Below are 144,179 nucleotides of genomic sequence, written 5' to 3' on the forward strand. Positions count from 1 at the left end.
AGGCAAGGCTCCACAGGGGCAGCAATGTTTGGGCTGGGTCTTGAAGGATGGGTAAAAGTGTGCTGGTCATAGAAGAGGGAAGAATACTGTAGTGGTGGGAAAGGCATCTACAAAGGCACAATGTTGTAAATGTGTAGAAAATATCTGGGGCACTGTGTGCTGTGGCTGGAGCTCTGCATTCAAGGAGCCACCTCTCCCACTTGGAGGTTTCAAATGTGTCTGGACAGTTTTCTAGCAGTACTTATCATACAGGTGGGTGTTGGGCAGGAACAACTTTTCCTCTACCCTCTTGGGTTCATAAGTGGGGCCCTGTAAATTAAACTAATGAAAGACAGATTAATAGGAGAAAAGGCACACAATTTTTATTAATATTTATGTGCACAGAAGTTCACAAAAAAGGAAGTGAAACTCAAAGATGTGGTTAGACTTGGGGGCCTATATCCCCTTTTAACAAAGGAAAGAGGGTTTGGGCTTCAAGGGATAATAAATTCTGGGAAAGTGATTAGAAAATATATGGGGAAACTAATGGAAGACAAGGGCTATCTTTAGTAAGGTCTGTTTATGCAGACTCATCTTGGTGCTGATTTCCCAGCTTCAATTATAAGAGTCACTCTTCTTTCCCTGGTGTGTGGGTGGGGCACCTTCCTTAAAGGGAAATTTATGCCTTGCTTTTAGGAAGATAAGGGGATGGCATAGAACTCTCTGCACCTGTTGATTGCCTTCAGCGCAAAATGATCCTTATGCAAAAGTGTCGTATTTTGGGGTGACATATTCTGATCTCCTTCAAGGATCAAGGCAAGAAAGGAATAAAAGGATGGGTAACATGTGGTAGTAGACAGGACTTCTCCTTGAGCCCATATGAGATGATCTTTGGTGCCTCCTGGGAACCACGGTGGGGCAGGTGGGTAGAGACGACAGGGAGGAAAAGATCCTGCAAAGAGAGATTAAGAGCAAAAGCCTATAAACATCGTCCATATTTGGGAGACCAAATTGACAGGACTGGGTGAAGTTTGGATGTGGCTGATCAGAGAAAGGGAAGAGTGCAAGATGGAACCAAGGTGTTTGGTTTGAGTTATTTGCAGTTCCCTCAATGGAGGTGGAGCAATATTGGGATTTATAGCCCACCATTCCAGAAGTACCATCCCAGAAGTAAGTATGCTGGATATAAAGAAGGAGCCAAACTAACAGAGATGAGGGGAACTAGGTGCAGCTCAACATAAGGGGTTGACAACCATAGTCCAAAATTTTATCCCGATTGTGTGTCAAGAATTGTGAGTTCCAGGGGCACAGCATGGAGGCATGGCTTTTCACCCACCTCACACCACAGGGTGACCTCCTTTCCCCATTATCTTCAATCTTTTCCTTTTTATAGGATCCCTCCCTCTATTATTCACATATGGCCAAATAGCTCCCATATTTAAGACAAAAAGACTTTCCTTTAACCTCATATCCTCCTCCAGCTACTCCCTTCACCATATCTCTCCATTCCCTGAAGTAGGGGTTCTCTAAGGACTTGTTTTTAGTCACTAGTTCCTCATCTCCCCACTCACTTCTTATAATCCCCTCCAGCCTGCTCTCAGTTTCAACCACTTCACCAACACTTCTCTTCTTCTGTGCTACCAACACCACTGCATATTTTTCTGTTTTGATATTGTTTGACATCTCAGCAGGACCTGACACATTTGACTACTCTCTCTTGAAGCACTCTCATATTTTGGCTTCTGTGATAGCACAAATATAGCTGCTATGGGAAGTTTGAGGGAATTTAGTTTGGATCAACATATGTAACAAGACTCTTACTCTGCTCCCCATACAAATTTTTGTATAAAAAAAAATCGTTGAGCAGCAGACCAAAACTGAGGCCCACTTGAAACCTAAGTCAGTGGCCTTCTATACTCACTATCTTAAGTATCTTCTCCTAAAGGGAGGCCATAAATGAATGGCCAATTTCAGTCCCACGCCATCCTGTAACATCCGTGGTCATAGATGAACTCTCACTATGCACCAAACACTATTCTAATCACTTTACATGCATTGACTAAGTTAAACCTCACTACAAGATTGCAGGCAAAGGACAATAGTACTCCTATGATCCCATTTTATAGTTGGGGAGGCTGACAAACATAGTTGGTAAGTGCAGAGCTAGGTTTAAAAATCCAAGTAGTCTCACATGTACTCACCATCAAATTGGTTTCACTGATCATCACCTAAGAGCACATTTAGGAATAACATTAATCGGGTGCCAGGCAGATGGGAGGGGGGAGGAGGGGATGGGTGTATACACACATAATGAGTGTGATGCGCACTGTCTGGGGGATGGACATGCTTGAAGCTCTGACTCGGGGTGGGGGCCGAGGACAATATACGTAATCTAAACTTTTGTACCCCCATAATATGCTGAAATAAAAACAAAAAACAAAACAAATCCAGGTAGTCTGACTGCAAAGCTCAGATTCTTAACTACTGTGCTATAGTATGAGAGGACGACAAGGTGAGTGTGAAAGCACCAGGCCCACCCATCACCTGTTACCCAGTCCCACGTCAGTATAGGCCAGAGAGTCAATCACTTACATGACATGACTGCAGATGATTTTTCAAAATTAACTTTTTTATTAATTTAAAAACCCAGAAATACAGTGACTACATAAATAAGTACCATATTGAGGTACATGTCCTGTGAGAAGAGTGAAAGGGTAATACTGTTACATTACTCTTACTTGTTTACATGAGTTAACTAGAAAATGGCTACAACTGCTAAATGGTGCTTATGGTCTTTGTTGTTCCAAGTGTTTATGATACAAATAAATACACAAGAAGAACCAAATCCATTCTTCTTTATTAACTACAGGCAGCTTGGCCTCTTTTCCCTATGTCCTACTCTCTACACAACACCAAACACTGGAGGGTTTCTACGCTGACTTAACACAACTCCCTAGCTCCTGCTTCTCCCAGCACGTTGGAAAGGTGTGTCCCAGCACCTGGAGGCAGAAGTCTATCTAGGGAAGCTCTCTGGGTGTTCCCTTAAGGCTGAGCTTTCAGAGAACACCTGGGTGGGAAGGCTTTGGGGTGAATCATCAAGAAGGGGAATCACCGCTTTGCTTCAGGGTCCTGTTACTGGTCTCCACACTACGGAAATGCTGCCACCTCTGGGAGGGAGGCAGCAGCTGCTTAACCCTCCCCCTCCACACACACAACAGTGTTCTGTGACCTTTCGGTCCAGGATGTCCTACCTCTCTCTTCCGAGGAGAATGTGTGTGATGGGCCGGCAAGAGGCTTGTTCCATGAAGTCTTGCCCACAAGGCCCTTGTGTCTCTTTTATGAGAACCAACTGCTTTATGCCAGGTTGCCATAAAGACTGGACATTTTTCCCTATCAGTTTCAAATACTCTAAGGAAAAAAAAAAGGTCTCTCACTTACAGTCATGGAGCAGGAAATACGGGATTTCTGGGTCCTCAATACCTCTAAGTACTCACTAGAGTTCATTCATGCCCCTCAGAGGGAACAACAAATCTATAAGGCAGGCTTGAGATCCTTGTTGTGACGTTTTCCCACAAAGATGATTTCTAAAGCCAGACCTCAGAATGGATAATTTATGCTCTGGTATTGGGCTACAAGTAGACATTTTAGGAGCGGCCTTCTCTAGAATCTTTGCTTAAATGCATGTTTGATGGATAAGGCAAGGATGATAGATACGTTTAGGATAAAGATATTTATCAGAATTCCCAGCTCCCTAAAAATGAATAATAACTCTCTTAACACACCACAGAAGTTACTGAAGACCAAGCCACTTTGTGAACAAAAAATCAACTCCTATAATTGGAGAAGAAGGAAAAATGCCCCTTTAAGAAGCTTCTACAGTTTAAAAATTTAACCTATGTTTTCTGGCTAGACAACCGTGGCCTCAAGAAAATTAGTGAGTATTGATCTATTAATTGTTGAGTTTTATTGATGTGAAAACAAAAAGATGGCCTTTTGACTTCTATCAACTCCCTTCTTCAATAATTATTTTGTCTTATATGGATTCAGTTTCTGAAAATTTTACTTAATTCTAACTTCTTTCTGTAGGCCCCACAGGTTCAGGGAGAAAAGAGAATTGGTATCATTAGGGACAAGTCATTAACTACTTCAAAGTGAATGAGGCCATGAAATGGTGTTCTTATCCTTCACCCTGCCACTGTAGTTGGTGGCTTCAACAGCCACATCAGAGATCTAGGGACAGAGCCTTCTGCTCATAATTCTATTTATTCTCCTGGGCACCAAGAACCTCCAAGCTACTTGGGAGCCAAGCAAGGGAAAGTATGGTAGGGTCTAGGCTAGCTTTGCCTCAGAATGGAGATTGTAGTTTAATGGGTGTAGGGGTGTGCATATGTATGTGTGTGTATGAGGATGAGGAATTAATTTTTTTAAAAAACACAAGATGTTCTAAAATTCAAAGGGTATAATTTCATACAAATAATTGCTCTATACTCCAGAACTCCTACTAAGCAATTCCCTTCTCTTTCTTTCATTTGAGTAACTTTCTGAATAGAAACCCTGGGGTTTTGTTTGTCTTTAACCTGTAAAGAAATGTGATTCTCCAAGAAACTAGAGCAATGTTGTGGTGTTCTATCCCTCCTCCTCCCACAAATAATTCAAGACTTTTCTAGTGTCTTTGGAGGAGATGTTCAAGGGCTGACACACCACTCCACATAAACGAGCAAGTTATGCTGTGCATGGCGTGAATAATTGACTGCTTTTGAGTTTGGGGTTTTAGGGCACTGTTGACTTAAGCAAAATAAGCCTGCAGTCCGGCTGCAGCTTGAGTTTTTTTTTGCTTTACCCTATCCAATACTGTATGTCTCGCCTAACAGTGGCCCTTTTCAGATCTCTCCAGGTACAAAACCTTGACCAAATCTTCAAGCTCTGTTCTGCACACACGACTTGAACACATCTGGCTGATCTGAGCTTCTCCTTCAGTGAATATCTTCCACTGGCCTAAAAGGCAAACACAAAGTGGCCAGGAGAGTGTAAGAGGACAGAAGAGCAAAATAGAAATAGAACCAATATCCCCCAACCTTACCACTTACTCATGGGCCCACCAAGGGATTTGAAATACCAATGTCAGGTGGTTTTAGCAAAATAGTCCCCCAAACACTTTTCTGGGGGCCAATATGGAAAATGGGCCACGAAGTTTTCATTTCAACACATAGCATTTGTAAGAATCCCAAGAGTAATACATAACTACCTCCTTAAGAGTAAAACCTAAGTATTATTCTTGGAATTTTTACAGTATTGTTAGCATCTGTAAAATGCTCCACTATCTATCTGTTTGTTAGCTATTTTGATGGCTTACTTGGCACCAGGTCAAAAAAAGGCACTTTGAAAAACAGTATGTATTGCATTACTGGGGCTTTGCTCACTCTTAGGGGCCCCAAATATTGGTTTGGGTTACTTGATTATTACTTGATTATTTACCACTATTTTCTCTATTCCTGCCACTCTTTGTCAAAACTTCTCACCTTTGCTTTCTCTTATGTCCAGGTGCTGTCTTTACACTCCCTTAGCACCCCTAAATCCCCTAGCTCCTTATAGTGTTCCATTCTCATATGCCCCATGGAATTCCTTTCCACTTTGGGTGAACTTGGCTATACTCCTTCCATTCCCTGTTATCTCTGCCCACTCTGGATACCCTCTTCAGTCTTCTTTTTATTTCTGCGCTCATGGTGCTACAACCCAGAGAACTCCTAGTCCAAGGTAAGCAAACTTAACCTAATACCTGTTTTGAACCTCTTTTCTTTCCCTAGCCACATAAAAACATGACCCTCCACTTCCTTATGGACTCGATTTCTCTGCCCCCTTTTCCCTTGGATTCCTCCCTTTTCCCTATTCTCTCTGACTCAGTGAGAAGGTAGAAGGAAAAAGAAGAAGAAGGCTTGGGCAAGGAACCAGCTTTGATTGAAGTCCTATCATGTGCCAGGCTCTGCTCAACACATTGTATACAGGAGTCAGGCCTGTTCTTCTTTGTTTCCAGGTGACCCTGCAGGATCGTATCATTACCCACTTCCTAAAGCTGCATACAGTTTGAAGCACACACAAACTACTCCATTATACTCCCCAAATCCTGTTATGGGCACAGAGTACGTCAAGATCCTCTTTCATGTCCCCTGGAGCCTAGCACAGTGCCTTGTTCACAGTAGGAACTAAAAGATGTCATTTCAAAAGTCACATCATTGACCCTGGGATCCTAGACTCTGCCTCCTTAGTTCCTTACTCACATGTAAGGACTCCCAACTCCTCCATTGGAATTCTCATACTGTCCAGTTTCTTTTCTATCAGTCCTGCAGAAGATAAACAGTTGACCTCATTGACTCTCTTTCCAGCTGCCTATTGAATAACTCTGCTCAGATGGACCTTATGCATCTTAATCTAAACATGTTCCAAGTGAAACTTTTTTTCACCAATACCTGCTTATTCTTCAGAGTTTTCCCCATTGGTGAATGGCATTACTATTCACTCAGCCTATAAAGTTGTTAATATTGGAGTCATTCCAAACTCATTTCTCTTTTTGATACTGATCTTGTTGATTTAACCTCAGAAATGTCTCACAGTGACCTCTCCTCCCCTGTCTCAATGATTTAATATACTATAATCACTTCCTAATTCAGACTATCACCAGCCCTCTCACTAGGAGTCTACCTTTCACTCCACACAGCAAGGACCTCTTAAAAACAGATCTGAATGTACTGTTCACTTGCTTAAAATCCTCCACTGGGGTTCTCTGGCCTGGAAATCAAGCCCAACTTCTTAGCATGGCAAACTAGGCTCTTCATAATCTGGCTTTATGAAAGTATGTGCTTAAGGAATTCATTTGATAGCCCAGAGACATCTTTCCAAAGCACCACTTTGACATTGCTATGCTGTTGGTAAGTTTGCAGCAACTCCCAATGCTACTTGCCTTACATCTGAACTTTTTACTGGCTTCTTCCAGGCCCTCTGACTACTTCTTACCTCCAAACTCTTCTCATCTTTCAGTGCACCCTCTGTGGCCTTTGAGATCATTCCTCACCCCCACCCACATTTCTTGTTTGCTCCTGTCTGAGTCTTCTCTTAGGCTGCACCCTCCTCCTGGACTGATTTCCTGACCTGTGACTGTTACCCAGTCACACCCTTCTCTTTCAAAACACACCTCCTCCCCGAAGCCTTCCCCGACTAAGCCCACCTGGCTCTCATCTCATTGTTCTTTGCAGATTCCCCTGAGCACTTAGTTATTTAACTCCTCAGAGCTATACTAATTCATACTGAAGACATTTTCATGTTCTGTCTCGCCCATTAGAATTCCCTGTGGATAGAAATTGTGTGCTTTTATTCCACTAGAAGTGCTCCCCACCCCACAGTGCCTAGCAGTATCTAGTCCCCAGGCTCCATCTAGTGTAGAAAGTGGGAGAGCTACAAGTATTCTTGAGTGCCTGAATGCTTTAAAGAAACATTGCCACCCAGGGCCCGTTCCCAAAGAGTCAAAGAGCTCTGATACAACATGGGAATTGATATGCATTCATTTTCTCTCTGTCTCTCATCCCCACCACCAGAAGTCATAGCCTTCCAGATTTAAGTCTCCATAAATATACTAGATCTGGAATCTTCTGAGCTTCTCCAACCTTCTTGAGAGTCTGGGCTTAGCAGTTTCCTTAAAGACATTCAGGAGGCCTTTACCTGAGGCAGCTTATACTCAGACTACATCTGGGTTTGTACTCACCGTGTCCAAGCTTTTAAGATTACATTCAGACACCCCGTTCACTAAGTCACCCAGAAGACAGGCAGAAGATCCTCTAATGTTGATACTGAGCATTGCTAATGTACATTGAGAATGCAGAGGGACTTTAGTTATGGCTATGCTACATTGGAAACTGGATGTGTTTTCCAGGGAGGAGTAAGGAGAGATATCACTTACTCAGGGTTGTCCTGGTCACCAGCTTGAAGTGATGAAGCTCCTCAAACATCCTCTTGGAGATCTTCTCAATATGGAAGTGCTGGAGAATGCCTGGGGCCAAGCACAAAGTGGGGCAGGTGGTCAGACGCTCTATCTGGAGACACCAACCCCTTTTTCTGCTTGGGCTGAGCATATCATCTCATTACTAGGGCTTAAGAGTATCGAGTTGGGCTGTGTAATGTGCTTAACCAAGAACTTGGATGGCTCAAGGGTTATAATTGACTCCATTTGTTTCCTTGGCTCACTGGCCTCCCCTTGGCTTCTCCAGGAGATGAAGATAAGGGAGATAGTGCTGCTCACCGTGGGACCCCCTCCTAGGGAAAGCCACATGGAATCAAGCGTGAGTGCTGGTTGGAGCTTCTGCAGCCAAAGGCAGTATTAGAAATTCTGTCCTAGCCCCAAATCTGGGTAGACTGTGTCCCTGCTGAACCACTGGGCTGCCCTCCTGGCTAAGCAATGAGCCAGCAGTAGGACTGCAGGCAGGTTGTTTATGTAAATGGAGAAGCCACCCCTATTCCTGAACTCACTGAAAAGCATATTTTCCGCTGGGAAATAATCATAGCTCATTTATACTTCCCTTGTAAAACATGGGGAGAGTTAAAATAGAGCAGCCCCCACAGTCTCAACCTTGGCTGAATAGCTTTTATTACAAACAGGTAAACAACTGCAAACTGCCTTGTAGTTAAGAACCAACGTTTTAGAGCCCACTTAAATGATCCGCAAGTGTTCTATTTAGATGGGGGCAAAGTAGATGAAGCCTGGGTTTTTCTCTGGCCACCAAGCACAGACCTTGTTAATCCAGCACTGTGAACAAAAAGATATTTAGATGATACACTAGCAAGTTGAAAACCAACCACACACCTCTGTGGGGTGAAAGATGTCAGGTGCCGAATAGTGGGCCCCCTGCTGGGGAACCCAACAGACCTGTGCCTAGTTCTAGGTGACCCATTAGGGACGATCTAGGGAGTTAGAAATGGAAAATAAACACTCCTAGGTATAGAGCAAAAATAAGCATGAATGAGAAACATGTATGTTCAAGCATCTTTTTTAAACAATAAGGGAGAACTCATTCTTTAGAGAAAGAAAGGCTGTGGTGAAAAGGGAGAGGAAAAAAAAGCCCCATAAATACTAGAGCAATGTTTCTCAAGTTATGGTCCAAAGTGCCACCTGCATTAAAATAACCTGGCTATTTGTTAAACATGCAAATGTTTAGACCCTACCCAAGGCCTACTGAATTTGCATCTTTGGGATGGGGCCAGGTATCTGCATTTTAAACCAGCTCCTTGAGTGATGCTGAAGCACACTAAAGTTTGTGCACTCTCGAGTCTGATGTGGGAGCCAGTAGCAAAGAGATGTGTAATATTTTCCATTTGAAATATCACCTCTACATTTGGATTCCTAGAAAAACTAACCAGACTAGATCAGCACTAATCATAAACCTACAGAATCGTTAGAATAGCTGTGGGATCACAATGAACAGAATGCGGCTTACTTTGGTAGTCACTGAGTAACCAGAAAAGGAATTGGACATCATGACTGGGGTGGTTTCTTCAGTGAGACTATTGTAATCTTCCTGAGCGCAGGGATGATGTTTTAAATTTGTCTTACCCTAGAATACACAGCACGATTCTAGGGACTCAGCTTTGCACTGAATGAATGGATTTTCATGTTTGTCGAGCTTTATATTGGAAAGAACAGTAGACTAAAGTTCTGTAGTCTGCAACTCTGGCCACACATTAGAGTCACCTGCGGAGCCTTAAGAAAAAATGCTGATGCTCAAGCCCCACCTCAGACCAACTAATCAGAATCTCTGGGGGCAGGGCCCAGACATTTCATATTTTCTTTTAAAAACCCAAGACTCTCCCTGATGACTCTGATATGCAGCCAGGGTTGAGAACCACTTATCCACCTTTAGGTGGTATGAGAAAGACAACCTTGGGAACCCCAAGAGTCAATCTTTAGCACAGACCATGGTTAAATTTGAAAGGCCATAATGCCAACTGTGTTAGACATGTGTCAGTTTCTAAGTCATCAGGAAAACTCTGACCCAGAGGAATAGGTTGAAGCAAAATTAAGGTGAATATTACCTTCCTTCTCTGTGTCCCCCTCACAATGACTAAATGAATGCTGTCTTGCTTACCCTTTCGAATGGTCCAGACGTGGACCTCTACCTGAGGTGGTCTTTCAGTCTCCAGTGCTATTTTTCTGGTAGTTTCTCCATCCTCCATAAATACAGACTCATACACAGGCATCGTTTCTTCTCCACAAAAGTAGCCTTTGCTGTCAAAGCTTTGGCCTGGAAGTTCTTCTGGAATCAGGAAGCAAGTAGAGTTTTGTCATGATTTTCTACAATCAGAAGTGAACTTCTGCATTTATCAGTCTCACTGTTTATAACATCTCACACTTATCAAAAGTGGACAATTGACAAGAACATTCCACCAGAGATAGAAATTCTATTCCTATTTCATTAGCTCAGCTTAGGTTGCCCCTGTAAACACCACTAAATCACAAAGGAGCATATAATTGTTGATTGAAGCCCATGCGTTGACAGAATCCACAGTCTTGTAGAACACTGGCCCCCTACCACCATCACTGAGAAGTAGACTTTCATGAGAAGGAAAAATGTAGCCAGGTACAAATCTCTTAGGCACTTAAGGGAACACAGGATTTTCCATACTGGGTCAGGATAATGTTCTGTCCACCCCAGTGTTGCCAAGAGAGGCCCAGGGAATGGGCTGACAAAGGGCCTTAGTTAACTTCCCTGACATCATTTAGGTATACTTAGAAAACATTCATGACACTCATTTATGTGCATATACTTGCCCAAAGGATCTATCCAAATTGGCTTGACATTTCTGAATGCTCTTTGATTTGTTTGTAAGGGGAACGATAATGCTGGATCAACACCAGTGCCAAAACCTAGATGTCAGATTAGTCATATGTATGCAATGCCAAATGAACGGTTGGGAGACACAAAAAACTGGTTAAATCCCTCAACTATGGATCATTTAATGTGTAAACTAAACTGTTGAATTGCAGCTTCCAGGCACAAAGGTACTACCCCCTAATACTCCCCATTCTGCTCCAGCCTCCCCTTTCCTTAGCCCTCTACCAAAAAAAAGTTTCTCTTGGTTAGTTATCAGTGAGTTAAGTTTCTTTGCTGGCCTTGTAATCAGCACCCTCTTCAGCTGCATACTTAAAGTGCACATTCAAATCAGGAACAACAAAGAGAAGCCTTGGACACCCTGAAAACTTTGAATATGTGCAGAAGCCATCTGTAAGAATATCTGAATCATTGTGGATGAAACCATTGAATGTCGAGTGCTTTGGATCTGTGACTCTAATTAGGGAGACTCACTGTTAGCCAATCAGACACATTTGGAATAGAAGTTGTAATCAAATTGCTATTGCATGTCTCTTGCTGACCTGATTAGCTTTCCCACCCCCATCACCATTTGGCACTGTAAGTACAAAACCAAATTCTTCTCTTGATGATTCCAGATTGGATTACTCAATTTGTGGATTATCCTAGAATTAAGCTTCCTTTCTCCTTTTGTCCTTCTGTTTTAGCTATTTAATTATTCAGTGGGCCAGTCTTTTTGGTGATGTTAGGTAATTATGGGGTTGTGTACTAGCACTTTTCAAATGGGTGGAGGCAGGGAAGTCACTGAGTGTACAGGGAATTCTATGTATTCAATTATCACTTTTAGAATGAGAGCTGAGTTCACTTGTTAAACTCTGGTCACCAGCTTAATATTCGTTACAGCTATAAACAGTTTATGAAATCCATGATGGCAATGGGAGTATATAATATGCTAAAAGGTCTCCCAGTAGCCTAAACAGTCATCCTGCTCCACCCTCCCACCAAGAGCTTAATTTACTGGACCAGAGGGGTCTACAAACAACAAAACCCATTATTGACTCAACCCTGGCTGCCACGAGAAAATACTAAGAAAAGCAAAGTTTGTCTTTAGAACTACCTACTCGGCAACATCCTCCACTTTCTACACTCTCCACCTCAAGGTACTTTCTAATCACTCCATGTTCACATACTCTCATTTTCTTTTGGGGAAGCATGCCACGTTTGAAGTCATTTCTGGTCATTTATACTTTCCATGATAATGCTCCTGCCCTGAGCCCTCTAGAACTAAGAAATGGAGAAACCATTCCTTATGGAAATAGTGATGACTGATAAAGATGTATTATCCCAGCCCAGCAAATTTTTAAGTTTTAACAGGAGATTTTATGCCATAACCCAAAAGGAGTGTAATTATGGGAATTCTAGGTATTGGGGTGATACAGTGGGTGTGAGATGTGAGCCAGCGAACCTTCAGGAAGTGGAAGCCTCATCCAACCCTGTAGGTGGCCACTGATACGCAAGACAAGGCCAGCCTCTACAAGAGCAAAGGGAAGAGAGAGAGGCAAAACTCACATCCTTTATTTTTGCCCTCCTTTGCTACTGTAGGAGCCTGCAATCATTTGTTACAATGAAACTTTTGGCTGGATTATTAGTGAATTTGATTTATCTCTTTTCCCTTATCAACACAACTGAATTTACTGCTCTTTTTTGCTTCTATCTTCTTCCCTCCTCACTCCCTTGTTCCTATTTCTCTGTGTTGTGTGTCATTTTTTTAAGAGGCCAGTGATATCATGATCATCCCATTTCTCACCCCTTCACATCATTCAGGACGCTACTCAAATACCGGTTATTTATTTAATTTCCAGAGGTTTCCCTGACCATTCTTTCAAAAGTGCTTCCTGCTACCTCCCTACCCGCTTCACTATCTCTTGATCCAGTTTGCTTTCTCTTCACAGTACCCGTCACAATCTAAAATTACCTTATTGATTTGGGTTCACTGTCTTTCTTCTCCACTAGAATGTAAGGACTATGCCAACAAGTAGCCTTTGTCTGTCTTGTTCATCTCTCTATCCTCAGTGTCTTGCACACACACAGTAGGCATTTAATAAATATTTCCAGATTGAATGCACGAACGAGTACATACTCCCTGATGCTCTGCAGTTGCTGAGTACCTGGAGCAGGTGCCCTGGGCTATGTAGATAATGCCTCTTAGGCAATGTGACTAGCAGGAGTGGTTCAACATGCAGAAACTCATGTCTGGCCCACTGAGAGACAGATACACAGAATGGGACAGAAGCTCTTTCCTTCCATGTTGATCAATTAATCTATCTCCTCATACTGGAGTAGGGTGGGAAAGCAGATAAAGCAGCTCTTCCAGAGAAATTGATTTAGTCAATCAGATTGTAACATACTGCCAAATGGGATGCTGGAATGCAGTTTTCTAAATGATAACTTTTATTATTTTTATACTTATAAAATTAACACATGTTTACTACTGAAAATTTAGAAAATACAAATAAGCCAAAAAATAAATAAAAATTACCTATAATCAGTCTCCCAAATAAGGTCACTATTAATATTCTGCCATATGCTCTTCCAGTCTTTTTTTTTTTTTGGCCTTAATGTATATAAGCATTTCCTTTTTTAACAACAAAGTGGGATCATTATATACACATTTTTGAGCTTGCTCTTTTTGCTTCAAATATATTGCAAATATCTTTCTGTGACATTAAATCTTGGTGATTTTAATGATTTTTAATGGCTGTATTAATATTCTGCAGTACAGATATACCATAATTTATATAACCATTCCCATATTGGTGGATTTTCAGACTGCTTCCAATTCTTCACTATTGTAAACAACACTGTGGCAAAAATCCTTGTTTGTGTGTCTTTGTGTATGTCTCTGATTACTGTCTTATGATTCTGAAGGGTGGAATTATTTAGCCAAATGTTTTAATAAACATTACCAACCTGAGAGGGCAATTATTTAAAAGGCAATGCCTGTTGTGTGTCCTGCTCTCATAACTTTTTTATTCTTTTACTTTTTATTTGAATTGCCTGCATCAATAAAATGCTAATCATACAATGAAATGGGATTTGGTCTGAAGGTCTGAGATTCAGATCAGAATGGGTAGTTTAGTCAACTATCAGTTTTTGTCTGAAATGATCTTGTTGCATTACTTTTTAAACTACAGGTATTAGACCCCTGAAGGAAGAGAATATTGTGCTGGTAGAACTGCCACTAAGTGACAGTAAGAGATTTGGGGATCTAGTGAGATCACAGACTTGGAAGTCATAATATGTCATTATGGCTGAGAGGCCCCAGTGTCCATATAATCCTTAGAAAGTGCTCTCTCCCTATCTGTAATCAATACATTTCCTCATAAATTTTAATGCCCCAGTTCTCGACTCCATATCAGGTGGCTCCTGTCCTTCCCATCCACACCCTGCCCTGTGTTTATTCTGGATGATGGGGTTGTCACACTGAGGAGTATTTTGTTTGTGCCATAAATTAGGGCTTCTTAAACTTTAATGTGCCTTAGAATTACCTGAGGATCTTGTTGAAATGCAGATTCTGATGCAGAAGGTTGGGACAGGGGCCTGAGATTCAGCATTTTTAACTAGCTCTAGATGTTGCTGGTCCATGAACCACACTTGGAGTAGCAAGAACATAAACACCCTGGGCCTACAGTAGTGGTTCCCAAACTTTTCTGCACATTAATATCACCTGGGGATCTTTTAAAAAAACTCCAGAGCTCAGGCCACAACTCAAATCAATTAAATCATAATCTCTGGGGATGGGACACAGGTAGTTATAGAAGCTCTCTGGGAGCTCCCAATGTGCAGGCAAGTTTGGGACCCACTGGTCTACATGAAAATGCTCAATAAACACACTCTGTCAACTCCAGTACTATGGACTATATTTTTATGTAGCTCATGTTTTAAAACCACCATTTAAATAATTAATTTGCCTTTTTAAATCCGTCGACATTCTGTACTGGCCTAGAAAAGAGAATAGGCTGGAAGTGACCCGAGTTCTAGGCCTTGGTTTTATTATCAATTAGTTGCATGACTCTGGACAAGTCACTTTATGCACTTCAGTTTTCTTATCTTCAGAAGAGAACTAACAATATAATCATAGGATTTTAGTGTAGAAGGGAGCTTAGAGATCAATTGTTTCAAACTTTTAATTGTACAAGTAAGGCTGATGAGGCCCAGAGTAGATATGGCACATTTTCAAGTCATGCAACAACTTAGATTTGGACCAGAACCCAGTCTCCTTTGACTATAACTCTCATCTTGTCTCAAAAGTGTAATGGATGTGATTGTGCTTTGATGAGTTAAATGCTAATGTAAATGAAAGGTGTTACTGTTCTTCTTAATAATCACAATAACCTAAATTCTCTACTATGTAGAAAAGCACAGAGAAGTTCAGCACTTAGGGCTCATGGGAAGTATTGGTAGACACAAGCAAATCCCTAGTATACTTCTGAGTAGTAAATTTCTTCCAAGCAACCATCTTTTTGGTCTTTCAAGAAAGGAGAGAATGAAGTCCATCATTATTAGAAGTATTATCATTATAATTATATAACAGATTGATTGTGTTTCTGATGCTCAAAGAAAGTTGAGAAGGACTATGTGAGGATTTCAGTCAAACAAAGGCAGAGCCTCCAACCAACGCACCTTTTGCCTTTTTACCTGGACACACCTTGCAGCACTTCCCATCTATTTTTTGAGGATACTTGCAGGGGTATCGATTGGGGCAGTGGATTTTCTTACACTCTTGCTTGGTGACATTACAAGTGCACAGCACACACTCCACAATGCCAAATGCCCGGAGGTTTGGGTGCCAGGACTCGCCATGGGAATAGGTCTTTCCATTGGAAACACATACTGGAAGAGAACACAGAAATGAAAACTAAAAGCTAAGGAGCTAAAATGGGTCTCTATGCTCAAAACCCAAGCCCCATACGAACTCCCTAACATATCAAGTATCTTTTGTTCTTGTCATGGTCATGGAGATACATTTACAGGGCAGTCTCTGTGACCAAAAAACAGCCTGGGCCACATTCTACTGTCAGCAGCTCCCTAGATTCTTTAGCAGTGGCCTTTGGATGCTCACAAATGGCCTGACACATAGTAGGCAGTTCATAAATATTTTTTTAAAATGGAGGAATGAATAAACGCATGAAAGCAGAGTTCTATCTGTCCTGAGCATCTGATAAGAAATCTCTAGTATAAATGTAGTATTAATATCTGCAGTTCTATGGAAGGTTTCTATGGCCCTAGTTGATGTGCTACTAAGCATGAAAATTTCCTAGAGATTTTTGCTTTCCAGGGAGGCTAGATGCAAAACCTACTGCTCTTCCTAAAGGGCGAGTTTCTTCCAGATCCTGAAGCAAATCCATTCAGAATGTTCAATGCTGTGAGAGTCTGATCTACCAACATATACGGGTGTGGAACTTAGTTGTGTGGGCCTACTCCCTGGTGTGGGAAGGAAAATGCTAAGATGAGGTTGAGAGGGAAAGGACCAATGCCTCCTAGGTAACTTGTGAAGGGATAGCCTTGTATGCCTTTAATCTTCAGGCAATTTCCTCAGTCTCCCTCCTCACAGTGGCTGTAGAGATTTGGCTACAGGTAAATCACTGCCTGCTCCACTGATATCCTTTGGCAGTCTGACCTTTGTTGAGTGGGAAGTGAAGTCACTGGCTTCATGTTTTCTGAGGAGCCTTGAAAGAGCAAGCATTTGGGCTACAGGCCAAGTGGCCTATAAAGGGAAGGGGCCACAGGAACATCCTTCCATGCAAATCAACCCAAAACATACCCAGCTCCTACTGTAAGGCATGGAGCCAGGCTCCAGGATAAGAACTACACAGGGCTGTCAATGGAGAGTCTGAGCATGAGTTTTCTTCCTTTTTGAGAGTGCAGGAGCATTGTGGAGATTTCAAGCCATGACTGGGACTGGCTGTATTTCTCATTATTCCCATCACCTCATCATACCCAGGGAGATCTGTCGGCATCCCAATCAACAACATCTCTAGGGTGGGTTGTATCACTTCAGGCGGGGCTGGGGGCAGGGGGAGAAATAGCCCCACTTGGGGCGTTTCTAGGAACTGACTGATTTGGCTGCAAGACAATGGCCTCAGAAGGATGAATCATTGGGTTATTTCTTTTTCATCGAGTCCACTGGGTCACATTAGGAAATACGGATGATTGCTGGCTGCCTTTCCTGTCCTTTGCAAGGGCTGCTGGATTACTGGGCACTCTAACCGGTCAATTCATGTAAAGATCTTCAAGAACCCAAACCAGAGAGGCTCCCAATCTTACAGCGAGACGGAACAGAAACTTAACACCTCAACTGTGAGGCTCAGGGCCGTGGACAGGATCACACAAAACAGGCCAGATGTGTTGTTCTCTCCCCTGCCCTCACCTCTTCTCTCTCTTCTCCAGACAGTGACATTCCCTTCTAAACAATGCGATCAAGTGAGTACACGGTCTGCCTCAAGAACATTTAGGCTGGATTCAAGTTCAAAACAGTGGAATCCTGTCACTTCTCCTCTTTGATTCTAACAAGGAACCAAGTAGATGTATCTCAGAGAACCACATCATAAGCAGGCAAGCCAAGGGAGAGGGTGAGCCATGCTGAAGAGCAGGGCAGGCAGGACTCCTAGCGTTATATAGCTAGGTTCCCTCTCCCCTAAGCATGTTGACTAAGGGAACAGTCCAGACTGGGTGAGAGCCCACACATTGCAGTAGAACAGGGTGAGGTCAACTCCCTAGAGGCAAACACAGCCTTCTGCCCACCAAAAAATTCTCAAGACGATTTTGAATCATCCAGCTGGGGAGTTAGGATTTGGGAGTGGGGACAAGTGATTCTCCAGTGAACTATAATAGAAAGGTCAAAAGTGAACTGCTGCATCCAAATCAATGGGGACAAATGAATAAATGTAAACCAGCTGGGACTTTGGTAGGACACGGAGAAAATCAAGGGATGAGCCTCTGCCCTGAAAATAAAGACTCCTTGTGGAAATTATGGGATTTGGGATTTTCAAAGTCCATTTTCCCACACTTTTTTTAAAAGGCTTTGAAATAACTTTTAGAGCAAATGGAATCTATTGGGGGAAATTTAGGATTGAAAATCAAACTGTATCTTTACCTAACTCCTCCTCCTCATTTCATAAACTTGTATCAGAATGCTTTGGAACTTAAAAATAATACATTTCCAATCAAACACAGATCGATAGTAAATATTTCCAATTCTTCTAATACACCACCATTTTTTATTAAGAGTTTTATTTTGAATGTTCTTTTCAGACTGTAAGTTTCAAAAGCAATTTAATTTTTTATCTGTAATCTGAAATTTACATCTAACTAGGAACAGATGTGATCAACTAGATTTGGCTTGACTAGCTTTATTGAGATTTATGGTAGGAGTTCTTTGTAACGGATTGTTTTTCACTCATATTATTCAATCATTTGGTTTAATAATTTATTACTTTTAACCCATTCAGAGAACTGCCTTTGATTTGTTTTCGCTTTAAAGGAAACAAAACATGTTTGTGGTTTCATAAAAAGGAACCAGCTGAGCTCTTGCTCCGAAGAGCTGGTTGACAGGACGCCTAAAAAAGTAAGAAGTCAATTGTTTGGTTGAATTTCTCCTCCCCGCATCCCTGCTACTGGGAGGGGGGTGCAGAAGCCAGATAATGTTGTACAGGAAGAAATCGGGGCCGAGGATGTCTGTAGGTGCGCGCTGCAGCCAGTTGGTCGGCTGAATGGGCTGCACGTTAGTGTTAACCTGATCGGTCCTCCTGGTGCTCAGCCAGGTGGTTTCTGCATTTCTCACTGGATTACTCATTTCTAGGGATAATTTCATATGCTACATATTGAACCGGAACCTCTGAGTATGGGGCCAGGAATATATATATTTTTAACACGAGCCCCAGAAGAATCTGGGGTGCACTAAGGTGTGAGAATTGCTATTTCTAAAGGTATGGATAAGAGTTTCAGAAGTGTTTGGCACTGAGTGCCTTTGAATGTTGGTGCCCTATGGGAAAATGAACCACCTCTCATTCTCTTAAAGACTCATGAAATTTTCCCAAACAGCTTACAACCCCCAGGGTCAACTGAGAAAATATTGGAGGCTGCTTCACAAGCAAAGGGGCCCTGACTATGCTCTTTTGGCTGCATTTAGGGAAGCCCTAAGAGTCCCTTGGAGTCACTTGTCCATACTCTGTAGACTTGATGGTGAGTGAGCCATGTGTGAATATGTGATTTTTGTGGGAGAAAGGGTCCTGTTCTACCTCCAGCCCTCTAAAGACCAAAGCTGCTGAAGCCAAAATGTGGAAGTGTATAAAAGGGGGATGCCCCTTACCTTGTCCATGCTTGTGTTTGTTATTGATGACAATTTGCACAATGGTCCCTGATGCTTGCTGGGAATCCATAAGTGCTCCCCGGTGACTTCTGGCTCCAGGAAAGCGGGGCAGACCTCCAGCCTGTCGGCTTGATGGAGGATCATAGTGAGAGCGGTGGTAAGAATGTCTCTGTAAAACGACAAGAACAAATTCTGTCTAAGAAGTCCGCCAATAAGATGGCAGAGATTCAGTTATATATATTAGAAGCCATTTGATGATTTTGATTTATAGTGATGACCTCTGATCTTAGCTGCACGCCCACCTACACCAATAGAAACATGGATGTGATAATGTAAAAGCAGCTCTTCAATATACTGAGGTTTTTCTCCCTTCTTCTAAAAGATGAGCCTAGATCTATAAACAAACTCCCGGGGGATAAAACAACTGAAAGGGCTAAAGTGTCCTTCCTGCTCCAAAGACTTTCAGATTCGGGTTTCAGAGCTAAGACAGTAGTTTTCAACACAAGGCAGAATGTAACAGAAGCTACAGGAGAAATAAAAAGTACTGTGCAAATCAGGAGGAAAAGAGAGCTTCCAGTTAGGGAAAGTTTGTGACGTGGGCCACAAAGGGTGGGTAGACTTTTTTTTATAGGCAGAGTTTGTGTGCAATAGTCCAGGCAGGGGTTTCCAAATTGAGAAGGTGTAGCAGAGAACACAGAGTCCATAAAAGGGAACAGTTGAAGGATAACTTTCCAAAAATGGATGGGAGCCAGATCATGGAGGACTTTAAATGACAGGCTAAGGGGTAAGGACTTTATTTGGTAAGCAATAGAGGTGAGGATGTGGAAGGCTTTGAGGGTTTTTTTTAAAGTAGGGAAATAATGTAATCAGAACTGTATTTCAAAGCACTGAACCCTGATCATTTGTAGAGTGAACTAGACAGGAGGAAAAGATGAGAGTCAAGTATACTCTTGATAAATGTACAGAGACTCAAAACACAGGCAATCGCATAAGATCATACAGCATAGTACAGATACCCTAGACATTTTATAGATAGAATATTTGACAGTATATGACAATATTAGAATGTAAGCTCCACAGAGTCAAGGACTTTGTTTTATTCACTATTATATCTCTGATCCCTAGAATAGTGCCTAGCATCTAGAAGGTGCTTATCAAATACTTGTTGAATGAATGAAACTATGGTCCCTAAGGAAAGCTTAGAGTCTTAGAGTACACAAAATCCAACCATTGCTGTTTCAGCAAGGGTTCAAGACACATGGTGAGCTCACTATTGAGCTACCCACCCCTCTCCCAGGAGCTGAGATAGCTTGTGGGTAGAAGAAAATAGAATGAATGAAGAGTAGAATCTTAAGGCTTCAAGCCAAATAACATTAATTGTGTTTTAGGGGCAATTCGCAATTGTTAGGGATGGAGGGAAACCCATTAAAAAAATCTCTCACGGGCAATTAAAAAGGAAGATCCTTATATGCAGTGATAGAAACAATGGGGAACCTTGGGAAGATAGTTATGGGGTCCTCTGATGCCACTATCCCATAAAATATTGATTAAAGTTATGTTCTATAGACATACATGTTGCAAATTTAGCTTTGGTAAGTATTATTGCTCTCTTGGTGGGAAGGGGGCACTGGTGGGAGAAAGGGAGAGCAAACAGGAGCTGGAATAAAAGGACATTTTAGACTTCTGAAAGAGAACATTATTCTAAGAAGAGCCCATGCTGACACATTGCTATAATAATTGACACATATAAGAATTTGCATCAATTTGTTATCATGCACACAAATGGGATTCTCAGTGCAAATATTTCTCATTCCCACAATGGTTCATATGTCTTTTTCTGCCATAATCACTCACATTCTGCCAAGGCCATTACAGATTGTTCTGTCCTTTTTGGAGTTTGTCAAATTTTTGCCAAAGGAACACACACAAGACAGTTTGGCTGGTGGGTGGCCCACTGATGCTAAAAGGAAGGAGTTAGACAGGGATAGAATTAGAGAGGGAAGGTCGCTGACCCAGAATAAGCTGCAAGTACAAGAAGTTCTCTGGCTCATGATGGTGAGCACAAAATGAAAAGCTGTTCTTTAGCACCAGGGACTCAGACCCTAGACATATGATAAGGGTAGGAAAATGATTCAAGGCAAAACCCCAAAACCTCAGGGATTTTGGTCAGAAGCCCTATCCTAGACCATTTGTCCCCCTAGAACCTCATCTTGTTGAAGTTTTTGTTTTACAGACAGAGAAACTGAGGCCAGGGAGGAGAGGTGATTTATTCAGGGTGACAATGAAGATTGAGTTTTTGGAGATGGTGGGAGAGTGAGAGTACCGGGATGATATGAACAGAAGGAGGAAGAGTAAGAGGGTAAGGAGGAGAAAGTGGAGGAAAGAATGTCCAGTCAAACTCAGTGGCCCACAAACATTTGGCTAAAAGCTGCTCGAAAGAGTAGTTCTTTCAGATGATGAAGTTCTTTCAGCTAGTGTTCACAACCACATACACCACTGGTTCTCCACCTTGGTCGTACACCAGAATCACACGGGGAGCTGTAAAAAAATACTGATGCCTGGGTCCCACTTCCAGGGACTCTTAAGTAATTGGTCTGGGGGAGGCCTGGGCATCAGGATTTTTATATACTCCCCAGGAGTCTCTAATTTTAAGTCAAGCTTGAGAATCACTGACATAAAGGATTTTCTGTTTTAGGGCTGGGGGTGGAGGGGGTGGTGTGTGATTTTGATTTAAGGGTAATGGCTCTTTCAGAGTCACTCCCCTAAACTAATGAAAGAGGTTTACCAGGGACCATTCTGACCTTGTAACTTAGAGCAAAGGAGAAAAAGGCATTAACACCCTGGAACTCTAAGTGAAATTGGAGCTTATCTTAAAAACCAGCTGCAAATTGGCTGCTTGAGGGAGCAGGTCAAAAACCAATTAGAAATGACCATATAGATACGCTTTGTTTTATTTTGCTTAGCATTTTGGTATTTTTAAAAATTTAATTACTTGAAAGACTGAAAATATTTCAAGCTTTTGAAGTGGCTCTAAAACAGGTCTTTTCTGGTGTTAGAAAATCCCTACCATTATAGAGGCTCCCCAGGAATTTCTTCCTTACTTGTTCTAAGGTCTAAGACACAAGGGTTTTATTGGCAGAGACAGGAAAACATCAGGGTCCAGAAAGGGCCTTAAAAGGGCCTTTGTGATTGTGATATTGTATTATAGATTTGCAAGATGTTACCATCTTGGGGGAAACTGGGCAAAGGCACACGGGGTCTCTCTGTATTATCTCCTACAATTGAAAGTGAATCTACAGTTATCTCAAAATAAAAAGTTTCATTTAAAAAGTGTCTTCAGAATATATTCTATAATATAATCCACAGAGCCATGAAAACATTGTGCCTTAGTGACTACTAACCTAGGACTTTCCCTGGCTGGAACACACTTAGGCCAGTTTCCTTCCCAAACCATTGTTCTGACTATGTGAATGAGAGATGGATTTTTGTCTGTTTCATGTTGTTTCTATCCTAAACTCTTAAGCTTTTCTAATGGTCGATTTCGACGTAATGTACTGGGGGCAAAAATCAGAATTTGGCTGTTGTCCAAAACAAAATTATTGTTGCTTTCATGTTTTGACTTTCTACCCTGTGCCCACTTCTCCCTCCCCACATAACACACACACCACACACACACACACACACACACACACACACACACACATACACACACAAACACACACACTTACTCCCCCCTTCAATGGCACGAGGACCAATGCATGTGAAATTACGACCTGGAAATCAGACAAAAGCTGTTTCAGGTTTTTACAAAGAAGTCATATTTGAACCACTGGTTTCCCTTCCTGTGCACTTCGTAAAACTTGGTAAGCTGATGGTTTTCAGACTGCTTGGCAAAATAAACCAATCAGCTGTGTTTCTGTTGAACTGAGGTTTTGATGGTTTCCTATAAAGAAGAACAGTTTACAAAAAGAACAATCTACTGGATAGGAAATGTGTTATTAGGGCTGCTTTTCTTTTTCTTCCCCATGCAGGAAGCTGAGCCTACAAAGGATATTCAGAAGGGATTTTCCTGTCTTCTCATTTTCGGCTGGTCAAGAGCAAACAACAAATTTGAAGAATTTCTCTCTGCTTTGAGACAAATTCCTATGCATTAAAATTAATGGAAAGCCCCCTCCCTACCCCACCACCACACACATTTCACTCCACCTTCCACACCCATTTGTTCAACACGTATTTATTGGGTGCCTACTATGTGTCAGGTATATATTTTTCCATTACCACAGATGCTATTTATTATTCAAATCGTATTCCACAATATCCATCCCTTTTAGAACAAAGGAAAATATTTACTTATAATAAAGTGGAACCATCTGGCCATTTTGGTCTACCAGGCCCAAATGTTTGTTTCTAAAGATAGGTCTTAAACTCCTTTGAAAATCGATAACTATTTCAAGGCCTCACATTTCTGTACCTGACCTCTTCTGCTACAGGAACTACTGGATTAAGTCCAGCCCTTTCACTAGCAGCTTAGGAAGAACAATGAAGTTGAAAGACAAGGGATGGAGTTGGGGGCAGCGTAAAAACTAAGTCAAAAAGAAAGGCTGCTTGGTTTAATTCCACACCTTTGTAATGGGCATGCTTGTAGCTCTGCCTTGGGTAGTGCAAAGGCATTATATGTAACCAAAGAGTTTGTACCCCTGTAATATTCTGAAATAAAAAAATACAAAAAGGAAGAAAGGCTAATTAATGGCATTACCAGCAAGACAGCTAAAGTGGCCACAGTGCATAGTGTGGGTACTTCTTAGGGAGTAAGGCACATATTTTAAGGTGATTGAGCCCTAAATTTGGTTTAGAATGACATCTGGTTGACAGCCACTAATTTAGCCACTCTCAACCTCCTACCACAATAAAAAAAATCAGGGCTGAAAAAGAGGAAACTCACAACACAGAAAACTAAGACTGACATCATCTCCTGTCAGGATCTGGAAGGAATCTCACTTACTACAAAGCAGATAGGACTGGATGAAGAAAATCTTTCCTCTGGGTCTATATTAACCAGCAAACTGGGCAGCCCACCCTCTCTTGCAGGATGCTGCTTTTTTGAGATATCTACAGTACTGTTTTCCACCCACCCCCCAACTCTTCTACATTCTTTCAGAAACAGCAGTGTCCTGAAAACAATGCTTCCAGACAGTAAAGCAACTAGAAATTGTTCCATCTCATTGTTGAGGCTTTTGGGTTGAGTGTTGGCAAGCTGGGGACATGAAAGTCAGAAGTGGCCCATGTGATGACCAGGAAGCCCGGCCTAAGCAACACTGTGATGTTTCTATCATTCTTTTTCTTGTTTAAGACTAGTCAAGTGCAGTAGTGAGAAGGGGTGAAAGAGTAGAACAAAGAGTTTGACCTGTAACTGAATGTGAACAACCAACTGCAATAACTCACTACCTTTGGACCAGCCTGTATCAGTCATTCTATTGCATCCCCCATCATCACTTTCCTCACATCCTCAATATCCTCAGGCCAATCCTATAATTCCCTAGATTCCTGCCTCAGATCCAATGCTTGCTGAGAACTAATTCCTAAGATTTTAGAAAATCATTTATATTTTATTTATTACAAAACTAATTGATGCTTATGGAAAAACATCAAATGATACAGAAGATATAAAGTAAAAAGTCAAGTATGCTCACTTGTAGCCCTCTAAGATTATCACTCTTAACATGTTGCTATGTGACCTTCCAGATCTTTTTATGTGCATTTGCATACATGCACGTAAAATTTTTACGTAAGGAAATGATAGTGTAAAATTTCATCCTGCACTTTCTTTTGTTAATTACTATTTCTTGGAGCTCACTCCACCTTACTACACTTACATGTACCATATTCTTTTTAACAAGTGCACAGTGTTCCATAGATAGGGTGTATTTAATCAAGGCCCTATTGATAGACCTTTAGGTGGTCTCCATTTGTTCTGCTCTTAGGAGAATGATGCTGCAACGAATGTCCCTGTACACTTTTTTGTACAAGGGTGTGATGAACATCTATTTATGTGCAATGATCACCTCTGCACATTTTGTACACTTTTATAAGTCTTTTAATATGATATATTCTTTGAATTAGAATATTTCCTTTTCAGATATTAATAAGTTGGAAGTATAATTCTTCTTAGACATGTATTTTTTTAGAGAGGGATTCTATTTTGTTAGTTACTTCAAAATGCAAACAGACAAAAGATGGTATTGTTATACACAGAGAGATGCCTACTTGTGAGGCTTATTCTGAGATTAATGCTGAGAACATAAATGAGATGCTGCAGGGTGAAGAGGGGAGAATTGGGACTGCTACATTTCCTCTCTTACAACTGTATGCCTGTGAGCCTAAGGCTTGGGGGAGGGTTTATGTGGATATGTGCAAAGTACCCACCAAATCCCACCAAAAGGATGGGGTGGGCTACCTCACAACCACACAGAAGGTCCTCACTGTTAAGGACAGGGGTGGTGACCTACCTTCCTTACAGAAGGACTTAAAGACTTGGCAAGTCATCCCGAAAAGGGTATGAAGTTCTGATCTAGACGAAGGGCTGGGACTGTGGTTTCTTTGTGTAAGTGTCCTGGCCAGTTACCAGTTATACAGTGCACTTAAATGGTTATAGTTTGGTGATGATATCATTCAAGTTTCTGAGAAAGGGGAAGAAAAATGATGTTAGAAATCGGCCCTTTTTCGGGTTTGCTGGGATAGTAGCCATGGGGAGAGGCAAGCTTGGCCTGATGCTGTGAAGTGTTGAATTATTTGAGCTATTCACACTTACTGCTTCTCTGTTGGCAGGTTGCCGGAAGATATCACCATCAGAATGTTCCCACGACAGTTCTCCATCCCCTGTTTATTAAAAAGAAATAAAGAAAGAATCATACATACACAGAAGGGAAAACTATCACCCTTGTGACCTAGCAACATTTTTGGTACTATGATCCCAAAGTTCTCAAGACGTTTTAGTTCTGTGGCTGTCCTTCAAAAAATGACCCTGAAAGATTTCTCTGGGTGTGCCTCATTTTTCAAAACAACTCTGACGAAAGTCGCCACTTTCTCAATAGACCGTCTAGCCACATTATCCAGAATTTGAAAAATAAAAGGGAAAATAATCACTTTCCACTTTCATACAGACAGTATTGTCACTTTTGCTTATTTTATTCCCATGACGGTTAAGTATTTTGCAGGTCATGTTTAACTTGTGTTTAAACTACCCTTAGACAATGAGTTTTAAGGATTTGGTCTGTCACAATTTGTTAAATTTGCCATTGTGTCTCTGAGAATCGGAAAGTTAAGGTAAAAGTTGCTATAAATAGAGTGTCTACATAACAAATATCTAAGATGCTCCCCTTTATTTTTGCCTGACACACCTTTCTCTAGGCCTATGTGATTCACTATTTGGACAGAGAACCTCTTAATCATTGCTGACTGCCTAAAGGACTTAGCATCCTGAAGCCTTGGAAATGTAGAGGACTTCAAGTGTAACTGTCCAACTGATGGAGTTGCACAATAGATGGAGAAACCAAGGCTCAGAGAGAAGTAGCATTCACAGTCAAATAATGAGGTTTGTGAGAGTTAACACCAAAAACCTAGGTTTCCTGGCTCTCAAATAAGTATGTCCATTCTGTAAGGGCAGGGTTCATTATTAGTGTTACTCATGGCTGTATCATCATCATCCATAACAGGGCAGGATACACAGTAGTCACTCAATAAATACTTGTCAAATGATGGAATTGAGAGACTTTCTCTGATGACCCATCTAAAATTTCAAACCCCCTCTGATATTTCTTATCTCCCTCTTTGATCTTCTGCCTTAGCACTTATCATTGTTTTATATCTTATGTATTTTATTTATTTTGTTTATTGTCTGCGTTTTCCCCCATGATAGCTATTGTGTTCATCGATGTAACTCCAGCACCTAGAATAGTGTTGGGCACATAGTACTCATTCAATATTTGTTGAATGAATTAATATGAATTCTAAAACATCATATGATATATAGTGCTGTTAAATATTTCCTGGACTAGCCTTGTCTCTCTGGAGAGACGATAAATCCCTTGAAATGAGAGGCCACAGCTTAGACTACTTCTGTGTCTCCTAGGTCACTCCTTCTCAAAGTGTGCTCCCTGGACTGGCAGCATCCCCTGGGAACTTGTTAGAAATTCAAAATTTCAGACCTTACCCCAGACCTACTAAGTCAGAAATTCTGGGGTGGAGGCCAGTGATCTGGGTTTTGAAAAGCCCTCAAGGGGATTCTGATGCATTCAGGAGTTTGAGAACAACCGGGCTAGAATATTTAACATATTGCTGGCTACACATCAGGTGCTCAATGTGTGTACTGAACTACAATAAAAAATACATAATTAAGTGCTTGGCTAAATGTATACTCTACTCTTCCTGTTTATTCCATGCCTGAGTATTCCATGGTACACTGCAAGCAGACCTATGTGGAAATGCTGACTGACCACTGTAAAAGCAAAGATGATATCACCCATGTTTATGACTAGAAAATTAATGCCTAAGAGTCAGTTAACATTCATTGAATGCCTCTTGAGTGAAGAGCCTGATCTTACAGCAGAGGGAGGAGAGAAATCAAGTTGGACTCTTGCCCTTGGACGTTTGTTTACACCCAGGTTGGAGGTGATAGGAAATCACACACACACACACACACACACACACACACACAAATGACTAAATGCAGATGGAATACAAGGTCTGTCCAGAAAGTATCTGGTCATGTAATACGAATATGTATATTAACAATGGCTGGATACTTTCCGGACAGACCTCGTATACATGCTTAGGAGATATTGAATGAGAGGAGTGAGTAGAGTCAGATGTAATCATGGAAAGCTTCCTCAAATAACTAGTAAATCACATTTTCAGAAGTAGCTGCTGCAGAGCACAAACAGTGATGTGGGCAGAGAGCATCTCAACTGAAAGGAGTGGCATCTACAAAGGACCACAGCTTTGGAAATAGCAAGTTACATACTGGAGACAGAAAGCAAGATGTGGCATGAGTAGAAATATCAGATGTGGAAACCAGAGGGGCTGGTAATTGGATGCAGAGAGAGAGAGAAAGGAAGAAGAAGAGGGACAGCAAAGAAGGGAGAGAGGGAGAGAGTAGGGTGGGTTGTTGAGGTAAACAAGGTGGTAAATAATTGCTGCATGGACTTCATAAAAAGACTAAAGAATTCACATTTGATCCTGTTACCAAACTTTATGCAGGGGTCCTATGGTAAAAATATTTGTGAAAGCTATTCTGGCAATGGAGTGTAGACTAGTTGGGGAGCAACTGGAATCTGGCAGGCCAACCAGGAAGCTGCTATAGTAATATGTGATAGGACACGAGCATCTGTGCAATAATAGAGAAGGACTGAATCAGACTACTGCAGATACAAAGAAAATGTTAAGACCCTGAAGGAAGATTTGACAATGGAGGAGGAAGGCACGGGGGAAAAACAGTATACAACGACGACTCTCAGGTTACAAACCTGGAGAGCTGGGGAATGGCACTGTAATTGACAGTGATTGAGTGGGGATGAATGTAGATTTACTTGTTCCATTTTAGCAGGAAGTGGTGGGTATGAGCCAGATAAAATATGGGTCCAGAGGGAAGAATAGAAACCAGAAAAGATTCACCAGCAAATGGCAAAACAAAATGTAAAAGCTATAGGATGTGGTTTCAAGCCTAATCTAAGTCACCCAAAGAGAGAAAACAAATTACGAAAGAAAAATAATAGACTAGCTCTCTTCATCAAATGTTCTTTTTAAATGTAGATTTAATGATTGGTACTGACATAAAATGTTTACTTAGTATGGCCTTCTGAGAAGTTCAACTTATGGCATTTAGACCCTAGAGTTTTTAAAGGGCTTTTAATTAAAGAGTATCTTTAAATACTTATAATCCAGTCAGAATCACAAAGCATCATAGAAGCATATAGTCCTGGTTATAAATGAGCAGAGAGGTAAGATGGCAAAGCAACGAGGCTAGTCAGTATCAAACATGGGAGCAGAATATTAATCCCCTGTAACACAAGTTCAGATGAATGTGTCACAATCTGTATTTGAAAACCTGAGCATTTGCAGACAGGCGTGTGAACCTAAATTTGAACTATTTCACTTCATTAAAAATTAGTGGAGTCATTAAATATATATAGATACACACACTACACACGTGCACACTCACACACACACAGGTTGAGTATACCCAATCTGAAATGCTCCAAAATCCAAAACTTTTTGAGTGCCAACATGATGCTACAAGGAAATGCTCATTTTGGATTTTTGGATTAGAAATGCTCAACCAGTAAGTATAATATAATACAAATGTTCCAAAATATGAAAAAATATGAAGTCCAAAACACTTCTGGTCCCAAGCACTTCGGATGATATAATTAACCTGCATATAAACACACACATATGTATATATACACTATATATAATATATATTATGTAAATTATACATAAATATATATTTATATATTATATATAAATACTAGGAACTGCTAGTATTTCTGTTGCCTTTGGGCTTTCAAAGTCATCAAAATGGCATTCTCTAAGCTTCAGTGTTCTATTAGGTAGCTGCTAAAGGTTTCAACATTTTAGTTATTCTTTTAATTTAAACCATATTTAAATCAGAATTATCTTCTTAGATACTGACATTTTGTATGGCTATAAGTGGTTCCTTAGACCTAGATATGATCTGTCTGGATAGCTGAAAATAAGTGTGTCTATTTACAATGTTAGATATTATATCTTGGAAAAAGTAGGCACCAATACCCTAAAAAAACCTGTTTCTTTGCTCTTTTTTTCCTGATTCAGTGGACAAATTATCTTGAGTGAGATGGAGCCTCTTTCATTCAGCCAAGGTTTTTGTAAAAAACAGTGATTCTAATGGAGACAGATGGATTCTAGTTAATTCCGAGAAGCAACAAGATGTAATTTTAACCAATTTTTTAAACCAAAATGAAAAACAACTCTAGTGTACTGTATGTCAAACAATATTCATTTAACCTTAAAAGCCACATGTGTTGTTTACTCAAACTTCAATTATACTCTGAGTGGTACCCTATGGAGCTGGAATGGCTTGGCTTTCTGGTAATGGGAGAAATGGAGAACAAGTATTTGAAAAATGGTCAAAAGCTACGCTGAAATTCAGACTGTTTATAACTCCCATGGCTTCCATTAATCTCTGGTTGGCTTGAGCAGGTCAGGAAAGTAAACCCTGTCCTCTCAAAAGGATGAAGTGTACAATGAGATTCTAAGATACCCATGAAGATAAGCCACAGATAGCAATGTGGCCAGAATGTGGCCACTTCTGAACCACACAAGACATCATAAATAGGGTGACCACAGGGCCCTATTTATCTCAGACAACCCAGTTTTGTTACCTATTTTTCTGGTAGGCATTATTGTTTAGATTGCCCCCTCACTTTCAAAAGTGCCTCAGTTGGGATTATACATTATATAGTCAGTCACTCTAATCATAAGGCAAATCGAAACGAAATGAATCCCCGAGACAGGGGACGTGATCTCTGTATTTTCAGAGGAACAAGCTGAATCAGGGTAAAGTGGAAGAGAGCAGGAAGGAAGAAACCCATAGTGAAATCTGCACTCACCATCTGCCAGGTTCTATGGTAGAGCACTTTATTGCCAGTACTCTGTACCTCAGCTGGACATTAGGGAGCAGGTAGAAGCAGATGACTCTAGGGGGCCTCTGCCAAACATCCAATTCTACAAATTCTGCTGGGAGGGAGCAAGCATGCTGAAATTTGAGGGAAGCTTTAACGAACACTGGTATAGGGATTCTGTGTTGATAGACATTTGAGCTTCCAATACTGATATATAGTACTATAAAAATTATTCCACTCTTATAAAATGGATACTCATCTTTTTAAAAAAAATACTTTATTGTCAAATAAAGTACTTTATTGTATGGACTGTTGATACAAGCCCTTAGCATTTTAAACAAAATATCTGCTTGAGAAATATTAAAACACAGACAACAGGTAACTTCCTGCCAACAGTAGCAAGCCAAATCTGAAGAATACAAAAACATTTATCTAGAAAAATCAGAAATACTTCCTTTTTTAAAGGTGCATTGAGAGAGTGTATGTGTTTGCAAGAGAGAATCAGAAGAGAGGGAATAAAGCAACTGTTAGCTGGATGGTGCCCATGACCCACATTCTGTTCTTTCTATGGAGATGTGGCTAAACAGATCCAAGTTTATGGTTAGAAATGGTGTCTTTGCTTCCTAGAGTTGTAACAATGTATCTGCTGGATTGTTACCATATACGGCCCCTGGGAACAGAGACATCACCAAGTCTGTTCCTCTCAGTAGTCTTGGAGATAACAGAATTCCCTAAACCTGCTGTGCTTCCCCAAGTTGAGAGGCAGTATAATATAATGGCTAAGAGAGCAGACTGGAACGAGACAGCCTGTCTGGGTCCAAATCTTGGTTCTGTCCCTTCCTACCTGTGTGACCTTGGGCAAATAAATTAACCTCTCTGTGCCTCGGTTTCCTTATTGCTAAAATGGAGACAATAATGCCTACCTCATGGGGCTTCAGGGATGAAATGGATTAGTATGTACAAAGTGCTTAAATCAGTGAACGACACACAGTAAGTGGCAGGTCAATGCTAGTTGTTATTCAACCCTCCCCTTTCTTCCCATCCATTCCCTCCACTTTTTCCTCCGTCTCCTCAAGAATAGCTTACACATGGGGAAAATCCAGCTTAAAGGACTCCCACAAGTGTGCTAGGTATTTAACAGAGGAAAGGGTTTGAATGAAACAAACAAACAAAAAAACCCTAGCAAAGAGAAAATTTATACTTGCACACTGAAAGGGGATTATCTCATTGCTAAATCATCAGAAGACAGGGTCCTGGAGATATTAAAAAAATTGCTACAGAGATTCCTTCAGCTCATACCTTCTAAACTGACTTAGATTTTCTCATAATTATGTTAGTCCTCAATTTTCATCTTTTTAGAAAAGGAGTTTGCACCTTAATTAAAATCCCTTTTCTCTCTTGGCTAAAAATAAGACTTAAAAGGACAGATATCTGCTTCATTGGGAGGCAGTGCAATATACATAGTTATAAAGTGAAGCGTTAAAAATCCAAGCACCCCATTAAAGTACATTCCTGTGTTACCACATCCATGAACTAAAAATAAAAAGCAGGACAGAGAAGGGAAACTCAATGATATACCCATGTTTACTGTATAGTCAATCTGGAAATGAAAAGCAGTCAGTGGAAAGAAGGTCCTTCTTCTTCCCATGAACGCCACTTTGGCTTTCTGGCCTGCCCAAAGGGCACTGGACTACTTGGTGGGAGTGGGGGACATAAATATGGTCTTAATAGCTAAAGCTAAGTGGAAAGTAGATGTAGTCATACTAGCTCTTTGCTTGAATCAACCGGATGATTATATCTGTTTACTGTGCCTGGGCTGTAGAGACCTGGATTTTGTAAGTTCCTATAGTTATCCAGTGAGTAATATTCAAATATGATTCCTCTGCTTGACATTATTCCCCTTTCTCATGTTTTTTCTCTGTTTGCACTGTCAGTCAACAAATTAGATTGATTTCTATAAATGTTGGAGTCTAAGCTCATAAAGACTATTTCAATGTGAGTAATGGGCATATCCAGTGGTGTTTCTGGACAGCTATGGCATTCCTTGAAGGAGTTAGAAAGAATAAGGCCGAAGGAAGAGTGGCTTTAACCACCCATGAAGAAATAATTGCTCTGAAATGCTTCGCTGGGAATTCCTTATTTTTATTGTAGAACCAGACTCATATACACACACAAAAAGACCTGCAACCCCACAAACAGGATGGGGCATTATTGACCCTGACAGGCTATCCCAGATGGCAAATTAGGAATCACTGCTATTAATTTGTTAAGCTCAATATGAAAGTCAGTGCTCTCCCATTCCCTGTCTGAAGGACTTTCTGTCCAGGAAGAAATATTCTAGACATAAGAAACATGCCAAGAAGGAACATGATGACCTCAGAGGGGTGGGGGTCCTGGGACAGTCAGCAAGCATGTGGAGATGAATTCTGAGCACAAGGGATGGACAGAGAACAAAAACAACCTGGAAAGTTTCCATGGAAGGAGGAAGGTTCCAGTTGCAACTTGGAAGAAGAGGAGAGGTAGGCAGGGATCTCTAAGATGGTCCCATATTCATGAATATAAATGATTCACTTTTGAAAAGGGATTACTAATGGTGGCCAGACTATTCTATAGCCATGAAAAGATCAGAGTATTTCAATATATAGTCGTCCCTCTGTATCCATGGGGGACTGGGTCCAGGACCTCCTGTGGATACCAAAATCTGTGAGTGCTTAAATCTCTGATATAAAATGGCATAGTATTTGCATATAACCTACACAATCCTCCCGTATACTTTAAATCACCTCAACATTACTTATAATACCTAGTACAATGTAAATGTTATATAAATAGTTGTTATACTGTATCGGTTTTTAAAATTTGTGTTTTTTATTGTTGCATTGTTATTTTTAATTTTTTCATCATTATTTTTATTCTGTGGTTGGCTGAATCCATGGATGCAGGACCCACAAATATGGAGGGCTGACTATAATTTGAGGTTTAAGTGAGAACATACTAACTCAAAAATTATTGCATTAATTTGTAAAATTTTTATTTTATTGTGGTAAGAACACTTAACATGAGATTTACCCTCTTAACAAACATTAAGTGTACAATACTGTATTGTTAGTTATAGGCACAATGTTATACAGCAGATCTCTAGAATTTATTCACTTCGGAGAGGGAAACAGGCATAAGGTTTCAGTTATGCAAGATGAATTTTTATTTTTTTAAGTAGTGTTTCTCATTAACAATGTTTCCTTCCTATCATCATGACCAGGAGATGGTGGTATTTCTGCAGAAAATGTGGGCCAAAACAAAAACAACTCGAGAATGATTTGTGAGGATCTATATTTGAAGTTGCTGTTATTTTCTCTCCAGTTTTCTTTGATTTTGAAACTGAAAAATTTGGTAGATTTTTATGATGTTTAAATTTGGTAGATTTGGTAGATTTTATCATGTATCTCAAACTACTTCCCCCAAGATCTCCGGATTCTAGCCAAGCTGGCATTTGAGGTACAATTTTGCTGCTTTTTTGGAAAGAGAAATCAAGAGTCTTTGGTAAAATGGCAATTGTCTTGAACACGGAGAAATTACTTTTAAACAATTACTTCCAGTTTTAGTTACCTTGAAGGAGTTAGGAGAAATACCTTAATTTCATAAAAAGAGATTCCGGTTTTCTCCCTTGGCTCACTTGAGATGTGTTGGATGGATGAATGGGCTTGGGTTGAGTGAATTGTGAGTCCGTCATTTCTCCTGTTTCCCTACCAGGCCTGCGGTTGGAGCACTGTTAAGAGCTTTTTGGGACTGTGGGTCTCTTTGTTTTTAATAAAGCTATCAGCATGGTATACATTTAATACTATGCTAAGGGAAACGGGAAGAATAAAAGATGTTCCTTTTTCTTACACAGCTTCCCAGTTGGGAAGCCAAGACACACAAAACAATGAATGATATAAGAAAATATTTTTAAATGCTGAACTCTATGAACAAGACTAAGCCCTGAAAGTGGTCAAAGAAGGAGATCAATGAGGATTAGAGTGATTAGGCAAGACTATTTGCAGAGGTGCAACTTCAGCTGAACTCTTGAAAGATGAGTGGGATCCTAACAGGTAGAAAAGAGGAGGGGAGCTATTCTAAGCTTGTGAGGAGTAAGGATTTTTTTTTTTTTTGAGACAGAGTCTCGCTTTGTTGCCCAGGCTAGAGTGAATGCCGTGGTGTCAGCCTAGCTCACAGCAACCTCAAACTCCTGGGCTTGAGCAATCCTACTGCCTCAGCCTCCCAAGTAGCTGGGACTACAGGCATGCACCACCATGCCCGGCTAATTTTTTCTACATATATTTTAGTTGACCAGCTAATTTGTTTCTATTTTTAGTAGAGATGGGGTCTCGCTCTTGCTCAGGCTGGTCTCGAACTCCTGACCTTGACTGATCCACCCGCCTCAGCCTCCGAGAGTGCTAGGATTACAGGCGTGAGCCACTGCACCCGGCCTGAATCTGGCAATATGTTTTAAGCTTTTGAAATGTGCATACCTTCTTATCCAGTAATTCTAATTCTGGATATTGATAAATGCAATAATCAGAATTTGGCATAGAGATTTATGTGTTAAGTTGGATAATATGAAATTGCTGATATTTGATCATTTTTTATCTACAATAGTGACAATTATATATGGTTTAATATAATATAAACCATTCTGCATCAGAATAAGTGATGAGGTTTTTTTAAATGCAGATTCCTGGGCCCCACCCCAAAGCTACTGAATCAGAATCTTTGCAGGTGTAGTCCAGTGATCTGGATTTTAACAAGTTCTTTAGGTGATACTGAAGGATACTAAAGTGTGAGAAATACTGAGAAGGAGAAGAGAGAGCAAAGGTGCAAAGGTACGAAGGTAGAGAGCACAGGAACAACGTATTCAGCCTAAAAAGGTAAACTTTTTCATCTTTCAGATCTGAGCTTGAACATCACCTCCTCAGAGAGGCCTTCCTGACTATTCAACCTAAATATTTTCTGCACAGCACTTACATTGTTTGTATTTCAACATATATTTACTTATTTGTTTATTATTTGTCTTCTCTCATAGAATGTGAGTTCTATAAGAGCAAATCACATATCTTTGCTGCTACGTATGACATATATGATTGTGCAAGTTGTGTACTACATGACGATGCCACAGCTAAGGGATTTCTGGAAATTCACAAGGATTGTCTGGAAAATGGCAATGAACTATCTTAAGTAAGGGCATCCTGTTTGTAATTCACATAAAGACGATATATGGTCTAACAGTGTCCTAGATGTCTACTATATTTACCAATATATATGCAACTTCTTGCACAATACTGAGCATGTAGTAGATGCTCAACAAATATGTTGATTGGATGGAAGGAAAGAAGATAATATTAGGATGCTGATAGTGGGACAGTGGGAAAAGGGAGAGATATAGAAGACTGTTGACAGATTTGGCAATTTGAGAAGAGGCAACAGAGGAGGAATTAAAGGTGATTAAGTCTGATCCTAGAAACCTAGAGGGGGAAAAAAAGGTGCTATTATCAATAAAAGGAACCCAAAGAAGATGACTGTTTTGATAAGATGGTGATCCCATTTTGGATATAATTTGAGAAGATGATGCCCTCTGTTTTGCTTTTATTGAGCCTGTCACTATTTTACTGTGGGATTTAAAAAATATACCTAAATTTACCCTGTATGGTCTTCAAAATGGTCACATTAAAGCTTTGCAAGGTCCACTCTTCCTTTTAAGGGTATGAAAGAAGATGGTCTGTGTTTTATGATATAATAATTTAGGGGCCAAGCTAGAAGGGATTAAGGAAGGAGAGATAAAGATATTCACTTTCACATTAGATGACTTCCACCCATCCTCCCCTGCTGCATTCCAGCACAGTTTGTTTTAGGCTGCGGCCCTTAAAATCAATGCTTTTATTTTTATTTTTCCTTTTGTGAATGAAAGTGCCTTTAAAAACTAAGGCTACTTTTTAAAAAAAACTCCTTTCTCTAGGACACTAAACAGGTATTTTTCTCTTTTCTAAGTTCTGTTACACTCAGGATGGCAGCACCCCAGGTCTTGAGATTTGGAACACCTACCTCTGCACACTCGGCAGCAGGAATCCGGAACAGAGACTGGGAATGCACAGGTTAACTTGGGGCAAGTCTTGAGACCACAATACACATTCCCCTCCTGCAGAGGAGAAATAGAATTAAGATCAGAAGGATCGGGGATAAGTGTAAAGGCTTCGCTCAGTACCTGGGAGAGAGTAGGGGCTCAAAACATGGTACGTCCTTCCCTACTACTCTCCCATAGTCAGTTCTAGGTGTGGCCTACATTTTATTATGCATTATTATTTTCTATTCGCTATTCCTCCATGCCAGAGATTAAGGCACAGAAGAGAGAGCAATCGTAGTCAGGCATCTTGGTCTAAGGTGGTACAAAGTGTCTGTGAGGCTTCCATGAGCCTCCAAATCACCAAATATAGTCTGGTTCCTCTCTTCCCTGTTAACTGTATCCCTTGGTCCCCATCACACCCCAGCTGGATATTGAAGGTTTAAAGCAATGAGGATTTGTGTGATAGCCACCATCTGTAACATTCACTAGGGTCTCCCTTCCAAACCAAAGAGACAAGCTCTCTGAGGGTAATACAAAACTATATAAGATGATCTGCATTCCATAGTTCAGTCCCAGCAAAAGGCAAGGAAGAAGATCAGATTTACTTGCTGGTTACATCTGTCTTTCCAATAATCTTCATTTCCTAAAATACTATCTTTCAAATGTTATTCCTTAAACCTTATTCTTACTTCTTAGAAGTATATTCTTCTGGGGCTAAAAGGGTTCCTGAAAGGTCATTAGGAAAGCAATGCCACAGTCAAATTCTCCCAAACTACTGATACTATATTTTTACTAAAAATCCCAAAGGGAAGAGACTCTATAATTTCCCTTGGCAATCCAGTGTTTAATGTCCCTTATTGGCAGAAAAGTTGTTTCTACATCTAATTTCATTCCTTTATGCTTCAGTTTAAGCATCCATTTTACTCCATTTTCTAGTTCTATCTATTCTCTAGAATGCACAATTAGCTAAAGATATCATTGGTATACACTATTCGTGAGTTCTTTTGACAGGTAATGTCCCAGGAATCATCATGATCAAGAATTTATAGAGAGTTTTCTCACTGCAGGGCATGAAGAATTAACTGGTTAGTAGAATAATTCAGAGATGGGAACCAACAGATACCCCATTTTCTTGTGAACTGGATTGAGTGATTTTTGATGGTGACAGTGATTTTCCACCTATAGCATTCCTAAGGCTTCAGTTAATTGTGAATTCTTCAGCTGAAGGCTTTGGTGGTGTAACTATAATGAAAAGGAGTGCAGATCAAGAAACACAGCTCATCTTTGTCCATTTCAGCAGTCCTACGCTTTAAGACTGGAACTGGGTCTGAGCTCTTCAACAGAGTTGTCTAGGGTTGATGAAGATTAAGGAGTTTGGATTGGCAGGAAGGCTTATGATTTAAATGCAACTCATCTTTCATTCAAACACCTTACAATGTAGGTGCCAGCAAAAAGTACAAGCACAAAGGAAATTCTTGTATTTGGGTAGGGGCTAGCAGGGTCTTACCGAACAGCTGCACTGGGTACATTGATTAGGTTGCCGGTTCTGAAAGAGCCCTTCAGCCACGAACAGCTCTCCATGTTGGTAAGTGGTCCCATTGTACTCACACGACTTGCTGGTCACCTTATTGTTTGCTGGGGGTAAAGAGTCTTCTGGAACAGAGTGGAGAAAAACTACATTGAGTATTGGCATCATTGCAAAGAATTTCATAAATCTCAACAGCAGATGGGGCTGTACTACATAGAGGGAGTAAAAGACAGTTTCTGCTTCAGTGGCTAATGATTTTAGATAATATTAAAGTAGCCCAACAAGAACAGCAGGTGGTATTCCCATCCATCCATTTTTTCATGTGTTGAGCATTTTTTGAGCACCTACTATGTGCCAAGCACTGAAATAAGCATTAGAGAGAGATCAGAGAACACAGACAAGACTCCTGCCCAGATGGAGTTAATAATCCTAGATGAATACAATATTAACTTGCCTGAAAGGAGAGAGTCCACACTACTTCTATTTAATCTTTTCCTCCTGTTGCTTCAGAAGAGGAACAATCTATTATAAATAGTAACTTTACCCCTTCCCACGTTTTATATCATTTGTTGGGTGTTATATGCTTGTTCCAGCCTCTGTAGGTTTTGCTTATTTTTAATACCTCCATCAAGATTGCCTGCTCCCCTCACTCTTTCCCACCAATTGAAGTTCTATCAGATTTTGAAGATTCAGCTCATGTCCCCTTTCCACCAAGAAGCATTCCCTAATAACTTCAGCCCATGATCTGGAATTCTCAAGGCATCTGATGTCTGAAATACACAATTTGGCACTTGAATATTATTGGAACTCATAGTTGTGAATTATAGCAACCTAGTAAGCCATTTACATAGAGATTTCATGTATATTATTACAATGGAGCCTCATAACAACCCTGTGAATCAAGTAGGGTAGATTCTTACCTTCATTTTTCATTTGAGGGAAACAAGTCGCTGAGGTTGAGTAACATCTACAGCCACAAAGCTAGCGGAGTGGTGAAATGGGAATAAAAATCAACGATAGATATAAGCAGAGCTTGGAAAGTGCCTACCGTGAGATACTGGAAGAGGAGAAATTAGGGGAGTTGTATTCAGTTGGAAGAGGCTTAAAGAGTTGGACTAACCTTTCTTTCCATCAGTAAAAACTATAATGAAAATGAGTCCATTTTATGCTAAGTTATATCTCAATACAATTATTTAAATAGAATGAAATTATTCTAAGGATGTAGTGAAAATGATAAAGGCTGATAACAATACCCACAATAAAAGTAAATTGACAATGGACATTTATTGAGTCCTAACTATATGCCAGGCACAATAGTGGGTGCTTTTGCATACATCATCTCATTGGTTCTTACTAATAACATTATGATGTAGACATTATGCTTATGCTCATTATGCAGATGAGGAAACTAAGGCTTAAGAAATTAACTGATTCACCCAAGGCCACACAACTTGTAAGTGGCAGCACCAGAATATAAATTGAGGTCTGACTGATTCTATAATCTTCCCTCCTAGCCACTATTAAAAAGAGTGTCAGTCATTTCAAGCCTATAACAAGGAAGGGACCATTTAATTTAAAACCCAAACCCATAACAATGGAATGTGAAGGCTGTGTTGTCCCTATAGAATGTGTGGCCTAAAATACTCAGAAAATAGACATTGCAATTTCTTTGGCTTCAATGATTTGGGTAACTAGCTTAATTCTATACTTAGCTATATAAGTTGATCTAGCCTCTGAGTAACTCATTCCTTGGGTGTTAACTACTTATTAATGACCTCTTACAGAATATAAAGAAAGTTCCTTAATTTTGCCTTAAAAAGAAGAAGACTTAGCTCCTAGAAAGAGTTTAACTCACACTAATTGACTCTCTGTCTGGGCTAAGAGGCCCTGCCCCTGCTCACAAGTGTACACAACCAGACAGCTGCAGCTGGCAGACATGAGTAAAACCCATCAGAGAAAGGACAGAAGCAGGGCCATTTGCCCCCTGGGCTCTAATTATTCCAAATCTCAGCATTTTGTGGTGAAGGAAAACTACAGTGACCTACAAAATAATATTTGCCATGGCTCTTACAGAAGCTGGCAGATCTTTGGAATACCAAAAAAAAAAATTGGAATTATTTCGCCTCAAAGGAATGTGGATTGATTTTTGAACAAGGCCTTCCACCAAGAGATCAACAGCAAGGCAACTGTAGGGCAAGATTTTCCAGTGGAAGCATGATCTTGAGAATCTTCCTTGCAATAGTATTCTGAGTAATCTGGCACTGGAGTCTATTATTCTACTCAACAGGAGATGGGGCAAAAGGGAAAGAAAGGAAGACACAACAGAATCAAAGAAAAAGAAACCAATTATAGTCATGCTGAAGACTAGTTTTATGCAATAAAATTATCTTAATATCTTCTCATTTATTCTTATTTAATTCTTCTCACATCCTTAACGGTGTGTGTGGGGGAATTACGAAAATGAAGTTACTAGTACCCCAAAAGATTTGAGTCCTTTCACACAGCTGTTTAATCAGAGAGCCAACTCAGAAATATAGTTTACCTGCCTTCAAATTTTTTGCTGTTTTCATAGGTGGGTGCATGTGAAACTTCGAGGCAGGATTCCTGAGTCATAATCCGCAATTCATGTACTGACATCCATAATCTTGCACAAGGCACTTTACCTCTTTGGGCCTCAATTTTTCTGTCTAATAATGGGATGTGAGACTCGAATCTCCCCTTACATCTTTAGAGAGCCAACACAGCATGCTTCCCAACCACAGAAGCAAGAAAAGCCACCTCATATTCTACTCTCTCCCTTCCCAGATTTTCCAAGGTGGCTAGGCTTCCAATCAACTATCCTTGGAATACATTAAGTGTTCCTTACTGAAAACTGGCAGAAAATCAGTCCAAAGCAAAACTGGCTCCAGGGCTCCTTAGACTACAATAGGAATGACCAGGCTGCCTGGCTTCTAGCCTCCCCCATCTCTCCTGTTTCCAGTCAACTTCCCACACAGCACCACGAGGAGAAGTGGAGGAATGACATCGTGGGGTAAGCAGACAAGCACTAAGTCATATGACTACTGATGTGTTGGGAAAGAAATGGGCTCTTCTTCCCAGGTGAAGGATGGCGTTATATGTAGGCAGAACTATGATTCCTGGGGTACTCAGAAAATACCCCATTATCCTAAGTATCTCTTACCATATTTTCTCTCACTGATGCCTAAGATGCCACCATTAGAGTCCATTCCTTTGGGTTCAAAATTGCCCTTTTGCAATCAGATTTTGCAATCCCAAGACTTCTGCAAGAGGGTACATGTTGTCACTAACATTTCAGTGTGAATAACTTTGTCACAGGCTTTTTTTCTTGCCTTCAGAACAACTGGCAAATTTTACCAAGAAGTATGTGGTCCTACCCCACTTCTTCTGGTATACCTTCTCTCCTCTCCTGACACTACCCTTCTTCCCACTCTCTGGAACCCAGTCCTCATACTGGTTGCTGTCTTCCCCACTCTCCCCACCTTAAAACTTTCATTTTCTTAGTGGGACAGTTCTTGGCTAGTCAGAAGGGCAGCTTGTATGTCAGGAGACAAATCAGTCATCCCTTCTTTTGCCATTGCTGCTGTTATTCTGGTTCCTACTTCATTTTTGATGGCTGAGCCTGATTTTAATGTTTCTTTGGTTCTCTGTCATTCTACCGGTATAGTCCCAGCATATTTGCAGGCCATCTGGGGGGTAGGGATGGAGGGAAGATATGGAGATGAAAGTAAAGGCTAGAGAGGAGGTTATGTTCTCTTTAATTGCCTGTGAGACAGAGAGCAACTCACATACATCCAACAAAGTAGAACTGTATCGTCCAAAGGGCTCTATCCCAGGTCTCAAAAATACAAGGGAAGAGAGAATGGCAAGGGGGCTAGGAAAGGAACCCCTGGAATAGGGTGCTATTTGCACATAATGTTTTTCAGCTCTGCATCTTACAGCAATACAAGAGAAAAGAATTGAGCCTGGTCTCTGGGGTTGGCAAACATTGGTCTCTGGGGTCCCAGGTACTATGGTTTGAATGTTTGTGTCCCATCAAAATTCATATATTGAAATCCTAATACCCAAGGTGATGGTATTATGAGGTGGGGCTTTTAGGGGATGATTACATCATGAGGGCAGCACCCTCACGAATGGGATTAGTGCCCTTATTAGAAGAGGCCTGAAGGAGCTTGTTTGCCCCTTCTACTATATGAGGACACAGTGAGAAGGCGTCATCTATAAATTAGAAAGCAGGCCCTCACCAGAGAACAAATCTACTGGTACCTTGATATTGAACTTCCTAGTCTCCAGAACTGTGAGAAATAAATTTCTGTTGTTTATAAGCTACCCAGTTTATGGTATTTTGTTATAGCAGCCCAAACAGATTAGGACTCCAGCTTTGGCACATCTTTGCTTTGTGATCTTAGGAAGGCTACTTAATCTCTTTGCACCTTGGTTTCCTCATCTGCAAAATGAGTATGCCATCTGCCTTACATGGCTGTGAGATTTAGAGATAATTTATTTTTAAAAGCCCAAAGTATCTTGTACATAACAATATTCACAATAAAATGGTAGATGATGCTGGTTTAGAAAGATGGCATAGAGAAGAAAGCAATGGGAGGGATTTTCCTAATTCCATGGATAACAACAACTATTTAAAAGGCATTTTGCTTTGCACTTATATGTATAAAAGGTGCTGTGGGGACATGAGTTAAGATACTGTTTCCTTCTTCATTCAACAAGCACTTATAGAGGTTCTTGACTATACCTTGACAATACCTGGCACTATGCTAGGTTAAAGCTGCAAAGGTAAATAAGACAGTTCCCTGACTTCCAGGAGAATCCTGCCTTCATTGTAGGGGTAGACACAAAAAGGTGTTAAATGATAGCATACTTAAACAACACATAAAGGTTCATAATGAAAGAGAGACCAAATTATCACAAATTGCCAAACAATGTCAAGTGGGAAGTAGTATCAACTGCATGAATAAGGATTTGGGTTGGATACCAGAAAGTAATCCTAACTGAAAGCATTATTAGAAACTGAAATCACAGGCCAATCAGCTGTGTAGGGCAGTCATTTTCAAACTATGTTCTGTGCTGCCTTAGGATTTTTCAGATGTGTCTGAGGGGTGTGAATAAAGAAATCCTTTCCCCATTTCCACTTCAACAGAATATCTCCAATTTTATTGGTGAATGTGTTTTTATTGTTTTTTATGATTTCATTTGAAGAAACGGTTTTCTACTAAAAGACACTGTAAAACTGGAATAGAATCTCTTCAGGATTTGTTTTTTAGGGATTAAAATCCTATGTGTCCCTAATATATAAAAAGCTTTTACAAATTGGTGAGAAAAAGACTAATAACCCAATGGGCAAATAATATGAATCAACAATTGATAGAAATGGATCTAAAAATGGTGCTTAGACATAGGAAAACATATTGAACCTTATTTATAAGAGAAATGTAAATTAAACCTTTTTTCTTATCAGATTTGCAAAAATCCAAAAGTTTGAGTAATATGCTCTCTTGGTAAGGCTATGAAGAACTGATAAAAACACTATCAAGAAAAATTCAGTAATATCTGTCAATTCAAAAATGTATTATATTTGACCCAGCAGTCCTATTTTTAAGAATTCATTCTACAGATATACTTGCACATATGTGAAACATAAAAGTTATTCACTGCAGCATTTGTAATGGCTGAAAATTGGACATAACTTCTATGTCTGTCAATAGACATCTGGCCAAATATGTGATGGCTCATTAACATAATGAAATACTATGTAGTTGTATGAAAATGAGTAAGCTCTCTATGTCCTAATACAGAAAGATGTATTACTAAATGAAAATGATATGCATAAGATACTACCTTTTATGTAAAAGAATATATTTTTAAAGAGTATATATTCATATTGGCTTATATTTTCATAAAGAAAATCTGGAAAGATACGTAAGAAAGTACTAAAAGTTACGAGGGGAACTACATGTCGGTCATGGGGGGAAGACAAGAATTGGGTGAGTATGGGACAGGGGTGAATTGGAAATTTTACTGCATTCCTTTTTATATATACAGAGATATATAATCATATATACATGTACATACACATATGCATTCATAGTCTTGAATGATATAAATGTATTTCTCATTCAAAAATTAAATTTGAAGATTGTGTTTGAAAAATATTCTACTTGAAGGCCATGGGCTAGACTAGATGACCATTTTGGGTACCTTCAACCACACAAAAAAATCAATCCTACGATGCTGGCCATCAGAAGTCCAGCTCTATTCCTACTAGTAGGACAAACTCCTAGCTATGATTTTGTGTTCCAAGCCTTATTCCAATAAGGGGGTTTTCTCCTATTGACATTATTTAGCACCACCTCCATCTGGGGAAGGTGGAGGCTGTTACATTACTTTCTTAAGCAGTTTTAAAGTAATTGTGTAAATCTGGGCTGGCTTTTAGGCCTTGGTACAAATGGAAAGGAAGCCAACAAATAAGGGTGCTAGTGGGAAACCAACTGTGGCCCTCCAACAGAGTGCTACTGTAGTAGAGAGAGGGACAGCTGGGGGCTGCATCTTGCTCAGGCTCAGTGAGAGCATACAGCAAGGATGCCACACATCTTGCAGAATGAATGTACCCCAAACAGTGGGTGTCTGTGTATCCCCCTCCAAAAATTAACAGTGCTCATGCTCTGAGGCCATGTGGGTTCAGATGAGTGTTTCTTTGGAATGCTCACTGAGATGAGAGGTACTGCTTCAAATGGGTCCATCAGCTGATCCAGGGATGCCTACCATTTAGATTTCTTCCTTTCAGCACTCCAGGCACCATCACTTCTTTTTACCCTGGGCCTCTTGATGTGATGACTTAACTAGATCTGCTTTCCTTGGCCAGAGTCCAGTGATTTCCAGATCTTCTTCAAACTCTCCTGCTCCAAAAAAACTTAACTCTTCTGTGGCCCATCACATTGAGGTCCTGCTAACAGGCCTCAGCACTAATCCCATTAACTAAGTCATACTGAGGTGCCAATGGAAGTCAATGATTTAAAACAGGGTCCTTTTCTACGTAATTATATTGTGACATGGGCCTTTGATGTTTTATCCATAATGAGGCTGTAGAGCACAGGGCAAAGAGTGTGTGAAACTTTCCAGAACTTAGGACTCCCATGAGGAATCTTGCCAAAAACGCAGCTTCCAAGATCTGTCCTCATGGGAGGAAAGGCCTTACTTCAGAGTGTCCCATTTGGGTTCAAATTAAAGCTCCACTATTAATTAGCTTACTAGCTGAGCAAATCCTTAGCACCTGTGAGCCTCAGTTCCCCATCTATAAAATGGGGATGATAATAGTACCTACATCATAAGTTGTGATGATCAAACAAGTTAAGACAGAATCTGCTCAGCATAGAATACCAGGTACATATTAATGCTCAGTAAATGCTATTGTTGTTATGTTACTACTAACTATAAATGATAGGGTTTCTGGAGGGCAGAAAACAGGCTGGTAAGGGAAGCAATGTGGGACTACCTCATCCTTACAGTGGACACCCTCTTCCCACACAGGCAGACCCTGCCTCTATATAAGGCCCATGCTGAACTCCAAAGTAGCAGTGACACTCACTTTTCAGTCAGTATTATGTGCTATAACTGTTTAAAATTCCCAATATCTGCAACATAGTGATAAGATGCGTTTTTACCCCCATGCAGTGTAACACTGTCTTTTACTATCCTGTAGAACTTCTCAAAAATTGCTAGATCCTGAGTGATAACTAGAGAGTTACTTCTGTGCCATTACATTCACTGAGAATGCTTTTATGCCCAGGTATGGGGCTGACATCCTTTGCCCCTTCATCCCTCCATCTCAGTGGGGAGCCCACCAGGTGTGATTTCTTTAGCCAAGCAGTTGTTTTCTGGCCAGAGCCATTTACCAAACTCACAGACTCTGCTCTGGATGTATTGAGGGCCCAAGACAGGTGTATTTATGGGTAAAAAGGGTCATAAATGTATTTGTGATTCTGAGTGGTTCTAAAGGGCATGGAAGAGAGGGAAAGATTGAACCCTTCAGCCCTTCCCACTGTATTTTAACCATCATTTCCAGTGTCCTCTCCTGCAGCATGTTTTGCAGAATTGCTAAATAATATTAATTGTTGAATGGTTTGAATTTCACCTTTGTTTTGGGTCAGCATCTGAGCCGCTTTTCATAAAGGATTTCATATTTCTCATTTTAGGATGCCTCTCTATTTCTGCCTTCACCCATCATCCTCTTTCCTCCTGCCATTCATGGTCCAGCTCTTGTCTCACCTTTTCAAAAAAACCTCGCCTAACTACTACTGTACTTGATGGTCTCTCTTGGGGAAGGGAAAATGATCAGTAGAGCAGACTGCTCCTGCTATGGAGTTTCTAATGGTGGCAAGTTCACCATTTTCCTAAACTCTCTTCCTCTTTGCTCTGCCAGAATGCCTGACATGACCCTGGGTTCAAACGTTAGTTAGAACAGGGCCCTATCATTCCCAGAAGTTTAATATGTTCACAGTAATGAGTATAGAAGACTGAAACAGTCCCCCAATAAAGGGACAGGCCCTAGGTGGGGGGCAAAACCCCACAATGAGATACCACTTCATACCCACTAGGCTGACTATAATAAAAATACAATAATGACAAATGTTGGCAAGAGTGTGGAGAAATTGGAACACTGTAGGTGAGAATGTAAAAACGTAAAATGGTACAGCTGCTTTGGAAAACAGTCTAGCAGTTCCTCAAAAATTTCAATAGAGTTACCATATAAGCCAGCAATTCCACTCCTAGGTATATACCCCAAAGAATTGAAAGCAGGGGCTCAGATACTTGCACATGAAATTTTATAGTAGCATTATTCACAATAGTCAAAAAGTGGAAACAACCCAAATGTCCATCAATAGATGAATGGATAAACAAAATGTGGTATATACATACAATACAATATAATTCAGTTATAAAGGATAAACCTTGAAAACATTCTAAGTGAAAAAAGCCACTCACAAAATACCACATACTGTATGATTCCACTTAGATAAAATGTTTAGAATAGGCAAATCCAGAGAGACAGAGAATGGAATAGTGGATGCCAGGAGCTGAGGGGAGGGGAGAATGAGGAGTGACTGCTAGTAGGTCTGGGGCTTCTTTGGGGTTTGCTAAAAATATTCTGGAATTAGATAGTGGTGATGGTTGGGAATATACTAAAACCAACTAAGTTGTGCACGTCAAAAGGGTGAATTTTACAGTATATGAATTATACCTCAATAAAGCTGTTACCAAAATATCAAAACAAAATACAAAAACAAAAACTGCTAAACATCCTACAATGCAGGCAGGGTATCAGAATGGGGCAGGCCTGGACAAAATGAAGGTGCTTTGTACTCCGGTGACAGAGAGGCAGGTGAAAAAGGGAAAGATAAATTAAAAAGAAAGGGAGAACCACAAAGGGGTGGAAGGGGTCAATTCCAAGCTGTAATCTTGCCCAGTGCCCCTTGGCCATGGAGTATCCGCATTGGGAGACAGCTGAGCAAAAGGAGGGGGCCGATGAGGGAGAAGATTTTCCTGCGTGCAATCTTCCTGGAGACTCTGTGTGGGCCTGCACCTTCAGCAAGACTAGTGGCCTCCCTACTCCCACCCCAGGCCCAACCCCCAGTGAGGTCCCAGGCCAGGAAATTCTTGTAGCAGATTCAGCAGATCACTCTGCAGCTAAACAGACAGACACAACACTCTGTCCCAACCAAGAAGGTGCGGAGTGAGAGGAAACAGTCATCTGCTGCTCCAGCTGGTGAGGAGAGAGTGGAAGAGGGCGCTGAAAGCTCACACCCTGGTCTAATCCCAGTTCTCCCCCTCCTCATCCGGACCCCATCTGTGGGCTGTTTTTCATCCCACTTCCGTTAATGTTTCAGCTGCTGTCAGTCAGTAGCTGACCCTGCCTGAATATGCCGTCTTGTCAGGCAGATGGCTGGGAAGGATGGCTTGAGGAGAGGGTTTGTGCAAGAAGGGAACATGTCTCTGTGAAGCAAGGGGTGCTTGCAGACTGGGCATAGATTTGGGTTTTTTCAGTGGGCGGGGAGCACATGTGTTTTTGGCTAGTTTGTGCTATTGGCTTGCTGTGTGATAGGACTGCTGTCACTTTGCCATGTCTGAGCTTCAGCTTCTAAAGAACTTTCTGTGTTTGTGAATATGTGTGTGTTAGTTGCGAGTAATTGTTTCACCTGCTTCTCTTTCACAGGGACATAGTAAGAACAAACACGATCACAGTTTTTGAAAAGGCTCAGGGAGTAAGGAAGCTATATACAGCACAGCCAATTGATGAAGATTATTTCCTGCTCACCAAGTGTTTTCCATCCGAAGGCAAAAAGAGATTTATAATTGTGTCTGCCTTGGCGGTCCAGTGTCCAGAGCTTATTGCATGCCATAGAGGTCCTACCAACTCAGAAAAGCCCCCTCAGCTGGTGATTTGCTGCCTTTCAGGTAGCAATTCTAGGCTTACAGTGTCAGCCACCAGCTTGTGGCTGAAGCTCCACGTATGGAGCAGCACCACAGCATGGCCCTGCCAGGGTCATGGAATGCATCTCAATGATGTATCTCCTGGCTAAAGAATGCTCTACTTCAGACTGTCCCTGCCCCCACTGTGCTCCTTGCCAACTCTGCCTTGACTCATGCTAGACCCAACTACCCCCACAGACTACCCTTTGCTTACTCATATCCTACCCAGCCCCTAGGGTCCATCGAACACACTCTGATTTCTTGCAGCAACTCTAATGGTTTCTCTGTATCCTACAGACTATCACCTGACAGCAGGTATGCTGCTTTCTAAGGATCAGTAAATGCAAAGGAGACAGAACCTATGTCTTGACTTTTCTATCTCCTGCTGGCTCTAGCACTGGAACAGAGCATGGCATGGGGAACAAACATTCAAATAGTGATAGTGATGCTTCAATGTTGAGAGTCCATTATTAATTCCATTAAAATATTAAATGTGCACATCCAGGGCCAAGATGGTTCTTCATTTAAGGCCCCAATAGCTGGAGAGAAGTAAGTATGACTCTAGAAAGTGATTCTGGGCCGGGCGCGGTGGCTCACGCCTGTAATCCTAGCACTCTGGGAGGCCAAGGCGGGTGGATCACTCAAGGTCAGGAGTTCAAGACCAGCCTGAGCAAGAGCGAGACCCCATCTCTAATAAAAATGGAAAGAACTCATATGAACAGCTAAAAATATATATAGAAAAATGAGCCTGGCATGATGGCGCATGCCTGTAGTCCCAGTTACTCGGGAGGCTGAGGCAGGAGGATTGATTGAGCCCAGGAGTTTGAGGTTGCTGTGAGCTAGGCTGACGCCACGACACTCACTCTAGCCAGGGCAACTAAGCAAGACTCTGTCTCAAAAAAAAAAAAAAAAAGAAAGAAAGAAAGAAAGAAAGAAAGTGATTCTGAAGTGAGTTATGCAGTTTTGAGTATATAAAAATGTATAAATTCTGGGAAAAGGGTCCATGGGTTCTATCAGATTCTCAGTATTCCATAACCAAAAGAGGTGACTATACTATTGTAATACAAAGTGAGGGGCCTGTGAGTTTCACTTTAGTAGTACTGGATCTCTGCAGGCAACTCTGTCCAGATTCTAGGTCTCTAGGGTTATACACACACACTTTCAGCTTTCTGTGTGCTGAAAGTGCTTACTGGTAGAAGCTTCTCATCATCTAATCTTCAGAGGGAACGTCTACGTTCTTCCTTGTCAAAATTTCTTCTTCCACTTTATCAAAAGGCTTTATTATCTGCTCCATTATTCAGCTCATGGACCACTCCAATCTCATTACATAAGCCTCCTAGGGTTTCCCAAGTATATTTCCAAGAGGAAACTGGCAATGGCCTTCTCTTCCGACAGATGGAACTGAGGCCCAGAGATACCAAGGGGACGCTGTTATTTAGTGCCAAAGCAAGGATTCAGATTTAGTTCTCTTAATTTTTCCTACAGCCACAAAAGGTGAGGGCTAGAGAATCCCACTAAAATCCAGTCCAATAACTGAGGAAGACAAAAGCAGAAATCCTTCTGTTTTCAGAGGCTAATTCCTCAATCTCAAACCTTCATCTGAACTTCGATTATATAGCCCAAGAAAAAGAATCCCCTTTGGGGTTGATCCCATAGGTTTGTATTATTCCTTTGCTACCATACTGTGGGTTTTTAAAAATTTTCTAACTACCAAAAGGTGTGATATATGGACTTGTAGTTGCAGTGAAAATGTTAAGTCAACTATTGTACATGTTGCCTAATTGTTACTGGCAGGTTTTGTAGTAACATATGTCACTCACTGCCTTCCTCTTCTCCCTAAATTAAGAATGAGATCTACTATTACTTGGTTAGTTCTAATCCTTTGGGAACCAGGCTTTTTTTGAAGGTCAATGACCCCTTGAAATGGACAAATTAGTCACTACCCTCAAGCAGCATTTACAGAAACAATGTGAGGCATCTGGATGAGACAGTGGAGAGTTCAGTCAAGCATTCCTTTGTATTGCCTACACCAGCATTTCCCAAGTCTGCTCTGCAGAGCTGTACTAGTCCACAAGATGCTCTGTGAAAACAAAATTCTGTGCTTCAAATAAAGTTGGGAAAAGATCCATATTCAATGCTTACGATGTCCTTTTCAGCATGTTAAAGGATCTTAGAAGTCCCATACTAACGAAACCTGTTTAATTACAACTCAGCGTTTTCTTTGACTGATTTTACTGAACCACTGGACTCCTTTTTTTAAATTTTCACCTAGTAACAACTATGAGCATCCTAGGAACACCCCCTGGGAAGCGCTGCCCTGCACTACGTCAAATACTTAGAGGATTTTGAGGATCTGGATATTTGCCATCTCATGGACACTATGAGCTACTGAATTCGGGACTCCGCTCCTACCCTCAGTCACATTCAACCTTCAGCTAAGACCTAACATGTTTTTCCTAGGTGGCTGCATCCCTCTTCCTCTCCCTCCCCGCTTTCTCTCATTAGCAAGCTCTAATAAAAGAAGTCAAGCCCAGGAGTTTGTATTTTTCCTATATATGATGAGAAGCCAGTGAAGTGATTTGATGAGATTTACATTTTTGGAAGGCTGTTCTGGGATGATTGGGGGAGAGACAATGAGGTTGGAGGCAGGACTTCTTAGGAGGTGACTGAAAGAGCCCATTGCTATCACATTACTTGCTAAAGGAAGAAAAGAGGCATTTGGTACTTGAGGATTATTTGAGAAAACTTATCCTCCAACATGCATTTTGTTGTGTTTGGAAAACTGTTAGCAGCAGGCTTCAGAGAGTGGTCCCTGGAGGCCACTGGCAGAGGCTGCAGGGAAGGTGGTGGCAGACAAGGCTCTAGGCTGCTGGAGCAGTGGGAATGCTATTAGGAAAATACAGTCCACTTCCTGGAGACCAAGGCAGGCAGCTCATCTGCCATGTCAGGGAACTACTGGAGGAAAAGAGAAAGTATCATGTTGCTCCTCCTAGGAAATCCTTTAAGTACCGAAGCCAAAGTCTCGGCTGAAGGGAGTGTAATTTAGGTAAGAGTACACAATACAGAGAAAAGAAAGGAAAGGTGTTAGGAAATCTAGATCCTAAAGAACTCCACCACTGATTGCCATAGGATGATGACAATTCCTCAGGACAGAGGTGTGAGGAGTAAAGAAATGTCAAAGATGAATAAAAATTTCCAGTTTATAACTGGGGTTCTTCTTTTGGTAGCTAGATGCTCATATTAAAGTTATTAGGGGAAAGGGTGATTGTAGGGGTCAGAGATTAAGCAGGTAAATAGGGTATATTACCATCTTTGGATTTACCAGTGCTGGAAGAAGAATAAGAGGTTCAATTATTGCTTTAGACCAGTAATTCTCAGAAAGGGAGCAAGGAGACCATAGTCTCTGGTGGGACTGGTTTCGAACTCCACACACCACCTCATCCCTGATTGAGAATCACTGCACATAATGAGAAATGTCACCAATGGGAGAGTGACATATGCAAATAATTTAGAGGAAGAAAAGAGTTTGAGGGTCACAGTTCCATTAATTACAGTAATCACATCAATAATACTAGCAACTAATATTTACTGACTTATGCTCATACTGAACAGGCTTTGTGCTCAGGATTTCAGGTTCATGTTCCTTAACTCCTTTCTTTCTGCAGCCACCGTTTAAGGTAGGTATTGCTATTATCTCCCATCACAGATGAGGAAAATAAGATTAAGAAGTGCTCGTACCAGAACTGCAACCAAGGTTCCCAGAAGTGGAGCAACATTATATTGCTCTAGAGGTAGAGATCGCATTATCTGAAACTCCAGCTAGGATAAAATAGCCACCTACACGAAATCTCTTCTGTCATTCTAATGGCTTTTCTTAAGTTCTTCTCACTGTTTCCACTGGGGAAAAAAAAACACTCTCACACACATAAGCACACAGAAGGTCTAGAAAATATAAGGTAGCTGATTGAAAGGAAGTACCTGACTACCTCACCTCATATTAGCCCTAAATGGCTGGGGAGAATGAGGGGAGAAGGGAGGGAGGCTAGCACCTTGGGTTGTACCTTCTTGAGAGCAGAAGGAGGAGGGAATGTTTAAGAACTGCAGATTACCTTACTAGTTACCGGGACAATGGAATGATCTTGAAAAGAGCAATTCCCTTTGCAGAACCTTTTTAGGTGTCTAGATGGCCAGGTCCTCTTCTCAGAGACCATCAATCTCGACTCAAAGCATGGTATGAGGACCAGCAGCATTAATGTCACCTGAGAGCCAGTTGGAAATGCAGAAAGTCACACCCCCACACCAGACCTACTGAATCATCACCTGCACTTCAATAAAATCCCCTGTGATTCATGTGCACATTCAAGTCTAAGAAATGCTGCTTTAGTGCTTATGGTTCTAGAGTTCATCTTATTCAGAACCTTCAATAAAGGCCTAGAAGTGAGTCAGCTCCTCAAAGGTTAATGAGTATTGAGAAGCCTTTTTACTCCCAGTACTGAACATATACATGCAGTGTTTGATCCTCACTGCTTCAATCTACACCCCACTGAGGTGTAAATGCAGGCAATCTCAGAACTGAGCTCCCTGCTGCCCACAACTTTCGTTTCCAACTCCCATCTCTACAAGAAATGGCAAAATACATTTAATTACAGACCAGGATCCTGGGGAATTGAGGATATCTATCCAATTTTTTTTAAATATGACTATAGTAGTGGTTCTCAACTGGGGGTAATTTTCCCCCAGGAGACATTTGGCAATGTCTGGAGACATTTTTGGTTGTCATCGAGTGGAGGACGGTACTACTGGCATCTAGTGGGTAGAGGCCAGGGAAGGTCCTAAACATCTACAGTGCACAAGATGACTCCCCACAACAAAGAATTATCTGGCCCCCAAGTGGTTGAGAAACTCTGGACTAGAGGAAATAACAGATACATTCTGATCCCTAAATATTCAAAACACAGCTAGGGAGAAAAGGCACCTAAAAGGGCTTTCTTCACTCTGATGAACAGCTTTGGGTTAGACGCCAAAGTTTTAGTTGCCCTTGAATGTACTCCTTTGGCTTACATCAAACTTACAGTTGAGCCTTCCTTTGACCTAAAGTTCTTCTCCAAAACCACACCATGTAAAACCAACTACTCAGGAAGTCATGATACACACAGAAAAATCTTTTTCACAAATATCAGTCTTTAAACCTAGCATTAAATAAAACATAAAGAAACCGAACCTACATTTTTCTCCCTTCTGCAACAAATGGTATATACCATGAAGTAATTAAAAATAAAAATATAAAAAACCTGAACCACGAAGAAGTTGATATAAGGTAGCTGATCAAATGGAAGTACTTGACTACCTTGCCTCATATTAACATTAAATGGTTGGGGAGAAGCTACAAGAAATACCAACCAATAAGGTTAACATATTGTTGTATGTGAGTGCTAAAGGACTCTGAATATCCTGGTAGCCAAGGCAAAAAGGAGAAGATTAGTTATATAGAACCCATTTTAATGGCTTCCTTTTTCTTTTTTAGAGTGGTTTATGAACAGTTTGGGATTTAGAATGAGATGCCCACGGTCAATGATCATCATTTCACTGAATGTCATCTCCTTCACGTTCCTGCTCCTAAAACACACATTCCAAGCCTTGGTAGGAAAAGGTATTACATTACCAACATGGAGGAAAACAAATGGGTTCAATGCATTTATTATCATTATAGTATATCTCTGATTTCCCAAGATCTTCTCTAGATATACCCAATTCACATTTCCAAATCAAATGGAATTTTCTTGTAGCCTAATTTTTTTAAATTGCTGAGCTTGTTTTCTGCTATTTAAATATCTAAGGACTGGTTTACCTAAAGTGGAAGAACTCTATCTCCACTCTTCTTTATTTAATATCCAAAAGTATGGCTGGGTGCAATGGCTCACACTTGTAATCCCAGCATTTTGGGAGGCTGAGGCAGGACGACTGCTTGAGGCCAGGAGTTGAGATCAGCCTGGACAACATAGTGAGATGCTGTCTCTACAAAAAATTTTATAAATAGCTGGGTGTGGTGGAACACACCTGTAGTCCCAGCTACTCAGGAGGCTGAGCCAAGAGGCTCACTTGAGCACACGAGTTCAAGGTTACAATGAGCTACGTTCATGCCACCGCATTACAGCCTGGGTGACAGAGTAAAAATCTGTCTCTTAAAAATATACATATATAAAATATATCCAAAAGTAAGAATGTGCCTTTAACTCTCCCATAATACCATCTGCTTCATTTATCATAGTCGAGAACATACAATAATCACTGATTTTCTCATATGTCCCTAATCAGTCAACTGTGAGCTGGGAAGCATTTACTATAATCCAAGAGTCTAGCAAAAGACAAGAATATGGTGAGCCCTCCATAAATATTTTTGCACTAGAATGAATAAATAAGAACTTAAAAAAAAAAAGAATGTCCCTATATACGGCCCCAGAGGCCATGTGAAATACAAAGTGAAATGTGAGGTTTAGGGGGAATTGCATTTTTTTAATCTATAATACAAGGCTTTTGAGGACAGGACTAGTCTCTTATTCTACCAAGGTCTATAAGGCTCTGTGAGTGGCAAACATTTCAAATTTGAGAGTATTTTGGTGAAGACTTCAGTCTAAGACTCAGTTTGAATCCTTCATACAAAGCATCACCCTTGCTTAAGACAAGTATACAGTAGTATATACAATGTTGTATGCTCATCAAACTCATGTTTGTCCTCCATTCTGGCACCCAGTAAAAGTTATACTACATTTCACAGTCTCACCTGAAGGTAGGTGGAACCATGTGAATGAGTTCTAGTCAATTGGATTTGGCAAGAAATGATGTACATACCTGACCTATAAAACCTCCTGCACAACTCTCCTTCTCGCTTTCTTTTCCCTAAACTAAGGGCCACATGCAAAGGATCCAGTGATAAACTCTGAGGCCCTAGAGGAAGGTGAGGCCACTAATGTGAAAGGGGCCTAGGTCCCTGAATGACTGCATGGGACAGAGTCCTCCCTCTCCACAGCCTTCCCACCCTCACCCTCATTGTGTTTAGCCACTGTGATTTTGGGATCATTACAGCAATTGGCTTATCCTGATTCTTTTGCAATATATTCCCTCTTTCAAAATCATGGGCCATAAGTTTCACTTTAGCCCATAATATTACATTAATATCACCTACACTTTCTACCTTTCACTTTTCATATCCCTCTTCCACCTTGACAACTGTTCTCCATAGCACTAAGGGCAGGAAACACCTAGAGTCGATAAGCTTAGAACTCCTTCTCTGATTCAAATTCCCATTAAAAGTAAACCAAAGTGAAATCAAAACCAGAGGCATGGGAGGTCCAATTGTTCTCAGGCTTGCTGCCCAATGGCAATCAATCCTTGGATCCAATGGCATGTAGGACCTGGCTCAGAGGCCAGACTTCATGTTCATAGCTGGTCAACATAGCATTTTTAGGAATGCTTACTGTCCCAATGCTTTAGTTTTTAAGCTATCCTCCCTCCCCATATATCAATGCCAATGACCAGCATGGCTGAGGAAAGCCAGGCAAGAACTTGGGCAAAAGAGACCACTAGGCCAGATAACCTAAAGGCTAGGCAAGGAAGGACATGAAGAAGAAACCTGGAAAGGAGTTCTTAGAGTATGTGGCTGTCATTAGGGCTATTCATCAATATTCCAATTCTCCTCCTTGCAGACACATGGCATTGCATTTTCCTGTCCCATAGAAGTCAAGTCATGGTCATGTGACTTGCTCTGGCCAATGATGTACAAGCAGAAGTAATCTGTGTCATTTCTGGCCAAAAGTCTTTAAGAATCAGCACACAGGTTGCTGTATTTCCTTCCCATACTGCTGGAACTAAATTCTAGATGGCAAGGCTCTGTCAGCCGGGGCCCCTAGGTGAGAATGACATGCACCAACCTGAGATGGACATGTTAGTCTAAGAAATAAACCTTTCTTGTTTTAAGTCCTGAGCTTTGTAGATTGTTACTGCATCATAATTTAGCCAATTCTGATTACTACAGAGTATCCAATATTTGATAAAGAATGAACTTTGATATTTAAAATGGGAAAGATGAAAATATTCCTATAGTTTCTATATCTCTTCTAGAAAAGAATTAAGGATAAGAATGGTCCCCTCCCCAATGTGCTCACAGGCACTCTAGCAGCTGAAAGTAGGTCTCACCTACTAATTTGATTTAGCCCATTTAATCTAGAAATAGGGGTTGTAGGCCAAATCTGACCTGCAACTTGTTTTTGTAAATAAAGTTTTATTGGAATACAGCCATGACCATTCATTTACATATTGTCTATGGCTACTTTCACATTACAATAGAAGAGTTATTGCAGCAGAGACTATATGGGCTGCAAATGCTAAAATATTTACTATCTGGCCCTTTACAGAAAAAAATATTGCTGGTCCCTGGTCTAGAGGAAGCCAAATAAAAACAGGGCCATGGAGGGTCTGGAAAAGAAATCCAACATGCACTGCCACTCAGAGTGAGGAATACATACTCTTGGTAGCTATGTAGCCAAAAGCATACACATATCAAGAGTTGGTACTGGCAGGATTTCTCTCAGTGCTTCAGGCTTTTTTTTTTGGAAACAGGGAGACAAAGTGAGCCCTGATACAGATGACTTCCAACAAGCTCATCATTAAAGTTCTGCTGTTTATAACCCCTCTTCCCCAGTATCAGGATGGGGACAGGATCCGAACAAAGGATATACACAGTATATGTCAGGATTAGTGAACCTGACAGTCCTCAGGATGACTCAGTGGAAAGTTGCTTAAGTGCTCGCTCAAAATGATTCACTGCCTGAGAGTCCATGGCAAGTCAGATTCTTAGGCTAAACGGGAGGTACGGTTTGTCTACTTCCCCGAACTTAGCACAGGGCAAGCAGGCAGGCCCTAAGTGAGGAAGCAGGCTCTTGGAGTGTCTGATGAGGGTCTCAGCCCACTTGACTCGGCCTCTGCTGTGGCCACTGGCTGCCCTTTGGGGGTGGGGGTGTGTATGGTGTGGCTGGAATGCTAGGAATCCTGGGCTGGCCTAGCAGGCACTGCAATTGGCTTGGTGTTCTACATGCTCCAAAGACTTTCTTCAGTGTCCTTGGCATCCAATGACTATACTTGGGCTTAAGATTTTTAGGACTGGGCGGGTCCCTGGAAACCTTCTATCTCAGTACCAGATCACTCCTTCCTTAGGTGGTACCAGCAAACGAACAGGCCATTCCACTGCAGATGAGACATGGGCTATTTGCTTCCTTGCCTCCTGGGAGCCAGCTGCTTGGCTAAAACTCAGCATTTGGTGGCTGTTAACAGGTTTTGCTTCAATTCAGCTATTGCTGAGTTACTTTTGGTTGGCTCTGCGCTGTGGTTAAAGGCCTGGAGTGGGAAACAGAGAGAGGAGAAGGGAGACAAAAGGATACCTTACCTAGACCTACAAGTTAAATTATCTTCCCTTTTAGCCATTAATTCTGAGTAGTTTAGACTAGGTGTTTTCTCTTATTTTCTAAGGTGACCGGTAAGGTATGGCCCCCAAGTCCTCCCTGTGACACCTTTAGTTCTAGGTTAGTGTGATAAGGTAGAGAAGGGAGGGAGTTATGCCTGATGCCCTTGGTTAGCATCAAGTCTAGAGAATTCGGAATATGGAGGAGCCCAGAGCCTAAAGTGCTACAGCTTTTCATCAGCCTGCCAGGGTTCACTAGTCAATACTGGAACACCTGTCCAAGCTATGGCCACATCCTCAGAGGCCCCGTCTCCCTGGGCTGAGACAGCATCAGCACTGGCTGACTCAAGCACACCGATACAGAAACAGATTTTTTTAAAAGTAATATAAAAAATAATAGACAACAGGAAGGCCTTAGAGAATTAATACACTCTATAAACATTTGTCCAGAGCCTACTTGGTACTTTGGCACATGAGGAGATAAATATAGACTTGGGATCCAAATTATTTCCAAATATCAGGGGATAAATCTCAGTTATAAGCAGTTAAGAGAGTGGAGAGGAAGAGGGTGTTTACTGCTCTTTTGAAACTTGTCTGCAAGGGAGATGTGATAGAAGCACGGTCCAGGAGGCAGGGAGACCCGAGTTCCAGGCTTGACTAATGTTACTAGTGAACACTGCGGCTTCAAGGAAGTTTCAGTGTGTTTCTCAGTCCTACTATTTGTCAAATGTGGGGAGAGGGAGCTGGGCAAAATATCTTTTCAGGGTATAATTTTCTACATCCATAGAATATATCATTCTTGTCCTCAAGAAGTTTATGATCTAGCTGCACAACACTGAACAGATGTGTTGCCGACAGAGGTACAAAATTAAATTCAACAAAGCACAAAAGTATCCAATGAATGGGACAGGGCTTTGCCATAGGCACTAGTCACATGTGTCCATTTGAATTGAAACTAATTAACATTAAATATAATTTAAAATGCAGTTCCTCAGTCTCATACCAGTCACATTTCAAGTTTCCAACAGCCATATGTACTAGTGGCTCCCATAATGGAGAGTGCAGACAAAAAATATTTCCATCATTGCAAAAAGTTCTATTAGACAGTGCTGGTATAAACAACATGTACCAAAGATGTCTGGAGAATACGGAACTTCCCTTCCATGCTTCCTAGGCCTAGGCTCATGGTGGCTCTTCAGCTGTGACGAATGCTGATCTTGGGAGGCTCTGCTTTTGGTCACGATTATTGCCTCATTCAGGGAGCTGAGCAGCTCCATACTTTCCCCATTTTCTCTGCTCCTTTGATCTTTCTCCAGGGCCTTTGGGAAAGCCATAGCCATCCAGTCATGAAAAATTCCCTTTTAAGCAGACCTATGAATAATCTAGATAATCCAGGAATTCATGCATCTTTTAGAGCTCCCTGGGCTAGTTGCCCAAAAGGTATTGTATGCAAAGTCCAACCAAGACCAGATTGATTGATCAGAAAATCAGCATTGTATTTATTAGTTTGGATGGAGAGGTAAGCATGGCCAGGACTGAGGAGAAAGTCCTTACATGCTCCCTCCACAGCACTATTAATAACATGAAAAAATTATCCAATGTAATCCCAAAGACTGATTTCAAATCAAAACAAAGCAAATAAAGGAAAGCAAAAGAAAAGAACAGCAAGACAAGCACAAGGGCTCCCCAGGGTTCCTCTAGCTTGTGGGATGGGTGTGGGTGTGGGTATGTGAGACTATATGTGAGAGTGAGTGTGTTCGAGAGTGTACATGAGAGACACATGTCAGTGTGTATTTGTGGGGACAGTGGGGAGGCGGGGAGGCAAATCTGAGGGCTTCTTGGGGTTAGGGCTAGACAAACGTGCTTCTAACTCAGACGAGGAATCTCAGTTTCTTTTGGTGGGAAGAGAAGAATTAAACTTTTGTCAAACAACCTTACGCCCAATTCCTCTAAAGGGGGGCAGGGAGGACAGTGTCATAACATGGAGAGTGGTAATGGCTGCTATTTTAACAATCTAAACTCACTGCCCCAGGGTGCCAGTAGAAACTAAACAGTCTTACTGCAAAGGGTGCAATTTTTAAAAATCAAATAAATAGCTGAAGGCACACTCACATTGAACTTGTGCCCAACTCAGTGTCAATCAACAAGTTTCCATTAAATGCTGGACAAACCAACTCCTCTTCCAAAGAGAACACAGAAAACATTGTAAGTTCAGTTTGGAGGCAGCTGGATGATCTTATGTATCCTATCCTTCCCAGATTTTTTTTCTCCCTTTTTTGCTCCTTCCTTCCTTTCTTCTCCAGCTAAAACTTTTGTTCTCTAATCCAGCCCCTCCCAAGTTAATTCCTTTCTAATGCATCTCCCTGGCTCTGGCCCTGTGCTATGGTTCTTTTATTTTGTGTTCCAATACTTGAGGACAGACCTGCTGACCTGGGCCTTAAGGCAGGTCCACACCATTTGTAAAACAACAGCTTTTGACCTGCCATGTGTTCTGAGTGGAGATGAAGAAAACACCCAAATGTACACAAAATAATGCTCTGGCTCCACTTGAGAACATCTACATTCTGATAAGCCAACATGCTGAAAAATCGTTGTCCCAGCATTAGAATGTAGCCTAGGCATACATTTGAAACTAGCCAGACAAAGTTACTAAGTCTTAGTATAAAATCTTCATCTCTATCCTGATCAGCATGTACCCACTTCTCCAGACCGAACTCTGGCCCTGCATTGTAAAATAATACCAAAAATAGCTTGCATGTATTGAGGGCATACTATGGGATGGGCACTGTGCTAAATCCCTTACATATCTTAATTCAGTTAATCCTCACAATAGTCCTTTGAGGTACGAACTATTAGTGTCCCATCACACACACACACACACACACACACGTACACACACACGGTATCACTCATTCTAATACACACCCTCACACACATTCCCACTCATATCTTGTATGTGTAAACCAAGCAAAGCCCCTCTGCCCCATCTCCTTAGTGCTCAGTTCTTCTAGGTCCCCCTCCCAAAGTCTCTCCCATTGACATATGGAATTCTATCTTTAGTGAATTCTTGTAGCTACGCTAAGCATTGACCTTTCTGCTGGAAAGAGTCTCATCAGCTGTTAAGGTCTATGTGAGAGCTGAGTGGCTACCAGAGAGGCGAGGATGTGAGAGACTGCAAGAGAGGAAAGGAGCTGGAAAAAGATGTCTCAGAGCACTAAAGACAAACTTCACCTACTTCCTACTTTTGCAATGAGTTGGTCATACAAAATAATGTCTAACCACAGGATGTACAAGGTCCTTTGAGACTGGGCCTCCATCAACCTGACTCTTCCAGCCTCCTCCCGCACAGACCACACTTAACTGCAGTCATGGGTCATGGGTCCCACACATGCCTTTGCAGGTACCTTCTCCACCTCTCCCTTCCCCATCCAGCAAAGTGCCATTTATCTGTCAGAATCTAGCTCAAATGTCCACTCCTCTCTGAGGCTGTGCCTGGCTCCTGGCTCTTATAGAGTGTCTCTCTCTTCTCTCTGCCTTCACAGTCCACACCTCTATCAGAGTGCTTATCACATTACATTTTAATGATCTCATTGTGCCTGTCTGCCCCACCAGACTGTGAGCTCCTTGAGTCAGGGACTCTGAAATCTTGGCCCCACACACGGAACCTGGCCCAAAGTTTGTACTCTGTAAATGTTTGTGAAATGAATGAGTGAGTGAATGAGTGAGTGAATGAATGGGTAGACTCATACCACCAACTTCTGGTTAGGAGGAAACTCCCTTCCTTAGGCTTTTCTGGGTAAGGCTTCTGTCCGGTGTTTCTCAATAGGGTCACTACTGGAATTTTGTGGGGGACACTTCTTCACTGCATTGTGTTCCTACTCATTGTGGAACATTAAGCCTCTCTAGTTCCTGCCCACTAAATGTCAATGGCATCCCCTGATCAGATCACTGTAACAACCAAAACAGTTCCCAGACATTTACAAAGCCCTAGGAGAAATGTGGGTGGGGGGGCAGCTAATCCTCCCTGGTTTGGAAGTAGTACTATAGAATGGTTCTTTTTGCTGATCTCGGTGGTCTGAGAGGCCCCCTGCAGCAGGGTCATGCTGTGCTCCTTTCAGAGGTGCTGGATGACAGGCTCCAGCCAGAAGATGAATTATTAAGAAAGTAGGGACCAAAGCAGTCCTGGCCAGCTAACAGGAGTTAGGCGGCCTGATCACCACACAACAGTAGAGAGCAGAGAATTCTGCTCTCTGTTTTTACAATTTAGCATGGAAGAAGAGTTAGGCATAGGCTCCACCCCCAAAAAAATCCCCTTCAAGTTTTCAAGGCAGTCCAGAGATTTTTACCTTGTCTCTGAGTACCTTGTTAGCATTACCCCATGTTTCTGCTGCTAAGGGCTCACTCAGCTTTGAGAATCCAAGCGATATTGTACAGCACACTCAAGGCATCTCTGAAAATCTAATCAGAAGGAAATAGAAAGGCAAGGCAGAGGTGATGCCATTTATTTATGCCTTCTACCTAACAGTCATTAAACCTGTCACCTATTTCCTTTAGACTCCCCACAGCTTTTCCCTGAGGCTGGACACATGGTCAGTGTCTGGTTATTGGGATCTATGGGAGCAAGTACCAAAATACCAAGCTTTCAGGCATCTGGGCATATTGTAGATATGCCCAGATGCAATCTTGGGACTCAGAATTTAAATATCTTCTCTCCACTGCTAAGCACTGCCTTGCTTATATATACCTCCTTATACTTTTCAAAGCAATTTCCCACATCAACTTTGTTGTTCACTGTCAATGCAAACCTTAGGAGAATATAGGAATTATCACTCTCATTTTACAGGCACAAAGAGGTTTGTCAGCTCTGTGAAAGTCCCACAGTGAATTGGGGGGAGAACAGGGCTAGATCCCATCTGTTTCCTGGCCCCCTGCCTTACTCCCCACATGATAGCACAATATAGCCTCACCTGGGGGTGAGGGCATACATACCCCATAGGACCAAAGCTCTCCCTCCTTCCCATAGGTGGTCTTGATCAGCCTGACTTTCTGGAAGCCAAATGGGCCCTCTGGTCAGTGATATAAGCCTAGAGCCAGATGGCTTCATCCAGATGCCAACACACTGTGCACTCTGCAGCTTGGAGATCAAAGCCCCCAAAATGTTCCATGTGCCTTCCAGCTTCCAAGGGCCCACCTAGAGGACAGAGGGCACACCCTCCTCTAGGTTTTGGTAATGCTCTGCATTGTTCCCCCACCCCAAATAAAGACCAAACCGAACTAAACACCAATAATACCAAAGCAATGAAACAGCCAAACAAAAATAACAGCCCACAAACCACCATATGCACATACAGAATCCTATACTTGGTGTAACCTTTCAAGGTCTTCTGGTCACTTTTGCCTCTAATCATAACCAACCCCCAAAAATGAAAATTGTAACATCATTTAAAAATTGAAATGAGAAATGTAACTTACATACCTAAAACATAAACGTACAGTTGAAATGGTGATTACAAAGTAAACACCCATATGACTACCATGCAGATCAAGAAAGAGTGCACCATGGGCATCCTAGAAGCCCCCTCCGTGCCCATTGGAGGTCATAACCATGCTGACTATTGTGATAATCATTTTCTTGCTTTTCATTATAGTTTTACCACATTTATGCACATCCTTAAACAATATTGTTTAGTTTTTCCAGTTTTTAACTTGACATTAATATTAACTGAATCACATTGCACGTATCTGTGCGTTTGTGTGTGTCTTGCTTTTACTCAACGTTAGGCTTGAGCTATAATACACTAACTTTGAAATGACTTCTACTCCCCTTCCCCATGCCTGGAAATACTTCTTTGTGCCTCACTCTCTTATGCTGAAGCTCACTTCTGCCCATTCTCTCCCTTTGGAGATGGAAGGAGAAAGCTGATCTGCATCCTTTAAGACCCATTTATATCTCTGAAGCTTGGTGAAGTTCCCTCAGTCTTTCTTTCACCAGCCTCAGTAATTACAGTTTTCCTTCAACATTGCCTCATAGGTTTCATACTCTAATCCTTTAATAATCTTTCTAATAAAAACATATTGAATGGCTCCAGGGATGACTTCCCTCAGAAAGCAATCACAGAGGAGGTCCTTTTGGAAATGTACTTCTCCAGATAAAGGGGAAAAAGGGGTACTGTTCTACCCCTATGGATTTCTCTAAAAGCAGGTGACAAAACCTACTGGTAATCAGCTCCTAATAGATGACACTCTCTGAAGTTCCTTGGGAAACATTAATAAAGAATATGTCTTTCAAAACACAGCATTTTGCACAGTAATTAATGCTAGTTACTGCTTGTCACATCTATTATTATTAAAGACAGTGTGGTCTCTGGAGTCTTCCTCATCCTATGAAAAAAGTGCTCTGAAAACTAACATTTGCTCTTGACTCTTCTATGCTTCCTTGATCTCTCTTGACTTCCCTTCTTCATTTCTACCACCAGCCTCTTCTCAAACTTCTCCTCTTTCTTCCCCATTTAAAAAAGAAAGAGACATGCTATCTCATGGATGAACCTTGAAGACATTATGCTAAGCAAAATAAGGCAGTCACAAAAGGACAAATACTATATGATTCCATTCATAAGAGGTACCTAGAGGAATCAAATTTATAGAGACAGGAAGTAGAGTAGTGTTGTCAGGAGCTAAAGGGAGGGAGGTATGGGGAGTTACTGTTTAGCGCATATGGAGTTCCAGCTGGGGAAGGTAAATAAGTTCTGGAGATGGACGGTGGTGATGGCCGTACAATAATGTGAATGTACTTAATGTCACTAAAATGTACACTTAAAAATTGCTAAAATGGTAAATTTTATGTTATGGATATTTCACCATGATAAAATAATTACAAATTTAAAAAATAAAGAGAGAACAAAAAGGAAAAAAGGAAGGAGAAAAGAAGGGAAACAAAGAAACAAGAAAGAAAGAAAGTCACATTTGCCCTCTCCTTCTCAACCTCCATTTCTCTCCTATTAAAATAATAAATGAATACACCATATAAAAGGTATTGTGGTGAGTGTGGACTCTGATTTGGCCTTAGATCCCCGAGGGCACAATCTTGTGAATGTGGAGAAATCAAAGCTGCATTAATTTGTTAAAGAAAATGGAGCTTACCTTATCTTCAAGTTTTTAAAAATAACCTCATCTCCCATGTTTCCTCAAATAAAATAAAATCCAACCAACCTTCTTCCTCCCCCTCCTGCAGACAACTTTGATTTAGCCCTTTCTTGAAAGATGCAGTATGTATACTTCTTAGCCTCTCTCCAATTCTGGGAATATAACCATAAAAAACACATTTCTTTTTTTGCTCATTCTATCACCTTCCAAAATTTTTTTTAATTTCAAAATACTAAGGGGGTACAAGTGTTTTTGTTACATGGATATCTTGTATAATGCTTAAGTCAGGGCTTTTGGTGACACACAAATGTGTGAAGCATTCCATAGAAAATACTTTTTAAGCAGCCACACATATATTGCTGAACCACTTCCCACTCTCTGGGTCTTAGAGTATATGTGGCAAAGACAAGAGACAACACATCAAGACATTTATAAAATAGACTACTTTGATGGCCAAAAATAGAGTCCTGTGAGGAGGTGGATTTTGGAACAGATTTCAATAACTGACACCCTACGTCTGCCAGTTTCTAAAATCACTTTTAGGGAATAGCTGACGGTGTAAAATTCTAAATACAAAAATCAGACAAAATCATTCTAATAAAGACTGTTATTTATCTTAGTGGCTGCAAATAGTCTGGCAAACTTTTGGGGTTAGAGTTATTTTGCATCCAAACCCTGAAGTGAAACCTTTTGGCTCTAGGCAACAGATAGCAAGGATATTTGGTTACTTTGAGAACATATTGGTTTTAAATTAACAACCCTAAAGTGAAAAACTTGAGAGCTGGCAACTCATCCTAGAAACCACTGCGTCCTCTGCCACGAATAAAGAACTTATCCTTGACATTACTGGTGCACTGCAGGACTACAGAGAAGGTAAAGCCTGACTTCCTAGGCTCCTCCTCCAACCCCCCCTTCCATAACTCTTTCAGGTACTCAGCTGAGCTAGTGGCCTCAGGGTCTCCCCTGCTCCACAGCCCCTGCAGTACCCACCCCTGCAATACCCTCCCTTTCTCTCTACAATCAAATTATGATTTCTTGATCTTGTATTCAGATTAAATTAAAAATGTTTAATAAGAGTTAAGTTATCACTTTCAAAGGTAGATGAAATTATCAGGAATCAAAGCTTATTGAAAATATGAAGCTGTAATGACAATATCAGGTGTCAGGAAATTTGGCAGTGATGTGGGGTTAGGGGTGGGCAAGGTTGATCAGATGGCGGGACGGGTCCCAGAATCACAGGTCACAGGAAATCAAGGTAATAATCACCTCCTCTGCTTATTTAAGTAGAAAGCACACCCTGGTTCCAGGGTCAGTCCTGCAACTAGGATGAAACCCCACTAAAGGCCATTTTGCTAATCCCTTCCTTAAAATACCCTAGATGTGACTCTTATTTCAAACTAAGTTGAAAACAGACTAAGCTGAAAAGACTGATTTTATTTCAAACTATGTTGATTGCTTTTCCCTTTGAGAGTTTCATTTGTTTATCAGCAGAAATTCCTGGGCTAATTCCGAGAAATGCCATTCATTTCTTGCCAACAACAAGTCAAGAACAATGGGTGGGGTAGCAGGGCGAGCTCCCCACGGAGGGTCCTGTTTTCTGGACATGACATCCAGGGGTTCTGAATGTGGAAGATGGCAGAAGAGAAAGTCTTTGGGTGGGAGTTCTGGGAAAGCAAGGGAGGCAGGCCAGATGGCACACTGTACACATGTTACTGCAGGGCTGGTCCTAGGGAAATGTCACATAGGCAAAATGTGTTTCAAGGGTGCCTATGTGCTCCATTATCAGAGAAACAATGTTGTTATCTTGCCCACAGCCTTCTGCAGATGCACAGGGCCCCCACTGCAAGATCTTACCCAGGACTGCTCTCTGTGGGAAGTTCTCTTGACCTCCTTTCTCAAAATCTCCCCTGGGCCTTATTAATGTACTGCAGTCCTCAGGCCAACTGCATCAGAATTAACTGGGGTGCTTGTTTAAAATGCCTGATATCCACTGCAGCCCAACTAAATCAGAATTTTTAGTGTAGAGCCTGGGAGTCTGCATTTTATAAAATCCCCCAAAATTGTTGTCCTTCAGCATGTTACAGTTTGAGTAGAAATAATTTAGGGTCTTGTGCTAAAATGGCCCACTATTCGAATGAATTTCTTCAACTAAGATAACTCTGTGTACCCATAGCTTATTGCTATGACATAAATAACTTCTAGGAATTGAATGGCAAAATATAATACTTCTTAAAACATATAATAAGGAATGCTGATCCTGCAAAGTGCCTGCCAAAAATGGGTCCTATGGCTAAATAAGTTTAGAAAATACTGCATCTCATGAACCTCTCTGGTAGATCATAATGTGCATTAATATATTAACGGCTCTGTTACACAAATGGCCAAAAAGTATATGAATAAATGTTCAACATCACTAATCATCAGGGAAATGAAAATAAAAACTAAGATGAGGTATCATCTCACTCAAGTTAGAATGGCTATTATCAAAAATACAAAAGTAACAAATGCTAGCAAGGATGCAGAGAAAAGGGGATTCTTATACACTGTTGGTAGGAATGTAAATTAACACAGCAATTATGGAGAACAGTATGGAGGTTCCTCAAAAAACTACAAATATAACTACAATATGATCCAGCAATCCCACTACTGGGTATATATTCCAAAAAAAGGAAATTAGTATATGGAAGAGATACTTGCATCCTGTTTATCGCAGCACTATTCACAATGGCCAAGATATGGAATTGACCTAAATATCCATCAATAAATGAATGGATAAAGAAATTATGGTGTGTGTGCGTGTGTGTGTGCGTGTGTGTGTGTGTGTGTGTAATGGAATACTATTCAGCCATAAAAAAGAATAAAATCCTGTCATTTGCAGCAGCATGGATGTACCTGGAGGATATTATGTTAAGCAAAATAAGTCAGGCGCAGAAAGACAAACACCACATAATTTCACTCATGTGGCAGCTAAAAAAGTTGATCTCATAGAAGGAGAGAATAGAACACTGGATACCAGAGGCTGGGACGGGGAGGGGGAAGGGAGGATAGGGAGAGGTTGTTTAAAGGACACAAAATTATAGCTAAATAGGAGGAGTAGGTTCTAGTATTCTATACCACTTCAGGGTGACAATAATTTATTATATAGTTTCAAATAGCTAGAAGAGAGGATTTTGAATGTTTACAGCACAAAGAAATGATAAATGTTTGAGGTGATGGATATGCTAATCACTCTGATTTAATCATTACACATTGTATGTATCAAAATATCACTAAGTATTCCATGAATTTGTATATTCTGTGTCAATTAAAAGATAAAAAAATCAAATTTACTCCTTCTAAAGTGTGTATACATATATATATATATATATATATATATATATATAATACATAATATGTTTTCCCTGGTAAACCCTATTACCATCTCATAAAATTGTGTTCCTTGGGGAAAACTTTGGGAAACACTATCTTAATCCGGGAAAGTGATTATAAAGGTTTGTTGAATGTAGAAAGCAAACAGAAGATTTATTTGAGAGAAATGGGGCTGCCAGGTATCCCTCGATGAAGATCCACCTTTTTCATCTTTTTGTGAAGCCAGATTTGGCTAATGTCCATTAAAAGAAATAGAAGTTAAGAGTTCTGCTCTACTGTGACAGAAGGCCATACTGTTCCTAAAAGCCTGCTTCTTATATGATACAAGGGCTTCTAGCAGGCTAAAAGGAAATCACATTCTTTTTAAAAAGCAATTAAAATTCCCATGGTTTACCAGAGACAAAGATCACCTCACCCAGCAAGACATAAGTTGGGTGTTGCTTACTTGAACGTTTTAACCATTCATACTCTACAAAGTGTCCATGGACCAAGTGTATGAGAAAAATAATGGAAATAAAGCATGGAAAATGGTTAAAGGGGTCTAAAAGAGCAGTCACTATGGACATGGAGGGGATAGTGATCAACAGTGAACATCTCCTTTGGTAACCCCTCAAAAATCAATATAAGAACAACAATAATAATAATGATAAAGTAAAAGCTCTGCTGTCCAGAGCCCAACATCCCAGAATCATTTGGCTTTTGGATAGCTCTGGACTCAGAAAGAGTTTTTGAAAAAAATACACCAATCCTTTGTAGGCAAAGAAATGGCATCTGATTAATCATCTTGCATATTATAGCTACTGTCACCTTACTATAGGAAAACAATATGCTAATTGGCTGTTACTATTTAAAAGAAATTGACCTTTTTCAATAAAATCCAAGAGGCAAGTGAGAAAAGAACAAAAGAAGAAAGGAGAGAACAACAGAGATTAGACATGGGTAGTGACAATAGCAGCAAATCAGCAGCAACCATGAGGATAGCAGGCAGTAGATACTCAAAGAAATGAACCAAAAGAAGATGGGGCAGCCTTAAAATCTGAGAAAGATTCCTCAATAAGTTAAACATAGAGTTACCATAAGACCCAGAAATTCCACTCCTAGGTATATACCCAAAAGTATTGAAAATAAGCCCCAGCACAGATGGATTCACAGCCAAATTCTACCAGACTTACAAAGAAGAACTGGCACCCATTCTACTGAAACTGTTCCATAACACTGAGAAGCAGGGAACCCTTCCTAACTCATTCTATAAAACCAGTATCACCTTGATACCAAAACCAGGAAAGAATATAACAAAAAAGGAAAACTACAGACCAATAGCACTGTGAACACAGATGCAAATATCTTCAACAAAATACTAGCAAACTGAATTCGACAGCACAGAAAAAAGATAATCCACCATGATCAAGTGGGCTTCATCCTAGGGATGCAAGGATGGTTCAACATAAGCAAATCAATAAATGTGATTCACCACATAAACTGAAGTAAAAACAAAGGCCATATGATCATCTCAATAGATGCAGAAAAAGCATTCAATAAAATCCAGCACCCTTTCATAATAAAAACCCTTAACAAAGTAGGCATAGAAGGAACATACCCCTCAAAATAATAAAAGCCACATAGGACAAACACACAGGCAACACCATACTGAACAGGGAAAAGTTGAAAGCATTCCTCCTAAGAAACTGGAAGAAGACAAGGGTGCCCACTGTCACCCTGTGTCATCTACATATCTATGCAATATAATACTGGAAGTCCTAGCCATAGCAATCTGGCAAGAGAAAGAAATAAAGGGCATCCAAATTGGGAAATAGGAGGTCAAACTATCCCTGTTTGCTGATGATATGATCTTATATCTAGAAAACCTTAAGGACTCCACCGAAAGACTCCCAGAATTGATAAATTCAGCAAATTCTCAGGTTACAAAATCAATATTCACAAATAAGTAGCATTTCTACATATACTAATAACAGTCAAGCTGAGAGTGAAATCAAGGACTCAATACCATTCACAATAGCTGCAAAGAAAATACAATACCTAGGAATATACTTAACCAAGGGGTTAAAAGGTCTCTACAAGGAGAACAACAAAACACTGATGAAAGAAATTATACATGACACCAACAAATGGGAAAACATCCCATGTCCATGAATTGCAAGAATCAATACTGTTAAAACGTCCATACTGCCCAAAGTGATTTATAGATACAACACAATTCCCATCAAAATACCAGTGTCATTTTTTCACAGATCTACAAAATATTATATAATCCTAAACTTCATATGGAACCAAAAAAGAGTCCAAATAACCTAAGCAATCTTAAGCAAAAAGAACAAAACTGGAGGCATCACACTACCGGACTTCAAATTATACTACAACGCTATAGTAACTAAAACAGCATCGTACTGGCATAAAGGCAAGATATAGACAAATGGAACAGAATAAAACCTCATAAATGAAATCATATAGCTATAGCACAAAGTGATTTTTGATTTTTGACAAAGTAGACAAAAATATAGACTGGGGAAAGGATAACCTATTCAATAAATGGTACTGGGAAAATTGGATAGCCACACGCAGAAGAATGAAACAGGATTTCTATCTTGCAATATACAAAAATTAACTCAAGATGAATTAAAGATCTAAATGTAAGACCTGAAACCATGAAAATTCTGGAAGAAATTATAGGAAAAACTCTTCTAGACATCAGCCTAGGCAAAGAATTTATAACTAAGACCCCAAAGGCAAATACAGCAACAAAAATAAATAAATGGAACTAAATTAAATTAAAAAGTTTCTGCACAGCCAAGGAAATAATCAATAGAGTAAACAGACTACCTACAGATAGGGAGAAAACATTCACAAACTATACATCTGACAAAGGACTAATACCCACAATCTACAAAGAACTCAAACAAATGAGCAAGAAAAAATTTAAAAATTGAGCAAAAGACATGAACAGAATCTTTTCAAAATAAGATATACAAATGGCCAATAGACATATCAAAAAATGCTCAACATCACTAATCATCAGGGAAATGCAAATTAAAACCACAAACCGCCTTGCCCCTTTCAGAATGGACATTATTAAAAAGTTGAAAAACAACAGATGTTGGCATGGATGCAGTGAAAAAGGAACACTAATACACTGTTGGTGGGACTCTAAATTAGTACAACCACTATGGAAAACAGTGTGGAGATTTCTCAAAGAACTAAAAGTAGACCTAGCATTAGATCCAGCAATCCCACTACTGGGTATCTAACCAAAGGAAAAGAAATCATTATATCAAAAAGACACCTATACCCAAATGCTTATCACAGCAGAATTCACAATTGCAAAGATGTGGAATCAACCTAAGTGCCCATCAATTGATGAGTGGCTAAAGAAAAGGTGGTATATATAAATACCGTGGAGTAGTACTGAGCCATAAAAAGAAATGAAATAATGTCATTTGCAGCAACTTGGATGAAACTGTAGAACATTATCCTAAGTGAACTATCTCAGGAATAGAAAAACAAACCCCACATGTTCTCACTAATAAGTAGAAGCTAAAGGATGTGTACACATGGTCATAATATGGTGTAAAGCAGCAGTCCCTAACCTTTTTTGGCAGAAGGGACCAGTTTCATGGAAGATAATTTTTCCATTGGTGCAGGGGAGGCAAGAGCTCACAAGGTGATGCCAGCAATGGGGAGGGGAGTGGCTATAAACACAGATGAAACTTTCCTCACTGGCCTGCCACTCACCTGCTGCTCACCTCCTGTCGTGTGCTCCTTCCCCACCCCACCCCTACCCCGTTCTTAAGTTTCATGGAAGACAATTTTTCCACAGACTGGGGAAGGGCAGTGGGGGGGGGGCGGCAAAGCTCTGCGGCAGGGTCCCTAACAGGCTGCAGACCTTTACCGGAGGTTGGGGCCTGTAGGTGTAAAGGACATTGGAAACTAAGAAGTGGTGAGGGATAAAAACTTACCTATCGAGTACAATGTACACTATTCTGGTGATGGCCACACTAAAAGTCCTGACTTTAGCATTATACAATTCATCTACGTAATAAGAACACACGTACCCCTAATATTTTGAAATAAAAATTATATATATATGTTAAAAAGAAAACATATGCCACACAAAAACTTGTACATGAATGTCCATAGCAGTATTATTCACAATAGCCAAAAGGTGTAAATAGCCCAAATGACTACCAACTGATGAATGTATAAACAAAAGTGGTATATCTATACAATGAATCATTATTCAGCCATGAAAAAGAATGAAGTATTAATACATGCTACAATATGGAAGAGCCTTAAAAACTTTATGCTAAGTAAATGAAATCAGACACAAAAGGCCACAAATTGTGTGATTCCATTTATGTGAAATGTTCAGAATAGGAAAATCTATAGAGATAGAAAGTAGATTAGTTGTTGCCAGAAACTCAGGGAAAAGGGAAACAGGGAGTAACTGTGTGTGTAATGTGTATAGGGTTTCCTTTTCGGTGGTAAAAATTTTTAGAAACTAGATTAGTGGTGGTGGTTGCACAATATTGTAAATGCTCTTAATGCCACTGAATTGCATACTTTAAAATGATAAATTTTGTTATATGTACTTTACCACAATAAAAAATAAATAAACCCCTCCCTTGAACTTTTGCCCTAGAAAAAAACTGGAGGGAGCAAAAAAGGCCTGTCTACTGGATTACCATAACAGTGGAAGTCATAGACATAGACACAGACAGCATGGACCTAGATCCCCCCTTTTTAAATGTATGTGATTGGAGAAAAGGGGAAAGGGGAACACAATGTGTAGATAGGCCACAGCTAACATTATACCAAATGGGGAAAAGGTGAAAGCCTTTCCTCTAACAACTGGAATAAGACAAGGATGCCCACCCTTACCACTCCTATTCAGCACAGTACTGAAGTCCTAGACAGAGCAATCAGGCAAGAGAAAGAAATAAAAGGCATCCAAATTTGAAAAGAGAAAGTCAAATTATCCATTTTTTCTGATGATATGATCTTATATCTAGAAAAACCTAAAGACTCCACCCAAAAACTCTTAGATTTGATAAATGAATTCAGTAAAATTGCAGGATACAAAATCAACATACAAATGTCAGTATTGTTTCTATATACCAATAACAATCTAGCAGAGAAAGAAGTCAGGAAGGAAATTCTATTTAAAATAGCTACAAAGAAAAAAATACCTAGGAATAAATTTAGTCAAGAAGGTAAAAGATCTCTGCAAGGAAAACTACAAAACACTGATTACAGAAATTTTTGATGACATAAACAAATGGAAAAACATCCCATGTGCATGGAAAGGAAGAATTAATATCATTAAAATGACCACATGGCCTAAAGCAATCTACAGATGCAATGCAATCTCTATCAAAATAACAACTCAATTTTTCACAGAATTAGAAAAAAAAATCCTAAAATTCATATGGAACCAAAAAAGAGCCCAAATAGCCAAAGCAAAAGTAACAAAGCTGGAGGCATCACATTACCTGACTTCAAATTATATTATAAGCCTATAGTAACCAAAACGGAATAGTACTAGTATAAAGACACAGAAATCTATGGAACAGAATAGAGAACCCAGAATAAAGCCACATATTTATAGCCAACTGATCTTTGACAAAGCTGACAAAAACATACATCAGGGAAAGAACATTCTGTTCAATAAACAGTGCTGGGAAAATTGGATTGCCATATGCAGAAGAATGTATTAATAACTGAACTCCTATCTCACACCATACACAAAAATCAACTCAAGATGGATTAAAGACTTAAATGTAAGACCTGAAACCATAAAAATGCTACAAGAAACTGAGGGAAAACTCTTCTAGGCAAAGAATTTATAATTAAGATCTCAAAAGCTCAGGCAACAAAAACAAACATAGACAAATGGGACTTAATTAAGCTAAAATGCTTCTGCTTGAATTTAAAAGGCTGGGGTGAGGGGTGTCGCTCTTGCCAAAACCACATTGTCACTGTCCCTATTAAAACTACATCATACAGCCAAACTTTTTCACACCTAACCAAAAGGAAACACTGTGGATTAGGTCTCTGACAACCAGAGCAAATCACTTATTTTAGCAAAAGAAATAATCAACAGAATGAAGAGACAACCTGGAGAATGGGAGGAAATCTTTGCAAACTATTCATCCGACAGAGGACTAATATCCTGAATATATAAGGAACTCAAACAAACAAAAACCCAAATATTCCCATTAAAAAGTGGGCAAAGGACATGAATAGACATTATTCATAAGAAGATATACAAATGGAGAACAAGTATATGAAAAAATGCTCAGCATTACTAATCATCAGAGAAATACAAATCAAAACCACAATGAGATATCATCTTACCTCAGTCAGAATGGCTATTAATAAATAGACAAAAAATAACAGATACTGGCAACGATGTGGAGAAAAAGGAAATCTTATACACTGTTGGGAATGTAAATTAGTACAGTCACTATGGAAAACAGTATGGAGATTTCTCAAAAAACTAAAAATAGAACTATCATATAATCCATCAATCTCACTACTGGGTATTTATCCAAAGGAAAGGAAGTCAATATATAAAAAAGATACCTGCACTTGGATGCTTGTTGCAGCACTATTCACCATAGCCAAGATATGGAATCAACCTAAATGACCATCAACAGATGAATAGATAAAGAAAATGTCATATATATACATAATGAAATACTATTCAGCCCTAAAAAAGAATGAAAGCATGTCTTTTACAGCAACATTGATGGGACTGGAGGTCATTATCATAAGTAAAAATAATCCAGGAACAAAAAGTCAAATATCTCATGTTCTCACTCATACAGGGGTGCTAAAAATGTGTACACATGGGTGTAGGGAATGGAATAATAGACAATGAAGACTGGGAAGGGTGAGGAGGTGGGGGGAAGATTATGAGATATCACTTAATGGGTATAATGTATCATCTGGGTGATGGATACCCTAAGAGCCCTGACTTGACCACCAAGCAATCTATGCATGTAACGAAATTGCATGTGTACCCCATAAACTTGTACAAATGAAAAAAGGTACAGATAGGTCAGTGATTAAAAACCAGAAAAGCAGATTCAGAGTGGCCAAGTGACTTTCAACCCCTTAGCTTAATCTAAACTGTCAAAGGCCAAATGCCATATATCTACCTCATCTTACACAGTCTGTTTCTGCCACAGCATGGGTTTATGTAATGCAAAATTGTTCATACGCAAGTGTTAAATAAGAGAATGAAGCTGTTGTAAAGTAGAAATTGCATTAGTTCATACATGATTTTCCCCAGCAAATTAATATTTTGCACAACCAAGTGACAGCCGCTGAAAGCCAGGTACACTAACTTAACTGAAATAAGAAGCTATGAAGGGATACAGTACTCTATCCTCTTCCCATTCACCCTGCATTCTTCCTCTTGGCTCAGTTTGGCTACATCCTCTGTCTTATAAGTGCTTATTATATGATTCTCCGTAATCTTTGTGCATTTTCTCTTTTCTCTATAACTCAATAGCTTCAACCCTTCCTTACACCCTCTTTTTTCCAGCTAATGTCACCACTGGAAAAGCTTAAGTCTATATTTATTGTAATAGTATTTTATTTATTACAAACATAAGATGTCTTTTTAAATTGTGCTGGTATTTTATTAATATAGATGCTTTGTTAGTATTCTGGTTACAAAGCTGCACAAGTTTTGAGTGGTTTTCTCCAATCCTGTTTTTTCCTTAAGCCCTATTATTTTTCAGTGTACAATTTTACAGAATGTAAGGACTTACAGAAATGTACATATTTTATTATGGCAAAAATGCCTGTGTTTGCTAGCTTACTCACAACCCAACTACTATTGAGAGAGAAATAACAGAATGCTTCTAACTATCTTTTTATGGGAACAAAGATTATAGTGTATCACTGGAAAGGTCATTTCCTTAATCTACTTTGAATTTAAAAGACTATGGTGAGGGGTGTCTCTCTTGGAAAAACCACACTGTCACTGTCCCTAGTAAAACCATATCATACGGCTGAACTTTTTCACACCTAGCCAAAAGGAAACACTGTGGATTAGGTGTTTGGTAACCAGAGAAAATTAGTTATTTTGGCAATGTTATAACAGCTCTTTAATAACCCAGGAATGCTGGAATACCTCCAGGGGAACCCAAATGTTAATTGCAAATAGCAAATTCTCAGTGGAATGACCATCTGAAAAAAAAAAAACTCTTAGATAATGTCATAATTTAGGCTCCTGATCACTATAGAAGTTTTCTTTCAGTGATAAAATTACAAGCAAAGAAAAAAAGGAAGGGAGTCATATTGTTTCTCTCTCTCTCTCCCCTTTACCACTACATGCCCCCAAAAGAGAAAAGAGGGGATTTCATTCCTGCAAATCTCTAATTATCAGAGACTCCATGGAATCCTGCTTAGAGACTTGGATGCAATGACCTTCATGACTCCTTTTCAGTCTTGACTTTTCTATTAAGCATGTTCCAGCCTCCATGTAGCACCAAGCCTCTTTTACATACCCTGTGATATGTAGCCAACCAAGCCTTGACTTCTGCCCTGAAGACTTGGGCAAGTGCTGATGAAAATTTTTCATTTGCTCTTTGTGTTAGAATCAGTATAGATTTCTCTCTGGTGATTTTGGAAAAGAAGTCAGCATACTCTGGTTTCCATGGTTTAGCAGGAGCTACAAAAGACAACCTCAAATACAGGTGGGACTCTTGGAAATTTCAGAGGTAAGGAGTTTAGAAAGCAAGAACCATGGGAAACACAGAAACAAATGGGAAGAGATGGCTCCTCTGTCTCCTCCAATGGAAAAAGTGCTAACCATGGCAGGTAGGACCCTCCCACTGAGTCTGTCACTACCTAGGTGAATGCTTCCCTAAGTCAATACTGCTATAAGGACAGTATGTAAAGCCAATACTTTGGGTATATGGTTTGCTTCTTTTCTTCTTTTGATATAGAGCTTGTTTACCATCTTGGCTTTAGAAATATCTAAATAAATAAATATCTAAAATATCCTCTTTTTAAATGAGGAAATTTTTATTGCAGTGCCTTCTATTGGGTTAAGACAGAAAACCAGAGCCCCTTCCTTTGACCAAATATTACTGTGGCCCTGAAGGCCTGAGTTTCCTCATGCCTAATAATCACCGGGGTGAAAGGAATACAGAGGAATCATCATCACATCCATTGCCTTATCTCAAAGCAGGACTGTGCCAACTCTATCTCAGATGGGTGGGTACCTTTTTATTTCTAGAAATATTCAGTAAAGAGACTAAAATTCTGCTTAGTCATTTATTCTAGGATTTAACAATCACTGTGTCCCAGAGTTCTTCCTTTTGTCAAACTCCACTCTCCCCTGTTATGGCTTAAACCCATTTATTCTTGTTTTATCTTTAACAGAAAAAAGAATAGCTGGTTGGATTCTGGTTCAATATGGCAAAGAGAGCACATGAGAAATCTCCCTGTTCTTATCCAAAGAAGAGAGATTAAATGTGAAACTAGAAAAATAAATATATAAATTGTTAAAACTGCAAAATCATACTCAAAAACAAAAGGAAACTCTTGCAGAATAAAATATGTGAGGAAGGTATAGCAATAAATGGAGGCCAAGGCCATGTGGTCCACTGGCAGCTGGGACTGGATACAGATAGTTTGGGGCCAGATGGATGAGGAGAAACTACAGCCTGCAAGTGGCTTCCTGTATGAAGATGGGGACTAAGGTCACACTCCTCATGTGTAAAGAGGGGCTGACATAGCTCTCCCCACCCAAGGTTGTTCCCTAAAATGCACTGATTGCCCAAGGCAGGCAGTTGCGTCTGACATCCCAGTCCAAAATCATTATCAGGGACTAGCACTGTACAAGAAAACAGAGGTAGAAATAGACCAGCCAGCCCTGAAGGAGCCCAAGCTGAGTCACTAACATATGACCTGGTTTAGAGCTATAAGGCCTGAAACAACCACCCCACAAGGAAGGAAGGGCCCATGCAAGAGAAAACCCCCATGAATGATTAGCTTTTAATCAAAAACTAGAAATCCAAGGAAAATTCATAACCAAAAAAGCTATCAAGAAACCCAACGAAGGTGAGAGTTCACATCTAAAAATATATAGATATTTTTAAATAATCTGAAATAGACTTTAAATAAATATTTAAACACTTTAAAGAAGTAAAAAAGAGAATAAGATCCCCAAAACAATAATAGATTATAAATTAGCAACATGTAGATATTTTAAAAAAATAATAACTTGAAAACCTAAGGGAAAATATACTGAAAACAAAACAAACAAATAAAACCCAACACATGACCTAAATAGTATACATGACAAGAATTCATGAATTGGAAGACAGAGTTGAAGTAATATACCACTATGGGGAGTACACCAAGAAGGAAAAAATAAAGCAGACATTAGGAGACACAGAAGATAAATTAAATGAGATGCAGTAACACATGCCAAAGACAACTTTGAGAATGAGAAAAAAGTTAGAAAGGGAAGAGGTAATTTTCACAAAAATAATTACTAAAATTTGAAGAGAAATTTGAGTCATTCAACTGAAAAAATCATGTGCTCAGCAGGCTAAAGAAAAATAAATCGCACATCTACACATATCATTGTGTGCATCAAAGAAAAGATGAAAATATTAAAAGCTAGAAGAAGGAAAAAACAAAAGAGCCTAAAGAGAACTACATTCAAACAGCAGATTTCTTACCCATAAACAAAAGAAGTCAACAAACCATTTAGTAATATCTTCAAAGTGCTGAGGGAAAATGAACGTACACCTATAATTTTATACCCAGACAAACTGTAACTCAAGAATGAGGGCAAAATAAAGACATTTTTGTATATAAGGATTAGGGAACTTTAGTACTACTACCCACAGAAAGAACTGTTAAAAGTTATAGTTAATAAAAAGAAAAGTGAATTCACAAAGAAGTGAGCTGCAAAAGCAAGAAGAAAAAAAGAACAGTTTGTTAAACTCCAAAAAATGAGCTTTTTAAGTTTTAAAGACAATGGTGTTTATTTCTTTCCACTTTTTCTCCTCTGGGATTTATGACTTCAGTTCTTTTAACACTTTCTTTTTCTCTCAAAATAACTGCTAGCTTATACTTCCCCTTTTTCTCAATACTTGCTTCCTGTTAGGCAGCTGGGGTAGGTGACAGCCAGACTCTATGTTCTTCTACCCTATGCTCTGTGTCTGGGTCATGCCTCAACCTCCTTCCCAGGGAAGAACAATCTCTATATAGTAGTTTTAATAAGTTTCTATGACATTAGATCAATTTTGGAGACTTCTGGGGAAAAAAGCTTCTTCTATAAGGCTATTTGACAGGCTACCTGGCAGGTTAAAAAAAAAAAAGCTCTCCAGACTAGCTACTTTATCAGAAACATTGTTCCCATTTACCAGAGCCCCTCCCATTACCACACTCTTGTAATCCAGTTTAAGTAGAAGAAGCAAATAAACATAAAAACAGTAAGTGTCACTTAGGGATTTATTCCAATAAAAAACAACTTTTAGGTTGGTCATATGCCAAATCAATCTCTCACATCTTGAGGCATATACTACCAGCACCAACACTCAGACTGATAAACCTGTGATATGGCACGATCTTTTGCTATCTGGAAAAGAATCTCCTGTGTTCATTAGAGTGTATTTACTGATGTAAGAAAGGATACATTATAAAGGTGATAACAAAAAGGGTTTGGGGGCTTTATTTTCTTCTTTCTTTTTCTTTTCTTTTTTTCTTTCTTTTTTTTTTTTTTTGAGACAGTGTCTTACTCTATTGCCCAGGCTAGAGTGCCGTGGCATCAGCCCAGCTCACAGCAACCTCAAACTCCTGGGCTTAAGCGATCCTCCTGCCTCAGCCTCCCGAGTAGCTGGGACTACAGGCATGCAACACCATGCCCGGCTAATTTTTTCTATATATATTTTAGTTGTCCAGCTAATTTTTTTCTATTTTTAGTAGAGACGAGGTCTCGCTCTTGCTCAGGCTGGTCTTGAACTCCTGACCTCGAGTAATCCTCCTGCCTCGGCCTCCCAAAGTGCTAGGATTACAGGCATGAACCACCACGCCTGGCCCGGCTTTTTCTCCATTAAACAAAAACTCCACTGTTACAATATTTCAGCTAACTGAGTTTTCACTGAATCTCACTCCTAGCCCTATTCCTACCATTTTTTGCCTGATACTTTTTGTTTCTCTCTTGTCAGTCCAAGAAGGTTCCTAACTACTTAACAAGCACCATCTACACCCTAGCTAGGGTGGTGGTTCTTCATATTTTGGGCCTCATGCATACCCCTTTAGCAATACCAATAAAGCTAAGGATCCTCTCTAAAGGAATTTATACATAGTTACACCAAAAACTGAAAACAATTTTAAAGGTTCTCTGACCCTCTAAAGCCCACCCAGGAGCCCAGCTCAAGAATTTCCATCTTAAAGGGAAATAGAATCAACTTACAGAATGACAAGGATTCTACTTTGCAGATCCCAAGACTGTCAAGTAGCTTTTCCTAGGACTGCCATTTGACCCACAGGCATTCTGTGAATCACCATGCTTACATGCCTTTGGTGTGGGAACCAGGCCCCAGTCAAACATGAACAAAGTGTCATTGAGGGAGCCCCTGCCTCAGACAAACACCCTAGCTGCAAATCGTGAAAGTAGACGACCTAACAGCCTTGTGAAAAAGTCTCTGCCTGACTCCCCCTTAGAGTTGCTCTTAACAATGTGTACATAATAAATGTGCAGTGTGGAGGAGGTGACTATTCAGCAGGCAGGCAGCTTTATACTGTCATAAACCTCACTGGTTCAGTTCCTTTGATTTATGAATAGCCCCTCATAATTTAGATGCTATGCTTGGATGCAGTTCCAGCACTAATTGCATAGGACACGTGCCGCCATGCTACAACTCCCCTGGTGCCTGCTGCCCATGGCAGGAAAAAGCTGTTTATGGCAGAAAATCTCTGGGCCAGAATTCCCATCCCCCAATTGACACCCACCTTCAAATGATTAAAAGCCCAATGAAAATCTGTTACTGGGTAGCCAATAACTTATTAGAGCCCAGAATGTGCCCTGCTTGGGCTATAAAACTATTTAGGGGCCAGTATGGGCTGACTAAAAGTGTCCTATTGTTATCTCTGTCTGGACGTTGTTTCCCTTCTGGGGAATTAGGGAGATGGGTTGGGTTAGGTGTAGAGGGAGGAAGGAGAATCAGAGCTGGGAAAGAAAAAGGCAAATTGGTTTACCTGGGCAGCGAGGGCAGCACAGATGAGGAATATGCACAGGAGAGAGACAATGAAGGTTTGGACATCTGACTCGGCTGCAAAGCACATTCCCATTCTAAAAGAGAGAAGGCAACAAGAAAAAAATAAATGTCTTTCAGAGGTCGCTGGGATCATGCCAGTTTGGGAAACAGTCAGGCAGGGACCCACCCAGACAGTGAATAACGCATTCCCAAGAAGCTGAAGGCAATCAACAATTTCTTTCCTTTTCTCATCACTAGCACCTCTGCTGGGTTGGTTGATAGCTTATTGGAATATTTTTCTAAGGCTGGGATCACTACTGCTCCAGTTTTCAAAGCTTCCCATTAATTGTGGGAGGCTTCCTCTGGTATGGCTCTGTGGCATTTCTATCATTCCCCAGCTCTAACTGCATGTCTTTTCCAAGAGCCTACTCTGATTTCATAATCACCTGCCCAATGCCATGGAAGGGAAGAGAATGGGCCATGGGTCCCCTGAGCTGCTACCCAGCTCAGGGCAAAGAGGCATCTCTAGCACATGGATTCTGGATTCCACATAATTCTGCCTTGGCACAGACTGAGTGACTCTTCTCCTCCTTTCCTTTTTCAGCCAAAATTCTTCTGACAACAAGCTAGAGTTTGGAATTGAGCTGATTAGGTAGTATCCCTGGGTGGGGCGGCTGAGTCCCTGCCTGATTTACAATTACAAGATCCCTAGCTCTGACAGCTCACAACAATTGCTAGAACAAAGGAAGACTCTGGAAATCAATTTTACATTTATATTTTCCATCCATAATTCATTTGAAGCAAAAACTGCTTGTATCTGTCAGGCTGTTGTGGGGGAAGAGGGCAGTGAAGAGAATGGAGAAAAAGATGTCTAGTGCTTGAGCTGTTGGCACTGGAATCATATTAACATTTCCACTGCCCTGCAGACATCAAAAGCCTCACCACCGCCAAATGGTTAGCTGTCTGTATCCAATGTGTCAGGTCAGGAATCTGACAAAATCAGGCCATACCAGGCAGTTGATCAGTTCCCAAATGCTCTATTTAATACATGTCCTAATCATTTAAAGAGGCAGGCTTCTTTTATCCATCCAAAATCACCTTATTAAAAACTTTTCCTTTTCTCATGTACTTTCTACAATAACTTTTTGGAGTGTTACATCTGGAAACACCACAGAGGCCCCTTATGTATCATACTCTTCAGAGCCAGGTGGTATCACCTTGAGGTGAGATCACTGAAGCATATCAGAAACCACACTTCCCAGCTGCAGTCTAAACTGAATCCTCCTTAATGCTATATACTGAATTCTGTTCTAGAGTGAATAGATTAATAATAATGTAATGGTAACCACAATGACAAGGACAATGATGATGACAGTAACAGTAGTTAATATGTCTTGGTTGTTTGCATGACCAAGCACTGTTTTAAGTGATTTAAATGGATTTGTAAATTTAATCTTTACCACAACCCTATGAAATAGGTAATAATATTATCCCATTTTAAGGAAGAGGAAGCTGAAGGAATCTCAGAGGTTAGGGTAACTTGTCCAATGTACATGCTCATAGGTGGCAGAGCCAGGGCTGGAAACTCGGTCTGTTTTTATTCTAAAACCCCAAAGCCTCTCAGTGCTGCCTTATGTAGCCTGAAGGTTAGGTTTCCACATGCTCAAAATTCTGAAAGCCCAAAATTCTGTTCAAATGGTAAAAGTATCAGGCCTGCAAGTGACTACTAGTGTTCTAGCTAGGCATGAGGGAGGAGTTGCATTCCCTTCCATAAGATGTCAAGTAAGAGGCTGATCTTGAAAATTCTTTGTATATGTTCAGAATTCTCAATTCTCAAGCCCTTGTACAAGGCCTTCCTTCCCAACTGGCCTAGTACAGTGTTTCTCCACCAGGAGTGATTCTGCTCCCTAGGCAACTGGGCCATGTCTGGAGACATTTTTGGTCATTACAACTAGAGTTGGTACTACTGTCTAGTGGGTAGAGGCCAGGGATGCTGCTAAATATTCTACAATGCACAGGTCAGCCCCCTGCCACAAGAAATTATCTGCCCCCAAATGTCAATAGTGCAGAGGTTGAGAAACCATAGCCTACATTATCACGATAGAGGCTTGTTCAGAAAGATGGACTACACACCCAGATGTAGTCCTGGGTCAAGGCTGTGAAAAGAAGATGGAACTACCTGCCTTAGCAAAGATAGTATTTAAGTTGTCCAACAGCTTGTTTGAGTGACTGGACAAGGGCCAAAGCCATGCCAAAAGAACTCTAATCCTCACCAGGTAGAGGCCAATGTTTCACAAACTCAGTCTTAATTACAGTTACTGGCTGAGACAACATAAAATCTATTCTCCCAATGAACCAGTTTATAATCTGACCTAATCTCCTCTCTAAGGTTAGCCTTGAAAATAGTTTCCAAAAACTATTTTGTCTTATAATCCAAGCATTATATTGAGGTTTTCCCCCTCACTCCCACTATCAAGCTCTTCTCCCTTCTCCCACCATGTCCTTTATCATTAGGCTAACAGACCATAAGTATCTGTCCATAGCAAATACTCAAAGAGCCCATAAAAATCAAGCCAAAAACAATAGAGGATAAAAGACAGGAGATGTTTGTTTTTCCTTGCAATCTGCTTCTTAATTTCTTTTAGGCTTTTATCACCCATGCTCCTTGGCCACCTGGGTACTAAAAGCCCCTCTGCGTGCTGAGGAACAAACTGGGAGATCACATGCCATGAGGGATTGTACCTCTGAGCAGATGCAGTTCACGCAGTAAACCAACCCATAAGGTTCCAGGTAAGGATGCCATCTCTCACCCACTCTGTACTTCTTGTCTTGAAACACACAATATGTCTCTGAATCTGTAGCGAAGGAGATGGAAAATACGCCTGTTATAAAACATGGACCAAGTCAAACAAGTCAAAGGCAATCACAGGTTCCATCCATTTTGGTACTTATCAAGGGAAGAGGTATAGTGAGTATTTACGGAGCTCCTACTATGGGCTCAGTGTTTTACATACTTTGCTCATTGAATCCTCACAATGACCCATAAGGTAGGTACAACTATTAGTCTCATTTTATAGATGAGGAAAATCAAGGGTAACATAACCAGTAAGAAACTGATATGGGACTCACACCCAGGTGTGTCTGACAGGGAAGCTCAAAATCTTAACTACTGCTCTTTTACAATGGTAAGATAAAGGAGTGTATCATGTGCCTTTTTTTCCCAAAAGGGTGTGTTCCCTTTCTTTGGAAATGCAAGCTAATGTCTGAAATGTGGATATATCAGAACATTCTCAGAGCTGTTGGGGTGATTTAGAAGCAACAGACTGTGTCCATTGTGTTAGGTCTCTACAAATGGCTTTGCCTACACGTGCTAACATCATGCAATTATTAAACAAATATTTGAGCACTATCAGGCACTACGCTAAGTGCTGGAGATAAAACAATGAGCAGAAATTTTTACATCTAGTCCCTTTCTATTCAATTTTTAGAATTCTTCTTGCATGAACACCTCCTAATTAACTCAAACTATTCACTGCCCTTTAATGGAATAGAAATTTTGGCAGCCACAGCTTATCTTATACCATAGTTCACTTGAGTACATACCATGTTATCTGTCTTATTTTACATGTCTTATTTCTCCATCAGCGTCCTCAAAAGTAGGCAACATCTATTCTTTACTCTCTATCCATCACATGGCCTAATACACTGTGGCCAATAAATATAATCAATTGACAAATGATTGGTAAACTGAATTTCCAAATCGAGTGTTTTATCTTCTAATCCCATCCTCTTCTATCTCCTGCTTGTCATCATACAAAGTCAAAATAAACCAATACTCCTCCCGTAACAAACACATTAATTTTCCTCACTCCAGCACACATTTCCCCGATGATCAAAACTGAAAGAATAAAGAAAAGACTGCGAGAAGATACTTCTAACATATAATAAACAAAGTATTAGCACTGGAACCTTTTTAATCATTCAAATCCATAAGTAAAGGACCAATCAATACAAAAGAAAAACTAATCTAAGGCCACGAAGAGGCAATTCAGAGAAGAAATGGGAACAGAGAATAAACCTGAAAAGATGTTTAACCTCACTAGTAATCAGAGATTCAAATTAAAACTATACTGAGATTAATACCTCATGTCACTTATTGCTTTAGAGACCCTCCATGAATCTTTCCAACTACCCACAAGGTGAATTCCAATTGACTTTTCAAATCTTATTTCGGACTTCTTCAGAACAGTAAAAACTGAGTGATGGAAAATATGGGTTTGAGTTTTAACCAACCTCTAGCTGTGGACATTGAGCAAGTTACTTACTTAAACTCTGTCAACCTCAGTTTTCAACATCTGTGAAATATGGATTATGTTTCTCAAGCAGATGTTAGAAGATTAAATGAAGCACTTTGTAAATTATAAAGTGCTATAAAAGTGTTATTTTATGTTTGTTGATTTTTTTCTAATTAAAAAGGTAATACATGCTCATTGGAAAATATACAGAAACACACAAAAGGAACAGCAATAAAAACATAAAACTGTATAGAAGAAAGAAACCTTATACATAATCCCAGCACAAGATTACCACTTTTAACAAACTTGTAACATATAAATAGCCTGTGGGTTGAAGAAGAAGTCAAAATGGAAATTAGAAAGAATTTTGTACTAAATGAAAATGAAAACACAGCACATTATTGTGGGATTCAACTAAAGAAGTATTTAGAAGGAAATTTATATTACTAAATACCTACCTCATAAAAGGAGAAAAGTCTTAAATCAACACTGTAAGAAAGTAGAAAAAGTACAGCAAAATAAACCAAAAGAAAGCAGGAGAGAATAATAAGGAGAAGAAATCAACAAAATTGAAGACAGAAAATAAATAGAAAAAAACCAGTGAGATCAAAACTGGTTCTTTAGGAAGATCAATAAAATTGATAAACCCCTAGCAAGACCAACAAAGATAAAAAGAGAGAAGATGCAAATTACCAATATGAGGGGAAAAAAAGAGGGATTTCATTACAGTGCCTACAGACATTAAAAGGGTAAAAAGGAAATATTATGAATAACTTTATGCCAGTTAGTTTAACTTAGATGAAATGGATTAATACTTTAGAAGACACAAATTACCAAAGTTCACTCAAGAAAAGATAGATAAGCTGAATAGTCCTACATATTGTAAAGAATTTGAATGTGTAATTGAAAACTTTCTCACAAAGGAAATTCCAGGGCCAGATGGCTTCACTGGTGAATTCTATCAAACACTTTCAGAAAACTGAAGAGAAGGGAATGTTTCCCAACTGCTTCTTTGATACATGCATTATACTGATGCCAAAACCAGATAAAGATATTACAAGAAAAGAAACTACAGACCAACATCACTCATTAACATAGATGCAAAGATTCTCAACAAAATTTTAGCAAATTAAATCCAGCAATACATAGAAAGGATAATACTTTATGACCAAGTTGGGCTTATCCTAAAAATTCAAGGCTAGTTCACATTCATAGTTCAATCAATTTAATTCACCATATCACCAAACTGGAGAAGAAAAACCATGTAGTCATTGCAGTAAATGCAGAAAAATCATATGACAAAATTCTACATCCATTCATGACAGAAACTCTAAGCAAACTGGGAAGGGAACTTCCTCAACCTGATAAAGGGCATCAGCTATGAAAAACCTACAACTAACATCACTTAATGGCAAAATACTCAACGTTTTCCCCCTATGATCAGGAATTATGCAAGGATGTCTGCTCCACTGCTCCTGGAGATCTTAGCCAGTGAAATAGGGTAAGAAAAAGAAATAAAACCCCTATATATTGGGAAGTAAAAAATAAAACTTTTTATTTACAGAAACATGATTTTCTATATAGAAAATCCCAAACAATCTATTAAAAAGTTACTATAAATAGTAAGAGAATTTAGCAAGACTGAAGGATACAAGCCCAATATACAAAAACCAATCACATTTATGTATTCTATAATGAACAATTGGAAATTGAAAGTTGAAAGTGTACTATTTACAATATCTACCCCCAAAACATGAAAATACTGAGGTACAAATCTAACAAAATATTTGCAAAATCTGCACTCATAAAACTAAAAATCACTGATTAAGGATATCAACAAAGGCCTTAAAAAATGGAGGGTTATACCTTATTTGTGAATTGGAAGACACAATATTGTTAAGATATCAATTCTCCCCAAAGTGATTTATAGATTCCATGCAATTCAATACATTTACCAGAATATTTTATAAAAAATTAGTGATGTAATTAAAAAATTACATGGAAAGGCATACAAAGTAGAATAGCCAAAACAATTTTGAAAAAGAAAGATGATGGAGGCTTAATATAAAACTACAGTTTTCAAGACAATGTGGTATTGGCAAAAGGTTAGACAAAAAGATCAACAGAATAGAGTCAAAAATAGACCTACACATATGTGGTCAATTGATTTTCAACACAGGTGCAAAGGTAGTTCAATGAAGAAAGGACAGTATTTTCAACAAATACTGCCAAAATATTCAGACAATCATATGTAAAACATGAAATAAAATGAATCTTAATCCATATTTCATACTACGTACAAAAATGAACTCAGGATGGATCATAGACTTTAATGTAAAACCTAATACTTTAAAATATCAAAAAGAATACACAAGAGAATATCTTTGTGTTCTTATGTTAGGCAAGGAGTTGTTAGATATGACACCAATGGCATAATCCATAAAAGAAATATTATAAAATAGGATTTCATCAAAATTAAGAACTGCTCACTGAAAGACAATGTTAAGAGAATGAAAAGAAAAGCCACAGACTGAGAGAAAGTATTGTGAATTACATTTCTGATATAAGACTTTTATCCAAAATATACAAAGAAATCAAAACTTAAGAATAAGAAAATAAATAACCCAATTTTAAAAATGGGAATATAGTTTGAACAGACACTTCACCAAAGGATATAGAAATGTCAAATGTATTATTAGTTATTAGGTAAATGAAAATTGAACCATGATGAACTATCAGTACCCACCTATTAAAATGGTGTATGCCTACATGACGAGTGCGTTGCGCACCCTCTGGGGAATGGTCATGCTTGAAGGTGCAGACCCGGGGAGGTGGGGGGGGGAGGGGATGGAGGTATGACTACATGGTGAGTGCCAGGCACACTGTCTGGAGAATGAGAACGGATGCGCTTGGGACTCTGACTTGGGGGGATGGGCAGGACAAGGACAATGTATATGACCTGAACTTATGTACCCCCATGATGAGCTGAAATAAAAAAAAAAAAGAAACAAAACAAAAAAATAAAATAAAATAAAATAAAATGGCTAAACTCAAAAAAAAACCTGACAATACAAAGTGCTAGTGAAGATGTGAAAGAACTGGAACTCTCCTCATACTTTGTTCGTGGAAATGCAAAATAACACAGCCATTCTGGAAAACAAGTTGGCAGATTCTTATAAACATACACTTAGAATCCAACCCAGCAATCCCACTCCTAGGTATTTGCCCCAGTGAAATAAAAATGTACATTTAAACAAAAACCTGTATATAAATGTTTAAAGTGGCCTTATTAGCAAAAAACTGGAAGCAACTCAAATATCCTTCAACCAATGAATTTATGAACATCTGAATGGAATTTTAGTGAGCAATAAAAAAAGAATAAGCAGTTGATAATCAATCTCAAAGGTGTTATGCTAAATGAAATATGCCAGATTCGAAGTCTACAATACTGTATAATTTCAATTATTTACATCCTGGAAAAAGCAATTTGTAGAGGCAGAAAACATATTAGTAGTTGCCAAGGCCTTGGGTAGGGGAAGGATTTGCCCCACAAAGGGGCACAAGAGCAAGTTTTTTGGGTGATGGAGCCATTTCATGTCTTTTTTTTCTTATTTTTTTAAGAGACTGGGGTCTTCTTCTGTCCCCCAGGCTGATCTTAAACTCTTGGCCTCAAGAGAACCTCTGACTTCATCCTCGCAAGTAGCTGGGATTACAGATGTGAGCTACCATGTACAGTTATATCTTGAGTATAGTGGTGCCTACAAGACAGAATGCATTTGTCAAAAGGCACAAAACTATACTAAAAAAGGGGCTGAATTTTGCTTCATGTAAATTATATCTTAATAAAACAATAGTAAAAGAAATAGAGAGAGGAAAGAAAAATCACACACAACCTTATCACCAGAAAATAACCACTTTTTACATTCTGGTAATGTCCTTCCAGCCTTTTTTTTTAACAGACTTTATTTTTTTAAAGCAGTTTTAGGTTTATAAAAAACGTTTAAGCAGAAAGTACAGAGACTCCACATATATCCCCTTTCCACCCCCACTCCCACTTTCCCCTATTATTAACATCTTGCATTAATGTGGTACATTTATTAATACTGTTAATGATGAACCAATATTGATAGATTAACTAAAGTACATGGTTTACATTAGAGTTCACTCTTTGTGATGTACAGTTCTATGTGTTTTAATAAATGTATAATGACATATATCCAACATCATAGTATGATACAGAATAGTTTCACTATCCTAAATATCCCCTGTGCTCTGCCTATTCATCCCTTCCCTCTACCTTTCCCTGCCCTAACTCCTGGCAACCACTGATCTTTTTACTATCTTTATAGTTTTGTCTTTTCCAGGATGTCACATTCTTAGTATTATAGGGTATGCAGCCTTTTAAAACTAGTTTCCTTCACTTAGTAATATGCATTCAAGGTTCCTTCATGTTTTCTCAAGACTTGACAGTTCATTTCTTTTTATCATTGAATAATATTTAATTATACAGATGTACCAAACCTTGTTTATCCATTCCCCTATTGAAGAATATCTTGATTGCTTCCTATTTTCAGAAATTGTGAATAAAGCTTCTATAAATACTTATGTACAGGTTTTGATGTGGACATAAGTTTTCAACTCATGTGGATAATACCTAGGAGTATGGTCCCTATATCATATGGTAAAGCTATGTTTAGCTTTGTAAGAAACTGCCAGACTGCTTTCCAAAGTGACTTTATCATTTTGCATTATTACCCCAGCAATGAATGAGAATTCCTGTTGTTCTATATCCTTACCAGCATTTCGTGTTGTGAGTGTGCGTAACAGTATCACATTGTTGTTTTAATTTGTTATTTCTTAATGGCATATAATGTTAAACATCTCTTCATATACTTATTTGCTATCTGTATATCTTCTTTGGTGAGGTGCCTCTTTAGATATTTTGCCCTTTTATTAATTGGGTTGTTCATTTTCTTATTGTTGACTTTTAACAATTCTTTATATATTTTTAATATAATCCTTTATCAGATATGTGCATTGCAAATGCACAGTACTTAGCTTGTCTTTTCATTCTCTTAACAGTGTCTTTCACAGAGCAGTATGTTTTACTTTTAATGAAGTCTAATTTATCAATTTTTTCTTTCATGGACTAGGCTTTTGGTGTTGTATCTGAAACCTCAATGCAAAACATAAGGTCACCTAGATTTTCTATGTTATCTTTTAGAATTTTTACAGTTTTGCAATTTACTTTTAGGTCTTTGATCCATTTGGGTTTTTTTAATTTTTAAATTTTGTTTTTAATTATTATGGGTACATAATAGTTGTATATCTTTATAGGGTACATGTGATGTTTTGATACAGGCATACAATGTGAATTAATTGACTCAGGGTATTTGGGGTATCCATCACCTCAGTCATTTATAATTTCTTTGTGTTAGGAACATTCCAATCCCACCATTTTAGTTATTTTAAATTTATTGTGGATTATAGTCACTTTGTTGTGCTATCAAATATTGTTCATTGTATCTAACTATATTTTTGCACTCATTAACCATCCCCACTATATCCCCCATGCCCCCACTACCCTTTCCAGCCTTTTGGATCCATTTTGAATTATTTTTTGTGAAAGGTTTAAGGGAGTATAGATGATTTTTGTTTGCATGTGGATGTCCAGTTGTTCCAGCACCATTGTTGAAAACACTGTCCTTTTTCCAATTAATTGGCCTTGTTCCTTTTATCAAAGATTAGTTGACTATACTTGTGTTGGTCTATTTCTGGGCTCATTATTATGTTCTATTGATCCATTTGTCTCATCTGTCATCAAGCCACACTGTCTTCATTACTGTAGCTTTACAAGTCTTGAAGTTGAGTAGTGTCAGTACTCTGACTTTGCTGTTCTTCTTCAATATTGTGTTGGCTGTTCTGCTTTGCCATTTCATATAAACTTTAGAATCAATTTGTTGATTTCCACAAAGTAACTTGCTGGAATTTTGACCATTACTGTATTGAATCTAGAGATCCAGTTGGGAAGAACTGCCTACTGACAATATTAAGTCTTCCTATACACAATCATGAAATATCTGTCTATTTGATTTATTTCCTAAGAGTTTTGTAGTTTTCCTCATAAGGACCTTGTACACATTTTGTTAGATTTATATCTAAGTATTTCATTTATTGGTGCTAATGTAAATGGTATTGTGTTAATTTTAAAATCCAATTATTCATTGCTGGTATACAGGAAAGCAATTGACTTTTATATATTAACCTTGTATCCTTCAACCTTGCTATAATTGCTTATCAATTTCAGGAGTTTTTTGTCATTGTTGTTGATTGAGATTTTCTACATGAGCAGCCATGTCATCTGCAAACAAAAGTAGTTTCATTTCTTCCTTCCCAATCTGTAGACCCATTATTTCCATTTCTCATCTTATTGCATTAGCTAGAACTTCCAGTACAATGCTGAATAGGATTTGTGAGAGTGAATATCAACACCTTGTTCTTGATCTTAGTGGGAAAGAATCCAGTTTCTCACTACTAAGTATGATGTTAGCTTGTAGGTTTTTTGCGGATGTCCTTTATCAAGTTAAGGAAGTTCCCCTCTATTTATCATTTTCTGGATAGTGTTGGATTTTATCAAATGCTTTTTCTGCATCAGTTTATATGTTCATGTGCTTTTTTTTCTTTAGGCTGTTGATATGATAGATTACCTTAAATGGTTTTTGAATACTGAAACAGACTTGGATACCTGGAATAAATCCCACTTGGTTGTGGTGTACAATTATTTTCACATATTGTTGGATTTAATCTGTTAATATTTTCTTGGGGACTTTTGCATCTATGTTCATTAGACATAATGGTTTGTAGTTTTCCTGTAATGTCTTTGTCAGGTTTTGGTCTTAGGGTAATACTGGCTTTATAGAATGAAGTAGATTTTGTTCCTTCTGCTTCTATTTCCTGGAACAGATTGCAGAGAATTGGTATACTTTCTTCATTAAATGTTTAGTAGAATTCACCAGTAAACTCATCTGGGACTGGTGCTTTCTTTTTTGGAAGGTAGTATTTAGTGATTCAATTTCTTTAATAGATATAGGCCTATTCAGATTATCTATTTTTGTGTGTTTTTGTAGGTTGTGTTTTTCAAGGAATTGGTCCATTTTATCTAAGTTATCAAATTTGTGGACATAGAGTTGTTCATAATTTTACTTTGTTATCCTTTTAAAGTCAATGAGATCAGTAATGATGGCCTTTCAGTTCTAATATTATTAATTTGTGTCCTCTCTCTTTTTTCTTACTTAACCTGGTTAGAAGTTTATCAATTTATTGATCTCTTCAAAGAATTGGCTATCAGTTTCATTGATTTTCTCTACTGTTTTCCTGGTTTCACTTTCACTGATTTCTGTTCTCATTTTTAAAAATTTATTTCCTATTGCTTATTTTGGATTTGATTTGCTCTTCTTTTTTCTAGTTTTCTAAGGTGGAAGTCTAGATTATTGACTTTAAATCTTTCTTTTTTAAATATATTAATTCCAATGCTATAAACTTCCTTCTAAGTACTGCATTTGCTGCATCCCACAAATTTTGATAAGTGGTATTTTCTTTCTTTTTTTTTTTTTTTTGAGACAGAGTCTCGCTCTGTTGCCTGGGCTAGAGTGAGTGCCGTGGCATCAGCCTAGCTCACAGCAACCTCAAACTCCTGGGCTCAAGCGATCCTCCTGAATCAGCCTCCCAAGTAGCTGGGACTGCAGGCATGTGCCACCATGCCTGGCTAATTTTTTCTATATATATTTTTAGTTGGCCAGATAATTTATTTCTATTTTTATTAGAGACAGGGTCTTGCTCTTGCTCAGGCTGGTCTCGAACTCCTGACCTCAAGCAATCCACCCACCTCGGCCTCCCAGAGTGCTAGGATTACAGGCATGAGCCACCGCGCCCGGCCGGTATTTTCATTTGGTTCAAAATATTTTTAAATTTCTCTTGATGCTGCTTCTTTGACCCATGTGCTATTTAGAAATATTTTGGAATTCTGTATCTATCTTTCTGTTATTGATTTCTAGTTTAATTCCAGTGTGGTGTGAGAGCACCACTTACATTTGTTAAGGTGTGTTTTATGACACAGAATATAGTCTATTTTGGTGAATGTTCCATGTGAGCTTTAGAAGAATGTTTATTCTACTGCTGAGGACTGGAGCATTCTATAAATGTCAATTATATCCAGTTAACTGGTGGTTAAAATGAATGTCCTTACTGATTTTCTGCCTGATGGATCTATTAATTATAATAGAGAGGTGTAGAAGTCTCCAACTATAATAGCTTGTATATTTCTCCTCACATTTCTCAGTTTTTGCCTCATGTATTTTGATGCTTTTTTATGTGCATACACATTAAAGGCTGTTATGTCTTCTTGGAGAATTGACCCTTTTGTTACTATGTAATGCTCCCAATTTATCCCTGATAATTTTTCTTGTCTTGAAGTCTTCTTTGTCTGAAATTAATATAGCAAATCCAGTTTTCTCTGGATTAGTGCTAGCACAATATATCTTTCTCCATCCTTTTACTTTTAATCCATCTGTGTCTTTATATTTAAAGCGGGTTTCACTTAGCATAATGTCCTCTAAGTCCATCCATATTGTGGCAAATGGCAGGATATCCTCCTTTTCTTAAAGGCTGAATAATGTTCCATTGTACATTAACACATTATGCTAAGTAAAATAAGCCAGACACAGAAAGAAAAATATTATATGAAACAGGTCAAATATTATAAAAAACAGGTCAAATACACAGAGATAGAGAATAGAACACTGGTTACCAGACTCAGGGTTTGGGGAGAAGAAATGGGGAGATGTAGGTCAAAGGATACAATGTAGCAGATATGTATAATAGGGTAAACAAGTCTAAAGATTGTGCAGCATGAGGACTATGGTTAAGAATGGTGTATTTTATTCAGAATTTTTGCTAAATGAGTAGATTATAGCAGATCAATTGAATAATTTGTCTCTCAGGTGTATTCAATTATCCTTAGATATTTGTATTAAAACATACTAAAACCAAAAGTCAAAACATCATATTAGTTAACGGGATATTGTCCTGATATATGCAGTAAAAGAGAATTGAAAACATTATTTCCAACATAGGACTCATTGATTTGTAAGTAATGACCACCAAGCTAAATCAGATGCAGTTCAGAGTAATGCTTGCCTATGCCGTGACAGAAATTGTAGATACTGACCATAGTATGGGCTGAAATTTCAGTCTCTGGGACTTCTATAGACCATAGGAATAGAAGACAAAGCCACATTTTCAGGGAGACATTGGATTTTGTGGAAAAAAATTCCTTTCAAAGGTAGGCCCATGACGACTGGCAATTGTGGTGAACACATGTTTACAAATAACCGTCTTTGCACTGGTGTCATACCATCCATTTTAAGGGATGGTGACATGAAGAACATTCAGGAGTCATGGATAACAAATTACGCTGCTCTGAGATGGCAGTAGTGCTGGTAGCTTTGAAGCACTGACAATGATAGGCTGCGGTGAACCTTGAAATAAATGTCTATCCATTAGGAGAAGTGAAATGAAAATGTTCTCAAAAATAAAACCACTAAATATTTTTTTCTAATTTGACCTGCAGGGGTTGCCCACAATTGAGGAATATTCCCAGCACGACTGAGGAATTTGACTCACAGGGACAAATTGTTCAACTGATCTGATTATAGGTGCTCTTGTGGGTAAGATATTAATAATGAATATGTTAATCTGTTTCACTATAGTAAATATTCCAGTATATATGTATCTCATTAATGTCATGTTGTATACTTTAAATATACATGATAAAATTTATTAAAAATATTTTTTAAAAAAATATCATGGGTTTCTTGGAGACAATACATAGTTGGTTTTTTAATCCAATCTGACACACTGTGTCTTTTAGTTGGTTTATATAGACAATTCATGCTTAAAGTGATTATTGATTAGTTGGATTAATATTGACCTTATATGCAACTATTTTCTATTCATTGCCCTTGTTTTTTATTACTTTTTTTGGTCTTCCACTCTTTTTCTGTCTTCTCTGGTTTTAACTGAACATTTTATATTATTCCATTTCCTCTCTTCTCTGAGCATATCAATTATACTTCTTTTAAGAAAGTTTTTATTGGCTGCCCTAGAGTTTGCAATATACATCTATAACTAATCTAAGGCCACTTTTAAATAACACTATGTACCATTTCATGTGTAGCATAAGTTTCTTCTAATGGAATGTTCCCAATTCCTCCCTCTCATTCCTTATTACATTGCTGTCACTCATTGCACTTTTCCACAAGGTATAATCACCTAATATATCATTGCTATTATTATTTTTGAACAAACTGTTCTCTATTATATCAATTAAGAAAAAAGATTTTATTTTACCTTTACTTATTACTTCTCTAATGTTCTTCCTTTCTTTATGTAGATCTAAGTTTCTGACCTATGTCATTTTCCTTCTTTCTGAAGAATTTTTGTTAACATAGCTTGCAAGTAGGCTTATTGGTGGCAAATTCTCTCAGTTTTGTTTGTTTAAGAAAGTCTTTATTTCTCATTTACTTTTGAAAGATAAAATTCCCTGGATACAGAATTCTAGATTGGTAGTTTTTTTACTTTCAACAACTTAAGTATTTCACTTCATCCTTTCTTTGCTTGCATAGTTTCTGAAGAGAAATCTGATGCAGTTGTAAATTGTAGGGGGAGGTGGATTATTCTGTAATTGTATAATTAGCTCTCACTCAGTCTTTTTTATTAAGACAACTTTTTAGAATTGTTTTAGGTTCACAGCAAAATTGAGAAGGTACAGAGATTTCCATATACCCTCTGCCACCACAAACGCATAGTGTCCCCAATTATCAATATCCCCCACCAGAGTGGTACATTTGTTTCCACTAATGAACCTACATTGACACATCATTATCACACAAAGTCCTTAGTTTACATTAGGGCCTACTCTTGGTATTGTACATTTTATGAGTTTGGATACATATATAATGATATGTATCCACCATTATAGTATCATACAGAGTAATTTTACTGTCCTAAAAATCCTTTGTGTTCTACCTATTCATTCCTCTCTCTCCACTAAGCCCTGGCAGCCACTGATCTTTCTACTGTCTCCATAGTTTTGCTGTTTCTGGAATGTCATATAGTTGGAATCATACAGCATGTAGCCTTTTCAGATAGGCTTCTTTCACTTAGTAATATGCATTTAAGTTTTGTCCGTGTCTTCTCATGGCTTGAGGGCTCATTTTTTTTAGCACTGAAAAATATTCCACTTCCTGGATTTATGGAAGTTTATTTATCCATTCATCTACTGAACAGCATCTTGGTTGCTTCCAAATTTTGGCAGCTATAAATAAAGCTGCTACAAACATCCATGTGCAGGTTTTTGTGTGGACATAAGTTTTCAACTTTTGGGGGTAAATACCAAGGAGTGCAGTTGCTAGCTTATATGGTAAAAGTATGTTTAGTTTTGTAAGAAATTGCCAGTCATCCAAAGAACTGTACCATTTTGCATTCCCATCAGCAATGTGTGAAAGTTCCTGTTGCTCCACATCTTCACCATCATTTGGTGTTGTCAGAGTTATAGATTTTTGCAAGTCTAACAGGTGTGTAGTAGCATCTCGTTGTTTGTTTGCATTTCCCTGATGACATATGATGTGCAACATTTTTCATGTTTATTTGCCATTTGTGTATCTTCTTTGGTGAGGTGTCTGTTAAGGCCTTTGGCCCATTTTTTAATTGGGTTGTTGTGTTCTTATTGTTGAGTTTTAAGAGTTCTTTGTATATTTTGGATAGCAGCCCTTTATCAGATATGTCTTGTTGGCAAAAATTTTCCAGTCTGTTACTTGTGTTTTCATTTTTTTTTTGACAGTGACTTTTGCACAGCAGAAATTTTTTAATTTTAATGAGGTCCAGTTCATCAATTCTTTGTTTCATGGATAGCATCTCTGGTGTTGTATCTAAAAAGTCATCGCCAATAACGAATGCTGGCAAGGATATGGAGAAAGGGGAACCCTTGTACATGGTTGTAAGGAATTTAAATTAGTGTATCCACTATGGAGGACAGTATGGAGGCTCCTCAAAAAACTAAAACTAGAACTACCATATGACCCAGCAATCCCACTGCTGCATATATATCCAAAGGAGGGGAATTCAGTATGTCAAAAAGATGTCTGCACTCTCATGTTTATTGCAGTACTACTCACAATAGCCAAGATTTGGAATCAACCTAAGTGTCCATCAACAGATGAATAGATAAAGAAATTGTGTTACATATATACAATGGAATATTATATAGACACAAAAAGAATGAAGTCCTGCCATTGACAACAACATGGATGGAACTGGAGAACATTATGTTAAGTGAAATAAGCAAAGCACAGTACGACAAATCTCACATGTTCTCACCCATGTGTGGGAGCTAAATATTAAAAACAATTGATCTCATGGAGACAGAGAGTAGAATGATGGTTACCAGAGGCTGAGATGGGTAGCGGGAAGGGGGTATAAAGTGGGGATGGCCAATGGGTGCAGAAACATAATTAGATAATTAGATAGAATCAACAATATTGGACAGCATAACAAAGTGACTATAATGAATAATAAGTTAGGGTATACTTTAAAATAACTAAAATAGTGGAATTGGAATATTTCCAACACAAAGAAATGATGGAGTTGGAAACTTTAGGCCTCAAGGCCACATGTGGCCCTCTGTATTCCCAAGTACAGCCCCTTGACTGAATCCAGACTTCACAGAACAAATCCTTTTATTAAAAGGGTTAATTTTGATTAATCCACATTACATGCCTGTATCAAAACATGACATGTGCCCTATAAAGATATACAACAATTATGTATCATAATAATTGAAAATAAAAAATCATTGCCAAACCCAAAGTTACCTAGATTTTTCTCTCATATTATCTTCTAAGAGTTTCATAGTTTTGCATTCAACATTTAGGTCTGTGATCCATATTGAGTAGCTTTTAGTAAAGGGTGTAAGGTCTATGTCTAGATTTATTTATTTATTTATTTTGGATGTGGATGTCCAGTTGTTCCAGCACCATTTACTGAAAAGACTATCTTTTCTCCATTGGATTGCTTTGCAGTCATGATGTCTGTGGGAGTCTACTTCTGGGCTCTCTATTATGTTCTATTGATCCATTTATCTATTCTTTTGCCAATATCACACAGTCTTAATTACTGTAGCTTAATAGTAAGTCTTGAAGTTAGATAGTATTAGTCCTCTGACTTTGATCTTCTTTATTATTGTCTATTCTGGATCTTTTGCTTTTCCATATAAACTTTAGAGTCAGTTTGTTGATATACACAAAATAAGTTGCTGGTATTTTTACTGGTATAGTATTGAATCTATAGATCAAGTTGGGGGAAACTGACATCTTGACAATACTGAGTCTTCCTACCAATGAATATGGACTATCTCTCCATTTTATTTAGTTATTTGATTTCTTTCATCAAAGTTTTGTAGTTTTCATTATTTAGATCTTGTACGTATTTTTTTGGATTTATACCTAAGTGTTTTGGTTTTGGCTATGCTAATGTAAATGGTATTCTATTTTTTATTTCAAAGTCCACTTGTTCATTGCTGGTATGTAGGAAAGCAATTGTCTTTTGTACATTAATTTTGTATCATTCCACCTTGCTTATTAATTATAGGAATCTTTTTTGTCATTGTTGTGATTCTTTGGAGTTTCCTACACAATCATGTTGTCTGCAAACAAAAGTAGTTTTATTTCTTCCTTCTTGATCTTTATACTTTTTTCCCATTTCCCATCTTACTGCATCTATTGTTGATTTTCAATTCATTCAGCATTTTTCTTGTATCAACAGGAGTGTCAACTTCCAAGATCTTTATATATCAGATTGAGCTCTTTCCAGTCTTTTTTCCATGCATTATGTGTATAAAGGTTTTATTACAAAATTAACAACTTATAAACTACATTGTAAAATTAACATATCAGAACATTGCTGTGCCACTAAATATTTTTCCCATACCTCATGTCTAGCAACATAATTCTACACCAATATACAGCTGAACCATAATTTATTAACCAATCCCCTATTTGGGGATATTAGGTTATTTTCATTTATTTCTATTAAAAAAATCCATGACAAACACCCTTGTATATAAACCTCTGTGTGCAACACTAGTTATTTTTTCAATATAAATTCTTATAAGTAGAATTCTTGGGTCAAAGGTTTCAAATGCTTTCAAATTCTTCATCTGTATTGCCAAACTGCCTTCCAAAAAGGCTGAACCCATTAGCAGTGGGTGACAATGCCTAGCAATGGATATTTTAATTATTTAAAAATTTGCCAATTTGGTGGGGGAAATGGAACCAATCTTTCTTTCCTTTTTATTAAATAGTGGATATACATTCATATTTAGTAACCATTTTATTTCCCCTTTTATGATATTGCCATTATTATTAACATTGTTATATTAATCTATATTTCTGGACAAAGAGTAGGTGCTCAAAACCATTTATTAACTGAAAGAACATAAAAAATACTTATTAGGCAGAACTTGTGTTTTTCAGCCAAGTCTTAGCAATAGAATTTTCTTGGAACAGACACAAATTAAACTTCTGCTCCATGATATTCAAGGATAGGGTAAGAAATATTTTAACAATCTCAGCATCTTTAACTGATGAGAGATGACCATGAATTTCCCAAGACTAACATCTAAATGAGGCATCTTTTTCTACCTTCCACATGTTGCTGAGAGGAGAATGATTGTTTCTTTACAATAAATTTATAGCCTCATTGACAAACACTTAGGTGATTTATATTTCACATATACAACTTATTTCAACATTTCAGAAAGAATCTGAGTATACAATTGTAAGAAAATCCATGAAGGTGGCTCCTTCAAATCGCATTATTAAGTTAGCATAAATAGTCATATGGGTCTGGGGCCACTAATACTTAAATAGAAGTAAGCTAGAAATTATTCTGTAGATTTAATTCCACAATGCAAAGTAAGATGGAACCTGTGTATTATGTATTTGGTTCTGGGTTATTTTTCTTGCTTGGATTAGCTCAACAGAGGTTGACATCATATTTACCTATTTAAAATATGAAATCAAATGAGCTTTTGAGATCAGCTATGTGTTCTGCATGGTTGAATGACTTACCCCTTTCTTACTTGATGAAGAAGAAATAGGATAATAAAAAATAAATACCTCTGAAAGACTGAGCAAGCACTAAAATAAAACAAGCTATCAAAATGTGGGTTTCAACTGCATTTACACATTTTTAAAACTCTCATCCAAACTTAAAAATTCTAACTTGCAGGAAAGTCTATTTCCAAAGGGACAGTTTACACTGATGCAACAAGGAAGGTATTCTTTACATATCACTTTCAAGCAAGTTGCTATCTCTTCTCTAAAGTATCTTTAAGATAGATTATTTCACTGACACTGTTAAACGGATTACTTTAACATATATGAGCTCACGGTTATTCATGAAAACCACAGATAACCCAAGTAACTGATTTCAGTCAATAGATTCCATTTCCCCCAAATTCAGCCTCTAAGAAGTATTGTTAGACAAAGTGTGAAAGCTGAGTGATCTGAATTTTCCTGCCCCAAATTTGGCTTAAAGGATAGAAGGTAGATGGTAAGTGCAAAAAGCAGACAGGAAACCGGGTCCTGGAAAAATGTGGAGCCAAGTGACAATGGTGATAACAATAATATTAATAACAACAACTAGTATTTTTTGAGCACTTAACCATGAGCCAGGCTCTGTTCTAAGGGTTTTACATATACAAATTCACTAAATTCTCACAACAGCCCAATGTAGGTCCCATTATTAGCTCTATTTTACAAATGAAGAATCTAAGGCACAGAGAAGTTTGGTAACTTGCCCAAGTTGACATGACTAATCAAGGTATGGATCTAGATTCAGACCTATGTAGTCTGACTTTCAAACTGAGGACTATAACCTTAACAGAATTCTACCTGGCCTGCCATGTAATTGGTAAAGTGCAGGTCACCCACTTTTAGAACTTGGAAATTAAAGGGCTTCAATATATTCTTGCCTAAACTTTTCTCAAATTACCCTTCCACTCTACCTTCAAAACACAACTTTGACTACCATTTGAAGAACGAGTCTTATTTGTAATGAAGTCAAGTAATACTCAAGACAGACTGTATAAGATGGTACAGCTGGCAGAGACTTTATTTTGCATTTTTGTATTTATATCAGTGACAAAGCATAATGTATATAATAGTGCCCATGGTCTCAAGGGCTTTGAAATCTTGTTGGGAAGATGAGATTACCTCAGCTAAAAGTTCTTTTCATTCTTTATAAACCTAAGAGCATTTTTTTCATATGCTCACATGACATTTATCCCACATACCAGTATCTTCCAAACTATGCTTTTTGAGGAGGCAAGTATCTTACTCAAACACTAATTGCTGATAGAAATCTGATCTTCGTTGCAAACTTAATGATCTTTCCTCAAGTGCATGGGCCTTATTATCTCAGCAGCACAAGATTTAGCCAATTATTCCCCAGACAGAAAGCCACAACTCCTAGAAGGAAAAACTTTAGGAACTGAAGGCAAAGAAGGAGTTGAACGGAATGCCATTGGTGCTATTAAACAATGCTTCTGCAATTATTGACACTGATATTTTTTAAAGCATATCACAAAAGTAAACATCATAATCTTTAAGATATGTTTTAGCATGGTTGTCCAAGATTGAGTGGTTAGCACAATTATACTGCTTTCACGATGAACACACTGGAGAATGATCAATTTTCAGAAATTATTAATATGATAAAGTCAATTTCAGCATAAGCTTATAAGTGTAACTTTTAAAAAGATTTTGGCATTACCTAGGAGATAATTTAATGAGTTACATGTATAATCAACCACACCTAAAGTCCTAGTATATCATCTTGGACAAGAAAAACAAATTAGTTCATTTTATTGAAACAAAGATGCCTCACCACCATCTTCTAGGAAGTATAAGCAAAAAAAGATGATCACTTGCCAATAACTGAGAGATACCAGCTGTAGAATGAGTGACTTAGTACTAACTAACGGTATCTTAGAGTAGAATTTGGTTTCAAAGGAATTCCAACTAACAAGTGAGACGGACCTTCAACCTGCATCATCATAGCCATTTTTCAAATGGTTCAGCTGGCCCTAATTAGAGGTGGCAATCCCTGCTACTTTAGGGGCCCCTGTTAACAGGAACAATGATGACAAAAAATAAGCAACAGCAGAGATGTGCCACTATGCCATCAATGTTTTGCCCAATCATTATTGCTGAGCTCCCAGGATAAGGTCAAAAGGTCAATAACTTCATCATCAGTCCAAAATCAAGAAAACATTCCCATGAACTGTTTTTGATAAGATCTATTACTGTAGACACATCATCATGTCAGTATTACAATAATATTTATTCTATTATAACACATAGAGTCAGTGGAAAGGGAGAGATGAATCTTTGCTGTTCATTATATGAGTGGACACATCAAGTAAACAAATTCTTTTTTAATTATTTATTTCTTAAAAAGGCTACTAGAACAGTGAAGAAAAAATACAGGCATAAGTATTTCTCTTCTGTCATTTATCAAACTCGTAGCAGAATGTAGGAAGGGTAAGATATAATAGTTAAGGAAAAAAGTCTCTTATTTCTGTGGCAATTGTGTTTCTAGAGTTGAAGACTGTCAGATTTCCTCAAGACTTTAAGACTTCATTTCCAGGCTGTGGAAATGAAGTGAAGAAGGAAAGTCAGGAAGAAGCCAAATTCTCCATCCTGTGTATACAGCTTATTCTTTCATCCAGGAGTTAATTATCTTATCCCTACTAGCTGGATCATTTGCCCAAAATTAATTCAACTTAATATATATTGAGTATCCTATTCACAGCATGGCCCTCCCACTACTTTCCTTGTGGCTATTTCACTTTTCTACTAGAAGGTGGATAAACTCAATGAGAAGAAAAGAGTCAATAGTTCAAAGAGGTTTGACAGTCAAGCAAGGTGACACTATTGGATAAGAACTGGAGACTTTCCATGAAATTTCAATTTATTGTGCCCTTCTATCTGCCATTAGCATGGATAACTGGGAGTTAATAGTATTCTCATTAGTCTTTACGATGAGGCCATGGGGAGATCCTTTTACAGAAAGGCTGCTCAGCTCATGAAACCTGACCTCAATATTGTTTTTTGTGGCTAAAATCATCTCTTCTATGTCATACGGCATAGGACTTCAGGCAAAAATCAAAACTCTTGTTCAAAAAAACAAATTGTTCTTCCTATCAGCATCTCAGCTGGGCAAATCTCTGTTAGAGGAGACTTTTTGTTTTGTCAGGAATAATTTCTTTCTGTTTGGTCAAGAATACAAGTTGGGCTCCTGAGCAGAATCAAATTTGCATTCCCTGCAACTGATATCTAAACCACCCGGCTTTCACTTCAGATAACAGAAGATGTATCTTGACTACAGGTGCATTTTAGAGACTCCAATTGTGAACTGACATAATAAACCCTGATCCAAATTGGTTGCAAGACAGTGCTTTAATTTTGTAAAATAATATATTTGTATAGCTGAGCTCAGAAAAAAAGACTAGAAGTATCTATATCAATTAACTATGGTTATCCATACATGTTGAGATTACTGCTGATTTTTGCTTTCCTTATACTTTTATGTATCTACTGAATGTTTAACAATTTTTAAAATTTCTATTTTTAAATTATAAAGCAATCATGTGAATATAAAACTTGCTTAGGGCATCTGATAGTTGACTATCCAGTCTAGTAGACATATTAAACATTTATTTGTTTAACATTTCCATGTTCTATCTTCCAATTAACTTAAATCATTCAAAGGTAAAGTTCATAGACCACGTTTCCTTCCCACTTACACACAGAACTTCATTGAATTATAATTTAATATTTGTTCTCTTTCTTTATAGAGCCTCAATAAAGAAATGTGGAACAGACAATGGTTTTTTCTTTTATGAAACCAAAGTTAGAGATGGTCTCCTCTCACCCAGAATGTGCTTTATTCAGTCATCTCATGATCAATACTGCTTGAGTAAGAGGTGGGAATAATCTCTGTAGATGAAACTGTAAATTTTCTCTTGCCAACAAACCCAAAGTTTCTCTTTTTATTCTTTCAGGAAGCATAAAGCTAACTTAGAGCGCAAATGCTATAATCTACCAAACCAGATGTTAAAGACATCTACTCTTTCTACTTTCTTCAGATAGCATCTATTTTATTTCATTGTTAAAAACATCTTGCACCTATACTTTCATCTTCATGTATCTAATCTTTCTAGAAACAGATAAACTATAAATCTTAAATGAATAAAATATTCTTTGCAATGACCTGGGACAATATTAAAAGTCCTGGTGGTTTGCTCCATGTACATGAAGCCAGGGCCTTGGTTTCCCTTGTCCCACCTCCTTAGTTCCTAGTTTGTTGTTCTTTAGTTTTCTGTCCAGAAAGCAAGAATTCTTCTCAATTTGTAAGTAGGGAATCTTTTAACTTCAAAGAACATGAATGACTCACCCAATACCACATAGCAAACAACAGAAGACTGACCAGAAACCAGGTCTTTTGACTTTAGGCATAGTCTTCTTTCCATTAAACTATGAGGACATTCCAATCCTACTGAGAAGTCAGGGAACTCTAAGAAGCATGGACATAAAGGCACATACTTTTAACCTTCCTCACTACTTTCCTTCAGTTTAGCTAATTCAGGTTCCTGAATAATTTTAGTTCTAGTCTCAGTCTTTTAATTCCAAAATAGTATACTGCCTCTCTTAGGAATTCCGGTTACAAAGTTCTTTATTTATTCACTTGGATCATCTCTTATGTATTAAGTGGCTGTCATGTATAAAGGACTGGGCTTCTATTCAAGAGAATGAACTGGCTTCCTCAGAGAATTGCCAGAGGGAAACTGGTATAGGGAACAAAATACTGAATTTGGAGATCTGGGTTTTAGTTTTGGTTCTGGCTGGGACTTGCTGTCTTTGCACAAAGTCACTTGACCTCATTGTGTTTCAAGTTTCTCATCTAAAATTAAGGGGATAATATCATTTGGCTTGTAAGGGAGTTGCTCTAATAGTTATTAAAAGTTTACTATGTGCTAGCACTGTGCAAAGCACTTGGTATACACAATCTTATTTATTCTTCAAATGATCATGTTGATGCTCATTATGCTATTACTTTTCCCATAGTACTAATAAGAAAACTAAAGCTGAAGGGGTTAAGTAACATTCCCAAGGTATGTAGGTTAAGTCATGGAGCTGGGGGTTGGATCTAGGCTAACTCCAGAGCCTCCATGCCAAAACCCACTGTCCCCCCTCAAACTAAAAAGTAATTAAGAATGCCCTTTGAAAACCATTAAGCTATCTAATTTTAAGGTGTTCTTCCTTTCTTCTACTTCTACCTACTTAAACTTGTAAGACATGAACAGGTCTCTCTTTTGCTTGCTTCTTTCTGTTGTTCAATAATCACCTCAAATGTCCAAGTGAGAATCTGGGGGAGGAAAACTCATGCCTTCCTGGCTGGCTTTCACAATAGACAGAGAGGTTCTGGGTAGGCTCCATAAGGCTATGCTTCACATGTCTCAAACTTTCTAAGTATCTTCTCCCTTCCCTCCAATCTTTTGGTGGTGTGCCTTTCCTAAGAAGTCCAGAGGCCCACTTTCAGCCACATTTGAATGGTGAAAGCTTTTCTCCTGAGGAGAAAAATGAGTGAGAATCTAGTCCCTTGAAGATCCAGTTAACTCACCTTATAAAGCAGGAAAGGACTCCATGAAATACATGAACAATTTCTCCAGAACCTTTGCCAGACTTGGCATAGGCTGGTCCATTAACAATACATAATTAAATATTCTTAACAACTCAATTCTTCAACCTCACTTTGATCAATAGTTCATTACCAAAGTTAGATCTGTCAAAAGGGGCAAACTCATCAGCCCATTTGTCCCATATTTGCATGAATATTATGCTGTGAATGTTATGCTCCTTTGAACTTCAAAAGAGTTTCCTGGCCTCATTGACTACAACTTTAACAACAGAGAATAATGGAGTTACAGAAAGACCTTTTCCCATCTAAAGACCTCAAACCTGGCTGATGCTAGATGGTAACAAACTTTTACATAAGCAACAAATGGCTCATTCACCCATTGCAGTGCACTATCAGTACTTTTTGGCTTCCTGAGCCTGTCTTCCCTCTTCTGAGAGCAACTGTAACTATGCCTAATTAGCTACCAACAAGTGGCAGCACCCAACTTCACCATTCCTTACAAAAAAAAAAAAAAAGCTTTCCACAAATAAAACATTTTTTTCCCAGACCTCGAGATTTCTACACCGAGTGAGCATCTTTGACCATAACAGGATCCAGCCTCATTCCACCTGATGTCCCAAATAGGAGAGCAAACAGGCTACAGAGCACCCTCCTAGAGTTTTATATTCTAACCCGTCCCTGAAAGATCAAAAACTTTGACTTCCTTTGGTAAAATGGCATTAGGCAGCAAGGAGAGATGTGAAGGTTTATTATGCCTACACTTATATGTTTTCCAAGTGGTTGCTTTTTTAATTAAAAAAAAATCCTCTTTTTTCTTCATCTACTCCCATACCTAGCCATCTTTAGAACTGGACAGTTAAAATATAGAAAATGATATGTCCTTTCACTTTAAAGAGCTTTTTCCCTATTGTAAAAGTAATACTTGCTAATTGGGGAAACTTTGGAATAGACAGACACACAAAGGTGAACAAAAATGACATTTATAAACCTACCATCCAGAGATTTTAAAAAATTAGTTCCCTATTGCATATCACACATGAATATAAATTTCAGATAGAATAGAGAACCTTGGGCAAAAGCCCAAATTATGGAAGCAATAGAAGAAAACATAGAATATAAGGTGGGAGAGACCTTCCTAGGAATAAGAAATCCAGAAGCCATATAGGAAATGAATGACAGATCTGACTACATAAAATTTTAAAACTTCTATCTGGGAAAATGCAACTTAAACAAGGTTTAAAACAAATGGCAGACAGAAAATCATATTTGAAATACAGAAGGTTAACAAATAAGCTTTTGCAAACCAGTAAGACTAGCAACACAACTGAAAAATAGGCAATTCACTGAAGAAATATGATTAAACTAAAAAGTAATTGAAAAGATATTCCAGTGATAGGAAAATATCAAAGCAAAACTGAAATGTGATTTCCCCATTTAAACTGGCCCCAAAATACAAAAACTAATAACACTCTTGGTGAAGGAATTACAAATGGACACTCATACACAGATAGTGGGAGTAAAAATTAATACAACATATTTGAAGGTCATTTTGGCAGTACTTAACCAAGATTTAAACTGAACATATACTTTGACTAACCACTCCTCAAAAATACTTGCATAAATTCCTAAAGTTGTTCATTAATGCCTTACTTGTAATAGCAAAAATTGTAGGTAACCTCAATATCTACAAATAGAGATTAGTTAAATAAATCACGGCACACATGCAATTGGATTAGAAAGAATATGGCATTGTTATATTGCAATGTTCTAACATGGAAGTATGTCCTAGACACATTGTTGAGTAAAAGCAAGTTACAGAAAAATGTATATAATATCCCATTTTTGTAAAAGAAAAAAACCCTACAGACAAGTATATGTGATTTTATAACACAAAGAAAAGAGTTTGAAAGAACACATAGCAAACCATTAATAATGGTTATCTCTGGAAAGTGGAATGGAGTTAAGGGGCACATGCTCTTTACTGAAGCTCAGATGTTTTCATATTATCCTGTATAATGAGCATATATATTAATTTTATAATTTAAGAAAGTTACAAATATGCTAACATAAGCATTTTCCAGGGCCACCAAATTTAAATAAACAGTGTTTTTAATGGCAGCATGATATTACATTACTTGGATCATTTTTGTAACCATTTCCCTATGGGTTGACATTTCCACTGCTGCTAACTTCTCACTGTTAGAGCTGCAATATAAATCTCTGTGCATGCATGTTGTGTGTGTGTGTGCATGTGTACGTGTGCCTGTGTATCAAGGCAACATACATAGGACATATGCTTTGAGGTTTCCCCTTCAGCAAAAATCACTTTGCACATCCTCAAACATCTTCGAGATAGTTAGGTTGAGTGTGGCCATATAGGATGATGCTCAGTGGCTCATTCAGAAAATGACCATCACCTTAGCCTCATCATCTAACAATACGCCTAACACTAGATCATAACTAGTGCCCTAGGCCGTCCATTACATAATCATTTTGGCATTTTGGCATCAACTAAATATCAAAAGGGTTTGGGACAAATTCATAGGGATAAGGAAATGTTAGAAAGCAGTAATTTTCAGTCTGTAAGCATTTTTTAAGTTGCAGCTTTCTTAGGTTTATCAATTAATCTCTAAGTTTCATGGACAATATCCTTCAATTCTTCATAAATATGGAAGACTTCCCAGAAAAGAAGGTCTTCTGAAAGTTACAAGCTTCTCCCGTGAGGCCATCAGTAACAGGCCATAAGGGAAGTTTTTTTTTTCTAAGAGAGGAGGACTTTTAAGCCCAGCTGGTTGTGAGCTGACCTGAGAATGGATGAACATTTCTGTCACATCCACTTAAATCAAGGAGGGCTTCTGGAAGAGGAGGGTTCTGAGATGAACTATATACAATTGGAAAAAAGGAGGCAGTTAAGGAATACAAGACGAGAAGTCGATCCAAGCTTCCTCGCTGAGATTGTGCCCTGCTAAACTTCCTTTTGTATCCCAGTCATACTAGATATCACCATAGATCGCTCATGCTTAAAAGCTTAATCAAAAGCACTATTTCTCACAGGAAAAAGACTAAGTTTACTATGAAATTCATAGTGGGACAGAAACGCACTTAAAGATGGAATAGGCTTGGCACTGTTCTCCTTGTCGGCAAGACTTCTGCCTGATCTATTTAACTTATGCTGATAAAGGAGATAAATGTTTAAGTGATGGGCTTCAGATGCTGCTTTAGCTCCGACCAAGAATATTTTCAAAGCTCCTTCTCATGAATAAGTTCAGTGGAGCAGAGAATGCCCCTTTTGGACCAATTCCACTTTGTGCTTCTTTTGATGCAGTCAAAAAGGGGAACTAGAGCTAAGGCTTTTCCTTCAAATTTAGAGCAAGTGTCCATCTCAGAGGTGGCTGCAAGTGGCCCAAAGAAGGTAAGGTCTACACTGTGCAGAGACAGCAGAAAGCTGTTAACAAGAACGGAGATGTCGATGGTTACTCATAAATCTCCCAAATGTGGCAGCAAGGAGGGTTAATTATCTCCTCCCCACCCCCTTTCCTGCCACTCTCTGCTTTCTCCAATGTGTTAGCCCATCACACGGATCGCTGACTTTCTAGAAATATTCCCTGGCTTTGCGGGGACGTTCTTTTCAATAAATGGCATCCAATTTGCTAACAGTCCCTGGAATCTCAATTTCCTCAAAGGATTTTTCATCTGAATCCAGTTCATGTGAAGGTTTCTTCCTCGGTTTTCAGCATAAGGGAATAGGCAGAGCCTGCTTTACTTTTTCTTTGTTTTTTCTTTTCTGTGTCATTCTTTTCATAAACTGAAAACCTTTGCTGAAGAGTCTGAAATTTGGGAAAAAATCCAGCTCATCTGTCAGATATTTCTAGAGTTACGTAAAATGGAATGAGATTTGTATAGTTTAGAACAGGAAAGTGAAAATAGGCTAATGTGTCATGTGTTCTATGAGATGAAAACTATATGATAATCAGAAAAACAGTCCCAAATTTAGTTGGCCCGATTCAAAGCTCTCATTCTTTTATCAACTCATGCATAAACCAGTAACATTCACTTTCTTCTCTTAGAATAATGGCATGGCCACGTTTGGGCTAAATCACAATCCCTACAGATTATAACCACATTTTCAAAGAAATTATAAGAAAGCATATTAGTTTTTAAATGTAAGACACTTACGTTTTACTTGCTCTGTTTTGCTTCCTTCTAGGAAAAGAAAGAACAACAAGGAAAAGATGTATTTCATGCTTCCCATTTTCCACTTTTTTCTCATGTGGGCCACTGCAAAAGGCAACTCAGAACCTTCAAGGCCCAGTGGACTCAAGCTGTTGGGAAGAAAGCAGAAAAAACGATGTAACACAGAATCCTCTAAAACTAATAGAGATCATCGAAACTTAGGCTTCTAACTTGCTAGGAAAAAAATGCAGGAGAATTTACATAGGCACACGTATTGTTTGCCAGCATAAGATAAAGGACTTGCCTCTCCAGTCTTGGGAAGACTGTGGGAGAAAATTCAAGCAAATGAGCATGCATTCCTATCCAATGCTGATGCTAAATCCTTACAGGCAACTCATAGGAAAATAAAAATAAATTTTGAAATCCTCTTTTTTAAGGGAATTAAAGTTGATTTCTCAAGAGATTTTCTTTGGGAGAAAAGGAAAATGGGAGTTTGCAAAATGGCTATTTTGAGAAACAAGGTAAAAGTAATAGGCACGAGAGACCAAAGCAATTTCTGAAATGAAAGTTAACTAACTAATCTTAGCTTCAAAACTACTGTTATCATTAATCCTTCAGGGATGAAGTACAAATTGATCAAAATTTCTCCTGTGTCCTCTATAAGATCTATAAGGATCTTCAGTTTGGCTACTTATGTTGGAAAAGATAGATGTAACTAGCAAATGGATGCAATTAAACACCTGAAAGGTTTTATTTTTTAGAATGGTTCAGACATATTCCTCCCCCCACAAAGTCCATTGTGAAATGGAAATTTTAAATGGGCCATTTTTAATGGAAATTAGGCAAATTTAAATAGGTAATTGGTTCAAATTGTATTCGCCAAGCAGAAGATTATTAAAGCAACTACAATTCTTTAAAACATGAGATTGGCATTTCCGGTCTAAGGGGTAGAAATCTTAAGCCTTTAAAGCCTTGGAACACAGAAAGTTTGCTGTAGCTCATATTCATTCACAGGCCATTTCCACAGATTTGAGAGTTTGTAAGATTCTTCCAATGGATGATTTGAAAATATTTAAACGTTCCAGAAACACCAAATTCAATCTGGGGTTAACCCTGAATGGGAACTGAAGTCATTGATCTTTTCTGAGAGTCCAACCTAAATATTGAGCACAAAGAACTTGAGGGAGTGCAAGATGATCATTTTGGAGAATTGAATGTCTTTGGGCTCTGAAGTAGATGCCACAGCTCCTATTTAATTGTTATGAAGTTGCTCAGATCATTCAAAATCCAGTCTCAAATTATGAATATGTAACTGAGAACTGATCACAGAGAATAATTTGTGCTATGAAGCAGGATTTGCAGCACCATTCGCCTTCTTTCTTTATTTCCTCCCTGCTCTTTAAAAAAGGATCAAATTCTCCTAGGATATCTTCCTAGCCTTCCAAAGGCCTGGGTTCTGATATCTTGGTCCCCTCTGAGAGCTTATGGCCCACTTTCAATTACTCAGAATGTTGCTGTCCCCTGAGAGCTACCAGGTTCCCTTGAAGCAAATCATTTTCATTAACAGTTTAACACAGCTACCCACCTCAGTGAGGTTCTTCTTGAGCCTGCTTTAATAAGCTTATCCCCCAAGTCTCCAAAAGAGAAAGATTTTTAACCACTGAAATCTAATTTATCACAATCATATATGGGTCTCAGGGGGTGTTTCTGAGACCACGGTTTTCTGGTCTCCCCATGCAAGAACCAACAGGGCTGTTTTTCTTGTACAATGGTTGGGCGATTCAGTGAACAGTAGCATTGCTTCATAACTCAAGCTGGCAAGAAAATGGCTCTTAGAAATTTTTTGCTTTTCTTGGGTCCCAACTAATGTTATGAGCAAATAGAAAAGTTGGTGACTAGAGAGCAATTAATCTCTTTTGGCATTGCTGTCATCTGTGTGGCCTCCCAGGCTGTGATGGAGAACATCAGAAAATGAATCGCTTTATAAATATTCACTTTTGATTTACAAGATTGTGAAGTCCTGCCTTTGTATTCTGTGCAGAAATATGAACCGAGAAGAATTCCCTCCCCAGGTCTCCCCACCATTCAATTTCTCTTTATTTCTTTAACTTTTTCTTTAGGAGGAGAGAGGTGGTTCACAACATTTGTTGGGACTGCAGCAGTAAACACAGCAAGCATTGCTCAGCAAACATGCCGACTTTTATTCTTGCAAAGAGCCAAACTGTCCTTAATTTTTCAAATTATACTTTGACCCAGTTAACTGGAGTTATTTCTGCATTAACTCTCTGTCTGCTTCACACAGGCTGTTGTGCCATTGAACCTGCACTGGCTGTTTTACAGGTTACTTAGAAATGTAGCTATTGACATGTTTGGGGGGATCCAGGATCCAACAAGAAAGCAACAAACAAAACCCTGCAACTAATGCTGGGGGTGGGGGTGGGGTAGGAGGGTAAATGGGCTTTACAAGAGAACAAGAACTATATCAGACAACAAAATAAAGATATTTATTAAAGTGCCTCTATAAAACAAGCTAAAGGGCCAACTGCTCCTTGCCCAACTGTAACTGCAAGGCAATCTGGGACATCAAGTGTCCGGAGCCCACTCTCAGAACAGGTCTCTTGGGTTGAACAGAACCAGAGACATCCCCAAGGGAAGGTTAAGGATGCGTACATATCTGCCAGTTCTTCACGCCCCACAGTGTCTCTTTAATCCTCCCGAGAGGCTTCACTGACCTTATAATCGCACATTCAACTATCATCTCTGGGACAGCCCCTAGGGTAGCAATTTTCTTTCTGACAAACAATAAGAAAGACACTGGAGTCTCAGGCCCTTGTCTATCAGCTGAAATTCTCTCCCCACTCTACCACCCAGCAAGAAAAGCTCAGTTAACTCGTGGTGGGTTGCCACTGAAAAATTTTAGCCCAGGGTATCTCTTGTCAGAGGCAATGTCGTCATTGCTGCTTATGACTGACCAACAATGCCTTGCATTTGGCTTGCAAAACACCTTCCTATCTATCATTTCATTTTATTCCACACAACTCCACCTCCAAAATGGGCACCCGGGGGGCCTAGAAAACTCAAATGACTTGAGTTAGTGGCAGGGCCAGGGGGGACTGGAAGGCAGGCCTTCCAGGCTTTATACCCTGGCAATACCACGTTGTTTCCTGAGCCTAGTGTTTCAAACTCTGACCCCAGTGGTCTGGGCCAGAAAATGAGGCGGAAGTCCAGAGGATAAGGGAACCTCCCGCCCATCCACCCTGTTTCATTAATTTTAGCACGTTTTAATCAGCCACTGGTCTAGGGCACTTCAGCAAATGAGGAAACAGGCTCGGAGACACATGCAGTAATTAAGGGAACTGCAGAGCCCCTTAGGTAGCTCAGCGTGGAGTACCCGAGTGACCTCTCAGAGCTCCAGAGCATGGAGAAATGCAGGCCGAGCGGGGAGTGACGAGCTGTGAGTTCGAATCCAGAGCCCCCAACCTGCCTCAGTCAGGCGCCTTGGGCCCCACCTCCTTCCCCACCACAGGCAGCTGGACCACAGGACGGGTCGGGGTGGCAGGTTGAGGAGTCTGGGGCGCCCTGGGGGAACTTTCAAGGGCGGCTCCGGCCAACAGAAGGCACCACCTGTGCAAAGGCTGGAAAGGGAGGTGAGGGAAGTGGGCGCCGGGCACTGCTCACTGACCTGGGCACTGGCCTCCTCCGTCTGCCACGCGTGCACGCGCTCGGAGCTCCCTGGGGCGCTCCTCCGAGGTCTGGGGCTTGCAGGTTGTGGCGAGAGCTAGAGTGCGCGCGAGGGGGGAGGGGGGACTCAAAAGTGGGTGGGAGGAAAAACATCACCGCCCTCAGACCACGAGGGAGCAGCGGCTCGCTCGGCTCCCGGGGGCAGAGCCAAGGCGCGGGCGCGGCGGCCCGGGGCCACCTGCCCGCCCGCTCCCCACTTGGCCTGAGAGGCCGGCCGCTCGGCGCTGGCGGGAAGTCCTCGAGCACGCAGCCGCTGCAAGCGCGCACCCCTTCTCCGCCCCGGCACAACGGCTTTATTCCTGCTCCCCCGACCCGAAAGTTTTAAAATCGGGAGAAAGTGTGAGGCTCAGCCGGCGACTTTCCCATCACGCAGCGCCCCCACTGCACCCCCCTCCTTTGGCTAGACTAGCGTTGGGGTCTTAAAGGGACCGCACATCTCCTTCGGCCCCTCCTCCCTCTCCACACTGGATGCACCTAGGACCCGCGCGGGCGCCGAAGACCCCGGCTACTCTCCTATTTCCCTGCCTGGAAGCTCGCACCCCCTGTCCTCCAGCACTGTGGCCTTTCTGGGGGGTGCACCTGGTCTGGTCCTGAGCTGGTGCCCGGAACGCAGGATGGGCTGGCCTCACAAATTACGCCCTAGCACGCTGCTTATCATTTCGGGCGTTTCCCAGATCCACATTGTGGCTAGTAAAGTGACAAAGCTTTGGTGTCCTTAAAGGCTGGGTGGAGATGGGGGTGTGAGGGAGTTGCTGGGGGCGGGGGATGCTTAGAAATCTGCTTTCTCCCACGAAAAGGGCTCTCAAGGCCCATGAAAAGGGCCTCTACTCACTGTTAAGTGTCTTGAAGTAAACTTGGAGTGACCCACCAAAGCCACCACTGTTTTTATCAAGTCCCTAAGATGAGCCAAAAGCTCAACCTTGAAATCACAATAGATAGCACTCTTATGCCATGGTGAGCCTGAGACAGAGTACTCCAAATTTGTGTTTATTCCATGAGTGATAGTTAGAAACGATTTTAAGAATCTTCTAAGGACCTGGAAACTGCTGCCTTGACAGACAATATTGTAAGCCCCTAAATTTGAAGGAGAGCTGCAGGGCTTTCTTCTACATGAACTGGATAACGTTCGTATTCCTAACGTCTGTATAGCACTTTATGGCTTACAGAGTGCTTTCATATACATCGATATTACTTTTTTAAACCCTCACAACACCCTGAACTATCTGTGGCCTCTAGTGTCAGAGTTGGTGGGGACCTCCTGAAACATTCAGCTTAACCTCTTTATTTCATAAAAGAGGAAACTGAGGTGGCGGTGGGGGAGTTGATGTATCCAAGTTCATCACAGCTAGTAAATGACAAATTTGAGATTCCAAGTCAGATTTCCTGACTTTCAACCCACTTCTCTCTGGTTGTTATCTCTAGTCTATAGATGAGGAAATTGATGCTCAGGGAAATTGTGGCTTGCCAAAAAAACCACTTATCAGGAACAGAACAAAGGAATGTTAAAACAAGAGTAATTGTCCCTGGAAGTTACCTCCTTTTTCTTTCTTCAGAAGTGTTAATATCATCCAACTAGCCCCTGCATTGCTGGAGATGTTTATTTCACTGTTAACAAAGGAAAGGGGGCCCTTTCTGAAATGTTGCCTTCAGGGCCCAAAATGTCTAGCTCCATCCTGCTGCTTGGGTAGCCATACACTGCCACATGCATTCAATTTGTGCTGTAGTATATTGGTTTGAACTTGCTGATTTGTTGTCTTATAACTGTTCTCATGCCATTTAATGCATTAATGTTTTGTCTCACTAGACTGTGAGTTCTTCAAGTCCAAGGACTTGTGGTTCAATTTCCTTTGTTGTGTGCATTCCCCAACCCCCATCATCACTTTAACATGCTTATGGAGTATTCAAGAAAATGGGTTTCAAGGAATAGTCTGAGACAAACATGGATCCTAGCATTTAAAATAAATAAACTTACTGGGTTTTAAAGCTCATGTATTTGGCTACAACCACTGGCTTCCCTTGCTTGATGTAGTAGTCTGATTACTGTATAACTAACCATCCCAAAACCTAGTGGCCTAAAACAAGTTATTGTCAAGTAGTTCTGTTGAATTGATTCTATTGAACTTGATCAGGATCTCTTATGTAGAGATATTGCCTGAAACTCTATATGGGGCTGCTGCAATTCTCTGACAGGTTCTTCATTAGTGTAAATGTCAGCAGTCCTTGTATTAGTTACATTCTTGATTTCTGAATTGGTAACTCTAAATTGGGTGAATCCTAATCTAGACTTCTAGCAGGTCTTATACAAACTTAACTGATGATTATCTTCATGCCTTATTTTCTCTATTTATTAAATGGGGATGAGAGCATAGATCATCTTATAGTCATTTTTTAGAAGCTTTTTATTTTGAGATAATTGTAGATTCACATGCAATTGTAAGAAATAATTCAGAGGGATCTCGAATACTTCACCCAGTTTTTCCCAGTGGTAACATCATGCTATAACTATGGTACAATGTCAAAACCAGGATATTGACATTGATACAATCCACTCACCTTACTCTGATTTCACCAGTTTTATATGCACTCATTTGCCTGTGTGTATAGTGCTATGTAGTTTTATCACATGTGTAGGTTCATGTGAGCACCATCAGTCAAGATACAGAACAGTGCCACTGTGTTACTCTTTGATAGTCACACCCATCTTTTCCCCTCCCCGTCTCTCTACTCCCTGGCAACCACTAAACTGCTCTCCATCTCTATAATTTTGTCAAATAAGAATGTTACATGGACTCATATAGTATGTAACCTTTTAAGATTGGCTCCACCCCACACACATACGTAATTCTCTGGAGACCCATTAAAGTTGTTCCAGGTATCAATAGTTTGTCCCTTTTTAATTGCTGAGTAGTATTCCATGGTATAGATGTATCACAGTTGGTTTAACCATTCATCCATTAAAGGGTTGATTTTAGATTTTAGCTATTATAAATAAAGCTACTTTGAACATTTATCTACCTGTTTTTTTGCATAAACATAAGTTTCCATTTCCCTGGGATAAATGCCCAATCAAAAATATATGAGAGATACAGTTTCTCTGCATCCTTACCAGCATTTGTTGTTGTCATTATTTTTTATTTTAGCCATTCTGATAAGTGTATGGTGATATTTCATTGTGTTTTTAATTTGCATTTCCCTAGTACCTAATGATATCTACTATCTTTTCATGTGTTTATTTGGTATCTGTAGATCTTCTTCGCAAATGTTTTATCCCAGACTGTAGCTTGTCTTTTCAATCCTCTTCCCATGAACTTTCACAGAACAAAAGTTTTTTATGTTGATGAGGTCTGATTTATCAAATTTCCCTTTTAGAGATCATGTTTTGGTGTTAAGTCTAAGAACTCTGCCTAGCTCTAGATCTGGAACATTTTCTACTATGTTTTTGTCCCAAAAGTGTTACAGTTTTAAATTTTACATTTAAATCAATGATCTATTGCAAATTAATTTTTATATAAGGTGTGAGGTTTAGGTTGATGTTCACTTTTTTGCCTATAAATGTCCAATTGCTCCAGTATCATTTGTTGGAAAAGCTATTTTTCCTCTACTGAATTAATTTTACGCCTTGGTAAAACATTGGTTGGGCATATTTGTGTGGATCTCTTTCTGGCTTCTCTACTCTGTCCCATTGATCTATGTGTCTGTCCCACCACAAATACTACACAGTCTTAATAATTGTAGACATACATAGTAGGTCTTAATATGAAGTAGAGTGGCTCCTCCCATTTTTTCTTTTTCAAGATAGTTTTAGCTAGTCTAGGTCCTATACCTTTCCATATAAACTTTAGAATAAACTTGTCTACAAAAATATCTTGCTGGGATCTGGATAGAAATTACATTAAACCTATAGATCAATTTGGGGAGAATTGACAACTTTAATGTCTTGAGTCTTCCAATACATGAACACAGTATGTCTCTGCATTTATTTAGGTCTTCCTTGATTTCATTCATCAGTGTTGTGTAGTTTTAAGCCTATAACTGCTATGCATATTTTGTTAGATTCATGCCTACTTATTTCTTTGGAGTAATTGTAAATGTTATTGTGTTTTTAATTTCAGTTTCCACGTGTTCATTGCTAGTAAATATAAATGTAATTAATTGTTGTGTGCTGATCTCCTATATTGTATTGCACAGCTCATACTTATTTTAAAAAATACATGTGAAAGTGGAAATATTACAAATGATTAATACATTTTGAGTATTATTGTTCATTAATACTAAATAATGTATTTTATCCTTTTAAATGCTTCATGTCCCACTGGAACATGAAAAATTCAGGTTACTGAATTAACTCCCAAAAACATGGCAGAATACATAATGATTAATAAGTATAAAGAGATTTACCTCTTTATACAGAAAATCAGACCAACTTAGAGTTTAATATGTAGAAGTTGACAGTTCTCTCTAAAGACCTTTTAGGACTATTAAACCATATCCTAATGCGTACCTTTGTTACTTGTGTGTATTCTTGTTCGTTACTGAATTTTTGTCCCTTTGTTGTATTTCTTTCCTGCTAGCCAGTTCTAAAAACTGCTAGAAAACATACTTGGTTGTCATTAGTGTGGTTCATCTAATATTTCCAGTTTTCCTCTTTTTGGGCTCAAGGTAGGATTTTACTCCTCTTTTCTCTTTGAAGTTGAGCATGGCCATCTAATTTGCTTTGGTTAATGAAATCTTAGCAAAAGTGATGTGTCACTTCTGGGTGGAAACTTTAAGAGTGCATGATTTGTCGCCTTCTCTTCCCCCCTGCCACAGGAATAATGGGTGCATGTATTGAAATGAAGCCTGAACTCCCAAGTGACCAAGATGAGCAAAGCCTGCAGCAGACTCATTTCAGATATCTAGAGTTAGTAATAAATGAAACTTTGTGTGTTAAACTTCTGAGAATTGGTGGTTTCTTATTTTTGCAGCATAACCTAGGCAATCATGACTGATAGCACCACTGAAAACAATACTGTTTCTTAGAATTTTATGAAAACCAGAGAAATAAATAGATAGAGTAGGTTATAGATTCTTGGAAACAGAGTTAAGAAAAGCAGGTACTTTTTGGTTCAATGTATTCTTTTTAGTTAAACTATCATTTCCCATTTATGCCTTTCAGTTATTGTAGCAAACAAAAATAACTCAAGGTATTTTTTATTTGTGCTTTGTATTATATCTGCATAGTATTTTTATTGAAATGATTTTCTTTTTAAGTGATTTTGAGATATTTGTGGAAGCATTTTAAGTGATTCTTTTTCCAATGGCACACATCTCCAGATTTATAATAAAGGCCATTAAAAGAGCAAGATTTGGTTTTCAGAAAATTTCAGGAACATATTTATTTTTAAAATCAAAGTAAACTCATCATAGTATACAGGATTAGAGTAAATATCTAAAAGATGAAAGGGGGTGACTTCCTTGATCCAAAATTACAGTGTGCCCCACCATTACCATTAATGGGTCACATGGGCAGAGTATAAAATGAACCACTTCTGATGGAAGATTTGTTTCACATCGTTTAACTGCATTTTTGAGCAGTTTTACAAAGGTGTATAAAACTTGTTAACCAAGGATGTCATAAAAACAAACTGGAGACATAATATGTCCAAATGTTATGCTATACATAGAAAAATGCAATATGGTGAAATAGAAATTGCCTCCCTAGAAGCTCTATTGCTATAGAACATTTAATCACTTTACCAAATTGCATTTGCATAGATAGTTTGCTATAGGACGCCAAGGTACCCACAGTTCCCTGGAACCACCATGAACTTCCCAGGATAGTCACCTTTATTCCCAGAGCTAGGTAGTAGATCAATCCATTGTTTTTTAGCAGAACCGTAAAAGTAACTTTCTCCTGTCTTAACCACAGAGATATCACTAAAAACAAACAAACAAACAAAAAAACAAAAAAAAAAAACAAGGCTTTGGAATCAAGCATACTTAAGTTGGAATCCCAAAAAGTCCTATAACCTTTCTGAGCCTGTTTCCTTATAGTATGTAAAAAGGGGATGATAATAATGTTACTGTAAAGATTCAATGGCCTATGATATGTGGAGTGCCTGGCATATAGTAGGTGCACGATAGCTGCTTTCATCCTTGTTCTCCCCTCCCTGCCTCCATCCTCCATTTAGTCCAAATGTGAAAGCTATTTCACATTCAGTAAAGTCCTTTATTCTACTCCAGCTTCAGTTTGCCTGTCTTTAGAAGAGAGTGGGGATAAAAACAGGAAGAGAAAACCAATAATTAGCCCAATTTCCCACCCTATTCTTCAAGGCAGGGAGTAAGTTGGAGAGTAGAGTGCCAACATGCCTTCAAGAGGAACAGTAAAGAGACTGATGCCAAGATGGAAATCACTCTTTCCTTGCACACAGGTGCACAAGAACCAGCTATTGCCCTGGTGCCTGGAGACTGTCATAAAATCTTAGATGCAGTTTTAGGGCTAGGATCTTCTTCTCTGACTTCACGGCACATATATTAGAAAACAAGACACAAGCCAGAGTAGAATCACAAGAAGCCACCTGCATAGTCTCAGATTCAAATTGCCTGTTCTTTTAGTTCTCAAGAAAAGAAAGTTTGTTTCTGATTAGGAAAGATGCTGGCAACTCCACATCAGAGATATAACCCAGGGAAGAAGAGCAGAAACCAGAGATTCCATAAAGCAAAAGTGGCAAACTGCTGACCCAAGGGCTAGAGAGAGCCTTCCCACATATTTTGCCTGGACTGTACAGAATTTTTTTTCTTGAATTGATTCTAAACAATCTTTAATTTTTATTATTGGTAGATTTCACATAAATACTCTGATTCTAGTTCCTCTTAAAAAATTGGAATTGCTGGCAATACTGGGCTGACATCTCTGCATGTTCACATAGGCTAAAACACAGTAGTCGCTGCTATTTTGGACAGCACATGTCCTTGCCAACAGCCACAGTCCCCAACACTCCCTATTGTGTCCCTTTTCTTACCCTGAGGCCTGTTTTACTCATTCACATTATCTTCCTAACCTCTAGAGGTATTTGTGATAACTGTTTAAGAACTGGTCCTCTAGGGAGGAAAAAACAACACTCTGATTTGTAGCAATTTCCAATTTCTGTTGTGTAAATATTTCCAACATGGCCAATTTCAAACTAACAATGTATTGTCACTTAATGTGGAGTTGGTAAAAGCTGTGCACAGTTGCTTCTCACAAACTGGTCAGAGCTGGCTCCAGAACACCACTGGCTTAAATCTGCTCAAAAAGCTTCATCAAGTTAATGGATTGGTCAGGAGCAGGAGCCAGGAGATCTTATTCACAGCTTAAGAGTCAGAAATCAACTAGAAAGAGTCAGATTCAACACCTGACATGGAACCCATCATTAGATCAACACTACTTCCTTGCTCTCTTTTAAAATCCCACAGGCAAATTATCCAGCCTCTGGGCACGGGTAGTCTTGGAGGGAGGTAAAGGCTGATGAAGGGTTGGCACTAGTTTGATGAGGTCAGAAGACAGAGTACAGGACCCCTGACAGTACTGCCGAGTCATTCCTGTCAACTGAATATCAGACTCCTTTTCTTCTTTATGAGAAGACGACTAAGGGAGGGGACTAGGGAGAGCAGGGAGCTTCCTATTTAGAAGCCAAGTTCAGAGTTAAATGGAAATAGACTATGAATCACATCCAGAAAATCTCTTCTCACACTAGAACTGTGGGGCTGCTGACCTCATATGCAGATGGCAAAGACCACAGACAGGGACATCATCCTCTCCCATCCCACACTGGAAAAACGACCAAGTATGCATAGAACAGCACCCTAGAAGGTGAACACTCTAAAGAACCTTAGAGACAACTTAGTCCAAATTTAATTAATTTACAGAGGGAGAAACTGCGGCCCAGAGAGGGAGGATAAGTGGCACAGCCAGTTTTCTGACAGCCAGTCTGGAGCTTTTTCTTCTATCCCACGCTACCTCTCAAGGAGTTAAAAAGTAAAAGATTGAATCCACCAACTGATTGTTTGCCAAACCAGCAACATGAATAATATTTTTTGACTGAATCAACTGTCTGTTTAGGCATCATGTAGACACAGTCAAACACTCATCTCCAGTTTTCTCTGTGTTTGGATGGTTTAAAAACCTAGCAGAGAATCTGCACGTCCAGGGAGTTTTGCCAAGAAAATCTGAAAATCTAAACAGTCACTCTCACATTGGCCCTATAACCAAGTGTCCAAGACTTTCTTTCTCCCTTTTCATGTCAGAGAAAATATAATATTCTTGTCACTAAAGAAGTTGCATCAGAACCTCAAAGGTTTCTTGAACTGTGAGTTAGGACTCTTGGCTCTAGTCCCATTTCTGCCTTGGTTGGGTCATATCCCAATATTTTGCTTCTTTGGGGCCTCAGTTTCCCCATCTGTAAAATGTAAGAATTGAATTCCATGATTTCTCAGATTCCTTCAAGCACTCTTGGTCTTTGATTTTAAAAATCATATTCCAAATGTCTATTCTCTCAACTCATTGGCCCCTTCCAACCTGTGTTTCTCTAGCCACAGGACATTCTAGGACCCAAGTGACAGAGACATAGCTGTGCCTCTGAAAGCTTGCAAAACTTAGTAGTTGTGATTATTTTCCACTGCAGCGAATTTGTACAGGCAGCCCCAAATTTCTATTTTCATTAGGGACCCCTCCTCTCACTGTCTTTGAATTTTCCTGGTAACCTCTTAAGTTATAAAAGCCGCCTGAAATTGTAAAAAAAAAAAAAAAAAAAGAAAAGAAACAAAGAAAGAAAGAAAAAGTAAAAGTAAAAAACTCACAAAGAATCATATCTTTAAAAATAAAAACCCTAAACCCAAATTAACCTTTTACTAGATTATGGGCTCCACTGCTTATTCCTCAAGGGACTCTTATGAAATCAGAGACAAAAAATTGAGAACAATCAGACAAAGAGAAATGTCAGACTAAAGGTTTGGGTTTATTTAATTTTATTGTTTTCAAATCCACCATGAGGTGAAGGGGGGAGAGAGTTAAAAGAACACAGAGAAACCCATTCCCAGCTACAAAGTCCATGTGCTAAACCATGTTTTTCTGTCACTTAGAGTTCAGCTCTCGCCAATATTAATGGAACTTAAGCCAAACAAGAGTTCCTTTTATGCTTTCTACCCCCAGCTCCCTGCTTGCTAAGTCCTGTGCTAACTTGCAGCAGTTTCCAAGCACACGGCTGTGAAATTATCAGGGCTGGACTAATGCCAGTACAAACCAATTTATTGGGGTCCTGAAATTAACTAAAACCTAGAAAGCTTGATTAATTGTGGCACAGCACAGCAAGGAGCATTGAGAGGGAGGCCATCAGGCCAGAGTGCACGCCCCCGGAGACTCTGTCCTGCCTCCCGATTTTCAGTACTTACAGAGAAGAGTTCCTTCTGTGGACAGGGCTGTGTTATTCTTACTACTTATTCATACATCACAAAAAATGGCATTTTTGAGTCCAGCAGGGAAAATGGTAGTTAGTGGGTCTTAGCTACCTATGTAATCAGCCAATCCCATAATAGTAGTTCTTGGGATTAATTTTGTTTAATTTAATTATCATCTTTATGCAGCCCATTTGATGAGCTCTACTTTTGTCAAAACAACATTGGCTAAATATGCCTTTGGAGAGTCATTGTTGAAATCCAGTACTTCTGTGGTTTCTTGGAACACCTTACCACATGAGACAAGGAGGAGGGGAGTGACTATACAGCAAATTGTCCGGGTTAAAAAAGATGGTGTGTGTGTTAAGAAAAATGGCATGCTGTCCCCCATAGACCAGAGCCTTTCCCTTCAGTTCCTCTTCAGAACAATACTAGATTGATCCACTGCAAAAAATGACGCCTCATCTAAAATACTAAGTACCATATCTAAGGGTTCCTGAGTCACTTGCTGCTTGCAGCCCTTGCAGATGAAAGTGATGGCAGCAAAAAGAGTTCTCAACCTTGAGAGCAATATGTTGCTGTAAACTGCCTACTTGCCAGCAGATAGTGGTTTCACACTTTGGCCCAGTTGTCTTAGATCCCTAGTGTGGGCACAGTTGCCTAACATGTGAGTTTCTAGAGTGTTAGGCCCAGCTCTGGCTGGTTCCCTTAGTCAGCCCCAGGCCTAAAACCCTATGTAAGTATATCCAAGTGTGCTCCAGTACAGTTGTACCATTGTTAAAGCATTGAAATATTAATATTTCCTTGCCACTGGATAAATTGCTGCTGCCCCAAGCCTCCCCAAGTGTCCCCTGCACTGTTCCTGTTCCTCCCCTGGAACCCTTGGGTTATCTCCACAATCCATAACTAATGGGCTACTGGCTGGGACAGCAGAAGGCCTTTGGTCCCCTACTCTAGCAGGCTTCCTGGCATCTTTTCTAGTCAATCATTGCCCATGCTGGACTAGAAGTTAACTGTTTTGGATATCACTTTAAGTATATCACAAAATGATACCGTCATTGCTGGTGGTGGTAAGAAAGAGACACTTATTGAAAAAAACATCATTCGATTTTCATGAGAGAAACAGTAACAGTCTTTTCTACTGGGCAGCCCTGAAGCCACAAGCATGGGCACTTGCTGCAGACTCCCTGGGTACAAGGCCTGGCAAAAAGTGGATGATGTGCACTGAAGAAGGCAGCTCCAGCTGCTGGGGCTGGTCTTGCCACTCTTCTTTGCTGTGATCTTCCCTGAGGGTAGGCTGGCTCCCAGGGATGGAAATCTATCCCAAATAGGGATCACCCAGGGCTTTGTAGTTAGTAGTTACCACAATGAGGAAAGGAGAGATAGAAGGACAAAAAGGACCAGAGTGACCCTCATTACAATTCTGCCAAAGTATATAAATATGTGATATGGAGTGGAAAGATCTCAGGAACAGACTTCAGGAGACTCAGACTCTTGCACCGTTACTTTCATTAGCTATTAATAGCTGTCTGCCCTAAGACAAGTTCTTTCATCTCTCTGAGTCTCAGCTTCTTCATTTATACAAGCAAAGGACTGAGTTAAGTGATCTCAGGTCTTCCTTCTAGCTTTGGGATTCTGTGAAATTGTGATTATTCTTAGTCATCAGAACACTAACTACTATTTATTAGGTACTCATTGTGTGTCAAGTATGATAAGTACTTTTGCATGTATTCTTTTATTTAGACCTCACAGCAACTATTATTATTACAGGTACTATTACGGACATGCCATCTTTTATAAATGAGGAGGGTTGCACAGCTAGTCAGGTGTACAGCCAGGACTCAAGTCTATGTCTGTCTGAATCTACGACCTATTCTTTTAACTCCTCTCTGTCCCACCCATTCTGTGTCTCCATGTGTTTGAAACTGCAGACTGTGTGTCTACCTATGCCTTGGTATGTACCACTACCTCTATTTTCCTTGTCTCCACACTACCCTGATAGTGAATCCCCTGGTTCCTCTAACCCCAGATTCCTAGCTCACCAGACCTGTGCCCACCATGTTTCATTCTCCCCACCTCCCCATCTCTATGGTGTTTCACAGGCAAATAAATAGAATAGGCAGGGGGCCAAAAATTATATACAGACTCCTAAAAAAAATAAATGGACCCTCCTTCTTTCTTTTGAGGTTGGATTAGAAGAAGAGGGCTGTCTGATTACATTCATGACCCTAGAAACTGTTCTCAAGCAGAGACAGCCAAGCCAATAATATTTAGAAAAATAACAAAAATTGACTGCATTTAGCTCTGCAGAGGAATCCTGCTGGTTATTCGTGGTTAAATCTTAATGTCTCAGCTGTTTTTGGCCAACTGAGTGACAGGCTGTGGATTTGGTTAAATGACCCACTACAACCCAATTTGGCTATAAACTTTTTAGAAGAAAATAAGAGTTACCTTTATATTAATAGTGACCCAGAGGATATTAGCTGCATCTAGTGCATTTGAAGTCCAAAGAAGGCCATATGAAAGTTAGACTTATAGATTATTGGTGTTAAAAGAATGTGTAGATTTCATATATTTCCCTTATATTACAGATAAGGAAATGGAGACCCAGAAAAGGAAAGAGATGTGCCCAAGGTCACACAGTGAGTTACTGGCAGAGTCAGAGCTTGACCAGGGCTCTAGCCACCACTCTTATTTTATATAAGTAAGACTGAGACCTTGAAATTTGCTAAAGTTCACATAGCTAGTTTTGGGGCAAAGGCAAGGCTAATTTGCCTGCTTTTTCTCCGTATCTCATATTATCAGATAATCAAAGGGCTTGATTGGACAGCTTATTCATGAAGGGGTTTCATATCCCAGGCCACAAGCTCAGTTGTGTAAGAAATGTAACTTTATTAAATCTTCCATAACTCAACCTAATTTCTATATCACATTTTCCTTCATGTCAGTAGTAGACTCTCCTTCTTAGTCATTTATGGTCATTCCAGACCCCTCCCCTTCCTCCAGAGTTGCATGCAAGTTCTGGAGATTTCCCAGAGTTTCCATAGAATGGGGCTGAGGTGATTGGGGGAGATATGCTGGCATCTACTTAGATGTGTCACATCTCCTTTGGTCCTTGGCTGTGAATTCAAGCAGGTCACTGTTGCATTGTCCTTTGTTCTCCACCACAGGGCTTCTCCAGGTCCAGCTCTCTCTCAGCCACTTCCACAACCCTCAAGCACACAGGACACGGGATTTTCCCTCTTGTTTCTCTGTAGCTGCTAGACATTAAGTGGAGCTGAATCCAACTCATCTGTCTCAGACCCATCTGTAGACATTTCTTCTGAATCCACATAACTCTGGGTTGTAGGTCCTACTCCTGGGCTGTACAGCTCCTATTCCTGTGTCCTATCAGGCCCATAGGATCAGTCTCCTCTTGGGTTCCCTAAACTAGTTGGGAAGTCCAAGGTTCCTATTACCCCCAGAACTCTTCCTGGTGAAGTGTCAGACATAAGACCCCCGCTCATGTCTCACTATGCTGACTCACTACCAGCCTCCTTGTTGACTTTCTGACTCGCCCACTTGGAAGATCTTTATATTGTTGTGGGGATAAGGAAGACTCTTCTACCCACATCCAGTTTCTGCCTGGAGTCTCAGGGTAAGATATAAGGAAACTCAAAACCTATTGCTCTCAAATAATTATCTCTACTATGAGTTTATTTGTTGTTATCCAATATTTTTAAATTGACCTTTAAGTGCACAGAAGTGAATTAATCATAAGCCTTGTTTCAAGATACACCTCCATCATTGTTCCATACATAGCCCTTTTTTGCTTTAACTAGTTATTTATTTTTAATAATTGTAAATAGACCCCATTCAAAACAAAAGCTAGAAAATTATAACATTAACAATAACCTGGCTGGGCACGGTGGCTCACGCCTGTAATCCTAGCACTCTGGGAGGCCGAGGCGGGTGGATTGTTTGAGCTCAGGAGTTTGAGACCAGCCTGAGCAAGAGCGAGACCCCGTCTCTACTAAAAATAGAAAGAAATTATATGGACAGCTAAAAATTTATATAGAAAAAATTAGTTGGGCATGGTGGCGCGTGCATGTAGTCCCAGCTACTCTGGAGGCTGAGGCAGGAAGATTGCTTAAGCCCAGGAGTTTGAGGTTGCTGTGATCTAGGCTGATGCTACGGCACTCTAGCCTGGGCAACAGAGCGAGACTCTGTCTCAAAAAAAAAAAACAAAAAAAACCAATAACCTACACCTAACTGTGTGTTCCACACCCCCCCCATCATATCCCTGCCTTCCCCCTTACCTGATGTAATCGTTATCCTGAATGAAATATTCATCATTCTCTTGCTTTCTTTTCTATATAATTTTGTTGTATCTCTAATATATGTGTTACAGAAAGTAGTTTTTAATTTTTTAAATCGTGGTTGTTTTTAATTCTATTAAAAGGGCATCCTGATCTACCTTTGGGGACTTCATTTCTTTTCATCTATCATCCTATCACTAATTTCATCAACATTGTTGTGTGTGACTCTAGATCATTCATTCTGACAGCTCCAGGATATTCCATTGTGTGACAATATCACAGCTTATTTCAGCATATATATGTCCATGCTCACACTGATGGGTATTTGGTTTGTTGTTATTAATATTTGAACTTCAAAAGCCAACAATTGACTCTTTTCTTTCTGACTCCCATTATTTTATGCTGTTGATGGCCCTACTCCGAGGCAATGGATGCTTTACAGTGAATCTGCTTGCATGGGAGAAAGGTAATGAAGTAATAGGAAACACTTGGAATGAAAGCACAGGTTGGTTAACATGTAAAAAATTATCCAGATGCAAACCCAAAGACTTTTACCTAGTCAAACCCTAAGCATGATATTCCTTGGTCAAAAAGAATGGTCTGATGGGAAAAGGGGAGGGAAGATGGCTCCCTGCCACTGAATCCAGCTACTGAGAGACCTTCTCAAAGAACTTGTTTTGTAGGAGCATCATCTTTGTAATAAAAATGCAGCATATCAATTAGGTTATTTTCACCTCCCTTGTCTCCTGATAGTTTATCTCAGAAAACAGGGTAGGTGGGGTGGATAATGTTTTAAAAAAATGTGGTTCCTAGCGTAGCATTACCATTGACATCCTTTAGTCTTGTTTTAGATTATCTCCCCATTAGCTAAAGAACATAGACTGCTAAAATTACACAATCATTGGTGCCAACACAATTTGAATCTAGATGTCTTAACATATTTCCCTTTTTCTGTCACAATTAAGTACCTCATGATACTGACAAGTGCTACTTAGAGGCAAAATGCTGGATATGAATAATTTTACTGGAGATTCTGGGTGCGAAGTATGTTTATAAGAGGAGGGGAGTAGTTTATATGGTTTACAAAGTTATTTAAAGATGGCGTTGGCTTTGAGGATCTTCTTTCCTTTCAATTCTCCAGTCTATGGCTTGTGAACCTTGATTTAGGGAAAAGATCAGGCGGCTTGTTGGGGGAGGGGAGGTACAGGATGCTCACTGTTTTGACTTCAGCCCGTGGGCAGCCAGCTGCTGCTTCCCAACTCTTAGTCTTCCAAGGTCAATACAAAGCTTATTCTTCCGATTGACGCCATGTGATTATAGCTCTGAGAGACACTTACTGGCAACTGTGATAGACGTTTCAAAGGAGAAAGAGGTTGAAAATTATTTTGGGAAAGTATGTTTTTTTATTCACCATCCCCGCCCCCACTACCATGAGAGTTACACAAAAAGTAGAGGGGAAAAGCAGAGGGGAAAGTAAAAATATGGTACTGATAATGATAAAAAAATTCATATGTTCCAAGTGAGATATACAAGACATTAATTTCAGAGTTGCTGTACTTTGAACTTACATTGTAATACATTTTTATTTTGGAATAATTTCATATTTACAGAAAAGTTGCAAAAGTTGCAAAGAACAGAGAGTTCCCACATACCCTTCAACCAGTTTCCCCTCATGTTAACATCTTACATAATTATAGTATATTTGTCAAGATTAAGAGATTAACATTGGTACATTATTATTAACTAAAACCCCAGTCTTTAATCAGATTTCACCAGTTTTTCCACTAATATCCTTTTTTCTATTCCAAGATTCCATCCAGGATACAACATGGCATTTAGAAAATTATATTTTAAATGGGAGAACCAACAAATTAGACATTTGAGAGAAGGCCCTTAATACCTAATGCACACTACTTATTAGATTTTGCAGTTCCTTTATGAGTGTCAGAGGGAATGAGAGTAGGGAAGTGCTATGTTTGAGTTTGTCCCCACCAAAACTCATGTTGAAATTTGATCCCCAATGTGGCAGTGTTAGGAGGTGGGGCCTGGTGGGAAGTGTTTGGATCATGGGGGCAGATTCCTCATGAATGGCTTGGTGCTTCTCCCTGGGTAGTGGGTGAATTCTCACTCTAGTGGGACTGGATTAGTTCTGGGGGAATGGATTAGTTCCTGTGAGAATGGTTTGTTGTAAAGCCAAGATGCCCCTTGGGTTTTGCCTCTTCCCAGGTGTTCACTTCCCCTTTGACCTTCCACCATATTTTGACCAAGCACAAAGCCCTTATCAGAAGCTGCATAGATGCTGGCACCATGCTCATTATACCTCCCAGCCTGCAGAACAATGAGCTGAATAAACCTCTTTTCTTTATAAATTACTCAGTGTCAGGAATTCTGTTGTACCAACACAAAACAAACTAAGACAGGAAAATAAGGTGGTGGGAGGCTAGGAGGAAGAGTTCTGACTTAGTTTCCTCATCTATAAATGGGAGAAGGGTTTTACTTCCTTTATTCACCTCAAGGAGTTTTTTTAAGGAGAAAATGAGAAAATATATATGAAGTGTTCCTTTGGGTAAAAGAAGACAAAGAGCTATTCATATGCAAGGTGCACTTATTAATAAAAGTAAGAGTGTGATTATGTGCAACACAAAGTAGGCTGATTCTCCATCAAGAACTATTCTCTAGGTTCATCTATGTTGTCACAAATGACAGGTGGGGGGATTTTGGTCAAAGAGTACAAACTTTCAGTTATAAGTGCTGGAGATCTAATTTACAGTATGGTGACTATAGTTAATATTAATCTATTATATACTTGAAATTTGCTGAGGGAGTAGATCTTAATGGCCCTAGCCTTTCTAAGTTCTTTGTGCTTCAGTGATAAATTGATTGTGACCTATTGAGGCTCAGATGTTTCCATTTCCTAAAGCAAGGCATCAGATGAAAAAAGAATAAAAAACAAAATTCGGGCTATGTCTGCCTGTCACCTAAGGAACTAGCTAAGAAATGAAAAATCAAATCAACTAGATGTTTTGACTATGGGCAAGCAAGCAAAGAGTTCTAAGTGACTTTTTCAATGTATTAACTAGATCTTCTGGTTATTTGGGTATCATAAGGGAAGTCTCAGAAGCAATTTTATATCAATGTTCATATTTGTGTACCAGTTGGATATTTTTTAACAACACATCAAGGAGACTGAGCCACTAAGAATTCCCACTGAAAATGGACTTCTACCTTGCCTTCCAAATGTATGTTTGATGTCAGATGGATTTCAGGTTAATTGAAAATATTCTAATTACACAAAAACATTTGATCCTACCTTTGTACTTTCTTGGTCTTATTCTTTTCCTGAAATGTTACAGATTAAATCAACTTTTCAGCTGCTTCAGAAGCATAAATGAAAATGCTGACCACATCATCCTCACCAATTGCCTGCCATCTGATGCTCCTGAAAGATGTGCTTGGTGTCTATGTTACAAGTCATAAGTGCAAAAGAAAAAAAATTCTGTTGATGGGGCCCAGGTATGTGATAATAAGAAGATCAACGTGACTTAAATTTGAATTCCCTCATATATTAAATAAATATTTATGTGGCATCTAATATTTATCAGGCATTAGAGTTCCTTAAACTCAAAATAAATGCTGATGTGCTTGAATGAGGGTTATTGAAATAACAATAATTAAAATAATAATAATATGTGCTAAGCACTTAGCTAAGTAGGCTTTATCTCATTTACTTCTCACACAACCCTATGAGACAGGGTGCTATTTTTATTCCCATTTTACAGAGGAAGAAATTAGGTCTCCAAGAGGTTAAGTAACTCACTCAAGATTATTTAATGATGAAACTAAGATTTGAATCCAAGTCACAACTACAGTTTCTGCATTGTTAACCATTTCATGTATGAACTTAAAGAACTTGGCTTCTGGTCAGTCAGTTGGCATACCTAGTTCCAGTTCAGGTAGAAGTCCATTCAACTGGGAAATCTCAGTTAGGATTCATGGTCCTCATGGTTTTGAGCCAACTTGACTATTTTGTTTCTTCATGCTTGCAATGCATGCTTTGATCCATTTTGCAGATAAGCTGACCACTTCATTCATTTGTCTCACTTGAGGCTCATGTGTCACATTAGGAAATTGAGACTCAGGAAAGTTCAGTAGATTGCCTAAAGTTGTACAACTTGTAAATGGAGACTATCTCACTCCAGCACCCATGCCTTTAACTGCCTCAATGCAAAAGAAGAATGAGATCCTAGGTTTGAGCTAGTTCATTCAGTAATGAATAATATAAATAATTTGTATCAATAAAAAACATATCCTCTGCTTTCATTCATTCATTCATTCAACAAAGACTTATTGGGCAGCACCTATGTGCCAAGCATTGTTATAGGCTCTGGGGAACATTGGTTAACAAAATGGAAAAAAAATCTCTGCCTTCACAGATCATATATTTTGATGGGGGTGGGGAAGACAGATAACAGACAAGTAATAAAAATATATACTATGTTATATTGTAATATATGATATATTAGGTCAAGAAGAGAGGGAGTTAGGGAGTGGATATTATGACAGTGAGGGTGGGGTTTGTAATTCTGAGATGGGGTGACCTCACAGAGAAGGTGACATTTGAAGGGGCCAAGGAAGTGAGCCATGTAGATATCTGGAAGTAAAGTGTTTCAAGCAGAAGGAACAGGAAGTGCAGAGGCCCTAAGGTAGAGCAATGCCTGGTATGGTCAAAGAACAGCAAGGAGACCAGTGTGGCTGGAGAAGATAGAGTGAGGAGGAGAGTGGTAGGGAGATGAGGTCAGGGACCGAACATGGCCAGATCATGTGGGACTTCGAAGGTTATGGTCAGAATGTTGGTTTTAACTCTGAGGGACATAGTGAACTTTTGGGGGATTTTGAGCAAAGAAGCATCATATGACTTGTGTTTTAACAGGATCACTCTTGCTTCTCTGTTGAGAACAGACTTAAGGTGAGCCAGGGCAGAAGCAGGAACATCAGTTAGAAGGCCATTGTAATAATTCATGCAAGATAAGATGGTGACTTGGGCCAGGGTGGCAGAGTGCACATGGTGAGAAGTGGTCAGATTCTCAATAAATTTTGAAGGTAGAGTAGACATAATTTTCTGATAGATCAGATGTAGCACCATGCACGTTGTATTTCCCAGTCTGTGGAACTGTGAGCTGAATAAACCTCTTTTCTTTATAAATTACTCAGTGTCAGGACATAGCTAAAGGAATAAGGAGTTGCCATTCACTGAGATGAAAAAGATTACAGTGGGAGCAGGTTCAGAGGAGGAAGATCAGGAACTGAGGTTTAGGCATGTTAAATTTAAAATACCTAACTGGGCCATGACATTGATCGGGTGTCAGACAGATGTGGGTGGGGGAGGGGATGGGTGTATACATACATAATGAGTGCAATGCGCACTGTCTAGGGGATGGACCCATTTGAAGCTCTGACTTGGGGGTGGGGGGCAAGGGCAATATACATAACCTAAACTTTTGTACCCCCGCAATATGCTGAAATAAGAATAAAAAAAGGAAAAAAAAATACCTAACTGACATTTAAGAGTGAATGTCAAATAGGTAGTTGGAGTCATCACTGTATTGACAGCATACAAAATTACGACCCAGGATGAGATTCTCTAAGGAACAAGTGTAGATAAAGAAGAGAAGAGGTACTAGGACTGAGCCCTGGGTATTCCAACATTTAGAGGTCAGGAAGATGGGGAAAAACCAGCAAAGGAAACTGAGAAGAAATGGCCATAGAGGTAAGAGGACAAGGAAGTGAGTATAGCATCCTAGAAACTATGTGAAGAAAGTATTTCAAAGAGTGATCAGCTATGAAAAAGTGTGCTGATGAGTCAATTAACATGAGAACTGAGCAGTAGCCCTTGGATTTCACAAGGTGGATGTTGCTAGTGACCTTATAAGAGCAGTTTTGGAGGAGTAGTGGGGGGGTGGGAGGGGCTGAGAGTGTTAAAAATCCTATCCAGCAGTTTTTCTATAAAGGGAAAAAGAAAAAAATAGAACCACGGCTGGGGGAGGAAGTAGAGTCAGGAAGAGGGTTTTGGTTCAAAGATTGGAGCAATAACAGCATGTTTCTACAATACTAGGGAAGATCCAGCAGAGAGAAATTTCTTAGCGTTCCCATCCATCAGGTGTTTACTAGTTTGTGGCAGTTGTATTGAGCCATGCACACTGGTTCTCAAGCTTTGCTCCATGTTAGAATTACTTGGGGAGTTTTTCCTTTTAAAATTCTAATGCCCAGAACAATTAAATCAGAATGTCTGCGGTTGGAGCCCAGGCTTCAGTGTGTGTGTGTGTGTGTGTGTGTGTGTGTGTGTGTGTGTGTGTGTGTGTGTGTAAAAGTATCGTTATTGGCCAGGTCCTCTGTTAGATGATTCAGGGATCACTGGCCATTTGTCCCCATCTAGCTTCTCTCACACCTACTAGATCCTTAGTTAAAGCACTGTCCTGTTCAGTTGCAAAGGAGATAAGACAATATGCCGTTACCAATGATTAACATCTTAGAGGAAATTGTTCCAGACCCTGGCCAGTGTGACAGCTAGCTTAACACAGGATTTGGCAGGGATGAGAGACGGCACAGAAATTTTTGCTTGAGGGTAGAAAGAACAATTCTGCATTTCTTGTTCATTTGATTCCACGTAATGATTATAGTTGTTTTTTGTTTTTTTTTTTTCAGTCAGAAGTGCCCAGCAGGCTGCCTGTCATAGCTTTTGCTCTTCACTTGTCATTGCAAGCAGAACGCTGGTTATGGGGTAAAGCAGCAGGCCATGCCCACCCAAACTACAGTGCTTTCTCGGGGTTCAGAGCATGAGGCTGAGGCTTGAGGTCTTTGCCTTTTCCCGCTTGCTGCTGAGAGTGTGGATGTGCTAGTAGGTACATAGTCCTATAGTGTCTCCTGAGGAAGCCACCTACAAGGCCCACTGCACTGTCCCCTGAGAGGTCTAAACCACATGCTATGCAAGCAAGGAGAAGGGAGCAATTAATTCTGACAGACACGAATACTTCATTCACATATTAATTCAAGAAATATATGCTGAGCACCTGTTAGGTGTGAGGTACTGTTCTAAGTACTTGGACAAAAGCATGTTCTTGTAGAATTTATATTCTAATTGAGGAAGTCAGAAAATAAACACTATTAAGTGTGGTCGATTTAATTTTTACCTCTGAATTTTCATCCTCCATCTATCTGTATTCTTTGCTATGTGACTTTATAGTTCCTCCTACTAGAGACAGAGTATAATATTATTGTATATTATCCCATTAATGTTGGTTTTGGCCATAAGACTTGCTTTAGCCAGTGGAATACTGGTAGAAGTGATGTGAACAAAAGCTTAAAATGTGCTTGTGCAGTTCAGCTTGTTTTTTGTTTGTTTTGTTTTGTTTAAGACATAGTCTTGCTCTTGTCACCTGGATAGAGTGTGGTAACGTCATCATAGCTCACTGCAACCTCAAATTCCTGGGCTCAAGTGATCCTCCTGCCTCAACCTCCTGAGTAGCTAGGATGACATGTGCACACCACCACATCTGGCTAATTTTTCTATTTTGAGTAGAGACAGGGTCTCGCTCTTGCTCAGGTTGGTCTCGAACTCCTGACCTCAAGCTATCCTACTGCCTTGGCCTGCCAGAGTGCTAAGATTACAGGCATGAGCCACTGTGCCCGGCCTCAGCTTGTTTTTTTGTGTTCCTGCCATAAGCTTAAGAAAGATATGTCCCTGGTAGCCTTGCTGGTCCAAGTGGAGGAGGATTAAACCCAAATCACACCTTGGAACCAATTACCAGTCAATGAGAGATATGTGACTGAAAATAAATGATTGTTGTTCTAAGCCACTGAGAATTGGGATAGCATATTAACACAGAACTATTTTGGCAATGTGGGACTGATATAATAAAATAAATAAATACAGATTTATATACACATAGACATATACATACATACATATACATTCATAGGTACGTGTATATGTATATGTATGTTAGAAGATACTAGGTGCTATGGAAAAAAAATAAAAAGTAGAAGTGTAAGGGAGATCAGGAGTACTGGGGTCAAGGAATGATTTGCAATATTAAATAGGGTGATTGGTGTGGCAGGAATGGAGTGAAGTATGAGGAAAGTAGTGGGGGATAAGGACAAGAATAGGATCAGATGATACTAGGCCTTGCAGGCCACTGAAAGAACTCTAATAATCTGTTTCTCTAAGAAACCCCATTTTTCACATGAAATGCTATTTCAAGACCACTATCTGAGCTCTAAAAATGCTTATTACTACTGGATTGGTTATCGTGTCTTTTGTTTAAGTATAGTACCCTATGAGTTTATACTGATAATTTCAATTCACACTCAGCGTGACATAGGTTTTTATTAACTTCTTCTACCTTACATCTATATCTGCCTGCCTGAAAATCCTTATTCTCAAGGGAAGCAGTGTTGATAGGATCAGAATATCACTCAATTATTCATTTTTTTATTCCACATTACCTACAAAACTGAAATGTACATATATTTTGTCTCAGCAATTCTACGTGTAGGTATTTATTCCTAGACTAATGGTCTTCTTACCAGGATGTTCCTTGTGGTCTTATTCACAAAAGAGGGAAAAAAGTGAAAACAACCTAGATGTCAATCAGTAGGGTAATGAGCAAGACAAACTAGGCCCATCCATATCATGAAATACTATGTATCAGTATAAAAAATGAATTTTAAATATATATATATATATAACTTAGAACATTGTTAAGGGGGGAAAGTGAGTTGCAGAATAACAATAGCTGCTAGCATTTAGTGAGAGTGTGATATGTACCAGACATTATCTCAAGTCCCTTATATGTATTAATTGATTATTACCATCATTATAGCCCTACCTATGAGGTTGGAAAGATCATTATCCCCATTTTACAGATGAGTAAACTGAGGCACAGAAGATTTGAGGAAATTCTCTGAGGTCACATAGGTGGTAAGTGCTAAAAATGTAGATTTGAATTCAAGCAGTTTGACACTAGAATCTTTACTCTTAAACTCTATTTTATACCACTTATCTAATTTACATGGGTAACCCCCACAAATTTTATATTAGTATATACACATATATATTTTATCTCATATAGAAAGATCTAGAGGGATGTGTACCAAACTAATGATCGCTACCTTGGGGTAAGGGAAGGAGATAGGGTAGTCCGAGAGGGACTTTTGCTCTGTTTATACAATTTGAAATTTTAAAAAGAGAATAGAGAATATAGCCATGTATTTTCTTCTCTAATTAAAATATTTTTTCAAGAAATTAATGGGTTCTACTTTTGCTAATGGCCAAGTAAGTTCCTATTGGGCCAACTCTCCTTAAGATAAAAAATATAAAATCTAGACAAAATTTGAAAAGCAGCTCCCTCAAGGGACTGAAAAGCAGTAGAAAGCAGGAATATTCTGGAGGGGAGTCATAGTTTGCCAAAGAGAATGATAAGTTTCCCTTTTCACAGTTTCTTGCCTAGGGGCAGACCCCTAGCCTGTGTCATGAAACAGCTAATGTTCTGATAGAAAATTGGCAGTTTTTCTGGATTTAGTCACCAAAGGATAGAGTTTGGGCCAAGCACAGCTGCTGGTAAGGGAGGAGGGGATTCTCAGGAAGGAAAATGACAAAGAGGAGGCACAAATTACATGTGTAAATTCTTCTCAAATCTTTAGTTGACCTCTAACCATTGTAGATGCAGAGAAGGCTCCAAGCAGTTCAGCTTACGGTAAAAGAACTGACCTGACATCAGATCAGTCAGAGTTTGCAGCTTAAGTTCAATCTATTTAATTGCATGCTAAAACAAAAATATTACCACTTTTCAAAAAAATAAAATGTTACCCAGAATTTCCACAACATAATATTTATTAAATCCAAGTTACAATCCCAAACTATGTGATATATGAAGCAACAGGAAAATATGAACCATTCTCAAGAGAAAAATCATTCAATAAAGACCATCTCTGAAATGACTCATGTTGGAATTAGTAGGCAGTGACTTTTAAGCAGCTATTATAACTAAGTTCAATGAAGGAAATATGCTTAAAACGAATGTAAAGATTGGAAATCTCAGCAGAGAAATAGAAACTATAAACATGAAATAGATAAAAATTCTAAAATTAAAAAATACAATATCTAATTTTTTTTTAAAAAATAAATGGGCTTAAAAACAGAATGTATATGACAATGGAAGGAATCAGTGAACTTGAAGATAGATCCATAGAAATTATCCAGTCTGACAAAAAATGGGAAAGAAAGCCTCAGAGACCGGTGGGGCAGTTTCAAAGCTCTAACTTCTGCCTAATTGGAGTTCTAGAAGGAAAGGAGAGAGAGAGACCAAAGTGGGGAAAACTTTTTAAAGAGATAATGTTTGAAAATATCCAAAATTTGGTGAAAGATACACATTTACAGATTCTGGAATCTCAGTGAACTCCAACCATGATAAATACAAAGAAAACCATGTCTAAGCAAATCAGAGTCAAACTGATAAAAACCAAAGATTTTCAAGAGAAAATCTTGAAAATAATCAGAGAAAATGATATATTATACACGGGAACAATGATTCAGATAATCTAGAAATGATCTAGATGTTGGACTTAGAAGAAACTATGGAGTACAAAAAACAGTGGAATATCTTTTGGGGAAAAACTATCCTCTTAACCTAGAATTTTATATCCAGAAAAATTATCCATCAAGAATGAAGGTGAATTTCTCTGTGTGGATTACTAAAATGTGATATATGTATACCATGGAGTACTATTCAGCCATAAAAAAGACAAACTACCTCTTGTATTATCCTGGATGGAGCTGGAGCCCATTCTTCTAATTGAAGTATCAAAAGAATGAAAAAACAAACACCACATGTATTCACCATTAAATTGGAACTAATTGATCAACACTTATGTGCGCAGATAGTAGTAACATTCATCGGGTGTTGGGTAGGTGGGAGAGAGGAGGAGGGGATGGATATATTCACACCTAATGGGTGTGGTGTGCACTGTTTGGGGGATGGACACCCTTGAAGCTCTGACTTGGGTGGAGCAAAGGCAATATATGTAACCTAAATGTTTATAGCCCCATAATATTCTGAAATATAAATAAATAAATAAATAAATACAAAAAAGAAAAAAAAAGAATGAAGGTGAAATGAAAGTGTTACATACAAGAAAACTAACAGACATTGTCTCTAGCATATCTGTTCTTCAAGAAATGATAAAGTGATAAAGGTAGTTATTCAGGCTGAAAGTAAATTATACCAGATGAAAACAAGAATCTTCAGGAAGGAATGAAGAGTATAAGACATGGTAAATATCTAGTAAATATAAAAACTATTTCCCTTTTAGTTTCTTTAAAATACATGCATCTGTTTAAAGCAAAGACTGTAACATTATTGTATGGAATTTAAAATGTATGTAGATTGGTTTATCTGACGACTATAGCACATAGATGAGAATGGAGGTAAATTGATCTTAAAAACTGAAAATTTCTAAATTTTATCTGAAGTAGTAAAATATTATCTCTTAAGTAGACAATGAAAAGTTATGTATGTATATTGTAATCTCTAGAGCAACTATTTAATACTAAAAGAATAATTCAAAGAAGTATAATTAAAAGGCCAATAAATAGATCTTTAATTTAGAATGGAATTCTAAAAAATATCCAAATAACCCAAAAGAAGTCAAGAAAGGAGGAAGAAGAGAACATAAAAAAGTAGGACAAAAAGAAAACAAATAATAAAATAGTAGATCTATAACCAACCATGTCAGTACTCACATTAAATGCTAATGAACTGAACACTCCAATTAAAGGCAGATATTGTCAAATCGATTTTAGAAACCAAAACTTAACTCTATAATGTCCACAATGGATGCACTTTAAATATAAAGGCAAGATAGGGTGAAAATAAATGAATGGAAAAAAATATACCAATAAAACAATAAACATAAGAAGATTGAAGTGGCTATATTAATAGCTGATAAAGTAGACTTCCAGGAAAGGAGGTGAATAGGAAATTTTCATAATGACAAAAAGGGAAATTTATCAGAAAGATATAAAAGTCATGTGTGTATGGGCCTAATAAAAGAGCCTCCAAATATATGAAGCAAAAATGGACACAGTTAAATTAAAAAATAGATAATTCCAGCCCTCGTTGGAGATTTAACATTTCTCTCTCAGCAATTGACAGAAAAACTAGACAAAGATATCAGTTACGACAAAAGTGATCTGAACAACCCTATCAATCACCTTGATCTAAGTGATATTTCTGGAACTCCACACCCAACAACTGCAGAAAACGCATTCTTTCCAAATGCTAATGGTATGTTCACCAAGATAGATCATATACTGGAGAATAAAACAAGTCTCAATAAATTTTAAAAGATTGATATTTTTATGGGTTAAATTGTGCCCTCTGAAGAGATATGTTGAAGTCCTAATGCCAGTACCTCAGAAGGTGACCTTATTTGAAATAAGGTCATTACAATAATTAGTTAAGTAAAGATGAAATCACACTGGAGTAGGGTGGGCCCTTAATCCAATATGACTAGTGTCCCCATAAGAATAGGAGAATAAACACAGAGACATAGACATATGAGGGGAGAATGCTGTGTGATGACAAAGGCAGCGATTGAAGTGCCACAGCTGCAAGCATAGGAATACCAGGGATTTCCAGCAAACTACCAGAAGCTAGGAAGAGGCAAATGAGGATTCTCCCCTGTAGATTTCAGAGAGAACATGGCCCCATCAACGTCTTGATTTTGAACTTCTAACCTCCAGTATTGTGAGACAATAAATTTCTGTGTTTAAAGCTACCCAGTTTGTGGTACTTTGTTATGGCAGCCCTAGGAAACTCATCTGGATATCATACAGAGTCTGTTTTCTGACCATGTTGGAATTAAATTAGAGATTAATAAAGGTAAGATATTTCTAAAGACAAAAAAAAATTGGAAATTAAATAACACATTTCTAAATAACCTATGGGTCAAATAAGAAATCACAAGAGAAATTAGACAATATTTAAAACTGACTGATAATACAAATATAACCTATTGAAATTAATGGGATGCAGCTTAAGCTATGCATAGAAGGAAATTTATAGCTTTAAATAATTATATTAGAAAAGAATAAAGGTCCAAAATCAATAATATAAATTTCCACTCTAATAATCTAGAAAAAGAAGAGCAAATTGAACCCAAAGTAGAAGGAAGGAAATAATAAAGAGCAGAAATAAATTAAATAGAAAATAAATGAAAAATAGAGAAAATTAATAAAGCCAAAAATTGATTCTTTGAAAAAAATCAACAAAATTAATAAACCTCTGGTAAGACTAATCAAGGGAAAAAAAAATCAGAAAATACAAATTACCAAATCAGGAATAAAAGAGGGGTTACCATTAATAATCTATAAACATTGAAAGTATATTAAGCCAAAAAATTCAATAATGTAGATGAAATAGACAAATTACTTAAAAATTCAGCTCACCAAAATTGACACAAGATAAAACAGAAAATATGATTACCATCATATTTATTAAAGAAATAGAGTTTATTATCAAAAACTTCTCCTGAAAGAAAATTCTAGGCCTAGATTCTTTCACTGATGAAGTCTACTGAACATTTAAGGAATAAACAACAACAGTCTTATACAAATTCAGACAGAAAATAGAAGGAAACATATTCCAGTTCATTTTATGAGGCCAGCACAACATCAACACCAAAATCTGGCAAGCATGTTGTAGATCAGTATCTCTCATGAACACAGGTGCAAATCTCCTTAACACTGTATTAGCAAATAGAATCTTAGCAATATATAAAAAGAATAATATAGCAGGGTTAATCCTAGGAATGCAAGGTTTACATAACATTTGAAAATCAATCAATATAATTAGCTATATTAATAGTACAAAGGCAAAAATCATATGATTGCATCAAAATTTGCAGAAGGAACATTTGACTTAATTATCTCTAATTCATGATTAAAATTCTGAGCAAGATAGAAATAGAAGGGAACTTCCTCAATGTGATAAAGGGTATCTATGAAAAATGTACATTTAATACTATACTTAATGATGAAACATTGCATGTTTTTACTACTTTTAATTGACATTGTATTGGAGGTTATAGCCATTGCAATAAAGCAAGCAAAACAAATTAAAGGCATAAATATCAGAAAGAAAGAATTAAAATTATTTCTATTTTCAGACGATGTATTTACATAGAAAACCCTAAGGAATCTAAAATAAGTCCTGGAACTAAGTGAATTTAACAAAGTCACATGGTACAATGTTAGCATAAAAGTCAGTTGCAAACAAGTGGAAAGTGACTTTCAAAAATCAAATTTATTTGCAATAGCATAAGAAAATCACTTAGAAACACATTTAACAAAAGATATGCCAGGGGCTCTAAACTTAAAAAGCACAAAACCTTGTTAAGAAAAAAAAATATCTAAATAAATGGACAAAAATAGCATGTTCATGTATTGAAAAACTCATCTTGTTAAGATGTCAATCCCAAATTGGTCTAGGAATTTAACAACATGTGAAACATAATCCCATATGGCTCTTGTGTAGAAATGTACAAACCAATTCTAAAATTTATTTGGAAATAGAGAGAAGTTAAATATTCAAAGCAATCTTAAAAAAAACAAAGTCAGAAAACTTACTCTAATGACTTTAACATTTACTGTAAAACTACTGTAATCAAGACCACATATCATTGACATAAGAATTGACAAATAAACCAATGGAACAAAATATAAAGTCCAGAAATAGCACACACTTACATAGTCATTTGATTTTTTGACAAAGATGCAAAAACAACTCAACAGGAAAAGTAAAGACTCTTCAACGAATGCTGCTGGAAAACTGGGTATGTTATAGAAATAGAAACCTGAATCCCTATCCCAAACCACATGTCTTAGTCTGTTTGGGTTGCTATAACAAAATACCATAGATTGGTTGGCTTATAAACAATAGAAATTTATTTCTTACAGTTCTGGAGACTGGGAAGTCTAAAATCAAGGCACTGGCAGAGGCAGATTTGGTGTCTGGTGAGGGTGTGCTCTCCAGTTCATATTTGGCTGTCTTTTCACTGTGTCCTCACATGGTGGAAGGGGCAAACAAGCTCCCTTGGGCCTCTTTTTATAAAGAAACTAATCCTTTTCATGAGAGTTCTGTTCTCCTGACCTAATCACCTCTCAAAGACCTCTCCTCCTAATACCATCAA

At 39.0% G+C, this 144,179-nt stretch overlaps 1 protein-coding gene and 1 long non-coding RNA gene across 5 annotated transcripts; one reads left to right on the forward strand and one right to left on the reverse strand.

Moving 5' to 3' along the window:
* Positions 1-2,587: 2,587 nt before the first annotated feature.
* Positions 2,588-115,240, reverse strand: CHRDL1 (chordin like 1). 4 transcript variants are annotated; one of them, XM_045538142.1, is made up of 12 exons: positions 115,166-115,240; positions 111,487-111,632; positions 84,938-85,050; positions 82,197-82,290; positions 38,462-38,604; positions 36,936-37,029; positions 26,009-26,076; positions 19,201-19,369; positions 15,528-15,722; positions 10,107-10,274; positions 7,928-8,017; positions 2,588-4,974 (listed from the first exon to the last, which is right to left on the reverse strand). In XM_045538142.1, exons 2-12 carry the CDS (start codon positions 111,578-111,580, stop codon positions 4,844-4,846), a joined length of 1,359 nt encoding a protein of 452 aa, XP_045394098.1. In that variant the 5' UTR covers positions 111,581-111,632; positions 115,166-115,240; the 3' UTR covers positions 2,588-4,843. The 4 variants fall into 4 exon arrangements, with proteins under 4 accessions (XP_045394098.1, XP_045394096.1, XP_045394097.1 ...); XM_045538140.1 differs by having other exon boundaries at positions 15,513-15,722; XM_045538141.1 differs by having other exon boundaries at positions 38,462-38,607.
* Positions 114,840-120,155, forward strand: LOC123628427. The gene is made up of 2 exons (XR_006731635.1): positions 114,840-114,937; positions 120,034-120,155. It is a non-coding gene; the product is annotated as an uncharacterized LOC123628427 (long non-coding RNA).
* Positions 120,156-144,179: the final 24,024 nt, after the last annotated feature.

The sequence above is a fragment of the Lemur catta genome, chromosome X (assembly GCF_020740605.2).
Source record: "Lemur catta isolate mLemCat1 chromosome X, mLemCat1.pri, whole genome shotgun sequence".
In the NCBI taxonomy this organism is placed as follows: Eukaryota; Metazoa; Chordata; class Mammalia; order Primates; family Lemuridae; genus Lemur; species Lemur catta.

Excerpts from the sequence above, each read along its gene's own strand:
- CHRDL1 (XM_045538139.1), bottom strand. The coding sequence starts at position 111,580 with ATGAGAAAAAAGTGGAAAATGGGAAGCATGAAATACATCTTTTCCTTG. Across the intron at positions 19,370-26,008 it reads AACCTGCCAACAGAGAAGCA|AGACATTCTTACCACCGCTC; the intron begins GTAAGTGTGAAT and ends GTCGTTTTACAG. Across the intron at positions 4,975-7,927 it reads GGTGACCAGGACAACCCTGA|GCCAGTGGAAGATATTCACT; the intron begins GTAAGTGATATC and ends TTTGCCTTTTAG.